The sequence below is a fragment of the Pteronotus mesoamericanus genome, unplaced genomic scaffold (genome assembly GCF_021234165.1).
Source record: "Pteronotus mesoamericanus isolate MK-2021 breed Mesoamerican mustached bat unplaced genomic scaffold, CSHL_Meso_final contig_220, whole genome shotgun sequence".
In the NCBI taxonomy this organism is placed as follows: Eukaryota; Metazoa; Chordata; class Mammalia; order Chiroptera; family Mormoopidae; genus Pteronotus; species Pteronotus mesoamericanus.
This window is the reverse complement of record NW_026555091.1, coordinates 3,353,638-3,484,296: the sequence shown is the minus strand read 5'-3', so window position 1 is coordinate 3,484,296 and position 130,659 is coordinate 3,353,638. Positions and strand designations below refer to the sequence as shown.

General features: G+C 52.6%; 1 protein-coding gene across 2 annotated transcripts; it reads right to left on the bottom strand.

Annotated features, from left to right (window-relative positions):
• Positions 1-9,024: 9,024 nt before the first annotated feature.
• EEPD1 (endonuclease/exonuclease/phosphatase family domain containing 1) lies at positions 9,025-119,396 on the bottom strand. Of its 2 annotated transcripts, none has more exons than XM_054571356.1 (8): positions 119,337-119,396; positions 89,690-90,691; positions 36,502-36,553; positions 19,215-19,325; positions 16,445-16,579; positions 14,224-14,362; positions 11,408-11,602; positions 9,025-9,641 (listed from the first exon to the last, which is right to left on the bottom strand). In XM_054571356.1, exons 2-8 carry the CDS (start codon positions 90,565-90,567, stop codon positions 9,442-9,444), a joined length of 1,710 nt encoding a protein of 569 aa, XP_054427331.1. In that variant the 5' UTR covers positions 90,568-90,691; positions 119,337-119,396; the 3' UTR covers positions 9,025-9,441. The 2 variants fall into 2 exon arrangements, with proteins under 2 accessions (XP_054427331.1, XP_054427330.1); XM_054571355.1 differs by lacking the exon at positions 119,337-119,396 and adding an exon at positions 91,032-91,436.
• Between the last annotated feature and the right edge of the window lie 11,263 nt (positions 119,397-130,659).

Here is a 130,659-nt window from a genome sequence, read left to right as displayed (position 1 = left end):
CAATAAGTTTAAAAAGTAACAATGAAATTCTTAGGAATAGCTTTAACCAAGGAGATCTGTATACTTGCAACTATTGAGACTTGCATGAAAAAAAAAATTGAAGAAACAAAGAAGTGGAAAGACTGCTTGTGATCATGGATTACAAGAATCAATATTGTTAAAATGTTCATACTATGCAAAGTCATCATAAATTCAATGCAACCTCAATCAAAATTCCAGTGACATTTTCATAGAAATAGGAAAATAATCCTAGAATTCATATAAAACCACAAAACCAAATGGCCAAAGCAATTCTGAGAGCAAAAATGCTGGAGGCATCACAGTGCCTGATTTCAAACTACATTACAAAGCTACAGCAATAAAAGCAGTATGATGCTGGCATAAAAACCAATGGAACAAACCAATGGAACAGAATGGAAAGCGCAGAATACTCCGTGGAGTATGGGTAGTCTCTTCAGTAAATGGTGGGGGTGGGGGATGGAAACTGGGTATTCACATGCAGAAGAATAAAAGTAGACACCTTACTTACACCACAAAAATTAACTCAGATTAAAAACTTAAATATAAGGCTTGAAACCATAAAACTCCTAGAAGAAAACATAGGGGGAAAGTTTCTTGGCATTGGTCTTGGAACCAATTTCTTTAATATAACACCAAAAGTACAAGCAACCAAAGCAAAAATAAGTGGGACTACATCAAACAAAAAGCTTCTGCACAGCAAAGGAAACAAAAAAGACAACCTATGGAATGGGAGAAAATATTCACAAGTCATCTCTGATAAGGAGTTAATATCCAACATATATAAGGAACTCCTAAAACTCAATAGCACAACAACAACCAAAAAAATGGGCAGAACTGAATAGACATTTTCCCCAAAGAAGACATAAAAATGGCCAACACGTACATACAATGATTCTCAACATCATTAGGTAAGTGAAAGTTAGAATCATGAATCATGAGATATTACTGCTTAGAACGGCTACCATCGAAAAGACAAGAGATGAGTGCTAGCGAGGATGTGGAGAAAAGGAAACCCTTGTACACTGCTGGTGGGAGTGTAACTAGGTATAGTAAGTAGGGAACAAACTGTGGAACTTCTCCCCAAAATTAAAAGTAGAACCACCATATGATCCAGCATTTCCACTTCTGGGTATTAAGAAATGAGAACAGGATATCAAATAGATATCTGTCCTTCCTTGTTCATTGCAGCACTATTCACAGTAGCTAAGACATGGAAACAATCTAAGTCTCCATCAACGGATGTATGGATAAGGGAGATGTGGTCTACATATCTACAATGAAATATAATTCAGCCATGAGACAGAAGGAAATCCTGCCATTTGGGACCGCACGGATGAGCCTGGAGGGCATTATGCCAAGTGAGATAATCAGAGAAAGACAAATACTGTATGACAGCACTTATATGAGGAATCTAAAAAAGTTGAACTCAGAAACAGGGCAGCAGGATGGTTGTCAGGGGCTGTGGGTGGGGGAGGCTGGGGAGAAGTTGGTCCAAAGGTACACACTTCCAGTTACTTCTTGAAGATCTAATATTCAGCATGGAGAGTATAGTTAACAATTCTGTGTTATATATTTGAAAGTTGCTAAGAGAATGGATCTTACATATTCTCAATACAATAAAGAAATAGTATTTATAGATGTGATAGAGGTATTAGCTAATAGTATGGTGGTTATTTCATACTATATAACTATCAAATCACAACACACACCTTCAGCTTAAACAATGTCATATGTGAGTTATAGTTCAATAAAGCTGGGGGAAAACAACCAACCTCACTAGTGTGTGTGTGTGTGTGTGTGTGTGTGTCCTTCCAGAGATATTTATGCATGTACAATCAAATATGTAAAAGTACTCTGCTTTATTTTTTAGCACAAATGGTAGTTTACTACACATATTCTGTATTTTGATTTCTACATTTACTACATCTTGGAGCTTATTCTAACATGAACTTTTTAAATGAAATTATGGGGATTTGTTCTTTAAAAAAAAAAAGGTGGAATTTCAGTGGGTGATAATTTCAAGAGATTGTGAAGGTCTGGAGATTTTTTCCTACCCAAATGGGGATAAGATAAACGTGAAAAACTCCTAACACCATATATATCAAAGTTTTTAAGAGCAGCAAGTATGTAATAACCTAAGTATAATATCTCAAATTTAGATAAAACAGATATTTGGTTTTCTTGCCTCTTTAAAGTTAACTTTATCATATTTATAGTACTTTCTTAGTTTATGACTGTATTATCTCCAAGAAAATTAAGTAGCTTGAACCCTGCAGGAAAAATGACCTTTCTGGGTTTAGGAAGACAGTGATTCCTTTTTGTGTTCGGAGGTCTAATTCTCTGTACCAGAGAGGTATTTGAGCACCAGCCACGCTGAGTGAATTTTTGCATGCGATTCTACTACTTTCCACAAGAGGGACCACGAGCCTTTATTTCCGCCCCCTCCCCACCCCTCTTTTCTTTTTCCTTCTGGCTCATTTGCTTCTCAGTATTTTGTTTTAAACTGGAGGCCCTCTAGACGATTAATCTTGCTGGTTGACCTCAGAGCTAAACCCGTACCTGCACTCTGATTTTTCACAAGCACAGCTCTCCAAGGATTGATTTGTACATTACCTTTAAGAGCTCAAGAGATGTTACGGAAGTCTCCTGCGTGCCTATTCCAAAATCTGCTTCCTCTTTGGTATGAATTAAACCTCTGCCTGACAAATTTGTCCCAGAATTCCTTGATATGAGTTGAGCTGTAAAGCAAGATACATCTGCTGTGTATAAAAGTACAGAGTCTATTATATGCTAACACTTATTACAAACTATTTCAATCTCGAGGGAGGTCTCCGATAACGTTTTAATGTGTGTGTTTAAAACAAGAATATGTGTGTGAGGTGTGAGCAATTTGAAATTCAGATGCTATTTTATCTCCCACAACTTCAATTACCTAAGATGCTTCTTGGTAAAACCAGTATTTTCCTTGGGGAGAAATGGATGAGACAGAAATACAGGAGAAAGACACCAGATCCTCTGGCCAAAGGACTTCTCAGTTCAGCTGCAAACACTGGCCCACAGATTGAGGTCCCATTGTGTCTGGGTCACAGGCACAACTAGGGAACTCACAATTTCTAACCTCCAGCCCCGCCTTGCTGTGCAGTACAAAGGTTCTGCTGCTGTTAGGTTTTCCGTCCCAGATCCAATGTAACAATGTGTTAACAATGCGCCTTTCAGACTCTCAGCTTCCAGGCTACCTTCAAACAAAATACTGGATGTCACATAGAGGCCTACCTCCCTCTCATCCCAGATGCCCAGGTAAACCTCTCCAGCTGGGATTCCCAAGGGCCTCTGGGCAAACACCTGAGGGGTGTAGGGGTTAGACAGTTCTAGACTTTGAGAACCGGACACGCTGTGTGTTGAGGATAAGAGTTGGGTCCTTGCCGCCAGAGTCCACCTGGAAGCTGCGTGTGAGATTCACAGCTCTACCCTCCCCCACCGTTTATGCACGGTGCCTTGTGCTTCAGCACCCAACTGCTCCGTCCCACAAGACCCCTCTGTCAGAGAACTAGGAAAAGACTAGACTTCTAAAAAAAAAAATTCTCTGGCAATTTGGACTTGGATAAGTACATAGTGAAGAATGATGTTTAGCAAAATTCAGAAGAAATGTTCAAAAACATGGCTAGGGCTCCAGTTTCTTCTCAGCCCCACAAACAGTGAGGATTCAGTCAACCCCAGTCTGAACCCTGGTCTGGGTTTGGTGACTGAAGTGGGGACAAGTTCCTCGGGCAGTCAGCTCCTTGGGGACAGCAGGCCAAGGACTCAGACTCCATGAAACACGTGTGGTATCGGTGGTTCTGCTGCTGCCTGTCAACTTGGACCCATCACGGATTCTGCTCCCTGTCGATCTTGGAGACTCGGGTTGTCATTGTCCCTGATGGAACCCCTTACCTCATCCTGGAAAGCCACACCGGAAGCCTCACAAACCAACCCGCTTCTTCCTGACGCTGTAGTCAGCCCCGGCCCATCCTTACATGCAGCAGGTGCCACCACATGTCTGGGCCCTCTGTTTAAACAGAATCCCCTCCACGTTCTCAGGACGGCCTCATCGGTCCAGAAGTGGACCTGCCGGTTCTCCTTGTCCGGCAGCTTGGTCACATACACCACTTTCGGGCAGGAAGAAAACGGGGGGACCTGGGACATGCCAGTCACAGTTTGCCCACCAGCACCCAGCACATCTGCGGTACGGCGGCCCTATCCTGCCATTTCCTGACACCGTGCCCTCAGAGCCCTGAAAATTCACAGGATCCCTGAAAACACAACCCTCGGATGGCGTCCCGTTGTCTGAGAAGTAAAGCCACATGTACAGTCTCTGTCTAAAGTGCGGCTTTGGGGCCTCTCAGAACTCACAGCAAGGGAACAATCCACAGGATACACGGGGTCTATGCCTGGTGGCTGCCAGCCTGTGCTCGTCCAAAGAGGGGGTTCTAGTGCAATCACAGGACCGTGGCCACGTGCACTCAGCTTCGGGGGAAACCCGTGACCGTGATGCTCCCCACCCCCAACAACGTCCTTTAATTAAATAATTCATCCTAGTGGACGTCCCATCTCCAACCCTCGCTGGGAGTGCGGCTTGTGGAGCAGACAGGATTAGGCTCCGGCAGACCCACAGTACCGCGGGAAGCCTGCCTGACGTGGTCTGACCCCCAAAGCCAGGAGAACGCTAGCAGCTGGGGACTCTCTCCTGGTCCTTCTCTCTTTCCCTTCTCCTTCCTGCCTGGGCCCATGAAGCCACCTTCACGAGGACAGGGCTCTTCAGGGAAAAAGCAACTCTCTTTCCTGCTGCTCTTTAGCAGCGCTTTGAACTTTACTGCACGTGGATCAGAGGAAAACTGAGCACTCTCCCCAGCTCCACCCTCACCCCCAGGGGGCAAAAGGGAGGATTCCGAGCCCCTGGGAAGCCAGAACTGGAGGCCCGGGGATATTTGCTGCTCCAGGCCAGAGGCCCTGGCCACCTGGCCCTGCCACAGGCTTCCCTCAGCCTGTGCGCTGCTGGGGCAAGACCAACGCCCAGGTCACCCTCAGCTACTCAGCCTCCCAAGCAGCTTCCAGAAAAGCCACAGCTTTTCCCTCTCTCCTCCCTCTCTTCTGAGGACACCAGTCAGATTGGACGAAGGGCCCACTCTACTCCCATGTGACCTCATCATCATAATTACATCTGCAAAGAGCCTATTTCCGAACAAGGCCACATTCTGAGGCCCTGGGGCTAGGACGGCGGCATATCGGTTTTTTTTGCGGGGGGTGGGGGGTGCTTAATTCAACCGGTAACACAAGGTATCAGGATCCCTGTCCTCAAAATATTCTTGCCACCACGATTATTATTGTCAGGAGCAGCCGGCTTCCGGCTTTTCGCAGCTTCTGTGAAGCACGTGGCCTGCCCCGCAGGCAGGTTCGAAACCAAGGGGTCCTGAAACGACACGCGTGTCCTCGTGGGGGAGTGACCCAGTCTGAATGGGCCCCAGGAGACCAGGCTCTGGAAGGGCAGTTTCTCTGCCTGATCCCAACTTCCTGACACTTGTCCTGCAGCCACCTAAGTGCAGCTTGTCCCAAACAGAGCTCAGCATTGTCTCCCAAACCTGGTCCTTTTCCGGTTTCTTTTCTTAACCTAACCAGGATGGAGTTCTCGGAAACCTCCCAGTTACCTGTGGATGTGCCTGCGGGACAGCGCTAGAAGCCCGCTGTGCCCACAGCCAGCTGGCTCTGCTGGACATGCCAGGTGCTTTGAGAGCCTGCCTTCAGCTGCATCTCGGGACATCCCCAACGTGGATAAGCTGACCCTCGTTTACAGTCAGCACCACAATAATCACCCTGGACAGATGCGGCTCCAGGTCCCATGGAGCAGTTATGGTGTGGCCACGCACCCCAGGGCGCCCCCAGCTGGAATCTACGTCCTTCTGCTACTCAACACTGCCCCCTAGAGTCCATCCCTGCACTCGCTCACCGCCTCGACCCTCCAGGTGGGACCACCCCCTGGCTCCGCCCACAGGAGCCTGCAGCAAAGAATGGCGTTACAAACCCCGTGCCCTGCATTTTCCTCACAGGGCTGCCCGGGGCACTGCCCTTGCAGCCTTTTCCTCTGCGGCCAGGGCTCCCCAGAGCAGGCTGCACAGCCTCCCTTTTTCTTAGCCTGTGGCCTTTTAAGATCTGGCCTTTGGCTCTGGTTAGCCTTTCCCCCACAACACTCTGTAAGCTGCTGCCACAGGGAACTATACTCGACACTTCCCTCCCTCCACACCCCTGCCCTCATGCCACCTGCCCCTCAGCCACTGCACCCCCTGGTCCTACCCGGTAAATCCTGGTTCAAGACTCCTCCCTCATGAAGACCCCCGGTGGCCCCCCGGTGAACTCACCCTTCCCCCTTCCTCATTCTACCCCTGCCACACAATTTGTTTCTGGGCTTACTCTTCACTGTGAGCCTGTCCCCTCAAGAACATTGAAAACAAGGCCTTTGGAGTCAGACAGAGCTGAGTAGGAACCCCGACTTGGTCACCTACCTCTTACGAAGCCCAGGTAGGTCACGTAACTGTAAAGTGGGGGCAACGGCACTGGCCTCGAATCCTCGAAGAATGTCCTGAGGTTAGCCGTGCCAGTCACCGGGCGCCGGGCACTCGCAGGCCGGCAGCGCCGCTCTTCCCAGGCCCCTGCCTCCCTGCTCCCCTCCCCGCTCCCCTCCCCCACGCCTGACGTCAGCCCTTGATGACCTCTTAGGCCAAGCATGCACACCTGGGTGGGGCGGGGCAGGGCTCCACCTGGGAGAGACAGACAACCCAGGGGCCTGGCAACTGGGAAAGGCACCAGGTGTCAGGCAGGAGGGGGAACGCAGATGATGGCATCGGCTGGGCAGTGCACGATGTCACTCGTCCTCGCTCTGGGCTTCATGCGAGTAGTCCAGACCTGTCCGAGCGTCTTCCCAAGAGGTAGGGCTGCTGGCCTCTGCCAGGTGGGGCTGGGAGGGAGACCCCCGTCAGCCCCGCAGCTGAAGAGGAGGAAGCTCCTTCTCGCAGGCCACATACATGAGCTTGTATGCGTCCCTGGGTTATTTGCCCTCCCCAAGCCTTTGGTGGAGGACCCCTTCCCTGGGACACAAGTCCCTGCTGGCCACCTGTTCAAAGGAGACCCAGCTGCCCGCTTCTTCAGCCCCACAAATGGTGAGGATTCACGCAGCCCTGGTCTGAGCCCTGATCCAGGCTGAGACCTCCAGCAGGACGGTGAACACAGGATAGCCACCGTCCGGGCCTCGCACCTGCCGGACCAGCACAACCCAGGCACTGCCCACAGCAGAGTGACCTGAGAGGCAGGGGCCCCCTGGCCCCTCTGCTCCCCCCCAGGGCCTAGCCCGGTGGGTGTCCAATGTGTGACGAATGAATAAAAACATCCCTTTCTCCTCTTCCCGCTGGTACCCTTCATTCCCCCTCCTGTATCTCAATGTCTCCCTTCTAGAATTAAACACTCATTTCCTCTCGGTGACTCCTTCCTAGCAGGGCACCACTCCAAGGAGCGGCATAAAGAGAAAGAATGACGGGTTAGGCCCTTCCACACGTAGCTCTCCCTTTTGTAAGAACTTCGGCACCCTCGGTCTACAGGGAAATGCAGTGTTCATTCTATTGAAAAATATAAATGTTCTACTGTATACTTTTGGCATGGGCCTTTCATATTTCTGCATTTATTTCACTGCGATTATGGAACATTTTAAACATACAGAAGAGAAAGAAGAGTGTCATGAACGTTCTGTTCCCACCACCAGCTTCAAGGACTCCCCCTTCTGCAAACTGAAGTATCCTTTGCCCTTTAGCTGTGCCCACCATTAGCTAAACAATGTCGCCCCTTAAGATGCTACGCCTGGGCTCTAACTCCATTCCGGGAGCCTGAAGTCATCTGTGTCTCCTCAACTCCCACAGCAGAGAGCTGTCCCCAGCAGCCCCCAGCCTGTCCCTGCCAACCGGACATGCTGCTCCTGGCCAGCCCTGCGAGCGGGTCCCTCTGATGACAGGGGCACAGTGTCCCCAGGCAGGCCCTGGCACCCCCAGGGTGCTGCACTCAGGCACAGCAGTGGCCCAACGAGCCGGCCAGTCCACACTGCAGCGACGGCGGCTTCCGGGGACCAGTCCATACCGTGCTCCGTGTGACGGGAAGAGATGCTTGGGTCCCTGGTGGACAGGAGTCACCAGGTGGCTCGGGCTCCCAACTCAGGCGCTCCGTCAGGGCAGGTGTTTTCGCAGCACGGAGGTGGCATGTTGTGGGGGCTCTGGGCTGAGTCTGAGGCCGATGTGCTTTCCGGCCGTGTGGCCTATGGGAGGGTCCACTCTCTCAGCTTGTTGCTTTGCCTGTGAGTGTGCGTTACAGTCCCGGGCTCGGGGACGCCCAAGGGACCAGCTCAGGGGAGGTGCCCGGGGCAGGTAACGTGCTTGTCCCCCGCTGCCCTGAGAAGCGTCCTCCTTTGACACTCCAGGCTCAGCGTCCTGTGGGCCCAGAATCCACGGGTATCCCTCAGCGTCGGCTGAGGAAGGCCCGAGGCTGGGAATCGGACTGAACGCTGGCGTTGGTGGAGAGGGAGGGAGGAGATACTGTCCTGATGGAATTCTTGTTCAACACAAGGGGCCCCACACCAAGTGTCCGAGGCCCGGTGGCACTCGACGGAAAGAACGGACTAACAGAGATGCCGGAAGAGGCGGGACAGGTAGGGAGGGAGGAGACGATGAAAGAGTTTACAGTCTCAGGGGTGGGTGGGGGCGGGAGAGGTGCCTCTGTAAGGCAGGAGGTGACACAAGTAGGGAGGGGCTGCTCTGTGTTTAGGACCCTCGAGCCGCCACCCCACAGGAGCATCAGAAGTGGGGACAAAACACCCCCAACTGGGGACCCAGTCCCGGGCTCTCCCGGCAGCCTGGCGGCTTAATCCCTATTTATTTTTCAAAACAAAACTAAAAATCACCACTCAAATTATTTGAAAAGAATGCTCCACCACAGTTAAAAGCTTTATGTAATTTGCAGCCAGAACAACACAGACTGGTGGTCAGAGACAGAGCCCCCAGCACTGCTCACACAGGCCTCACAGCCTAGAATATCTTGCACACTCCCTTCCAGCCTCCACGACTGTTCCCTGTGCTGCAAGCCAGGTGGTGACGCCCGGCCGTGTCTGCAGAGGCTGGAGGGCCGGGGATCAGAATACATTCCAGTTCTCTGCCAGGCTTCTGATTTGGCCACTGGCACTTCCCTCCCAGACAAGATGTCCAGAAATGTCCACAAGGAAGGTGGACAGGTCAGGGCCCAGGTGCTGATGTCCAGGTGGCGAGTAAAGGCAGTTCGGACCCTGCACCTTTGCCAGGAAGGGCTGAGTCCTGCCTGTGCCCTGCAGTTCCCGTTGGAAACACTGGTCTGGCATCATCACCGCTCGTGCTTGATGTTGGCTTCGCTTCGCTCCAAGGTGACCCCGCTGCCGTTCCGCGGGCCGTCCCTCTTGTTCCCATCCTTTTCCACGTAGAATTCTGCCAGCACAGGGCAGTGTTCGGACGCCACTCCGCCCCAGGACCAGTTATCTGGAATCCAAGGGTTTGTGAGGCCTTCTCTCACGACGGTGCAGTGACCTGACAGCAGAGGGAAGAGACCCAGGGATCAGGGAGAGGGAGGGAGGAGGCGGGAGGGGGTGGGAGTGGACTGGAGGGGCCCCCACTGGCGGGCGGAGGCTGACGCTGCACAGGACGGCCCAGGTTCCCCTCCAACACCCCTCAGCTACCTGCAGTGCCCTGCAAATGGGAGGTCTCAGTCAATTTGATCCTCTGGACCACTTAGCCCTTGAAACCCCCGAGTCCAGGCCACCTGCCCCCAACACACCGCCTCCGCACTACACACCAGCTCTAGTCTGACCGGCAAGAATAAGTATTTGACCCAGGGACAACGTCTCACAAACATGTCCAAAGTGAAGGTCCTTTTTCACAAAGCAAAGATAATACCTCTGGTGGCAGCGTTGGGTGGGGGGAGGGGAGGGAAATAAGTGCCACAAAAAGGGGAAAAAGGGCAAGTTAGAAAGGCTTATGACAAAGGAGCCCTGGCTGGTGTGGCTCAGTGAACTACTCAGTCCTGCTGGCCTGTGGGTCACTGGTTCGATTCCCAGCCAGGGCACATGCCTGCGTTGCAGGCCAGGTTCCCAGCAGGGGGCGCTCAAGAGGCAACCACACATTGATTCCCTCTCTTTCTCCCTCCATTTCCCTCTGCCTAAAAATAAATAAAATTAAAAATTAAAAAAAGGAAAGGTATTTGAAAAGTAAAGATTTAGAAACATGTGAAGCAGGAACACGAGGCGGCACGGAGGAGGGGAGCCATGTGGCAGTCGGCGTGAGGGTACCAATCCTGCCTCTGGTCCGACCTGTGGCCTTCAGCGCCGAGAGGTCCTGGGAGCTCTACAGTTGGACAGCATGGGGACAGGTGACATGATCTGTGGCCTCCTTCTGGCCCTGGGCTCTCGGGCTCTCGGGCTGCCCTGGTGAGGACGGTGCCTTCGGCCCGCCCCTCCCGGCAGCTGGTGGGCTGGCATCCGCCCATCTCACCTTATTTCCTGTCAGCCCCCCCGAGCCCCACCTTCCCCCCATCCCTTGGATCCTCCCACAACATGGCCCCACAGGAAACCAGGGATGGAACTCCTGGCCTCAGGGGCTCAGCTGGCTGCACATTGCAGAGGCTCCCGGCGGGGCCCCGGAACTGGGACCTTTTAGATTTGTCACTGTCTTGCTGAAGTATGACATGCAGCTGCTGGGGTCACTAACGCTTTCAGGCGGGACTGAGAACCACTGTTCTTGCCTCTCAGGAGGAGACAAGCAGGTTCCTGGTTTGGCGGAGGGCTGCTTTTTAGTGCTGAGATTACCCACAACACCCTGGGCCTTGGGGGGCCCCGTCTGAAGTCCTTCTCCCATCCTCTCGCAACACTACGGGACATGCCTGCTCATCCCCAACTGCTGCTCCTCCGGGCACTGCGTGTCCGTAAACCTCAGGGCACACACAGCGCCTGAAAGGGACAGGGCTCGGGGAGGGTCTGCTGAATGACCGAGCATCCTCAAAACTGGGGTAAGTTACCAGTTCATCTCTGACTAGGGTCTGGGGCACGCTCGGGACACCCTTGTTGCAGGCCCGTGGTGGCCTTTCAATTATTTTTCCCACCGGCCTTTACTCTCACCAGCGGCTCTGCAGGGACAGTAAGTATGTATCACCTAAACTACAACCCTGCAAATGCCCACAGAGGAAGGAAGGTAAGCCCCGACTTCGGCTCAACGTAAACGACCCAGACCTGCCGATTCAGACAGGTTTCTCTTCCTTTGTTTCTGAACAGGGGAAAAAAAAATAGTGACTCTGGCATTACCTGTGAAAACCTTCCTGAAGCTTTTACTGATCCAGATGTTGTCCAGAGACTTTGAGCCTTGGGGGTTCTTGGTGCTGATGTTGGTGAAGGTGTGTGCAGGGAGCAGCGGGTGGAATTTCTCTCTCCTCAGGATGTCGTGGTCACTGCTGTCCGGCCCCTGGCCGAAATCCCCTAGAACAATGACGTCTTTTTCTCCTGAAAGTGGAAGGAAGGAAGTCAGGAGTGGACCTCGGGGCGAGGGGTGTATACAGGGCTGGCCACGCCCCCTTTTGCGGCCTGCATCAGACTGGAGGGCTGCGGCGTCGGCGTCGTTCTCCACCTCCCAGCTTTTCCAAATTCCTTATGCAAAAATCCCCAACCCTTTAAGAGCAGGTTAGTAATGCACTTGGAAATGGGGGGCGGGATGGTGCACGGGTCCCCCCTCTTCCAGCTCATGTGTTTCAAATCTCACTACAGGAAAAGGCCCAGGGGCCTTGCCCAGAAATTTCGCAAAAGCTCCAAGACATTTATCGAGCCCAGAGGAAAGACACAGGGAGAAGGTGGCCACCTGAGAGCCAAGGACAGAGGCCTTGGGAGAAACCACCCGCTGACACCTTGGTCTTGAACTTCTGGCTTCAGAACCCTGAGAAAATAGCCTTCTGCTGTGCAAGCCGCCCAGCAGACTCTTGCAGAGCCCAAGTGCAAAGCTTTTCTCTCCTAAGTATTTATTTCCAGCCCCCTCCCCATGGTCTTGTTTACACTAGAGCAAGCGGGAGTTACGGAGACCTTCCCAAAGTGAGCAGACATCCTGAAAGGGCAGTGGCCCCAGCGGGGCTCGGGGTGATGCCCGTCGACAGCCTGGCCACCAGGGCGTGTCCCAAGGCCCCCTTCAGGGAGCCATGTGATCGCGGGGAGCGGTGCTTCTGTTACACCTGGCGAGGGTTCACAGACGAGAGCCAAAGGTATCAGACACTCAGCAAATCTTCCTCCTTGACACAGGAGATGCTCCAGTCACAATGGCTGGAGGAAGAAATCTAAACTGAACTGCCACAGGCCACCAGCAGAGGGCACGGGCGCACCGCAGGGGACCCTCCTGTGGTGGGCTTGAGGGATGGACAGGGGATGAAGCAGAAGCCTTTCGAGCCCATTGCGCGGCCAAGGGAGAGGTGCCGGTCATGCTGAATCAGCAGGAACAAACGGGGCACCCAAAGCAGAGTGAGCCTCAGTTGTCTTGAGAAATCTGCCAACTTCCAACGGGAAAGCTGAGCGGAGATTAATGTTAACAGCAAGTCATACCTGGCCAGCGTGCCAGGCCCTCTCTGCAGGTGAGAAGCCAGGGTCCTAGAGGCTGACCGGCTCGCCCAGAGTCACCGGCTCTTACCATAGAGCGGGCAGGAAATGGCCATGAGGACAGGGGCGGCCGTTCACTGCCCAGCCCCGAGCGGGTGAGTGAGGCGCGAGACTCCCCAGAACCAAGCTGCAGTTTACTTCTGAAAGGAGAGGAGAGGAAGGTGCTACACGCTGACTACCCAGGAAAATGGAAGGCTATGAAAGACGGAGGCAGAGGGCTCCCTAGAATGAGAGAGATTTTCACCGGGACGTAGCCAGGAGAGGCTGGGCTAACAAGGCAGTTCTGAAAGCAGGAGGGATGCGAGTGGCCCGGGGTCAATGAAGGCAGCGCTCTGTGACGTCAGGGACGGAAAATAACAGCTCTTTCATTTTTCTGTTCTTATGGAGGTCGACAGCTCTTTTCTTGAACAGGTGCAGCCAGGATTCTTATATCTCCCTTTGCTGATATTGGTGGCACTGAAGCCATCGAGACAGCTCTCGTCTCTGGGAATCGCAGCTGTGCAGAGGCCTGGATTCTCCCAGGCAGCACCCCCAGGGCTGGACCCCTGAGTTGTTCCCTTGGCTCCCAGAAGCGAAGGGAGAACGCTGGGCGCTGACCTCCTAGAGAGCTTACAGACTCATAAAATGTCAGTGACCATCGCAGGAGCCGGTCCCCACCGAGGGAGGGCCCTCCACAGGGGTCCGACATGCCTCACGCGTGCTGAGTCCGCAGAGCAAGCCCCGTGGGGTCTGAGAGAAGACGCTGCCATCAGACGACTGGCAAGTCACCCGCGGGCATTAACCTGGACGCACATTCCAAAGGGAGCAAGGCCTGGAGTTTGCTTATCAAATCGGCTCTGTTTGCTCTGCTGGAAGCCTGGGGAATGGAGGCTGTGTCTTTGTTTCAGCGGCACCGCCAGGCCGATCGATTGAGCCCGCTGCACCCTAGGCAGGTCGGGCACTTCCTGGCTCCTCAGGTCTGCTGTGTGAACAGTGAACAAGCGGGCGGGACACAGGTGGCATGAGTCGCTGCCCACACCTGGACACATCAGGGCCGAGGCCCGTAGGGGGCCCATAGCCCTTTGGTGACTTGGAACGCTAGCCTGCCCAGATTTTCTGAGGCAAACCTGCTCCCTCCCTGGGTATCAGAAAGAAGCAGTGCGTGCCTCAGGCCGTCCGAGAAGCCATGGCCTGGAGCCTCTCTGTTCTGTTTCCATGTTTCAAAAACAAGGAAAAGCTGGAGCTCAAACAATAGAAACAGCCACAGATTTTAAAAGCTATCAAGTCGTGTTCATGCTAGATGCACAGAGACAAAGACGTCGCGTGCATGGGGCGGCCGGGCTCCAGCAGACGCAGGGTCGCGGCCGTCTCCCGTGTCCTCGCTACACGCTGCTGCTGGCCCAGCGACTGGCCCACAGGATCAGGGAGACGCGTGGAAGAGGCCACCCCCTGGCTGCCCCACAGAACTGGGGGCCGTGGCCTGGCCACGGAGAAAGGCCGTTGCCCACCTTTCAGCGTTTCCTGCAGGGTCTGGGCGAAGCTGGCCACGCGGTGGCTGTCGCTGTGATTCTTGCTTGGATTCTCACCCCCAGGGAGGGGCAGGGTTGCCAGGTGAAGGTTCACAAGCGTCAAGTCATAACTTCCCACCTGGACAAGAGGAAACAAAGTCACACGGGCAGTGTTAGATACGTATGATTTCCGGCATCTGTTACGACCGACTCGCGAACAGCTTCGCGCGCAGTGTTGACAGCAGGGCCCACAAGTCTGTGGACCCAGGAGATGAGGCCTGGCGCGCGGTCCACCGTAAGGTCGGCTCAAGGCACCTACAGGACTGAGACCCAGAGCCAGTGCACCCCACTCCTCCGGGGGCGTATCTGAATGTGTCAGGGGTTTTGGTTTTCCTTCTAAGCAACTGCATGGGAAGGGGCGGGGGGGTCTAGTAGCTGCTGGTTAACAAGGGGGTGGGGCAGCCTGGACCCCCTGCCAGGACCGCTGCTGGGACCTGCCTCCTGCCCCCCACACACATCCTGCCCCCCCACGCTGCATCTTTCCCCCTGGGGACCACAGCGCCCGGATGTTCACTTTCCCCTGATATGTCAAGAATGAGAGCTGGCCCAACACTGGCAACAGAGGCTCTGCCCCAGTCCTGCATCTTGCGGGGGCCGCGGGGTGCAGGTCTCCCAAACTCTGCAGCACTGCTCAGCCAGTTGGGGGCACGCCCTGTGGACTTCTGTTTGTCATGGCAACACACACTAAACACAGCCAGGAAGGGAGGATGTGCAGGGGGATCCCAGGAAGTGGCGGCTGCCAGTTTTGTCTTACAGATGTGACCCTAGCTTGCCGCCACCGCCACCGCCACCCAGCCCTGAGAGCTCTCTGCAGCTGCGGCTCTGACCGCAAAGGGGCCGCCTCCAGGCCGCGGGCAGGGAAACCCCGCCTGGGGAGCCTGGGAAGAAGCCTCGTCTCCGTCCTGTGCCACCTGCTTGCTTAGAATGTGACAGGAAGTACAAGAAGCTGCGTGCCTGTCTCGGGGACCGCTTAATTTACAGAATTTGGGCCAGTCCCTCCCGACATGAGAGCCTACCTTCTACAGACACTGCCGGTTCTGGCTATTGCCTTGCCTGGCCAGAGCCTGCCCAGCTGCTTTACATAAAAAGGGACCCCGGATGTCGTTAGGGGGGTTTACAGAGGGTCCCTGGCTGGTGGCCACATCAGTACGCGTAAGTGCGCTTGCGGGGTTCCAGCAGCCCTGCAGCTACAGGTGTGGGGAGAGCACCAGCCCCAACCAAGGCCAACATGGCCGCCCCCAGTGCCCGGGCAGCCTGCCCCCCACCCCTGTGCCCGGCTCCTGGAGCCCGGGGCCCAAGTGTAAACGGGGCTGGGGGATGGCGCGGCCTTCAGGCTCTAGACCTCGCTGCAGCACACAGAAAGGGGACGTCCCCGACCCCCAGCAGCCAGCTTGCCGGGTCCGATGGCGAGGGACCACACTCACTGGACCCTGTGACTTCACAGTAAGTGCCCTGCGGACAAGGTCCGCTGACTGCCCGCTCGGTGCTCTGTTCTGCTGCCCAGCGTCAGACTGTGTGCCATTCGTTAACACCTTCCAGGGCACCCGGGATGGAGAGGCGGCGCCCCTCAGCTGGCCTGCTGCCCCCGACTCAGCAGACTGGCACGTGGGTGAGAGCTCACTGGGAGATGCCCTGGGCCCACAACCCAGAGGGGCCTCCCAACCCCCTCCAAATCCAAATCACCCGCGAGGGCCCCCTTCGGCCCAGTAAGGAGACGAAGGTCCTCAGCATGAGTCTGCTGCCCTTGTGCCCTGGCACCCAACTCCATTAACGGGCGCCGTTACATGGAGTGTGAGGTGCTCTTGAGGAACGGAGAGTCTGGGGCCCTGTCCCAGAAATTCTGTAGGTCTTGGGAAGGGTCCAGGGATCCCTGATTATAAGAAAACCTGCCCAGGTGACTTGGATGTGTGTCAGGTTTGGGAGCCAGCACCCGCTCTCCTTCCTGCCAGGTGGCGGCATTATCAGAGCCCGAGGCCCCCCGAGCCCCGCTCACTCCTGCGCTGGACAAGTTCACAGCCAAGGGAAACCCAGCACAGTGAGCAGCCGAGGCAAGCAGGTGGGGCTCCTCTGGCTCGCGGCTTCAAAGAGGCTTGGTTTTTTTCCTTTATAGAAGAAGGGAACCCTCACGGTGACACGGAGCAGGTACCTTGAACGTACGTACCTTGAACCGCGCGAGGTACGGCCTGGGGCCCAAGGGCTTTCCGTGCCCGTTGCCCGGCGAGCTCTCCTGCGAGGCTGCATCTCTCAGCTCCACGCCGGCCCAGGCGTCCCACAGGAACCCCAGGAAGCCGGCCCCCTGCGGGAGAAGAGCAGCGTCAGTGAGGAGAGGGGTGGGCCTCAGGGCGGGGCAGAGGCAGGGGTGGGGTCCAGCCAGAGGAGGCTGGGCCTGCCCTGGGCCCTGAGGTCACAGGCCGAGGGGCTGTTTCTGAAACAAAGGCACACCCAAAAGCCACCTCAGTTCCTCCTTGCTGCCCTCCAGTCCCCCCCCCACCGCCCTGATCTCTCACACCATCAGTTGCCTAATTTCGACAGCATTCCATACAGCTGGGGGTGCCAGGCACTTCTCTTTTTGTGGGTACGGGGTGAGGCAAAGCCCAGACTATGCACAGAGGTATCTTTTTGATCATCACATCCCAGGAGGTGGCTTCGCCCACTCCCAGGGCCAGATGACTCAGCCGTTGAGAAGGTGAGCAACTTCCCTAAAATCCCACAGCCGGTCAATGGCGATGCGGAGACTCAGCTGAGTCCCGGGTGCCTGGGAAACCCTGGAGACATGTTTGCAGGACAGAGGGATGGAGGTCCAGCTGACCGTCCCCGGGGGGAACTGGTCAAGGCCCTCTGTGGGCGGACAGGGCCCCACACGGGGGTCTAAAGCCCTGAGGCAGGGCGCTGGGAGGGCCAGGAAGTGGGTGGACAGGCAGGGCAGTGTCGGGGGCCCGGAGCTCCGTGCTGCTCTGGGCCACCCGGGGCCGGCGGGGGTGGGGCGCTCTGTCTGCCTCCTGCTGCCGTTGCCACCTTGCATCAGACCTTGAGCCAGTGGGTTCTTCCTGCTGGGCCTGCCTGCGGCCCCCGCCGCTGCGCCTGCGGCTGCAGGGGTAGGGCTGGAGGAACGGATGCCAGGCGCCCGGGGCCATTCCAGGCCCTGGCGAGGTGCGGCCCTGCGGCCACGCTCGCTCGGTGTCCCTCTGGGCTGAAGGCGAGAGTCCATGACTGGCATACATAGTCTGGTAGGCCCAGAGCGTGTTCAAAATGTTTTTTGGATCACTGCCCCTATTTAAAATTCAGGAAATTTCACACAAATATGTATATATTTGCCTCTTCTGAGAAACCAGGAGACTTGTCCTCCCGGCGCCCATAACCACTGCCTCCCCCGCCCCCTGCGCCACCCCGAGGGCGGGAGCGGGACCGAGCAGCAGCCAACGCCCGGGAGCCCCCAGCCTGTCCCACGTGGCCTGGCCAGCTGCTGCCTCTGTGCGTCCCCAGACCCCCACCCGTGCCCTGTGGATGAGGCATCGGGGCACATTGTCTTTTAAATCCTCCAGCCCCTGTGAGGTAAGGATGGGGCTCTGCCCCCATTTCACAGATGAGGGAGTTGAGGCCGTGAGGCTGAAGGGGCTTGAACTCAGGCCTCGCTGCAACCACGTGCTACTGTCCAACGGCCCCGGCACCCCAACCTGGAGGGGGGGTCCCTGTCCTGCTCCTCTGACAGGCTGTGAGCTCCTGGCGGGAGGGGCTCCCTCAGGCTCCAGCCGGGACCCCCTGGGCTGACCAAGAGTGAAGACAGGTGAGGCCAGGCTGCAGGTCTGCTTTCCTCGCCCGTGGGTGAGCGGCCGGCCAACAACAGCGCCGGCTGCGTGCTGACCTTCCTAACGATTTGCCGAGTGGACAAGGATGAGTGTTACAGGGACTGGAAGAGTCTCATGAACCTGCACACGTGTGACGTGCTATTCACAACAGCAGCAAAGCAAGGAGCTACGATTCCCACGTGGACTGAGGAGGGCCCGTGGGCTAGTGTGGTGAACACTAGATCTGTCCCCATCGGCTCTGCCCCTGCCCGCCGTGAATGTCCCCGGCCGCCACCCACGGCACCGTCTCCACTCCACAACATAAGACCCAGGGAAGTAAGCTCATAGCATGTCTTCTAAGCAGCAGCTAAAAAGAGAGCGTGTGGTCGATAAATGACTGGATGCTTTTCATCCAGCATACATTTATAATTTAAGAGGCCCAAACTTCAGTATTACTCATGTAAGTAGGATGCACATGCGTTTATAAGCATATTTGGTATATTAGGGATAAAATGATAACATCTGCATTTACAGGAAAATTATGTGAGGACACAGTTTCTAACTCATGATTCACTAATGAAAGTCTATTTTAAAATCTAAAACGTCACTGATATCGAACCTTCCCAAGGAGCAAAAACTGGTCTTGCATGTGACATGTAAGAGTGACAATGTATACAGACAGCCACATTGGGAGACACGAAGGAAAGGAAATTCAAAATTAAAATCTGCTGGAAATTGCCACCCTTTCCACGTGCACAATTTCTACCACTGAACATGTGAATTAAGTGACTACGAAGTTTTCAGTCAGCGAACAATGGGCTTCCACCAGCTTCACAGGGGCAGAGCGGTGGGCAGAGATTATGAGGACATAGGACAGAAAAACCCCATTTGCTGCCTTGGCTCCAGACAGGATTTCTCCCCACCACCCTCCGTCCAACACCCCAAACTCCCCTTTCCCCCCGGGGAGCCGTCCATTCCCGATCTCAGTGTGGACCAAAAACCGGGGCATTGTGAGATGAACAGCGAAAATGGGCAGGAAGACAAAACTACGGCAGGGATGTTGGCAAAGGAAAATGGTAAATGTCTGCGATGAGGGAAAAAGGAGGCATCACTAAAAGGATAAGCGAGTTTCGCAGACGAGGGTACCTTCTGGAGCGGAGTGGAGGGCGTGTCGGCAACGGCGGCCTTCCAGCATCCGCGGGGCCCCTTCCACTTGCGGATGTTGGGCAGGATCGGCTGGTTGAGCTCCGCACAGAACTGTGAAGACAGAGCACAAGTTGGTTGGTGTGTGTCCCCACTTGGGGCAGCCCGAGGAGCCAGGCAGTATGTGGCCCTGACTCGTCGGACCAGGTGACTGACCTCCAGACCCACAGACTGAAAAGCAAGCCGTCTCTTTATGAAACGCACAATTATTACCAGGGGACTCTCAGTTCGTAGCAATCGATTCTCTCTGTAGCTTCCAGCACAAACAGTTCAAAACAAGCTGTCAGCATCCTTTTTACCCTTGTAAACCGGTGGATTCAGGTCCCAAGAGACTGTAGCTCCGTATCAAAGGCAGAGGAAAACAGATGGCTACACGGTGATCAGTCCTCCCCGGGGCTCAGCTGAGCGGTGCAGACCCTGACCACCGCCGCCCGCCCCCCGGCCCCCGCTTCATCCAGAAGCACTGCACTGTGCGCCCTGGTTTTCGTCTGAGAAGAAGGCCCTGCCCTCATGGATGGCTTCTTAGTGCTTCTGCGTGTTCCCCGACCGCACCGTGGGAACCGCAAGGGGATTTTACCCCTGAGGCAAAAACCCTAACGCAGGCAACGTAAAATGAGGAGTCAAAAGACAAGGGACTTCAAGGCTCCTCTAACTTATGCCCCAAGTACACCGCCGCCTCTTGCGGTTGCTTTTTTTTTTTTTTTTTTAATTTTCTTTTTTAAAATTCCTCACTCAAAGATATGTTTATTGATTTTAGAGCAAGAGGAAGGGGGAGAGAGAAAGATGGATCAGTTGCCTCCCATACGACCCCGGACAGGGGATTGAACCCGCAACCTTTTAGTGTACAGATAACGCACCAAACAGCTGCGCCACCTGGCCAGGGCGTGGGGTTGGTTCTTTGGAGGGGCCCCCAGAATCTGTCAGATTTGGGCTCGGTTTTCAAGATGCTCCAACAGCTGGTACCACCCCTTCCTGGGGACCCCCACTTGTCCCTTGCTTTCAGCACCTCACACACCGCGTCACGTGCGTCTTGCTTCTGCGAGCATCACCGCTGTCTCTTCAACGAGCCGCCCTCAGCTACTCTCCCCATGGCTCCAGCTCCACCCTCCACCTGCACCCCAAAGGCCCCCGGCGGGACCTGCAGTTCAGATTTCCCTCCTACGTTCTGAGTTGCATTTCGCCCATCGGCCCTGACATTCCATTTGAAGGTCTCCACAGAACCACAAACCCAGCAGGTCCCCGAGGGACACGCCATTCCCCTCCTGATCTCGTGCCCAACTCCTGGCATTTGCATCCATCCAACTGCTCTGACGTGTCCCTCTCCCCCCACGGCCCATCTCCCCCACCCCCCACCCCATTGGTTCTACTGTCTCGTCCGTCGGGAGCTCCCTCTTGCTGTTCTCCAGCCGCACTGCCGTGGCCTGTCGCTGCCTCTCTGCTCACCGATCCACTGGCCATGCTGATGCACCACCCCCACGGTTCTCCAAGTGTGGTCCTGGGTCCAGCGGTGTTGGCACCACTTGGGGACTTGTTAGAGCGTCTCTAGCCTCTCAGACTACTGGGTCAGAGACCCTGAGTGAGGCCCAGCGAGGTGTGTGCACACGCTCTGCAGGTGCTTCTGAAGCTGCCGCCACTGCCCAGATCCCCACTAAGCGTCGGCCCCAGCGTCGGGCGGGGCTGTGGGCATGGGCATCAGCTGGCAGCCCCCGCTGGGAATCTCAGCTGCAGAGCCCAGGTTCCAGCAAGGACTCAGCCAATCACTTCTATCATGGCAGGCCCTACGGGGAAAGGAAGACCGGGCCAGACAGGGAGCGTGCTGTGCGGTCTACTTTGGATGTGTACCACACCAGGAGTTCTACTGCGTCCACAGTTAGGTGGTTCAGGCGCTGTCTTTCCCCAAAGGCAGATGCCATAAGGCAGGGACTAGACCCGAGTCACCTTCATAAAGCCCACCTGGCCCAGAGCGTGGTGTTTGGTGATGTTCTCCAACCATCTGCTGGTGAATCAGAGGGCTTTTCAAGTTCATGAGGACAAACCAAAGCAGGGAATTGCTCTTTGGAGCTAATTATTGAAATCGCTGCCTCAGTTTCCACCTGCCTTGGAGTCTGCCTGGGAAGCGTTCTCTCTGGGGCGGGGTCGCTGATGCTGCCCAGGGCCAGTGGCTGTGGACCGTGCTGGTCCCGGTGGGGGCTTCCCCCCGCTGCCTCCCCCAGGCCAGTTGGTCCTGGCCAGCAGCCATTCTCGGATGGGAAATGAAGCGCTTTGGAAAATGCAACTGGAATTTATCGACTCTCACTTTAGGGATCCAGAGAGGAAATGCACTTCACAAAGGGCCCGATTTCCCGCCAGGGAATCATTAGAGCAGAATCCAAGAATCACTATAAAGGAAAGCAGCTCCCCGCTGCCCATCTGGGCGGCACTGTTCTCCACGCAGGGGGTCCCGAACCTGGCTGCTTACCAGAATCTCCCAGCATGCACCGGGGAGGCTCTATTTTTAAAAAGCCCCCCAGGAGATCAGGCAACCAGCCAGTCAGGGAAGCCCAGCCTCTGGCGCCCAGTGCTGCACTGGGACAGCCACCTGCAGGCAACCGGAAGCCACCTCATCTCTCCTTGCTGCCCCAGGACCTTCCAACACCTGAAGGAAGACAGGTGGCTCCCCCTGCTCGTGGCCCAAGCTGCAGCCCAACTGAAGCAGTCCCATCCCGGGCAATGTCACTTTGATGGGGAGGGCCGGCAATAAGCAGCGATGACACCGGATGACAGTTTTCCATGTTCACATTCTTGAGGATGGTCTTTGGAGACTCAAGTGGTGCTCGGCGGAGTGTGATCAGAGTCACCGGGGAACTTATCAAGCCTGCAAATTCCCAGGCCCCATCTGGACCCACAGAGCCAGGATCTCTGGGGTCAGCCCAGTGACCTGCTTTCTAGCAGCCCCTCCAGCTGACTCGGACACCAATTCAAAGTCGGTGTTATAGGATGAAGGGAAGACGTTCCTGTTTTCCTGTTTCATATTTAAAAGCCTCTCCCTCGCAGGTAAACTCTAGGAGACCCAAGGCACCAGAATTCCTCAACCGGGCGCCAGTACTTGTGCACCTGCAACCTTGCTCTCTAACGCCCCCTCCGCCCCTCCCTCTCTGCCCTCTTCTTCTGCATTTCCTATGTGCTTGGGGCAATGAATAGTTTACAGGAATAGTGTACAGGAGAAAAGTGTGGATGGCTGAAAGCATTCTGTGCCCAAATCTGCATGATCAGAGTTAGGTTCCAGGTAGGTACTTCCTTCTATTTCTAGGATTGAAAAAGGAGTCGCCAATGTAGTGGACTGTCTGCACCAACAGTTGTTAGCAAGCCTAAGGTAGCGAGTGCCATTTAGACCCTTCTCCTCAGAGCGTGGTCCACGGACCAGAGGCCCAGGCGCCACCGATGCCCCTGGTCAGAATGCGCGGTCTCAGGCCCACCTCAGACCTTCCGCGCTGGGCTCTGTCGTCCCAGGGTCCGGGGCGGGGTGGGGGGGGGATGGATCAGCTGTGGGAAGCCTGCTCAGAGCCTTCTGTTCTGTAAACATCATCCCCACAGGGATGCCAACAGAGATGCCTAAGCGCCCGGGGAAGTGTGAAGCCCAAGTTCAAGTTTACATTGGAGGTTTCACAGCTGGAAGTCAGGGGGAGCGTCTGAACGGAGGTGTGCCTCCTGCCCTCTGCCTCAAAGGGGCGGGCCAGCCCACTGGAGCAAACGCTTAGATCCTTCCTCCTGAAAATTTCCAAGGAAAACAAAGGCAACCTTGGAGGGCCTCCCATCTGAGCTGTTTTATGGAGAACAGCTGGTTCTCAAATTCTCTGCTTCGCCCACAGAGCAGGAGGAAGAAATAGTACTCTCATAAGTCAAAATGGCTCACCAGGGTAGGCAAGGTGGAAATGAAAGGGGGAGGCGTGCCTCGCTGGGGACAGTCTCCCCGGTAACGGCGATCTGCTCACCTGAAAACGCCTGAGCTCCCCCTCCCCGCCGTGCCGCCTGTGCTTCTAAAATCCCAGAGGCTGACCTGCTGCCTGGCTCTGCCGGAATCGCACTGGCTCTTGTTTATAAAGCCAGAGATTTGCAAACCCCATCCTTGACCGAATCGGAACCTCTGAGGTTAGGGCCAAGGGTCTGACAAGTTCCCTGAGCAGTTCTCAACTGAAGTTAGAGAAGCTCTAGACAAGGCTAGACCTGCGCTGACTGAGAATCACCCTCCGTTCATACTGTTAGTTCTGTGGTCTGGACAGGCAGCTTTTATTATTCAACATGAACACACACCATTCCAGCCCCGCCCCGTGCCTCACCCTGACTGCATCTGATCTTGGCTCTTCACAGACAACCCTGGCGATAAGGTGTGAGGCGGTTGGCTGGCCGCGGCGTGGTCCCAGCCGGTACGCCATCAACAGGTGTGGAATGAACCGGTCAAAGGGTGTCCCCTGGAGACCCGTCCCGTGGCTTCTCGCTTCCAGGATAAGTAGTCAGAACAACCAGGGTCTACACGTGTTTCTCTAGCTTCTGACCGAAGTGGGGGACGTCATCCTTTAGCACCTGCTCCACGCCCCCCACCAGTCAGACGGCAGCACCAAACCCACCCCATCCCTTGGTGTGGCCAGAGGGGGCCTCAAAGTCAGGAGTGAGACCAGTGTAAAAACGGGAGAGGAAATACAAGATCCTCGTAACCATGCGAACTCCTTTCTCCCTGTTCCTCTGTGATCATCGCTGTGTGACCTCCATGAGGGAGCTGAGGGGAGTGACGAGACATCGGTTTAGCTTTCCCAAGGCCCCCCCCAAACACAGCGGGGTGAGCTTCACTCTCACAAAAAAGGGTATCAGCCTTCCTTAACGTCCCCTGAGCCCCACTGAAGGCCTGGAGTAAGGCCTGGAGTAAATGATTACCATTTAATAGGTAATCATTTCAATAGCTTAGGTTTGGCTAAATCCAAGAATAGTAAGAAAACACCAGTGGCCAGCAACCTACGACCAGGTTCGCTTCTGAATCCACGACAGATCCAGAGCAGGGAGACATAGGGAGGGAAGGGAGCCCACATCTATGAAGGGCCAGTGAGCTGGCGGGCTCTCCTCAAGGACTGTCACAGTTAATCCTAATGACAGCCCTGAAGGGCACCACGACCAGGTCACTCAGCGCCAGCAAGTGGTCCGGGCAGGATGAAAGCCCAGGCCAGGCCAAGTCTAACGCTCCCATGCACTCAGGAGAACAGGCTCGGAAAACACTAGGTAAGCCAGCGACCCACCCAAGCTCACGGTACCCTACGCGTTACAAACATTGGGTTCTCTGGAGCTGAAACCTCTGGAGCCACCCCAGGGCTAAAGTCGGTTTCATCGCCCACGTGTCGGCTGCACAGGCCTGGGGACACAGCTCACCCAGGGAGGCTGACACCTGGTAGGGGCCAGGCCCCCCGACAGGCAGTCAAGGGCGTGGAGACGCGTAAGGCGGATGCTGCCCACAGAGCTCAGGCCGCGGTCGTCCGCGCCCCTCGAGGAAGGCGACGTGCGTGCAGCCCACAAGCCTCTTCCAGGGCAGCTCGACGCACGCACCCCTTCCCTGAGGACCTGGAAGGAATTTCGGGTGACTGTCCGTCCTTGTTTAAACATTCTCGCCAGCCGAGGAAGATCAAAAGCCAACGGGAGACCTCTCCTCGGCCTCCACAACCAGCACACCGAGGGCAGTGACACCCACGCGCACACCTGAGTGCAGACTGCGGCCGGCGTTTCCAAAAGTGACTCATCACATGGCTCCTAAATACGGTGGTTAAAAATAAGCAAGGCGGGGGTGGGAGGGCTTTCAAGGGCAATTAAAACTTTTTTTTTTTTTTTTTTTTTTTTTTTGTCAAATAGAGAGTAAGGGGAAGCTGAAGATTTTGTGGAGATGGAAGTCAGAACAGGGACGGAGATGCACGGGCCGCAGGACCCTTGTGTGACCACCGAACCCTCCACGTGGCCACTGTCCTCGTCACTGTCCTTGTCATCCCTTCAGGGGCATTTCCAAAGGTGGTTTTCTTCTCTGTGGTTTTGGGTGCTAAGACTCTGAATCTTCAATGGGAGTGAAGACTTGATAATAATTTTGTGCCTTTTTTCCATTCTCTTTAAATAGAAGCTTGTGTCCTGATATAAGGACAGGCTCATGGCAGGATAGTTTTTCAAGCAGAGGAAAGAGGGAAATTTCAGCACAGTGCCCAGGTGAAAGACGCCCACTTCTCACCCTGCAGGTGGGCTTCCTCGTGGCCCCTTTCCTGTGCATTTTATTGATGTTGGTATATCCGTCTAGTCATATGGACACGCTCACTTCTGCGGCCTGCTTTTCCCACTTACAATTGTGCCGCATTATTACAAATTCTTCTAAACTCACTTCACGGCCATCTACCCGGCTACCCCACGGATACGGCACACCATGCCCCTGGTGGCAGATGTGCAAAGGGTCTGTGATGGGACGGAGCAGAGCGAGTTTGGGGGACAGAACGGTCAACGTGGCTGCCGCGCCGGGGGCGAGGTAAGCGTAAAGGGGTGGTGAGAGGCCTGGCCACGCAGGGCCCTTCGAGCCCTGCGAGGACTCTGTGCCCTAGGCTGTGAACAATCTGAAGTTAGTGAAGGGCGAGAACGCGCTCTGCAGTTTGAGGAGCCACAGGGCTTGTGTGCGGAGTGCAGGCTGGAGCAGGGCCACAGCGGTCACACGCATGCCAGTTAGGGAGGGCAGCGGGAGCCGCGGGTGCCGTGATCCAGGGGCAGCAGTGGCGGATCTGAGGACTAGGAAGTGAGCACACGTGGCTCAGAAGAAGTGAAAACAGGCACTTCCACCCTCATGTGTGAGAGCTCACAGCAGCGCTGTTTCACAGCCAAGAGACGGACGCAGCTGAAAGGGCCGCCGGCGGGCGCGCGGCGACACACTGTGTGGCCCCACACGCTGGGCCCGCCCTGAACCCCGAGCCTAATGCCTGCTCTGACCGGGACGAATCTTGAGACATTACACTGAGTGAACAAGCCAGACACCGAAGGCCTCATGTCACAGGGTGCCATAGATACGGAACATCCAGCCACAGAGGCAGGAAGCAGGCTGGCGGCTGCCCGGGGCTGGCGGGGAGAGGGACGAGCAGTGATGCTCGATGGGCTCCGGCTTCTCCTTGCGGGTGACGGAAACGTTCTGGGACTCGACAGAGGGGACAGCGATGCATCCCTGGGAGGCACCAATGCCACTGAACTCTTCACTTTCAAGTGGACTCTGAAATAATTAATTTCATGACATGTGAACTAAAATAATTTTATATGAATTTTCATGTCAACCATAACAAAACATGGGCCCCAGGTTCGAAGTTTAAACCGCAGCGGAGGAAGCCTGCCCTTCATGTGCAAACACCAGGCGCTGCAGCCCGAAGGCTGGCTGTCCCTCGGGAGCCCTCAACCAGGGGGACCAGGGAGTCAGCACCACCCCCCAGGGACGTGGCCACTAGACAGACTTGATTCATTCCAGCGTTTCCCCGCACGGTTATCGAGCCCTTGGGAGGGGAGTGTACGGCCCAGTATTTTTTGGAAGGTACACTTTTTAAAGCTCAAAAAAAGACAGTTTGGGACAAATAAAACAAGGACTTCTTCCCAAATGAGGCACACCACTTGTGCGTAATGATTGAGACTGATTATGTTAAGTGGAGGCAAGTCTGAAAATAGCAGTGTGTTTTGGAGGATTCTGTGGCTCTTTTCGGAGAATGTAGGAAAGGGGCGGGCACAGGGCAGCACCCCGGTCCGAGCAGAGACACCGGGGTGGCCGCGCCACAGTTGGCACCCGTGTGACATTCCGTGGACTCTAACGTTTCTGCATCACTTGGGAAATGTGCCAACACTGAAGGTCGAGGAAGCAGCTTCGTTTGGTCCTGCCGATCCACACACTCACCGGGAAGCGTCAGCCATCGACGTCACATTTCACCTGTGGCGGAAAGGCTGCCCCAAGCTTGTCAGGTGACGATAACCGAGTTCCTAAGACGAACCACGGTGACCTGGCCCACCATAACGCTTCCTTTTCTTCCCTCCTTGGTAATGTCAAGTGAACAGGCGCACAGAATAGGTAAGAGGGTCCAGACAGGGGGAAAGGCAGCCTCTAAGCCCCAGTCAAGCTCCCAAATCAGAGCATTTTTACTCATGAGGTCTCAGATATGGCAACAAAAAGGGTAATGACCGGGAGGCCCAAGACAGCCAACACAGCCAGGTAGGAAACGATGATTTCGGTCCTTAATCGCTTGCTCCTCCCCCCTGCCATTTAGGAGCAGAGCAAAGCTGGCAGCTCCATCAGCTGCCGTCCCTACCCTCCCACAGGAACACCCACATGTTTTTCCAACTCTGGGCGTAGGTTTTCTCTGCCCATAAACACTAGTTCACTCTCAGCCTCACTCTGGAATGTGAGCCTCCCTGCACGTCCCATAAGCGCCTGTGAAGGGCCCAGCGTTGCTCAGGAACCGGCACGCTCAACAGAAGTCGTGCTAGCAGACCCCGCGGGGAATTGCCCGGGCTGCCATTTTTCGTTGCCAGCCTTCAGCTATTCTAAACGGCGTTTTTACACAGCTTGCCTTCCTCAGTGGCAATAATCATAAAAATAAGGACTGCAGAGCCGTGCGTGAAAGTATTACTGATTCATGACTTTTTATTTTGATTTGCATTATGCCCAATCCTCGTCTTTACAGCCTGCCTATTTCTTACTTTATTTCAAGGCAAACCACAGAGATTCAACTGTTCTTTTCTGTGTGGTCAGCAAGGGATGGGGGGACCTATGAGCTTTCATTCCCGGATACTCGATGGGAGCGGGAACGGCAGCTCTCCGATCAGCACCCTCACTTTGGAGAATGTGCGGAGATGCGTTGGTTCTGAATTTCCCGTGCTAATGGGGGGAACGGAAAACCAGACCCCCCCCCCACAGCTGCAAACTATCTTTTCGTCATCCGCCCTGTCCCGTTACATTTTTTGTCAGAGGCATTTAAAAATAGCCCAACAGTCTGACGTTAGTTTCACAGGCTTTTTGGGCTCCCTCCAATATACTGGGAGTGGGTGGCGTGAAAGCAAACAGGACAGAGAGAGGGGACGTACTACAAGGTCAGGTGGCCCATCAGGGGCCACAGCAGTGCCCGCAGCACATGAGAGGAAACCCGTAATTACGGATCAGAACCAGAGCGGCGGACGTCTGCTGGAAGGCGCATGGCGCGCCCAGCACCCCTGCGGGCTCCTTTTGCACATCGCCTGCCGTGACTCACACCGTTGCCCTGCGACAGAGGCGTGACCCCCACTGGAGAAATGGGGAGCACAGGGCTGGAGGGATCAGCTGGGACCCAAATCCTGTCTCACTGACCCACTGAGCCAGTCGGCTCCCTGCCAGAGCAGCTACAAAGAAGCGGTAATGTGATCAAACTTGTGTTTTAGAAGGGTTACGCTGGTACCAGCAGAAATGAGGGACTAAATCACAGAGACCAAATACTAATTTTACATTTCTACTTTTCTGTTTTCAAATTTTCTAGCCATCACATAAATACTGATTAATGGCTTGAAGTTCATCCGTGTAGAAGATACACATTTTGTGCAGACACACACAGTTAATTCTTTTTCATAAATAAAAGCTGACTAAGTGCCATTAATAAATAAATGAAGAACCAAAACAATAAATGTCCTTGCCGTATCCTGGAATGATGCCTAAAATCACTGGTTTCTTCTCCCCCTCTTATCCACAAACAGAGCCACCCAAACTAAGTGCACAACAAGGATGTCTGGATAGTGAGAAACAAAGTGAACAATCACTACACAGCCACTTATTCCTCCCCTAGGGTTTTATTAGCCAGGTGGAGAGAGGGAGCAAAGACCAGGACAGAAAAGATTAGCCATAGCATAAAACTACAGTCTCACAATTTTATAATCGGGGGGAAAGCCTTTAATGAGCCCCCAGGTGCTGGTGCCAATGTTGGGATTCAGGCAAAAACCCAGAGCTTATCCCTTTCCCTTCCAGGTTCAGCCATTTGTCTTGTAAATGCTGAGGATCTTGCTTTAGTTCTGGGCACTCATCCCTGTGGATTCTGGGAGCTGAACCATCAAGAAGATGCTCTGGGACTCACAGTGATTTTACACAGCCACTTCAGTAAAAGCCACTGGCAGATAACTAGGAAGGCAGGCATTTCAGAGAGACCCATACATGGAAAACTGCTGCATTTTCTCTGGCTGTCTTTTCCCACCTAATTAATTCTGCATGTGAAAGTGAGTCTGTATTTCACAGACAAGAGTTTGGTGGGACAGGCTAGGGTTAGGGAAGGAGTGGGGAGGTGGCCCAGGTTAGAGTGTGGTAGGGAAACCAAGCCTATGCTCTAGAGAGGGCTCTTGGATTACATTCATAAGGGATGTCAGTACACTTCCCTGCATTTCTATGCAGATGGATCAAGTCTCTGAAAGCAGGTTGGATGCTTTCCCAGAAGTTTCGAATCTCATTAAGGCCCAAATTCACCATTTCAGTGCTGCCCAAACGATATTTTATCACCTGTAGGAATTACTCATTCTAAATGGGTAGTTAATGATTTAATAGATCACTCCATCGAATTAATCTTCTCAATGCAGGCCTTTATGACCAGCTCAATCAGTATCATTCCACCTGCTAAGAACATCAGCATTAACGTTTTTAGCAATGGAGCCGAACAGCTTTACCTGCCTGCCCTTCTGTTTCATTTAAAATGACAAATTAACCCAAACTTTGCTGAATACAAAGTTGTGCTCTCAAGAAATGAATGAATCATTCATGAAAAGTCTTGGAATTCTCTCAAAAAAGTGAACTGAAAGTCCTGTCATACCAACTTGTTGTTCCCATTTCCTGATAAGAGAAGCATTTGAGGGTGGACCAAACACGACAGGAAATTGCATACAATTCCTGTCACCATGGCAACGTGGGTGTTTGAATGAAATGGAGGCTACGTGCAACAACTGGGAGGGGCGTGTAACGAGTCAAGCAGATTTTCTTTCTGTTGAAAAACAGAGTCGAGAGACTAGTGAGGTAAGGGGGAAAGTGCTTAGCATACACCACAAAGGAGCACAGCCTTCCTTTACTGGAAAAGTCCCAGCGCAGGCCCTCTTTCCAGCCAAAAATAAATGGTCTAGGACAGCAGTTTTTCAAACATTTTTGACCATGATTCACAGAAATACATAATTTTTATAAGGCAATCTGCTATATTTGTCTGCCTGCCACCTACGTATGGATGCATGTATCAATCTATCCATCTATGCCTCTACTCATCCATCCATCTACTCATCCATCCATTCACATACATAAATAATAATGCAGATGCTGGTTGCAATTTACTAAAGTGATTTCATAACCTATAATTTGAGAGTCAAAATCATGTATTTCTTACCACAGAGTCCTTTGTCTTACTAGAGTATCATGAAGCCCTCCTTTTCATTCTCTCTTTGCTAGACCAGGTGAAATGTTTTGTTGGACTTTATGTAGATAAAGCCTTCGAAGTTCCCTCAGGCAAACAAAATTGTGTCACTAAAGTCAAACCAGTTCTGGGACACTGAGTGTGACTCGCTCTTGAGAAACCCAAAAAATGAAATGCCCCTTCAGTAAGCACGGTGCTGGGGAACACGGCTGGCTCTCAGAAGTCACCTGTCCCTAACAGGATGAACAGCTGCATCTTTACCCAAAGTAAAGGAGGCCAGTGGCCGTGAGCTAACATAGTCACAGGGCTGCCAAACACGAATCTTAATCCAGAAAAACTGTCTTTCAAAAACAAAGGTGCAATGCATTCCCAGGCAGACATAACTGCAAGAATTTGTTGCTGGTAGACCTTCCTCATTAGAAATATTAAAGAAAGTTTGTTTGGCTGAAAACAAGTTGACCCCAGACCAACTTGAATCCTCATGAAAAAAATAAAGACGACAGTAAAGGTAATTATCTAATTATAAAGGGCAGCATAAAAGCATCTTTTCTCCTTTATTCCTATTGTATGAACAATATGTACTGTCGTACTACTGGGCCTATAACATATAGAAATGAAATATAGTTGACAACAGCCCAACGGAACTAGGTAGGAGTAAAGATGTGCTGGAATAAGGGAACGATGCTAAATAGTACCATGAATCCACAGAGACAATGAAAGAAAACCAGAAATGGTAAATAAGAAGGTTAATGTAGATAACTCTATAAATATTCGGCTGGTCAAAAAGTCCATATGGCTTTTTCTGTAAAGTAAAATGCACGCTTTTCATGTTCACCAATAACTTTATTCATTTGGATATTTTGAAGTATGGCTGCCTCCTGCTCTTGGCTTCTAGTGGGCAGAGGCCAGGGCTGCTGCTCAACATCTGCCACTGCATAGGGCAGCCCCACAGAGGGTGCTGACGCTGGTGCCCAGGTTAAAGGAGACCGTGGAGGACAGGCAGGGGCCATGCAGAGCAAAGCCCCGGTGGGAGGCCCAGGACCCTGGAGCCGGCCCCCCGTCCGCCCCAGCCCTGGGCGGGAGAGGGGAATGCTTTGACTCCTCTGGCCTCCACGTCCTGTCCGCAAAATGGCAGGGTGGGTTTGCCGGTTTGGAAAGTCTCCCTCAGCTCTGACATGCTGGGATCCTATCTGTGCCATCGAAATGCATTCTTACCCCCTTATCCCCTCGGTGTGCAGGGCTGAGGCACCGAGTAAGCACGCTACTGTCACACAGACTCAGTTCCCCAGAAGTCCAGGTCATAGTGAACACCCCTCCCAAGGCCCGTAGTACCGGAGCTGGTGCTTCCGTTTGTGTGTGTGTGTGTGTTCAGAAACGCCACTGCCAATCGCAGGTACGAGCATCCTTGGGTTATTCACACTCATCTACACGACAACTACTTACCTCCTGTTTCCTTCTGAAGAAAGCTCCAGAGCTATGGACTCCTAGTTCTACCGCTGCCCACCACAAGGGCTCGGCTGGGAGAGTCCCTGACGAGCTACTGGGTACAAATACCAAGCTCAATTTTCCCAGTCCCGGGCTCGCTGGTGAAACGCATTTTATCTCACACACAAGCACCAAAAGACTTGGAGATCCCCTGCTCCATCTGAAGAAAAACTAGGCTAAGAATTGGACTTCAGCGCTGAAATTCGGGGAAAAACATCTGGCAACAGCTCACACGAAAGGCAGGGAGGCATTTTGCCCTAGACAATTTGGCAAAGGGAGGGGGGCTGCTGTTTGAGCACTGCTGACGGCCACAAATCAATCCCAAATGGGGCTTCTCCGGAGAGAAGGCGGAGAGAGTTACTGATGATGACGGCGCAGGATACGGAGGAGGATGGTGATGATGTACGGTACCACCGACCACGATGACGGTGACGATGACCGCGACAGCGGCTGATCAGCAGTAGCAGCGAGAGGATTAGCTACCGCTGCTCCTCTCATACATTAACTCACTTAATTCTCATTAAAAATCCCCTTGAAGTAGGTATCGTAGTGACATCGCCCCCTCCATGCTAAAAGAAACTGAGGCTTGTCAGTAACCTTCCAGGGACGCCCCACAGGTGGAAAACCGCAGGACGGACTCAGCCCCAGGTCCTAGAGGACCGGGCGTGGGTGCAGTCAGCTTCGCTCGACGGCTGGGTCGTGGCCTGCAAGGCCAGGGAGGCTGGGGAGGGAGTGGGGGTGGGGGCGGCTCAGGCAGTGGCCGTGCGTCCGGCAGGCCTAGGGCTGGGTCAGCCAGTGCTCTGCTCTCTGACCCTTCAGGAGAGGGTAGCCTCCAGCTGGAGTCCACGGCCAAACTATTGTTCGCAGCTTTGCAGGAAGCTGTTTGAAAGGGTCATTGAAAAATGATCGTGCTAAATCAAGCTGTACCAATATTTTTATTTCCTTTCGTGCAATGCCATGTTTTAAAGGCATTAGGTGGGCCTGTTCAGAAAGCCTGGGAAATTGTGCGCTTAGGTTAAAAAAAAAAAAAAACAACAACAAAAGCATCCCGCCCTTAGAGCAAAGAGAACGGAGTCGGAGGTCACGCTTCCTTCTCAGAGCACGGTCTCGCTCTCCACGTCTAGTGGATTGTTGGACAAAACTGTTCACCGGATCCAAAATGCTTTCTCAGAGGAATGTCACTTGTCCTGACATCTGCACATATTACCTCATCTTCTCGTGGTTCTAACCAATGTCTTGGACAACAGATTGGTAGAGAGACTTAAGGTTATTAGCTGTAGGGTTATTTGTTTATTTTTTAAATAAATGAGAAGTCATTGTCACTTTGTGGGAAATGGGTTTATGTAGTGTTAGTGGGGAAGAGAAACTCGGAGACCTGACCTCTCAAGTGTCCCCCACCTACTGCACCTGAATAAAGACAGAGAACATTTGAAAAGGTAAAACTTGGAACCCTAGTGACCTACGTATGCCTTGAAACTAAAGGACAAAGGTCACTACAGCCATGCCTAACGTCAGGGAGAAAACACACCAGGAGCCTGACTGTCTAGGAGACCCCCAACCACCGCTGCTTGGTTTTAGCCTCTCCTATGACACTTTCCATCCTTCAAGCACTTGACTGGTCAGACCAAACCTGCCAGCGTACCTGGGAAGGGATGAGCCCTTCGGCATAGTGCCCGCCTCCCCAGAGAAAGGCACGTGCCGGTCCCCACTGCTGGGACCGTCCCTCTGGAAGCGACCGTTTCAGCCAGGCGGGATCTCAGGGGTTCAGTAACTGCCAAACCCAAAGGCAAGCCCAGCTGCGAAGACCATCAGAGAGGTTCGAGGTTGTGCAGGGTGTGTGTCTAACGGAGGCTTTTCTTGCTGGCTCTGTCTCTTAAATTAAATAAGACGACTTTCTTAATGAAAGGAAGAAACAGGCCAGCTAAAGATATAAGCTGGGTTACTACCAAGAGAATGATGGTGTGTACTTCCCTTCCAATGCAAGTAAACAAATAAATAAACAAATAAACAAGGAGCTTAATTGGCCACAAAAGCAAAAAGCTGCCCCTCCCAGGTTCCCTTTGAGGATGGACTGATCCATGGTAGCGTTGGTGACAATCAGTGACATTCCTCAGCAGAGCTGTTTGGACTTCAGTGCCCTCAATCACTGCATCTCTTTAGGACTCCGAGTCAGGGGGGCTGGGTGGGGCCCCAGGTTCCACATTTCTAAGGCACTTCCTGTGCTGCTGTGGGCAGACCACACTCTGAGGAGCAAAGTTCTATTATTTACCAAGCACTTTTCTCAGTGGTTCTCCCACTTGTCCAGGTGGACGAGAATCTGTTAGTCATATGGCTCCTATAAACTGGTGCAAGAAACAGTCCTGTGCCAGGTAACAGACCACATTCTGGCCACCAAGCTCATGTCGACTGGCTGCTTCTGGACTTTTCTGGAAGTGTTTGCTCCTTGCCTGGCACAGAGGAAGCTCCCCAGAAGCCTGCAGTGTGAGTGACCGAATGAATGTGCAAACAAAAGGAGGAAGAGGAATCAGTGCCTTTGGCTCCCGGCTGCCCCTGTGCCTATTTAGACCATCTTGTAAAGCTGTCTACTGGTCACGTATGGAGAAAGTACAAAACCATCACCAGACTCAGGGAGGAAGAGGGAGGAAGAAGAGGAGGGAGGGGAAAGGACATGTCCGGCAGCTAGCTTTGAGGGCTCACTCAGCGCCAGACACAGCCTTAACTCCTTCTCATTGACTGTCTCCATAATCTTTCTGAAACCTCTGTGAGTGCGGGTTATGAAGATTCCCACTGCACAGTCTGGGAACCTGACGCACAAAGAGGACCAGCGACCCAAAATAACACAGCTAGGAAGGAGGAGGCCGGCGCGGGCGCCGGCGGTCTGAGCCCCGACCGCACACCCCCTTCCCGCCGCAGTCAGCATCCCCAGGCCGGCTGGACTGGCGGCCTCTCCAGTCCGATACGGACCCAGCCCTAAAGCCTCATCAATAGTTTTGGTGCCTGTGTTGTTATTGTAATGATACCCCTAGCCCACAGGCTCCCCATGTTTACCAGCTTGGTCTGATGTTGTTGTTTTTGCTTTGTTTGTTTTAAATTGAGAAGTAAAACAAAGAACAGTAGTGAACACTGAGAAGAGAATTGCTTTAAGGAGAGGTAACTTTTAAAGAGTTTCAAGACCATACAAAGAATCTTCGGGCCCTCCTGGACCTAGCACGATTTAATGGTTGGGCGCTCATGAGGAATTGATGTCCGTAATTAAGAATTAATATGATTTGAGTGCCTCAGCCTTTACGAAAGCCCTTCCACTACACCAGCTCTTCTGGGGTCACGTCGCCTCTCTGAGGTCAGGCGGGGAGCACGGTCCTCATTTCACCGGGGATGGAAGCGAGGCCGATGGGATGTCACACTCAGAGCCTGCGCCTGGGACTCCTGCTCCGCACATCGCGGATCGGTGCTTCAAAATCTAGCATGTATTAGGGCTTCAGTGACCATTAATACAAGTATTTTAAATCTACAAGTAAAATAGTATCACATCGGTGCTTCTCTCTCTAACCACTTTCTTTTATGTTAACATAGATTCTAATTCACACCCGTAGTCCTGTACTCGGGAAGAGTCCTGAGCTACCCAGGGGAGCAGCTGGGTATGAGTTGGGGGGTCTGCGGGTGGCACGTGGGAGCTTGGCTTCATTGGCACCCGCCCAGCCTGCTTTTGGGAGCCCACCGCACCTCGCACACGTAACTGGAACCCCTAACTGGCCAAACATCCCAGCTGCATCTTGACTTGAACATATAAAGCCGAGATATACCAGGCAGCTCCTTCAGGGCATAATGGAAACCTTAGTTTGAGGTCGGGGACAGGGGAGTTGCCCAACCCTCAGAAGTAGCCTAAAAAATATCTTGCACTCATGAACTTGTCTATGAATTAGAAAAAACACTAGCTTTCGAAATGGAACCACAGGGTTCAACCCCTTACTCCGCCATGTTATGTCACCTCATTGGGCCCCAAGTCTGTCATCCATCAGCCCAGGTGAACACACACACAGCAGAGATGGGCGAAGTGGCTGTCATGGGATCTGGCGTACGGGTGGCGTCCAGGGTGCAGTGTCTGCTCCAGAGCACGGGCCACAGCGGCGGGGGGCGGGGAGGGGGGCCTCTGCCGTCACACAGCCCCGAAAGGCAGCGTTTGCAAGATGAGCAACGTCGGGGGTTTTGATTAAAATTTGCACAGTGCCCTGGCTGTTAAGAACACAAAAGGAGCTGAATTTGTGTGTGTGTGTGTGCCCCTCTGCTCTGAGGCTGTGAGTGTGGGGTAGGAAGAACAAAAGATTTACCTTTTCCAAGGCCTCTCTGTCAAGGAGCTCTTGCACAGCGAGAAGCTTGATGCTGAAAGAAAAAATTAAAGCCACACTTGAAAACAAACCATCTCACGTCACCAAGCATCATGCAGGTCACCAGAACAAAAGTATGAAGTTTCAGCCTGCATTTCTGCGCCGCCTCCCATTGCAAAGTGACCTTGGGTTTGAATTGAAATGACCATTTCAGAGCTGTTAAAAACGTTTCTCAATTATGAATGTGCAAATATCCAGAGGAGTCGAAAACATGGACCCGAACAGGTATTTGCACGCCCACGTTCCTGGCAGCGCTGCCCGCAACAGACAAAGGTGGAAATGACCGAACCGTCCATCAATGGATGGGCACGTAAACAAAATTGGGTATGTACACACACTGGAATATTATTCACCCTTACAGAGCAGGAAACTGGCATGTGCTGCCGCGCGGATGCACCTTGAAGACACCTTGAAGGACAAACACTGTGTGATTCCACCCCCATGAGGTCCCCAGAGCGGTCAGATCCCTGGAGATGGAGAGCAGGATGGTGGCTCCCAGGCACTGCAGGGAGGGGATGGGAGGCAGTGTTTGGTGGGGACAGAATTCCAGTCTAGGGTGACAAAACAGTTCTGCAATGGGGGCGGGGGGGAGGATGGCTGCACAATGTGAATGTACCTCGTGGCACTGAATTGGACACTTACAAATGGTTATAGTAGATTTTATGTTATGTATATTTTGCTACAAAAAAAACACAAAAGTAATTCACAGCTGCCTCATGTAAGGAATCTGAGTGCATTCGGAGGACTATAAAGAAGGAAACAGCCGCCCATGTTCAGTATTAATCCTGCCCTGACGTTCCTTTGATGGTAACAAGCAAAGAGCTAAAACCGCGGCTTACGGAGGCCTGCTCAGCGGCTCCTTGGCTTCCTGCCCGTGGATCGAGCCCTACTGTGCGCGGGCGGCACAGGGTACGCGACGGCTCTGACGTGCTCCCCGCCCACGCGGAGCTCACGGCCCGTTGGAGGCCACAGTTAGACCAGCACAGGAGGTGCAGTGTGCCCAGCAGACGGAGCCTCAGAGAGGAGCTCAGCCCAGCCGAGGTCAGAGAAGGCTTCCTGGAGGAGGGACTGGGGACAAGGGCTCAGGCAAAGGCACCCGGGGGCAGGGGGCAGCGGGGAGGGGAGGGCATGGGGAGGACACAGCCCACCTCCAGCCCCGGGCCAGAGCCCAGACTGCAGCCAGCAGCGGAGGTGACAGCATTCGGAAGTGGATGGCGGTTTTATAGAAGAGGTATTTTCCCTTTTGTGACAAGTGGCTTCTGACGTATTCATGGTCATAAGGAGCAGGCAGCTAAGGCTGGGCTCATCAGCACACAGGAGGGAGCAGGAGAGTTCAGTGAGACTGTTTAGGGAGTGGGTCGGCTGTTGATAGTGCCAGCATGCTCCCTCTTTACACAGCTAATCTGCTTATGGCCCCGGGCACCCTGCCCTGGACCCCCGCCACCTGCGCGGGCACTCGGGGCGCAGAAAGGGGCCCCACCCGGACCCCGGGACTCCCTCACAAGGGGTTATGCCCTCGGTGAGGTTCGCCTCAGTCTACCAAATTCTTCATAATCTCTCTGTGCAACTCAGCAAGTGCTCTCTGACCCAGTGCAATGACTCACTTAAAAGCCACTCCAGGAAGTGCAATAGAAGTTTTAAAGGCTTACAAGAAACCACCACCGCCACCAATTTAGCAAACATCGGGACTGCTGGACAGGACTCGGGCATTCCCTCTGCTCCAATCACACTGACTTTCCTTGGTCCCTTGGACACGTTTGCTTTGTTGTTTCTCTAGCTTGTTGGGTCTTCCCCGAGATCTTGAACACTCACTCCAACTCATTGCATCATTCAGTCTAAATGCTAAGGTGGTCTTCTCCCAGCAGCGGCCCTGGCCGGCGAGTCTTCTTTCCTTCAGAGCACCGCCTGGGGGCAGGAAGCATTTATTTGTTGGGGTGCTTTTGTTGGTTTCCTCCCAACCAGCACGGAAGCTCCTTGAGGCTGGGCGCTCAAGGGCCTTCTCGCCACCACATCTGCGGAGTCTGTGACTGGCATCTGGGAAGCTCTCAAGAAATACCTACTGACCCACGGGCAGGGCGTTGCTGCCTACAGGCCAAGCCACTACAGTAGCTCGCCCATTCCGGCTGGGATGGGTGAGATCAATGGCCAGGCCTCAGTCTCTCCGCCTGAAAAAGTGCCTCAAAGGAGACAAGCAAGGGTGTCGTCCCTCGGCAAACGGTGCTCTGTGCCTGTGTACAGATGCCTGCCACTCAGTGTGTCTGCTGGCCGGTCGCAGCTATGGCCATGCCTCAGCTCACCCTGATTCCCAGCCCGTGAGTCTAGATTCTAGGGTACCAGCCTGGACGACAATTTCTACGCAAGGAGTTTCCAGTTGTGGCTCAAGTTTCAGTAGCTTAAATTGCTTCTGAAATGACCATGGAGAATATTTATACTGGTGCGATGTTTTAAATAGCCTGTGGTTCCTGCCCCTCTTCACGATCCTGAAGTCCAATGTGGGATCAGATATCAGATATTAATAGGCGAGAGAAAAGGTTTGAACACTGTGAAGATATTCCACTCTCTTTTTCTCCCTATTCGCAAGGACACTACATTCAAAGCGCTGTAGAACGTGAGTTCAAAACCAACAGTCTCAGGCTCTGAATGAAATGGCATTAAAACGACTTCTGTCAACGCTTATTTAGATCAAACCCTGAAGGATGCTACTCCCTGCTCTCTTCACTTCGTTTGCCTCCTGAACAAGGATGGAAGACACTCGGCACGCTTATTGCTGCTCTCCAAACATCTCCACTGCTTCGTGAGAACTTTCCCCTTTTTAACTAAGATACAGCTTCAGAATCCTTCTCAATACCCCAGGGAGTGACAATCAACCTACTGAAGTCTGTCATGTGAGATTAAACTGACTGACCGTCTGCTCTAGAAACAGTACTAAATAGTATTAATGTGGAAGAGGTACAGGAAAAAAAAAATACAGAGGCATTTTGACACTACTAAACCCAGTCACACAAGACGAGATGGTTTTCGGGACAGGGGAGAAAAGACGGAGAAGATGGAGAGAAGACGGCAGGACACTCCAATCTATATGGTTTGAGTTCCAAGACGAAACCAATGCCTGTTAATTCGAAGCTGCTGTCACTAGTTCCTGGCGCTGGATTTCTTCAGGAAGCTGTGTTTTTTAACTCCTTACAGCTGTGGTCCCAAGGCGTAGTCAAGATGTTTCCTGTTACATAACTATACTAATGTTATTTCTTTCCTTATTGGAAACTCTCCAGATTGAGAGTGTTTGTTTCCTTGTCTGCTATCAGATTCTTCTAGCACACCAGACACTCCCTGGGAGGGGATCTCACACCTGAAAGAGCAACAGACCCCTCTACCTTCTCACCTGGAAGGGAATCTCATCGCTTCCCTGAAGTCATGGTGTTTGTTCTAGTCAGGTTTTCGATGGTTTGAGTCAATTACAGAGATTTCTATTTCTTGGAAATTTCTTAGAAAATCGCCCAACCCATTCCAATTTTTCAGACTTTGAGCACAAAACTGCGCTAGGAATCACATTTAACTTAAAAACAACCTCTGCTTCTGTGGTGCTATCTCCTTCTCTATTCTTCACTGGGGGTAGATGGGTTTTTTTCTTTCTCATTTTAAAAATCAGATTTGTGAGAAATCAGTCTATTGTTGGTCTTCTGAAAAAAATCCGGACCAGGATTTTTCAAGTCTACCATTCTTTTCCTAATTAATTAAGGTCAACATTTATCTTCGTTAATTCTTTCTCCAATTTTCCATTGTTTTCTTTAGCTTCTCTGTTTGCCTTCTTGAGTTGGCTATTCATTTATTTAAATGACTTCTTATATATAAGGCCATAGACTTTTCCCTAAGTAAATACTGCCCTTGTTTCAATTTTCAGTGTGTCCTTCTCGATACTTTTGACCTTGCCTGTCGTCACCATTCTGGTCTCTTACTGGACTCCATAGCATTTGGGTTGCATTTTTCTATTTCTGAGTGTTTGGGTTTTAAATGTTATGATTTGTATTTTTTATACGTCTAGTGCACTGCCATTAAAGGAAGTTCCCTGTACATGTTCTGCTTTTAAAAATGTATTGGCACTTTTTGGGATCTACTTTATGATGCGTTTTGCTCTTCCCTTTCCCAGTGCACGGGCATGTCTAGACCTTGACTGTGAACCTCCCTGTGTTTCCCTTTAAGTCTTCGTATTGGCGCAGGGGTCGGGGGAGGGCTCTGGAGTCGGTCTGCCAGACTTTGAGCGGCACCCCCTCTGGTGCAGGGCCTTCAGGAGCTTTAACTCATCGGAAGGTGGGAAGAACCGGACCTGGCATCTACCTCTGTGGCCTTGAGCCATGACGACCAAGGTAGAGTACTTAGCATGCCTTTAGCTAGAGCAAAGTAAGCCAGAAACATCGCTGGAGACAAAAAGGAGAGCAGCGAAACTGTCCTATGTCAACGACGCATCATGAGAAGACAGAGTTCTTTGAAAAAGACAATGATGTTGGGAAAAATAGAGAGAAAAGAGAAGAGCAATTATGAGGTGGCACGAGGCTACAGGAGCTGAGCAGGACATTGTGACATCAGTCATTCATAGAGTCACCCAGAGTCAGAGCCGACTCAGTGGCATGAAGCACACACAATACTCCATCCATGGTGGATGCTGGTACCAATGCTATTCAGAGACTTTTTTTTTTTTTTTTGCAATGAACATTTCTCTAAAGATTAGAATACACCAGGCAACAATTTTTTGGTAACAACCTATTTCAGACAAGCAGCACAACAAACCTTTATCCCCTCTTCCATTTTGATCTCCATACACAACAGTCCAGGGTTTAGCTCCAGAAGACAACTATACTGTCGTCTTTCCATTCTACCTCTTGTCCTAAGAACAATCAGTGACACTTGTATCTGTTTGGTCACCAGACTTATAATAATAATTTAAATTGTGCTCTGGTATTACTGATCCCAGGGCATATGCTACCTATCCTTTAGCTCTATTTTGTTTCCCTCTTGAGCTTCTGCAGCAGAGCCATAAAGTAAATTTTAAAGAAGGGAGCATGTTCATATATTTTCCCAAGCCCTTGCGTATCTGAGAAATTTTTTTTGATTGGCTTAATATGCAAAAGATAACTTGGTTGAGTATACTGTTGGATTATAACATAACCCCCCCACACTTTGTAGACAGTTTGTAAATTTACTTGATAATCAGAACTTTCAATGTTTCAGATTCCCAGACTGCATGTCTGGTTAGGAGTGACATAGGGTCTGGGATCTGAGTCCAAAGAAAAGAAATTCCCAGGTGTTCTCATCTTCCGACGGGCTCTGTAAACACAGACACTCTGAACGGAGAACATGTCCAAAGTCAACTTGATTTTTGTTACACTTTTCTGTCTGGATGCTTGTGAAATGTTTTCCCCCTTTATCTTTGTTATTCTGTCTTCTTTTTGGGGTGGGTCTCTTTCCCCTGAGTTTGTTCAAATGCGGGGGGCGGGGGGCCCTTCGTATTCAGTCAGTCTCTCGCCAGTGCAGGGCAGTATTGTACTCAACGAGCCTGATTGCTGACCCTTTCACCACCAACCCAAGCCCTGTCTCCCAATCTACAACCCCGTCTCCTGTTTCTCTCTTTCTTCCAGAACCGCTTCCCCGAGGTTGCTTTGTTTTTCTCCCACTCACATCACTGATTGGACATTCCACAGCATTTGCATTAGGTTTCTCTTGCTGCTCTAACAAATGATCACAGACCTGGTGACTCATCACACAGAAATTCGGAGGCCAGGAGTCTGAAATCAGTATCAGGGAGCCGCCACCAAGGCGCTGAGACCGCCGGCCTCCCCCTGGAGGGTCTAGGGGAGAAGAGGGTCCCCGCCTCTTCCACCTCCTGGTGGCTGTCGTCATTCCTTGGCTGGTGGCCGCATCATTCCCACCTCTGCCTCTGTGGCCTCACTGCTCTCTCTTCTATCGTCAAATCTCCTCCTGCCCTTCTCTTACAAGGACACTTGTGTTGCATTTAGGGACTGCCCGGATGCAGGACAGCCTCTGTTTCTGAAAATCCTTAACTAACTGAATCACTCCCGCAGAGTTGGGTTGTTTGATCCACATAACGGAACATTAATAGGTTCCAGGGATTAGGGTGTAGGTGGTCTTTGGGGGCCATCATTCAGCCTACCACACATTAAATACTCTTCTATACTCTCGTGCATTTGGACTTGTTCTTCTCTTGGATTTTGTTTTCCCCAAACCTTCCCTTATTGACTCCATCTCCCTTTAAACATTTTCTTCCTGTTGCTTTTTCCTATCAACCCATTCTGTCTCCCTGAAGTTTTTCTGTTCCTGTCCCAGGCCGGCCACACCTTTTTGTAGTATGCTGAGGACTCCCACCCATTTTCCCAAAATTCTCTTCTGAATCCTGCTGTAGAGGATTTTCCAAAGGTAGGCATGGCTCCTCGGTCTTCAGGAGCTGGTACTTTTACCGTTTTCTGCAGGACTTCTCCCACAAGATTTTTAAAAAATTTTGAACAGGGAAAAGTTTGTCTAGACCAAAACTTCCAACAGACATTACAACGTACTGACAGTGGTACCATTTTCTGCCACCTGTGTAAAGAATGAAAGCATCCTATTTCCCAGCATATCCAGCAGCCAGGGCACCCTGCTTGTAGCACTTTGCTTTTGGGAAGTGGACTTACTGGAATGTACTGGAATCATGCCAGTTTACCCCATGTCCCATCTGGTCATATTCCAGTGTTTTCTTTCTCTACTTGGATATAGGAAGGAAGGATGGGAGGGAAAGAGAGCAAAGAAAAGAGACAGGTTAGAAGGACCCACATCTGAGGCAGTAGCTCAGGGTAGAAAAGGAAGGCCAATCAGGTGGAACTGGCTGCAGGTGTGTGGGTCAGGAACTAGCCATGGAGAAGGTACACCTTACTGGCTGCCTGTTTTCAGGCGGGGGCGGTTGGTGAGGGAGGGTCCTGTCCCCTTCGTGAGCCTCTGTGCCATGAGCCTGCTCCCTCAGTCCAGTTTCATTGGCCTCATCACTACCATCCACGGATGCCTCGTTTTTGCCGCTGGCAAATAATGAGTTTCCATTATTCTTCCGGGTCATGGCGGGTGTCTCAGGGACGAATTGGGAGGGGCCACAGACACAGGATGCCTGGAACTAGGGTCGAGCCTGTGACTTTCTGATGAATGAGAAGACGGTTTTGGTGGCAGTCGAATGCTTCCAGAGATGGTGTCTCTGAAGGGGAGGCGGGCATCCGGTCTCCTGTTTTTAGCCACCAGCTTGTTCAGCAAATGGAAGGGCTGGCTCCTCCTCAGACTGCTGGGCTCTTCATTCTCCATGTGGGGAAACATCCCCAAAAGAGAAGCCGTTTCCAAGGCAGGTTTGCTCCTCAGGGCCCACAGCTTCAGGCCTCCAGGCTCCTGAGTAGCTGACAGACACCCCAGATGCCAGCTCCTGGGGAGACCCCAGTGCAGAACCAGGAGAGCACCTTCTGGAAACCTCTGTAATCCACAAACCCCTGGAATGGCTGGAGGCGACGAAGCCTGACTGGAAGAGAAAACAGCTGAAGAGGATCAGACCCGAGAAACAGGCCAGGGGAAGGGAGGCCGGCTCCTGCCTGAGGCCAGGAAAACAGTCCCCTGCCCCGCCCTGCTTTCCGCAGCAGCCAAGTGCTGACCTCGTGCCACTTTAGAAAAGCTGAACCCCTGAACCTCCTCTGAGGTCTGAAGTCCCCCAGGAAAGCCCATTAGGAAGTTAACAGCACAGTTCACCTGCAGGAGCTAAGACCACAGAACCCTGGGGGATTTTCTTCCTGGGAAGCTCAGAAGGAAAGAGTCAGGAACCAAGGGAATGCAGAAGACAGAGCTGACGAAGTAGGGGAGGAGGGTGCCCTTAGCCCCCGGTTTCCAGATGTCGGGGCTCCGTTAAGCTAGGCTTATGCTGTTTCTCCTGAACCTTAGTTTCTCCTGGGGGCATACAGAGCCGTAACAAACTAGAGTCCAAGTAGATTCAGGTACATAACATGCTGGGACTGATGGTACAATCTGTGTGCTACAACATTCATTTTTCTTATTCCTGCCTTTGGGATATTTTGTCCTCAACTGAGAAAGCAGGGGTTTCAACCATTTTTTTTTAACAGCTTCAGAGAGATTTGGTAGCTTATGCAAGGTCCCACAAGGGCTAGGCATGGAGCTCAGGTCTGTGTGGTTTGAAAGCACTTGCTGCTCTTTATTCATGCAACAAATATTTACTGAGCACCTACTACCTGCCTGGTGTAGTTCTGGAACCCAAGGGAGAGCCAATGAACAAGACAAAGGCTTACACTCCAATGAGAGGTGGAGGCAGTGGTCTGCTGATGCAGGTTTATCCACTGGCCCCAGGGGAATGTGGGGGGCGGGTGCTGGAGCACTTGCCAATTCCCATGGTATCAATACTCCCACCGTGGCCCATTTCTGGCCACCAGCTTGATGTGACTGAACATACAGACAAGAAGAAATATGTACCATTGGCTCCTGTGAGCCTTTCTACACCAAATCCAGGATACTGTGGGTGAGGAGAGATTGGTACCAAATCAGTAATCATGTAATGCATGATATTTCTATTATATATCATGAGTTAAGTATATAATAAAGTTTACAGTTTTGTAATGTGCCTAGGGGTGATGAGTTTACAGAAGGTAATGTGGCCGTGAGTGACGAGGTGTGGGTGCACACAAGTGGCCCGCATGCTGTGGGGAAGTCGGCAGGGACCAAGACAACATTCAATCAGAGCTTGGGTTCCCTCATCTGTATATTCAAGACACTGATTCTAACCATTTAATAGGGTTATTGTGAGGACTCAATGAAATGGCACTTATTATAGTATATTGCCTTCAAGTACAGAGTAGATAGTCAATAAATGACAGCCATTAATATTTAATTTGAATTGATCTGGACACAATCTGGTACATAACTCTTACCTTCTTTGGAACTGATAAGAACATACCATTTTCATTCCTAAGACTCAAACTGGTATTTTAGCCACATAAATAGGTTCTAAAAGCTTGATCAGCAATCTGGAAATATTCCTGTAACGGTGAATTTTGCTCAGTCCAAATTTCACAGTGCTGAGGCTCTCAACGGTGAATTGGGATGTGCACTATCCCTGCTATTCCAGAATAACTTGATTAAATTCATCAATAGTTAGCACTCTCATTCCCGGTCAGATCAAGGCCACTGTCCCTCAGAGAAGCACACATCCCACCACTGTTAGCATTTCGCCATAGGCGCTTCACCACACGCCTGGCCATCTCCCCTCCTCCGACCCGTCCTCCCTGACGCACTGCAAAGGAGGCTGCAGCCCCTTGATTTGGTCTCCGATATTTCACACAAAGGCTGGCCTCAGAGTACCTCCTCTGACTCTCAGCTGAGCCTCTCCCTGCAGATTCCCCAAACCCACGTGAAACCACATCCTCAGCTCTACTTAAAATACCCGCCCCTCACCCAGCTGTGTATCGCAGCCGGAGGGAGCGTCACGTCAGCCAGCTGGGCTCATCCCTGTGCTTTCAACGACTCATTGCCACCATCTTAGGAACCTACTTACTTACCTGTTTTCTTTTTCTAGGAAAGAGTAAGAGTGATTGATTGAATGTGTGAGAAATTTTTTCTTCTTTCGGCATATACAGGAAATTAGAAAGTTATCTAAGACAAAACGTGGCCTGTGTTTCGCTCTCAGTGCTCCAGCCAAAATTCCTCATCTGGCTTCCCCTGCAGACCTTTCACCTCTTAGGCCAGACGGAATTCACCTCTGGGTTTTGTCAGAGGCAGTGGCCGCGTTAACCGGCAGAAAGCAAATGTTCATCTGCCGCCTTGTGATACAGACCAGCCAGTAAGATGCTGTGGGTAGGGAGTTGTTTAAAGCAGAGAGTATGAGGGCAGATTTCACAAGAATCTCTTATTTGCTTTTTTAAAAGAAGTTCTTTACAGAGCACATGTTACTGCAGAAAATTTAGAAAAGACACACACACACATATGTAAATAGAAGTAAAAGAAACATCAGCCATAATCTTGCTGCCTAGAAATATGATTAACATGCTGATGTATATCTATTTAGATGTTTAAAAAAGTAAATATATCCATTTTAAAAAACTGAAGCAATATTGTGCATGCTGTTTCTATTATCTTTAAATTGCCATTACATTATAAATTATGGTCATTATTGATGCAATTCTATGTCATTAAGTATTATTTGATATCATTTTAATGGAGGTATATAGATATAAATATAGCTGTACACTAAAATAATCTTTGTTGGACATCAAGGCTATCTGAAATTTTTCACTGTTCTAATTACCAGTTTGGTGAAAAACTTTGCATATACTACTTTCTGAATACCTTTAATTGTTTCAAATAATAAGTTTCCAGGAGGTCAAGGGCTATTTTGTTTTGCGTTTTGAAGATTCTTTTTTAAGGTTTTATTTATGTACTTTTAGAGAAAGGGAAAGGGAGGGAGAAAGAGAAGGAGAGAAACATGCATGTGTGGTTGCCTCTCACATGCCCCCAACTGGGGCTGTGGCCAGCAACCCAGGCACGTGCCCTGACAGGGAATCAAACCAGCGACCTTTTGGTTGGCAAGCAGGTGCTCAATCCACTGAGCCACACCAGCTAGGGCTTGAAGATTTTAAAGAACTTTTGCAAAATGCTTTGCAGAAGGAGATGTCCACCAGCCGTTGCACTACCTGCTCGTTCCGCTGCCCTGCATAATGTTTGTAAATCCTCCCTAACCCAAAGGGTGGAAAAGGTGTTATTGTGCTGTTTAAATTCGCATTGCCTTGACCACTAGAGAAACTGAACGCTTACTGGCCAACTTCAATTCTTCTTTCATCAGAGCGGGTGAGAGATGGGCGGGAGGCAGGGCTCCAAGGAAGTGGCTGCCAGCACCCAAGTGACGAGTGACGCTGGCAGGCCGAGGGGACCCCACAGCCCGGTGCAGGGCACAGTGAACAGTCGGACCTCGAGAGTTTAGCTGAAATTCCTCTACTTTGTTCATTGGGTATAGTTTTCTGGAGACACTAAAACAGTATGTATGGCAATTTTAGATTACCGAATATCCTTGATAAATAACAACTATCAATATTTTGCCCAAAATGATTGGCGTGGGGGCCCACCAGCCGGAAGCAGTATGATTAAAGCCCACTCACTGGAGAGAAAAAGTGTTTTAAAGAAGAGAGTGTCTGGAAAGTGTTCCTCACTGACAACATAGTGGGGGTCAACCAGGACTGGAACCGAGGGTTTCGCTCTTCCCTGAGGTCTGGGGGAGGTTCGCCTCGCCAAGCGTGCAGGATGCAAAGGAACTTAGATTGGACGCCCGTCTGTGGTCTTCAGGGAACCTCAGGGGTTTTCCAGAGGGGACCAGTGACGCTGCAGGTAGGTACCTGCTGTTCCCTCCCACCAGGTACGGCCCCAGCATCAGGGGACAGTGCCGACCCCGGGTCCCCAGAACTTCCCGATCCTCACCGAGACCTTTCCTGTGACCATAGCCACCCCAAGTCCCACGATCTATTGTGTTCAACAGCACAGAACAGACTGGAACACACACCCTGAACAGCGGGGCCCCCAAGCACGGTGCTTACAGGCTTTCGGAAGGTGCGAGAGGACCCATGGCAGGGACACAGGGACACTTCCTCTGTGCCAGAAGCCTCGGTCCTCTGTGACATTTCACCCCTGGCTTTTGGGGTCAGCTTCCAATGTGTGGGGATCTGGCTGGTCCTGGGTGTCTGTCCCTGCGAGTTACCAGGAGGAGAAAACCCACTCTCCCCGTCCAGCAATGACTGCGGGCCGCAGCCGAGGTCGGGCCCCTTGCAAGCAACAGCAGCAGCTGCCGCTGCCGAGCTTTGGTCTCCAGGGCACCCCAAGGGGCGCCAGGGCTCGATGACCCAGCCACTGGGAGGACAGTGGCCGGTGTGGCTGCGGCAGTGTTTTCTGTTGAGCAGCAGCATCTCACCCAGTCTTCAAAGCCAGAGGCCCCCTGACACCACTGCCATGAGTTCCAGCTGCTGTGTGTGAAAACTTAGCCCTCAGTCCCTCAAAGGTCTTCAATTTCAAACACGGAATTCAGGGAGGTCCGGGAGGCCCCCTCACTTTCCCTCTCCACCCCCTACCCTACCGCCTCCACACACACACCCCTAATACCACCCGCTGGCGCCGACCTCGTGCAGGGAGTCGGGCCAGGAAGGCTGCCTGGGATCCCGGCAGGAACTGCGGGCCCTCCAACACCGAAGACGCCTCTGCAGGACGGGGCCCTCTCAGGCTCTCAGCCCAGCTCTCCAAGCTCAGGGGTCCAGCAGACAGAGTCGAAGCTCTTCCCGGAAGCAGGGGGCAGGGGGAAAGACCCGGCTGCGTGGAGCCTCTGGTGTTCATTCACAAAAACCGACTGCCGGTGTTTCTGGATTGAGGCCAGTGGCTCTGGGGCCTCGGGGAGCATCCCCTGGAGCGTGGTTAAAATGGACTGCTGGGCCGCGCCCCAGAGCATTCCCCCGCAGCACGTCTGCCAGGGGCCTGAGAGCGGCATTGCGCCTGGACAGGCGGATGTGGCAGCCCAGGAACCATCGCTGGAGACCGCAGAGCCAGGGCACGCTGGCTAACTACGGATGCCACTTCCATGAGGACTGCGACATAGCCACCTTGACGTGTGACACGCCTACGCATGCCCTGAGCAGCCTGGTGAGGGCGTTCCGTGGGGAGACGCCCAGGGGCCCAGGGAGGGTCCTGGGTGGACCAGTACCACTGTCCTGCCTCAAACAGAACATCTATTTCCGGTGGAAACTGTTTAAAAAATCAGATGTCATGAACATACAGAGCTCAGCCCCGCTGACCTTGAGCCCTGACGTCCAGTTTGCAAGATGGCCCCCTTCTCCTTCTGGTGCGCTGTCCCACGCTCTTTGCAGTCCCTCCCACTTAGCAGGCTTCTCCCCCTTGGCGGGCCCGCAGGCCCAGCTCTGCCCTCGGGGGGCTGACCCACTGCCCCTGCGCCGCCCCGCTCTGGCACCGCTCCCCGCGGGGGCCTGGCCCGGGTTGGCGCCTCGGCCTCAAGCCGCGCCCGCTGGGGCTGGCCCCGCTGCCCGCTAGCAGCTCAGCTCCTGAAACGCGGTGCACTGCCTCCCCCTCGACTCCGCGCGAGGAAGTCCTAACCCCTGGTCCTACCTCGGAATGTGAGTAGAATCAAGATGGGGTCTTTAAAAAGGTAATTAAATTAAAATAGGGTCAGTAGAGTGGCCATAACAGGGGCGGGCGTCCTTATGAAAAGAAGCAGAGAGGACAGACGTACAGAGACAGAAGACCACGTCTATAAGCCACTGAGGAGCCAAGGAGAGACGCCCCAGAAGCCACCAGCCCTGCGGACACCTTGATCTCAGGCTTGGAGTCCCCAGACAGTAAGTCTCTGCTGTTTAAGCCCCAAGCCTGCGCTGCTTTGTTACAGCCACTTTTTAGCTGTAACGTGTAGCATAACTGCTAAAAAAAAATGGGGCTAAAAGCTCCTGTTCGTCCTGACGATGGGAAGCTGCGTGGCCAGGATTCAGAACTGCCCGTTCCTGTGGCCGCAGCCACCCCCGAGTCCCGGGAGAGGCGGCTGCAGGCCGTGGGGCCCTGTGCTTCCTGGGCCACAGACCACACGCAGCCTCCTGCTAACCCGCCCTGAACACGTGCGGCCCACACAGCCCCTCTGGCCTGTGGCTTTCTTAGCCTCCCCTTAAACCAGCAACAGGAAAGAATCTGAAAGTCACACTAAGTTGTTGACAACTACCCCCAACAGGAGGAAAGAACCCCTCCCCCCAAACCAGAGAAACATCACTAATCAATAATGGCACCCAGAGGCCAGGCTCAGTGTTGGCCTCAAATCCCTCTCGGGGTCCGAGCAGCTCAGCTCCTGCAAAGGAACTGGGGCTGGTGATGAGGAAGGGACCCTCTTGCTAGCCTGGACCTAGGGGTCCGCCACCATTTTTTTGCAGAATGAGATGGTAGAACAACTCAATGGATTAGATTTCCAAGGGGCAGCGGTACAATAAAATGAGGAAGTGGCCTTGAGGTCAGACAGACCCAAGCTCAAAGCCGAGGGAGCAAGAGCAAACACTTAGGACACGCTTCCCGGTTCCAGCATGTGTTACTGAATGTAATCCCCACAGCCCCGCGGCCCCGTGTTAGCACCCCCAATCCACAGGAGGGGATACTGAGGCGCAGAGTGGTCGCCCAGTTGCCCAAAGCCCCACGCGTGAGACTGGGTGCAGAGGAGCCGCAGGCCTGTGCTCTTTGGCTCTTGGGGAGGGGCCCCGAAGATTTGGGTGAGTCGGCAGTGCCTGGAGAGGCCAGGAAAACGCGCACTGGGCCCCTCCCCAGAGTCCTCACTCTGGAGATTGGGGGCGGGGCCTGAGAATACGCATTTCTGCAAGTTCCCCAGCAACGCTGCTGGTCCTGCTGGTCCGAGGACCACAGCTGCAGAACCCGTTCCCTAAGGGAGGAAGAGTGCTTCTAACAAAGATAAGCTCACACCCCTGCCCCGTCGTGAGACTCATGGGCCTGTGCAGGAAACGTACTTAGCCCTGACCCTCACACAGCGTAAGGGGCCTGCAAATCCTATCCTTTCTTCCCGGGGACTCACATGAGTTTCAGGGGTCAGCCAGCAGAAAGGTCAGGTGGATAGTCTGCCTTCCTGTTTCTAAAACTCCACGGATCCCCCCAGAGCCTGGGGCAGCCACCGCTGACCCTCCCAGGCAGAGGGCACTGGCCAGTCAGCGCCCAGCCCGGGTGTGGAGCCCCGTGGCTCTGGCTCCGTGCACAGGCAAAGTGTTGGCTGGGCCTCAGGTGCGTGAACACTAAAGCCAGCAGGCCTGAAAGGCGTCAACAGCCAAACTCCAGGAGCTACACACACTGGATTTTGTGTTTCTAACACTTAGCATCCAAATTTTGCAAACTTTGCTGCTGCTTTTAAAAGGGCTGCAAGGAAGGGATGAGGGAGGGGGACACGGGCCCCAGTCTCCTTTGGGCACAAGTTTTCCCCATCTGAGGGTCCGTGAGACAGGCAGGCCGCTGTTGCCCCCCGCAAGGGCAGGCATGCCCCACCTGCTCCATCCAGCCACACGGGGAACCCCCGCCGCTGCCACCGGGGCCCAGGGCGCCTGTGGACGGCAGTAACCTGGTCCCGTTGGCCCAGGCCCAGGCCCACAGCTCCTTCGGGTCACTGGGATTCACACTTTAAAAAGAGGAACACGCCGAGGAGATAAAAATAAAAACTGCTGACTGCAGAGGAGGCCTGCCGTTCCTGGAGGGCCTGTGGTGTGGTCTCCGTCCTGCCGCCATGGTGGCCAAGGGCCTCGTGTGGACGAAAGGGTAGCAGCACCCTACCCGGGCGAACACCCTGCACTGAGGTTCCGCACGGGCCCTCAGCACACCTGCAGCTGGAAGCAACACGAATGGCATTTCCTCCCCCGCCCCGCTCTGGTGACGACGCCAGCAGCGGCCCACGGCACTCACAGCACACGTCCTTACAGAACCTCCGTGGGAGCGCGGCTCAGAGCTGAGTGAAAATATTCTCACTCCAGATCTCAAAAAGAAAACGAGCAGTTGCAGGCAAGGACCTGGATTGGAGGTCACCAGGTCATCAGGTTTCGGGCTAGGGCCCCTCCCACCTCCTTCTCCCTGTCAAAGATCTTGCCCAGAAACCTCTCCCCTCACCCAACCCATGACGAGCTGCCCTCGGCGTGGCTAACGCCAACTCCTGTCGCGCGAACGCACGGTGCCTGGGCCGTGGAAGGGGCACGCCAGAGTCAGAGCCCTCGCCCAAAGGGCGGTGTTCGCGATGCGTCTCCCCTCCGCCCCTATTTACCTGCCTAGCAAAGGTCCTCTCATTCTGCATCTTTCCACTCAAATACGCCTCCTCTGAAGAGCTTCCCCTGATGTCCTGGGCAGAAGCGAGGCAGTGCCCCTGCTCACGTCCCCACTGCGGTTCTGACCACATTCACGCGGGGACCTGTTTTTCTCCTGTGCTGGAATCTGAGCTCCAGGAGTTGCAGGTGCATCAGGGGCCGGTGCCCAGCAGACCTTCCACAAACGTCTCCCGAAGGCCTTGGTACCCGCCCTCCTCCTTCCCAGAGTCCTAGGTGTAAAGGAGAACGTGCTAAAAATATCCCGTAATGGAAAAGGCCTGAGAGAATGTAAAGAATTACTGTCTGTAACTTATTAAGGTTTAAAGCTTTTTTTTTAATAGCAGGAGAGTGTTACAAGGACCCCGCCTGGAGTGCTGCAGGGAGATCCCACGGGTCCTAACAGCATCCTGGCCGCGGGCCCCGCGGACCCTACAAGGCGCGGAGGGATTCGGCTTCTCGGCCTGCCCTCGCCTCCACGGCAGCCGTGGGCACGCACAGCCACGGGCACGCGCCACGTGACGGGTTCAAACTGAGACGTGCCGTGAGGGGGAACACGCCCGCTGGCGTTCCAAAGCCACACAAAAAGGGCGTAAAACACTGTATGGAGGATGTGCATAAATGGTGGATCTTAACAGTTTGGATATATTGGGTTATGTAAAAAATATTCAAAGGAATGCCACTGGTTTTGTCTTACCTTTTTTAAGTGTTCTGGCTGAAGATGTAAAATGGCGCGTTGTACTTCAATTAGACAGCGAGGTTCTAGACTGTTCGCTCTGACCCAGCCTTACAGCCCAAGGTCTAGATGCTCATTTCTTGGGATTCTTTTTCTTCCTTTTTTAAATTGACTTTATTGGGGTGACACTGGTTAAGAAGATTATATAGGTTTCAAGTGTACCCTCCATAACACATCGTCTGTGTGTTGCACTGGGTGCCCCCACCCGAAGTCTAGTCTCCTTCCGTCACCATTTATTTGACCCCCTTTTCCTGCTTCCTCCTCTCCCCACTTCCCTTCCCTCCGGGGACCACTGTACTGTTGCCTGTGCCATGAGTTTAATTTGTTTGCATATTTGCTGCTTTCTGCTCCACACCCCACATATAAGTGAAATCATCTGGTTCTTGACTTTTTCCATCTGACTTATTTCGCTTAGCATGATGCTCTCAAGATCCATCTGTGTGGTCGCAAACGGCAGTATTTCATCTTTTCGTATGGCTGCGTATCTTCCGCAGTATATGTGTACCACATCTTCCTTATCCAACTGCCCGCTGAAGGACACTTGGGTTATTTCCACGTCTTGGGATTCTTAGGATGAAACCCTATTCCTTTGTCAGTGTCTCTGTCCAGGGAATTAGCCCTGTTACCACCCAGCCTTCGAGCAGGCTCCTGGTGCCAGGAAATGCTCTGGGGGCGGGTTGGGACGGGCTGGCAGTCTTGGGACAGCGGCCTGCCTGTCGTCTGGGGCCAGCGTGTGAATGCTGGGCGCCGTGGCCTCGATTCAGCCCATCCTGGCAACACGAGCTCATTGTACGGGCAGATTCCTGCCGGTATGTAGGTCAGTAGCCCTATCACACCAGTGTGCGCGAGAGGGTTTCTATGGGGTTTTGTCTTTGCCGCTCTTTGCTACCCTGTCTGCTCTTTGCAGAAAATACCACTTCGTGGAGGCACCAAAACTTTATAAAACACCCAGAGATCTGGCGTCACATGCAACTCAGTCCCCCATCCCGACAAAATGGCCCACTCACGCTGGGAATTTGTTCCCATTTCCAGAAGTTAAATACGTAATTCAAACTCTAACGCCACCTCCTTTGGGAGGAAAAAATCTCATTCCATGCCTTCCACCTGCAGCCTTGTTTTCCAAATCACCCTGAGACCAGCCCCTTCCCCTTCCCCTTCCCCGCACAGGGCTGAGAGGGCCACTTGGCACTGAAACGTGAGACCGTGTGCAAGGCTCAGGGGCGGCCAGAAAGCCTGTGTGGCCTCCCTTCCGCTCCCACGTGAAATACAGAGCATATCTTCCTATCGCACATCAATCAGTGACAGCAACTCAGACATGAGACAGTGTTCAAAGGAGGGGTGTCTTGGGAGAGTCTAAAGTCAAAGCCTATTTCTATCTATAGCTTATCTTCTAAATGGCTTTATTTGTATAAATAATCCAGGCTCCACTCTTATTGTAAAAAGAACAGTCCCAACAGTACTGCAGGGAGTGAGTGACAGAAGCCTCACACACCTCCAGGACCCTGTTCCTGATGAAACGCGATGTCTGCCTGTCCTGCTCGGCTGCCAGCCCCCTCCTCCTGCCCACCTTGCACTGTCTGACCCCTTCCCTGCTGGGAATGAGCGGGGTCAAGGGTCCAGGGTGACCGTGTAGACAGGCCACAGGCGGGAACAGGGACGAACGAGGACCATGACTCTCTAACCCCTGACCCTGCCTCAGAACCAGCACAGGGGGGGCTCCCACCGGTTCCCAGGAGGCATGACCCACGATTTATCCGTCCTTAGGCCCACAGGGGCCCGCGCGAGGTCTGGTCCCCAGGATGCAATCAGCAGACATTTGCTACACTTAGGACTCCGTGGAGGCGCTCCGGAATACGGGGCGCGGGGGGCGCACACAGCCCTCTGCAGCCCAGGTGGCCCCATCTGTTGGCCAGGCTCGGGACGCGCAGACTTCATCCCCAGCGTGCTCTGGGGCAGCTGCAGACACCAGATGGCCAGACGGCCTGAGCCGCACGGGGGCTCCGTGTGTCCAGGTCAGCACCTCAGCCCTCAGCCACGCAGCCCAGTGGGCTTTCCCGGGAGGCCTGCTCCCCGGGGCATCGCTCTGGGGGAGTGTCAGATTCTACCCCCTCCGCCATCTGTTTCAGCTACAAGTAAAACCCACCCACATGTACTAACACTGTTTCCTCCTCTCTGCTCAGTGGACACACGTTTACAGACTGAGTGCCCCGTGTGGGACACCGAGCTATGTGGAGACACGTGAGACATGGCTCCGCCCACAAGGAATGTTCAGTCTCGCTGGGAGACGCCGAATCAGGAGACTGGAGTTAACCTACCATACAAAGCAATAAAAGGCCAAGCACGTGACCTGGGAGATGGGGACTGAACACTTGCTCCCTCTCCAGATCCCCCAAGCTGCGACACTCAGCAGACACCCAAGAGTCCCCCTCCCTCACCTCGCAGGCCACCCCCAGACCAAACAAAAGGGAAGAGAAAAAGGGACAGAGCAGGGAGACTCATTCACTAGGACCACAAGTAGGATGCATCCCAGCTTTGAAATACGCAGGCCCTGTGACCCAGCAGCAACCTATGCAAAACACAGGTGCGCTCAGAGATGGGCACCTGCTACAGGCTGCATGAAATACATATGTTTGAAAGGACAAGCTTAACATCAAACAACAAAGATCACCTGGAACAGCCACAGGACCGATCTCACAGGCGGTGTGATGATAAAATGGGTTTATATGTAAAGCTTAGAACATCACCTTGTCTGTGGGGCATTTGTTCCAAGACCCCAGGGGACGCCTGCAACCGTGGATAGCACCGAACCCTGCATATACCATGCGTTTTCCTATACATATGCACCTATGATAAAGTTTAATGTATAAATCAGGCACAGTAAGAGATTAACAACAATAATAATAAACTAGAACAATTATAACAATATACTGTAATGAAAGTTACGTGAACAGCTTTGGGGTCTTTATTAAGCACAAGCACTGTGATACCACCATCATCCACCTGGTCACCGAGACAGCTATTGAGTGACCGATGGACGGAGATCATGACAGCATGGGAGACACTGGGCAAAGGGAAGGGGACGTGTCCCCAGGAAGACAAAGCATGATGTCGCAAGACTTCACCACTCTGCTCAGACCGGCACACAACTTAAAACTTATGAACTGTTTATGTCTAGAATTTTCCAGTTAATATTTTCAGATCAAGGTTGCTTGTGACCAAGGGGAACTACGGTACAAAACTTCATCATCATCACCATCATCACTGTGGTATTGCTGCTGTCCTTAGTAGAATTGCGATGCCTCTATCTAACGCAGCCATTGTGCTACTCAAAAGGACATTTGATGGCAAGAGGGAAAGACTGGAATATTTTCAACTGGAACAAAAAGTGGTTTATAAAACTGTACATCAGCGTGATCCCAATTTTGTACAAATAAGCATTTATCCATGAGCATGGGAAATAGAGATGGGAAGCATGTCTGCTGAGGTTCTAAGAGCAGTTATTCCAAGTGGTAGTATTGAGCATGATTTTTCTTTATTACTTGTGCTTTTCTTACTCATCTAAATTTTCATAGTTAAACGTATTTTTTAAATGACACTTCTTTCAAATCAGAAAGGGAGGGAGTGGCAGTTTTTAGCCCATGGCCTACTTTGCATTAAACCAACTGGCTGGTTTCTTTTTGCTCCTGCAAGCGAGAGTCTGAGTCCATTTTCACTGCCACGTGCCCATCCCACCACGGGTGACGGCTGCTCCCACGCAGCAGCCTTTACAACGACAACACAGTCTTTCTGAAATGGCTAATGACCTCGGAGCCGTTCGGCTGTATCTACAGAAGAAGCAGAGCTTCAAAAACGGCAGCCTGTCCTGCACCGGGGCCCGGGGGGAGGCATCACCCAGACTGGCTGGCTACGACTTTAGTGGCTGGTGGTTTTCTGCTGTGCTCACCTGGTGGAAAGGGAGAGGGAAAGGCAAGCGAACGGCAGCAGAATGCCCGCCTGAGTGCTCTTCTGAGCTTCCTCCTGTCCGGGTGCAGCCCACCCTGCGACCACCCAGGCCCGGCCAAAACGGCCACGCTTCAGAGCCACTGGATGGGGCCTGGATGCTGCCCTGGGCCCTGCCACCAGGAGCTGCGCCGTGTCGAGCAACGCGCACCACGTATTCTGCCTGGCCTCCCTGTCCACAGCTCCTCCTGTCTGGGGAACTGGCAACCCAATCCAGAACCCCAGTCCTCGGTGTGTCAGGAGCGGCCGCCAGCACGTCTGGCCTCACCAGGGAGCTGCAGGGAGGCTGGCAGGCGCTCAACCCAGGGCAGGCACAGGAACGCAGGGAGGAGCCCGCAGGGAGGGGGCACTGGAGTGGCCGTCCTGCTTCGGACGCCGGAAGGGGACCGGGGTCGTTACAGCATAGGGTTCAAGAGCTGGGCTCTGGGGCTCAGGGGGTTCTGGGTTCAAACCCCAGCTTCATGACCTTGGGTCCCTGTTAGCCCTTCTGAGTCCCGATGTCCAGGGCTATAAAATGGGGCCAGTGGTGGTCCCGCCTCTCAGGGCCATGGTGACGATTAAACACAAGGCACACCGAGTACGTGGCTCCATTCTCAGGCCCCCTGGGTCCTCCCAGAAATGTGAGATTCCTTTAAATGGCAATCGATGCCGCACCTGAGTCAAGCTCACAGGTAGTAGGTCTTGTCCCAGCACTCCTATTATTTTAACACAACTGTGCTTGTCCGGTGCCTGTGGTCATCCTCCTGGCAGCTGGGTGCCACCTGCGTGGTGGCCCCAGGCGTGCTTGGCACAGGATGGCACACCGGACGAGAAGCCCAAGTCTCCATGGAAAATCGACAGCCCCTCCCCAGCAAGACCCTGGCCAGACGGCCCCACGCAGAGAAGTTCCAGCCCGACGGTGGGGTCTCAGGCCCCCAAAGTCTCTGGGGGGCAAGTTCCCCACGAAGGCCTGGCCCGCAATGTGCCCTGAAGTCTTTTCTAACCCAGGTTCACAATTCTTCGCTCTCCTGCCCACCCCCGCCCGCCCACGAGGACGGACGACGGCTCGCAGTCACCTGCTCTGTCAAGTCCCTGAGTCGAATCTCCTCAAACCTGAATCCCAAGTCACAGGTAAAATGCTGACTCTGAGTCCGGGGGGCGGGGGCGGGGCCTGAGCCTCCGCGTGGGCGACGCGCTCTCAGGGGCGACGCTGCTGGTTCCGGAGGAGCAGGGGCCGGGGCCTCTGAACAGGAACCTGAGGGGAGGCCGCGCCGGCCCGAAGGCGGCCGAGGCAGGGCGGCAGGGCGGCAGGGCGGCAGGGCGCGAGCCCACCTCAGGCTTCCTCCGGCGAGCCCCGGAGTTTCTCATCCGCAGAACCAGCTTGCTAGACCCTCGGCGTCAAAGCACATGCAGGTTTCTGGAAATATCAACCAAGAAGGTGCGTGGTGCAGGCCGGCGGAGGAAGGGTCAGGTCAGGGGAAGGCGGGGAACAGGAACTGCCCCGGTTCCTGCTGGGGAAGGGAAGGCAGACGGTGGGCTACCCACAGCGCCTCAGGTGAGAAAGTGGAGGCCCGGACAGGTGCTGCGACCTGACCTGTGCCAGGCCTTTGTTCCCAGAGGCAAGATTTGAACCCCGAGCTGGCCTTTCCTGCTCTAAACCCTGAGAGCTTTTCTTTACACCCTGGAGTGGAAAAGATGCCGGGATCCTTCCCCCAGCTTCCCCCAAAGTTAACATCTTACAAAACACAGTGCCACGATCCAAATCAGGGAACCAGCTGTGACACGATACTACCTGCTCCGCAGAGGATACTCCGTTTCACCGGCTGCCGGCTGAGGGCCCTGCCCTGCCCGGCCCAGGGTCCCGTCCGGGCCCCGCGCTGCATTCGGTCATGTCTCCTCGGGGTCTTCCAGCCTGCGACAGCTCTCCGACCTGCCTTTGTCATTCGTGATCCTGACACATTTTAAGAGCCCCGGCCGGTTATTTGCAGAACCTCCCTCAATGTGGGTTTGTTTGCTGCCTCCTCGTGATTAACTTCAGATGACGTGTTTTTGGCAAAACTACCACGGGAGCGAGGTTGTCCTCTCCCCAGGACGTTGAATCAAGAGAGATTGGAAGCTGCCGTGTCCCATTACAGCAGCGTCTGCGGCAGGCGTCTCCCCTGTTCCCCTTGTCAGTAATGACTGTTCCGCGGGCAGTGACCCGGAGACTCCCCAAATGCCTGAGCGGGTGATTCTGGGACACACTCATGTCCGAGCGCCCCGGGGCCACAGGGGCAGGGACAGGACTCCCGAAATCCGGTTACACAGCTAACAGCCAGGTTAACACCCACGTGATGCAACAGAAAACCCGCAGGAAACTCCAGCAAATCTGCCGCAACATCCTCAGGCGTGACAGCGTGACACCAGCCTGGGCGATGAGGTCATCTCAGTGACCAAAAAACCAAAGGCACAAACCAAAGACCCTGCAGTGTCAACCTCCCGGCATGTGCCGAAGGGCAAATCCAGTACCCGGCAGCGTCCGCGCCAGAAGGCGGGAACGCGCAGGCAGCGGTTCCCCGCGGCAGGCTCTTCTCTCCAGAGCTGGGCTCTGACCCCGGAGCAGCGCTGGGCAGGCGGAGAGACGCGGGTTGTCGGGGGAAATACCCACCCATCTTACAGAAGGGAAGGCAGAATTCAAGCTTCCCCAGGTAGTAAGTAACCACTGTCCCTGACAGGTGCCTGTGACAGGCCCGGGGTGTGGCGTGCCTCAGGGCCAGGTCTTGTGACACCTGCCTGGCGGCACAGGTGAGGGAGGCAGCTGGCAGCTGGTCGCTGTCACCCACAGCCTCTGGGGTCTGAGGCCCTGCGGCCCCGCCCCAAGGGGAAGGGCTCTTCCCCTCCCTAGTGGCTGGGGCACCAGGCTCCTGCAGGAGCCTGCCGTTCCCAGTTTAGCACAGAAGCAGCTGAAACTAAGATGCCATGGCCCAGACAGGAAGGGGAAAATAGGGTGTGAGCCAGACCTTTCCGACAACGGGCTGTGCTTCTCACTTCTCTCTTTGCCCCCAACGCTGTAAATCTGGCCCTGGAAGGTCCAGAAAGCCATGGACTTTAAATCCCGGCCATTACTGTTATTAATCATCCTCAACCCCAGACCCTAGACAAGAGGCCTCATTTCCTACAAACACCATGTCCTGCCGTCTCTCAGCAAGTCCCTCTCCTCACCCTTTCTGAGGGCCATGCCACTAATTAGAAGACTTAAAATCCTACAGGGAGAAATAATGAGTTTTTAATAATGATAATAATGTTATCTGCGCCTTCTAGAAAATTCTTACCTAGACAGTCCCCACATCAGAAAACTGAGGCGACGCAGTTTCCTGAAACTCAAAGAAGTAAGTGCCATGAGGGTGGTACCCTGGCCCCTGGCTCTGAGGCAGGGCGTGCTGAGCGCTGGGAAGACCTACAGCTTTGGGAGAACTCTCTTCAGATTCCTCAGGGACAAAACGAGCTCCCAGCTCCCACAAGCAAACCTGCCTTTCTGGGTCGGGATTCCAGTCAAAGGCTTGACATATGTCCACGTTGTTCCCAAGGAGGCCCCCGGGGACTGCACGGCATGCCAGATGAGGTGACATCATTCCAAGTGTAGGCCGACTGCATTCGGGACTCCGACAGCAACATCTGTACGGGGGGGGGGGGGGCGGGGGGGGCGGGACTAGGAATCTGAAAGTCCCTCACAGAGGAACGCGGATCCTTTCTGCCCCTCCCAGCAGAAGTAGCCATGGTTCTTCTAGCACGAAGAGGACTCAACACATGGAGTGCAGAGCCACAGAGAAGAAACCAGGACTGGCGGGGCGAGGAGAAGCGAGGTGGGGGCTTCCGGCCCTGAGGACTCGGGCAGGGACTCCAGGCTCCCGGCAGAGCTCTTCCGGCCCCTCCCGCTATATCCAAGGCCACTGCACAATGACAAGGCCCCAAAGGCCACCCGAGAGGAAGGTGGCAATTATTCTGGGAAAAGCCATAGAAGAGTGTACTATAACGGGTGCGGCCGGTCCGCGGCAGGTCGCCCGCTCACGGCCGCCACTGATGGCCTGGAGTCCTGAATTCCTCCTAGAAAACACCGCTGTGGGTGCATGTTAAAAACACTGCGCCTCACAGGGTGTGAAACGACACCCCACAGAGCTCAACGGCGGGGCCTTCTGCAGGCTGTGCCCCTGGGGCTTTTCCAGCCACGCATCTCCACCAGGAGAGGGAGTCTGGCCACTTCTGGGCGCCCCTCCATCGACATGTCGCAATGAACAATCTACAGCCTCACTGGTCTTCCTACCCGCTCTCTGCTCTTTCCAGGACTTCCCCCACCCTCGGGGAACCCCACGCCTCCGAGTGGTCTGCAAAGGCCTGCAGGAAGAGGTCCGTCCCTTCCTGTCCAGCCTGGTCTCTCCCTCATTGTGCCTTCTCCCTATACTCCAGCCACACTTGGCCTTGGCCTTGGCCCTCAGGCCCTCTGCCTCTCTCCCTCTCTGGAACTCTGTTCCCTGGGCCTCTTCTTCATGTAACTTCTCTTGGTTGTCTCTTCAGATCTTGGCATTCACCATCAGTTCTTCCGGGACCCTTCCCCGACACCTCCCCCCACCCATCCACCCAAGAGGAGTGAGCAATTGTGCAGCAAACGTCCCACTCTGTGCCCTGCTTGCTTCCCGCACTGGACCAGGAGTTTCTTTGGTGTAGACACAGGTCAGAGCCCAGCAGGGTCAGACTTTGACTGCTTAGGTGGGTGCAGTGAGCCGCGGGGCCAGGCTCCCCCTCCCCCAACACCCCCATGACCGAGGCCCACACAGGGGACTGAGCAGCAGTCCCAAGTCACAGCCTTCCATTCCAGCCCAGGCGCATCTGGGCACACTCATCCTCGGGGACAGCATGCAGGCAGCCAGCCCTCTGAAGTAGAGTCAGGGAAGAGGGAATCCTTCCCACTCCGATGCTTGTGTTTCTTGACCTGGGACAGTCTCTGACTTCATTCACCGAAACACGATTTAGTTCCAATGGTGGCCCAAGGAGTCTCATTTCTACTCCTAGACTTTAATACCTTTTTTTTTTTTCTTAATATAAGAGGAGCCGGGTTATATGAAGGTCCAGGACTTCAGTAAACCAGGTCTGCCCAGTATTTCCTAGCGCTGAGGTGCAGGCCTTTGATGGGTAAAGTTCTACAGCCCAAGGCCCAGGTTTGTTCACTTTGTGATCATATGAAAGCTGTGTAAGTCAGCTTTCTGTGCTTTTCAGTGTGGACACAAAAATTATCCAGATTCATTTAAAGAAAAGAGAAAGAAGGATTCCATGCACCTACGGAGCCACATCATCAGTGCCCTGGAAGCTAGAGACAAAGGAAGGTGTCGGCCACCCCAGAGAAGATGAGCCGACAGAAGTTCTGCCGTTCACTCTGGTCATGCTGGCCTTCCCTCTGCGGCTCAGAAATGCCTCTTGCAGAGTCTTTCCCTCAATTCACGTGACCCTACGAGCTGGCTGCATCTGTTTTTGTGCTTTCTTCCTCTTTAAAAATAATTTGTGGTTTGTGTGTTTTTACACAATACAGATTAGCTGGCTGTTGACGAGTCATTGCTTACACACCGTCACTCCCGGCGTTTAAAAATAAAAATTGCGTCTGCAATGCAAAGCCCCCATGCTCCGCTTTTAGAAGCGGGCGAAGGCCAGGGGCGGGCGCCTGTGCCGCCCGGCCGGCGCAGGGCCGGCGCGGGTAAGGCCCTCGCCTGCAGGACTGCAACAACCTGGAAGACACTCAGGGCCCCTGACCTGGGCCTCCCACGGCTGCCTGTGCATTATGCTCAAGGGCACATGTCAGAGGTCACTGACAACCTCAGGACCCCAGACTCCCAGGCCAGAAAAGGCTGTGCTCTCTGGCCACACGCCATCCACCAGGATAAGCTCCCTCAGACTAACAAAAAAGAGCAACCTTGAGTCACACAGTGGAGACACAGGATGAAGGGTATGTGGTCAGAGACCCAGAGTGGCCATTGGGGATGGACAGGGCATAAGGCCTGGTTTAAGCAGGGCCCAGAATCACAGCTCCTGGATGGCTCACAGGGACCAGGCAACTGGACGCGTCGCTCACCACCCCGCAGCTGACTGCTCTTTGCCAGCGGGAGCTGAAAGTCTCGCTGTGGACCCCGTGCCAGTCAGCCCCTCCAACGCCATCTTTGGTCTCGGCCATAACAGAGAGGACTCCGCGGGCTGGGTGGCAGCTGCCCCTGGGCTACTCCGGTGTCCCGGCCCTTCTCTCTGAGGGGCCCCACGCACCCTCTCCCATGCTTACCTGTGCAGCCCTGCCCACCACAAGGGGCCCAGGCTGAAACCTCGACTTCAGGGTCTAAATTAAAGCCACCACGGTGGCGACCCTGGGCCCTGGCTCCGTGCTGTGTTAACTCACTCTTGTCAGTCCCAGCACAGGCTTAATTTGGGGACCAGCCGCCAAGCTGTGCCAGGTAACCACGGTCACTTCATTAACTTCACACCAATACGCCCCTTCCAGGTGTCGTCCGATGTGACACCACCGGGTCCAACTGAGGGAACTCCCAAGTTCCTCAGTAAAAGCGAAGGAGCAAAGGGAGAAACCATTTCAAGTTCAAACATGTCTTAGCATTTTTCTGGGGAAGAGGTCAATGACCGGTAATGACTTGAGGGAGGACAGCTGGCAAGACACCAGAATGAGGAAGCTGGGCAGGGCCCTCTGGGCGGGGCGGGTGGAAGTCACGCTCCCGGCCAGCAACCCCGGAGAGCAGAGGCCAGGAAGGATACGTGATGACTTGGGGGTGGGCTTCTCTTCCCTAAAAATAACTCAGAGGGCCGAGCCGCAGGCTTCAATTCCCCCACTCTCAAAGGGCGGGCTGTTTTACAACTGTGCTTGGATTAGAGTTATTTTTGTGTGCCAGGCTCCCATCAGGTAGCAGGCTCGGAGAACCAAAATAAACCCGAAGGGACGAAGGCAGCGTGGGGAAGCTGCTGTGTGCTGGGCTCTGCAAGTGCCCCAGGCCGCCCTGCGTCCTGGTCACTGCCCTCACTTCCCCTGCAAGAGGTGCTGGGGCTGAAGGAGGGAACGCACAGCCTTTGAAAACTCGAGCATCGTTTCTCGGTCAGGACTATGCTGACTTCTGTCTGGCGCTGTCCCTGGAATGGAGGGTGGGAGACGGAGGAGCCACTCCCGGAGTCGCCCACACTAACAGTCACGGTCAGTGCTGACTGTGCCGCACGTTTCTACACGCCAAGGACCCTCACAGTCCTTCACACTCACACGTCACTAAAGCCAAGGAGGCTCACTTGCTATTTTTAGTTCCTAGATGGGAAAACTGAGGCACAGAAAGCTTACGCGAGGCACAGAATCCTGACAGTGAGCGTCCGCCTGGGGGGCCTCTGCCCTGTAACCTCAGTGAAAGAGCTTCAGGAAGGAACTATGAGGAACTGATTTCCAGGGAGCAGGCACTGCCTTCTATCCCGAAGCGCTGAGCCTCCCGGAGCCCCGCCCGCGGCAGGTGCTCAGCACACACGGACTGGATATCAGGATTCCAAAAAGATAACACGGCCGAAGAACCTCAAAATCATTTAGCAAAATTCATGTCCACTGACAGCCCCAAGAAGTTCGATGTTATGCCATAATAGTTACTGAACATTTAATAATAACATCAGTGTTAGGACTTCAAGACTAAATAAAACCATCCACTGATTTCTTTTTCTGGGCCTTGGCACTTTTTAAAAATTCCTATTTTTCAGCCAGACAAATGTTTCAGCCTCCAGATTTTAGATCAGCTCTGACCTTGAAATTCCATGAATCGGGTTAGCCAATCAGTACCTATATTTTTGAGGACTACACTGTGCCAGGCGCTGGGCTAGGTCCCTCGGCCTCAGCCCCGGCTGTCTCCACCGGCTCTCACGTCCTGTGGGGACTGATAAGATGAAAAGGGTCTGTCACCTACTAACCCCAGCCCAGGGGCCGGGGTGAAGGGCAGGCACCTCTCCATAGCACCGCTTACCGTACCAGACTCTGCGAGACCGCCCCAGCGCCTGTCAAATTGAAACCACTGAACGACACTCGACGTGTCACGTAGTAAAGTTTTTTAAACACGGAAATTAGTATTTGCTAATAAATTGCTAAAATGCATTTCCCAATATGAAATTATATAAACCTTGAAAACATTTAACATTCATCATAAAATATCAGAAGCAACCAATGGGCCTCATAAGCATTCACCTACTCATTTTCCAAACATGTTGAAAAATAAATATGTGTCATTAGCCATTTACATATTTCAGAGCTCTGTTTTTTTTTTCCTTTTAAGTGCAAACTATTCATTTCGGCAAAGAAGAAACATGTGGAAATAACTCTCACCATCATCTTACCGGTGCTCTCACCTGAGTAAAGGAAAGGATCTGATTGAAATTTGCTTTTTACGGATGCTGATTGCCGGTCCAGAGCCTCTGGCATCCCGAGGCCGCCCTCCCCACAGACCCGGCGCAGCCGCCACCACGCCTGCCCGTCTGGGCTGCAGCCACGGGCCGGCGGCTGCAGTGTCCCGCGCCTCGACAGTGGTAGGGGAATCGAGGGCCATTACCGCACCGCCCAGACCGACCCCGGCACCGTGCGGCCGGTGCCAGGCATGCGGGTGGCCGATAAAATCACCCCCTTGTCACTGACTCATGTCGAGAGAACAGAAAGTGCCTCTTCCTACCCACTTCTGGCCTCATCGTTAAATAAAATCATTAGTGCTATACTGACTATCAAGAAAAGTACGTGTTCTAAAAAATCTTGTAGGAAAGATAACAGGGCTTATTTAGGAAAAAAGAGAGAGACACAGGCCACACGAGACTGATGCAAATTTGTACCCAGAGGATTAACAAAGAAAGTAACAATTACAATTTTAAAAATTGCCAGCAGTTAAAAATGTGTTAAATTATTAATAAGTAGAGAAATAGGGCTTGCAGATGGATATTAATACACCCATTTCCATAGCAGCCTTATTCACAATAGCCAAACGGGGGAAGAAACCCCAGTGCCTGCGGATGAACGGATAAACGAAAGCGGCGCATTACCCAGCCTGAAGAAGGAAGGAAATGTGGGCATGTGCTACAGCACAGATGAACCCTGAGGAGACTATATAAAGGGAAACAAGCCAGTCACAAAAGGCCAAAGGCGGTGTAATTCCGCTTATATGAGGTTCTTAAGTGTAGTCCAATTCATACAGAAAGGAGAATGGTGGTTGCTAGGAGCCGGGCGGGGGCAACTGGGAGTTTGTTTAATGGGTACTGAGTTTCAATTTGGGAAGCGGAAAGAACTTCTAGGTGTGTCTGGTGGCAACAGTTGCACAAAAACGTAACTGTCCTTAACGCCAACAGACAATATAGGCAAAAATGGTTAAAGTGGCAAGTTTTATGTTACATATGTTATACTACAATTTAAAATCTTTTTGTAAAAAGAAAGACGACTTCACTTAACATCCTAAAAGCTAACGGTGACCTGACGGAAGAGGCAATACGGGAGCTGAGGCTGTGACTTGTCGCGACAACGCTCAGAGAGGACCATGCAACATCGCTCCCGCGACCGCACACACGGCCACACGCACCAAGATCAAGGTGCGTGGGCTCTGTGTTCTCCCTTGAGTGCTGCTGATTTGTGCGCCATTGCAAAAGATGAACCAGCTGGGGACAGCTGATACATTATACAAACATTATACAAACATCATACAAACATCATTCCCATATTTGCATGAGTCACAACAGCCCCGGACCTGGCCTATGTTACAGACGCACGTCGTAGCAAAACAGTTTGGTGTTTAACATTTCCAGTGAGAGTTTCTAAGATGACCGAAAGAATGGCGACCTTGCTGAATGTTAATCAATCCAAATTTTGCATGTAACTCAGCGACAGCAGCGACCCTGCCTGCCCCTCCACCCGCACAAGTGTGCCCCAGTGCATCCTTAATGGCACACTTACCGTGAGGGACTTTAACTGTTTGCCTTGACTTATTCTATTTCCCTTAGATCAATGCAGAAATTTCGACTGAGTCATTAAGGGACAACAGACAACTATTCGGTCCCTCCAGTAGGCTGCTGCTGTATTTTCACAATTCAGTAGAGGGACACAGGGTGCATTTTTTCATCCTTAAGTGAGGCCAGCAGAACCCTCTAAGACTGCCCCTGAGGATCTGGGGTTGGGGCCTGAGAAACGAGGGACCCTGCTTGTCCCTCTGGAATCGCACTCAGAGCTTCATTCAGGCTGATCTCCCTTGGGATAAGCTTTCAGGGGTCAGGGGAGCTGGCCTGCCCCGAAGCCATGGTCACCCATCCCTGTGAAGCCTGAGGAAGTAAAAGTCTAGATCTAGAAGACTAAAGCCATGGCTTTCTACAAACGCCCGGAAGAAGCCAACCCACACGCACAACGTTATCTCCAGGAAGGAAAGAGCGGCGAAGGCGAGAGCGCTTCGGTATCTATCCTTAAAACATCCAGTTCTCCCCATTCCAATGTTAAATGGCCCCTTTCGCCAGCTGGTAAAGGGACAATCCAGTTTAGGCTGGACGCTTCCTGCCAAGGTAAAGGCTTTCTACAGAGCTTAACAGAAACCTGATATAGGACACAGGATCCCAGCAAAGCCTAACAACATGCTAAACAAACACATTGCCACCGACACAGAGGGCACAGATGAGACACTGGGGCTGCTTAGGAGCCCGGAGCAGCGGCACGGGTCCCCTTCCCCTGCCCTTCCGGAGGCTGTCTCCAACGCAGCACGCTCGTGTCTTCCCCGTGACCTCCGTGAGCTGTTGAGGGCCACAGCCCATGGGTGTGAGGGCCAGGGGTCCGGGAGATCACAGGCTCACCGATCCCTGCTGAATCGTGCCTGGCACAGGGATGCTGGGTGCTGGTGTGACCGATAACATCCAGTAATCAGACACCCAGCAGGCCTCTCTACTTCTAACCCATTCCCGAAAGAAATTCTTGCCCCTGTGCACCAAGAGACACATACTGGAATGTCTGCCGCAGCACTATCTGTGGAACAAGAAACTGGAAGCGCTCTAAATGTCTCTCAGCAGAACGGGTCAGTGGTGGTGGCAAGGCCCGCACACTGGGACGGGGCAGCGCTGAACCCGAGCACGTTCGGGCTACACGCAGCAACGTGGATGAACCTCCGGGTCCAATGGAAGAAAATGTGAGCGCATTGCTCCATTTACGTGAAGGTCAACGACACATCCGTTTAGGGATGCACACAGATGTGGTCAAAACCTCCAGGAAAGCAAGGAAACAAAAGCGCCAATTCCTGGCAAGGAGTCGTCTCTGTGCGGGAAGGGCACAAAGGGGACTTCAAAAGGGCACGTCTCTTCCTTACGTTGGTGGAAGGCCCACTAAAGAATTAGTGTTCACTGTTTCACTAATTCTTTATATCTAACACATATTTTGTGACAGTTTTGTAGTAATTCATTTTAGAAAAAGAGAGAACTGGGGAGTCACCCATGTCTCAAACTGAAGGGATTACAAATCTTCAGGGGAAGGCAGGAACACAGCCTTGTTGTTCCAGCGCTTTCTCCTGCCCTCACAGAGTCCCAGGTGTGCGATCCCCTGGGTGCACTTGAATCATGACGCTGTGACTGCCACCCAGATAAGGTGGACTCTGGGTTAGGCGTGGTCTGTGAGCCGCTGAGTGCGTACGTCTTTATCAGAAAGGATCAGAGCACATCGGGGGTCTGGCCCGGACATCGGTGCCCTGCAAACGCACGGGCCACGCCCAGCCCGCCACCCGTCTGTGTTTTGAGCAGCCAACGTGAAAGGTGTACACATTGTGGAACAATCCATACAGTCCGAGGCACACAAACAGAAACGTGGGCATTATCCGAAGCAAAGTTTCTGTCCAATCAGGTGTGAAGCGGCTGCCCTGATTGGCAATATCCTACCCCCTCCCAGGTGACGGCTTCCTGAGACACAAGCCGTGTACAGTGCTAAATAAAGTACTACAACAGCAAGTCTGCGGAAGCCTCTGTCAGTTGGGTCTGCTCTGCAGATGTGACCAAGTTTTATCAAGAAGAGACCCTGCTCGGTCTTCCCGGGTCTTCCTTGTCTTCTCCTGGGAGCTCAGCTAGGTGGTGTGAGAGCCAGGAACTAAGCCAGGCCAGGCAAGCCAGGGCTCTGTCCCTGTGGAGAATGTGACGACACGTATATGCCGCCTGCACATTCTGAGATGCTTCGAACAGCCTCCAGTCGGCTGCTCAAGTTCGGGGAGCAGTTGTAACAGATTGGCCTGTGAGCTGGCTCCGGGGGCGGGGGGCTAGGGACAGGGACCGGCACCACCTGGACCCTCCTCTCTGAGGCCCGCCTGACCCATCCACCCGAGAGGCCCTGCCTCCCAGACACCAGAGCGTTAGGGCTGCCGTGGCCACCGCTGTCCACAGAGGAAGGGGCACGAGGTCATCATGACAGGACCAGGAGAGTGTCACTGGATGTGGACAAACAAAAGAGCATCTACAGACGTGAAACGAACAGACACAAGATGCAGGGTTCAACGTCCCGGGCGCCACTCGAGAGCCTGCATCTGCGTGCCGCTCCTGTGTGCACCTGCGAAGGGGAGGGAGCTCTTCGCTCGACGGAGAAGGCGGAGCCCTGCACCGAGGGCTGGCGTTCTGAACAGCCCTGCCCTCTGCGGCCACGTGTCCCCGGGCAAGACTGGATCTCCCTGCAAAGGCGGAATGGAAGAAGGGGTGGGGATCCTCGGTGGGAACTTAGGGCAAGAGCTGCTGGGACCAGTTTGGTGTTAATGACAAAAGAATAATCAGGTCATTTACATAACATTACACTTAAAACCAGACGACAGCTATTTTATTTGCATGTAATTTTTCTTAAAGGTAATGCATTCACATAGTTCAAAAAATCAAGATGCTGTGGACAGACACACTGAGAAACCTGGCCCCTGCCCCTTGTCCCTGTCCCCCTGGGTCCCCCCCACCATGGGTTACCATCATATTGGACCTTTGGTATCTGCCCAATGCCTCTTAATGCATTTACAAGTAAGTACAGATATATAACCTTATATATCTCTTTTATACATAAAAATGTAATATGGCTCTCGACCTTACTTTTTCCCCTAACAAAGCCTGTCATAGATTGCAATGCCTCAATGCTACTCTTTTATAAGCATCTTTATTTTTATCAATGGCCAGAAACACGAGAGAGAGAGAGAGGGGGGCTGGGGCAGGGAAAGTCTTCGTGACCCCTGCGGTGGCTGGCAGTGTTAGAGGAGTGACATTCCCTGGCAAGGCTGTCCTGTCTCCTCCTCTCCCTTGGCCTCCCCCCCAACCCCTCCCACTCCCCCCCACCCCCCGCCCCTGCCGCAACCTCCTCCTCGTCTCCCTCCTTCTCTTCCTCCTCATTAGCACTGACAAATAAGGAGCTGGAGAAAGAAAAATTGAGCGTATGGAGGGGCGTAGAAGCAAATGCACCCAGCCCATCTGTAACGAGGGAAGCCCCGAGCTCCATTTCACCTGCTGGTGTGCGGTGCTGAGGTCACGGGGAGTTTCCTCCCTCTCCGGCCGTATTTATCATGTGTGTTTACTTCTCTCTTACACTAACGTATTTCCACCCAGCACGTTGCCCTCGAACATGAGAGGCGCGGTTGGGCCTAAGAGCACGAAGCATCCACAAGACACAAGCCAAACTCAAGACACTTCTTACCCTGCAGATTCCCCTCAAAACTTCTCTGTATGCCTCCCGTGTCGGGCTGCGTGGGATGTGAGGAGTGCACGGCCGGGACCGCTCCTCCTGACACACTTACGAAGGAGTCAACCGGGGATGGGCAGTTCGAGTCAGTAGTTGCCAAAACGTGATGAACACGGGACGCGTGGATGCGCCTGTGCCGAGAGCACGGCCGCCGCGGGAGACGGCGCAGGAGGCGGCAGCAGGGTGCGGGGCAAGGGGTCGGGTCGCAGGATTAAGAGGGCAGGTGGACAGGTGAGCGCTGACCGCCCGGTGAACCCTGCGCAGTGGTCGTCCAACTCCTGCTGCCCCAGCATCACCGGGGGCTTGTCAAATGCACATTTCCCAGACCCCACCCTCCGAGGTCAGAGCTAGTAGGTCTTGGGTGGGCTCAGGAATTTACACCAAACAATCACTCCAGGGAATGCAACAGATTATCCAACTGGATGTCAGGAAAGGCTGCTGAAGGCAACGGAAGTGCGGGGTAACAGGCGCCGGGCGGGCCTCTACTCTCCAAGTCACGCTGGAGCCAGTAAGAAAAGGCAGGACCTGAGAAGACGCCGGGGAGGACATGGCTGCCTGAGGCCAGGTGCATGCTGGTGGGGCTGGGGGCGGGGGACAAGGGCGTGCAGAACAGGCAACAGATTCGGGGTAGGAGTGACCAGACCTCAGACCGATGCCCAGGGTGCCGGCAGGCACAGAGCAGGGAAGGGGCCCAATCTGCCCAGCATCAGGGCCGGCTTACCAGATGAAGGGATTTCAAATCGGGATCTGAGGATGAGCTGGCGTCAGTGAGAAACCAGGCACCCAAATGCAGGCTCCTGGAATCCGTGGCCACCGGGGCTGCCAGGAGAGCCCCCATGCGTGTGGGCCGCCTGTGTCTAGTAGTTCCTCCTGCCTGCCAGACCCTGGTCTACAAGCTACGGATCTGGGTGCAGTCACAGGGCCCCCAGCAATTCCGACGGCAGCACCAGGGAGGGGCGCCCTGGCCCTGGTTCCTGGGAGGGATCTGGGGGGAAGACCCTGCCACCTCTCTGGACACTCTCCCTCCACTGTCCCCAGGAAGGGGAATCAGAGAACGGGCAGGGCAGTCAGGGAGGAAAAAGCTGTTGCTCCGGCCCCTTCGCCCTCTCCTGTCAACCCCAACTGGGGCCAAGTGGAAAGGACACAATAGAAGGTGACATCTGCTAGTGACAAGCAACACCAACCGCACAGGTGGAGATTACCCACATCGCTGCTTCCTCCAGGTGTTGCGCAATGGTTCTATACACCCTCTGCCCTGCCGGTTACCTAATTCCTTCATTTAGGGGCCTAACTTCAGTGGGAGCCGGGCTTCCTCAGTCTTTCCTGGGGCTCCACAGCTCCTGCACCCGGGGCCTGAGGTCAGACTCCTGGGCTGTCCCGGTGCTGGGAGGAGCAGGTCTCAGAGCCAGCTGGGGCGCTCTGGGGAGAACACGCCTCCCTCCGCCCGGCCCCACCCCAGGCCATCGGAGGGGCATCTCAGGGAAGAAGCGGGCGTGGAAAGAAGCGTGAGAACGTCCTTAAAGCTCCGCAGGCGACGGCTGAGCACGGGCGAGACAACAGCCCCAACTCTCCCTCCTGCCTCCACACAGTGTGTACTGTGCACACGCTGGGGTGTCCCTGCAACTTCCTTCAAGGAAGAGATTCTACTGATGTTTAGTCTGCAATATAGATAAGTTGCTAATTTTGTTCTTAATGTTCCTAATTTTTAAAAAGGGCATCACTACCTCAACCGGAAGGCTCGATTAGTGTTTTTGAGCATGTAGTCCACACGTACCTACGTACGCATAAAACTTATTAATGCATTCCATAGATGTACTAATGTAATATTATGCACATGATAAAATACAGCTAAGATAAAAATGTTAAAGGGATGAGATAATATTCACAGAATAGACGTTCGGGGACTCACCAGCACCCCCCGCCCAGCAGGGGCGGGGCAGGGAAAGCTGATCACCAGGGTGCGTGGTAAACCGCTGAACCCCTCAGATTAAAACTGGAACATTGTTTTATTTAGATAGGTTTTTAAAATCCATGTGTGAAAAAAGTAAAGAGGATCTAACAGGAAAACAAGCTGGCTGGCAGATTAACAGATGGTGAAAGGGTAAGCTCTTCTATTCCATGCAAAGAAAGCATTTCCAACTCTAGGGCTGTGAGATCCCCGGGGACCGGATGGAGACGGCCCTCCCTGGATAAGGACCACCCTGCAGAGTGCCAAGGCCCTAGCCTGCGTCTAGTGAAAGTCAGACCTCTGAAGACAAAGTGGAGTTTTCTCATGAATAAAAGCCCTGAGAGAGGACGGCCTGTAGACCTAAGGCTTTCACAGATTAACAGCACACGCTCTTGGATCAAGTTATTTCCCTGGGGTGATTAAAACAGAAGGCACATCAACACTCCGTGGATCTGCAAGGCTCACTGTCCCGACCGAGAGCCAGGCGCTGTGCGGGAAGCTGTGAGGGTCTACCTCAAGGGCTCCCGGTGGGGACGTGAGGCATTATGGTCATTACCGTCCAGAAGGACTTGTGAGGGGCCCCAAACTGAGACGGCATCAGGCAGGCTCCAGGCTGGTTTCCCAAGGAGCCCGCGGACACTGGCCCCTATGGCAGGGGAAAGGGTAGGAGGGCCATCAGCAGAGCCCGGATGGGGAGCTGGGAGAATCCCCGGCTGGAAGGAGCCTTGAGCGCCGACGGCTGACAGGTGGGTGGAGAGCTCAAGATGTGGAAGCGGACAAAGAAGAGGCCATAGTGTGTGCGAGTGACTGTGTGTGTGTCGGAGGGTGGGGGGAAGTCCGTTAGCACAGGGAGTCTGGACTCCACCTAAAGTGCTACAGGAACCATAGCAGCATTTTCAGAAGGATTAGGTTTTGGTTTTGGTTTTTTTTAAAGACTTTATTTATTTTTAGAAAGAGGGGCAGGGAGGGAGGAAGAGAGGGAGAGAAACATCGATGCGAGAGAAACATTGATTGGTTGTCTTTTGCACAGGCCCAACTGGGCACCCGGCCCACAGCCCAGGCCTGCGCCCTGACTGGGAATCGAACCGGCGGCCTCTCAGGCTGCAGAATGACACTGAGCCACACCAGCCAGGGCGGGGTTTTCCTTTTCGACGTCACAGTCTAACGGCAGCGCAGAGAGGAGGGGGCCTGGGCCAGAGCAAGCCCTAGGTCAGGACAGAGAAGAAAATGACGATAACCAAGACAACAACGACGACGGTGGTGGTGGGGACCATGATACCAGGAATCGGGGCAGTTCCCTGTCCCCACAGCCTCTGTGTAGCTGCACCATCACCCCAATTTCCACGAGAAGAAGATGAGGCATGGAGAGTTTCAATGACTTACCGGAAGTCAGACCTTGCTGAAAGAACTAATGAAACAACAAGACGCAAAGGGTGCTGGGAAGTCGGACAAGGCATCAGCTAAAGCGCAGAGCAGGGCACTCCAATGGCGTCAGTGAGGTAAGGTTTACACACATCAACACCACCCCTTGCAAGTGTGCACTTCCATCTTTTTCTGGGTAAATTTACAGCGACGCCGTCGTCACCACCATCTGGTTCTTGAGCACGCGATCCTCCCCGACATGGTCCCTGTGCCTATTTGTAGTCGATCCCTGTTCCCAACCCCGGCCCCAACCACTGACCCACTTTCTGTCTCTAAAAATTTAGGCACTAGCATTTTAAGTCAAAATATATTTAATTATTTCTGGATGTATTATTTTTATTTCCCCTGAAGACATTCCAAGTACCGAAGAGCAACTTGAGGAGAACCAAGCGCCTTTATTTTTAGGTAACACCTATATACAGAATTTACACCATATGCTCTTTCCCTCCCACCTCTTTTCCTCACTGAAAATGACTTATTCTGCTATTTGGCATTAGCAGTTTATTTAGGATTTTATTTATAATAGAGTCACGCACATATACAAGTAAGCACTGTCTAAAGTCAAATACAGGTGTTTTTCTAATTTGAGATGTTTCTCTATACAAAAACATTTTATTTTTGACTAAGCTTTCATTTTTATTTTCACGGCGCTGTTCCCGAGAAAATGTTACCATCTCCTCTATAGAAGTATGAAACTAATACCTGAGTGTCCTGAACGCTGATAATATTGTACCTCCACGTTCACAACTGTAACAGCGGCACCTCCTAGCAGGTGAACGGAAATAATTTTATTCAAATAGCCGTTGCGTAAGAGAACTTGTAGGACTCACTGGGCTCCCATGAGACCCAGTTTTTCTACCCTAAAACAAGGCCCAGAAATAAGTAACCCTACATCCTCTCTCCTTCTTCCAAATTTCTGCTCTGTCCCAGGCTGCATGAGGAAGGGGAATCTTCCCGGGCTGCTCCCAAAGTGACCGGCCGTCCAGGAAGTGCATGGACACCTCCTGTCCCCCAGGGTTTTGATTTGCCCTCTGCAGGAAACTTCCTCCCGTGGAACCTTCCCCTAGCTTGGCATCCCTGCCCTTCCCGTGTCCCGAAACCTGCGGCATCCCAAGCCGCCCCTCCTCATCGTGTGGTGGATCACTTCCGGCTTCCCAAGTTCCTCCTTGACGTGGGAGTCCCACTGGGCGGGGGGTGCAGGGGGTCCCTGGGCCTCACCTCCTCAGCCTTGCCTTCTGCTCCACCAGCTCCCTCCGCACCGCGCTCTCCACGGCTAAAACAGTGCTCGCTCGCCCAGCCTCTGTCCCTCCGCCCCCTGCCCCGCTCTCCAGATGCAAGATGTCACCCACACCTCTTCTTCAACCTCACCAGACCTAGGGTCTCCCTCTCAGCCCCTCTGGCTTCCCTCCTTTCTCTCTGCCTGGGCCTCAGGGTCCGGCACTTCCACTGACGCCATAGAAACGCAGCCAGCCTGAGCTGCTGTCCCCACGGTGGTCGCGCCACCCTCGTGCCTTGCTGATGAGTGGCTCTAGGGCAGTGACTCTCACCAAGGGACAGTCCTGCCTCCCAGAGTGCATTCACTTGGTGTCTGGTGACAGTTCTGCCTGGCACACCTGGGAAAGGGGGTGCTCCTGGCATCTCAGAGGTAGAGGCCAGAGATGTCACTAAACATCCTACAATGCATAGGACAGCCCCCCATTACCCAGCCCCAAATGTCAACAGAATGTGAATCTTTAAATAACCTCAAAATGAAAATTCTTTTAAAAGTGAAAATCGCCTCGGTTGAGATACCCTGCTCTACAGGGAGTCCTCCTCCCATGGGAGGGTGAATTTCAGCCTTCTGTTTAGCGGGCAGTCAAGTTTTTCATCTTCAAAATGGACTGTGCTTTGAAGAAGACTCTAAGACAGGCATGTAACCAGTGTCCTTTGACTCAGGTGTCCACGCTTGGGCTGGGTCCGGGCATGGGCCAGGGATGTAGCCACTCGCCTGGTCAAAGTGCTCAGGCGGCAGGAAGGCCAGGCTCCTGGAGGGAATGGCCACCAGCCTCCCTGTCTCTGCCGTCCCAGGGACCTGATCCTCTGCAAACTGTCCTGTCCCCACGGCTGACGCGAGCTCTCCACAGCCCCTGCGCTGTCGGCTCTACTGGCTCCCGACTCAGAGGTGAGAGCGCACCCACCACGCAGCCGGGCCCAGGCCCTGGCTGCAAAGGGTGCGTGCGCTGCTCTCCCGTGGGCCTCTGCTGCCCACTGAGTCTTTCAGGGAAGAAATCTTCTCAAGCACAGCAGGGGTGGGGAGGGACAAAAAAGAATGAGAGTAGGACATAAGGGCTCTGGGTCCTCCAGAAAGTAAGATCCACTAACCAGAGGGGAGAAAGGGCCCACGTATGATTTGTACTTTTTGTGTGTTTTAAATGTTCCACATCAAAACTAAAGGCCTGGACTTGGACACCAAAAACAAACTTCACAGTCTAGCCTTGAACTACGCAGAAGACTGAGGTCATAGCATCTGGCTCTGACCGCTGCCAGATCATTTGGAAACCGGTTACAGAAAAAGAAATTTCTAACATTCACCTGGTACCATTGGGTGTGGCTGAGCCTAATTACAGAGCAGAGCTTACAAGTGTTGGGTTGGCCAAAAAGTCCGTATGGTTCTTTCTGTAAAATGAAAGGCGCATTTTTCATTTTCACCAATAACTTTATTAATTTGGATACCCTGAGTGTATTGGTTCTCTCCCATGTGATATACGGTTGATTGTTCTCAATTAATGTCTCGATTTAATCACTATCAACTTCAACTGGTCTACCCAACTGTAGAGCATTGTTCAGCAAGAAATCTCCAGCACAAGACTTCTTAAACCACTTTTGACATGTTCAATCAGTCACAGCACCTTCTCCATACACTGCACAAATCCTTTTTTGCGTTTCAGTTGCATTTTTATCTTCCTTGAAATAATAAAGCATAACATGCTGAAAATGTTGCATATTTTCTTCCATCTTCAATATTAAAATGGCTACACAAAATTTCACCAATTTTGAAAAGTTTTGTTTTTTTTTTAATACACGCTTATAAGACAGCTGTCACAATACAATCTAACGAAGCTGTTTCAAGTGAAGTTAATGACAACTAAGCGCTACTAGAGCCATCTTATGGAAAACAATACATGTACTTTTGGGCCAGCCCCATACTCAGAGGGCAGCAGCCAGCCAGCTGCACCCAGGTCCTCCCGGCTCGGCTTAGTCACTTAGAAAGTGGAAGAAGCAAAGAGGCAATTAACACTAAAGATAAAGGCCTATTTAAAATACGGTATATTTATAACTCAAGCCCAGCCAGACACTCTGTGGGTGGAAGCACATACAGACAGATGTCTGTGGCCACACACACAGGACTCCACAGACACGTGAGAAGCGAAAAGCCTTCACAAAAACGAGACTCACAGAGTGACATGGCTCAGTTGGTTGGAGCATTGTCCTATAGACAACCCAAGGGTCACAGGTTCCATTCCATGTCAGGGCACGGCTAGGTTGCGGGTTCAATCCCTGGTTGGAATGCATATGATAAGCCAACCAGTGATGTTTCTCTCTCTCTCTCCCTCCCCGCCCCAACCCCACCCTTTCCTCTCTTTCTGAATACAATGAGAAAATATCCTCGGGTAAGGATTAAAAAATGTTTTTAAAAATGATGTTTAAACTACAAAAGATAATCCCAAGGTCTTTGACCTCAAATTTGACCTCCCATAAAGTCTGACTCACTGCTAGAGTTGTTCTGTGCAAATGAAATAACTTTAAATTTAAACATTTATCATTTGGGGCTGCTACATTTTTTTTGTTGGTTTGTTTGAAGCCAGCAGCATGCGTTTGGGCTTTTCCACTGGGGCCACGCATCTCTGTCCACCTCCTCACACAAGAAGAACGACCTGTAGTTTAGAGTCAAGTCAGAGAAATGATTCAGGCTTGAAAACTATGAATCACGGAGAGAGGCAGAATGAACTGAAATTAGATAGAGTGAGACTATAAAGTGGAAGGAGCTGAAATGTGAGGTCCCCAAATATATAGAGAGAGCCTCGAAGGGGTTCTGAAAGGCTGGTTTTTATTTCTACTAGAAAAAAATTAGAAAAATGGGCCCAAATGACAAATGAGGGACCTCCAGGGGGTGGAGGAAGAGCATCGTGGTAACAGGACAGTCAAGCATCGGAAGCAGTAACTGAGCAACACTGTGGAACGTCACTCTCTGGGGACTTCTAAAAAAAGGGACTTAGCGTATCTAAGATTTATCCTAAGGAAGAACGTACAGGGCTTTCATGTGGAAACATGTTAAGCTCTATTAAAAGTTCCAAAAGAAGGTCCTGGCCAAGATGGTGGAGTAGGCAAACACCATGATCACCTCCTGCCGAGGCCACATCAGAATCACAACTGCGTTACAGAGCAGTCGGCCTGGAGAGCCAACCGCGGGAGACCAGCTGAGCAGGAGTCCTAGGACTGAGGATGTGAAGAAGTAGCCAAGTCAGGACTGAGTATAGAAATGCGAAAATAAATAAATAAATTTTAAAAAGGGCCCCCAAAAGACTTAAATAAACAAAGAACTATAGATGTTCAAGGAAAGGATGATTTAGCATTGCAGTGACTTCAAATTTTCTCCAACTCCATCTGTAAAGTCAATGCATTTCCACTCACAATTCCAGCAGGATATTGGAGAAACCCAGCTTGACCCTAAAATATACATGGTTCGGAAAGCATTTAAGAAGAAGAACAGAAAGAAGACTCACTGGACCAGATGTCGTGGTATTAGACACAGTATGAAGAAGGCAGAGGAGAATGAGCATTAAATGTGATGGACACATGTGATAAAGGAGGTGTCCCCAATAGGTGGGGGGAGGCCACGCTGTTCACAGATGGCACGGGGAAAGTTAAAAAAATAAAGTGAAATCAGACCCTATCTCATTCCTACACAAAGATAGACTCCAGAGTGGTTAAAAACTTACATAGCTAAGAGAAAAATATAAAAGCAACCTTGGAGTGAGATGAATTTTGCTAAACAGCATCCAAAGGGAAAGCCATTGATTTGATTGCATCGAAATTAAGAATTTCTGTTGTATAAAGGGTATCACAGACAACAGGCAAGAATCTACCCGCCCATCAGTCATTTAGTAGCTGTCCTGGTTATCAGATCAACCCGCCCCAAGGAGCACCCCCAATTAATCTGATCTCTTCACACTTTCTAGATATAAAAAGCCTAGCAAACAGCTATCTTTCCTTTTCTCAACTTCCTGGTCCGGCCTCCAGGTCTGTGGACTCACTGCCTCTGAGTAACTCTGCCTGGCGCTGACTCTGCTCCCTACTCACCAGCCATGTGACTTCTGGCAAGTTTACTTGAAATTCTTTAAGATAAGTTTTCTTCTGCGTAACGTGGGGATACTTTACCTACCTCACTAAAATGGCGTAAAGATTAAGTTAGTTAATGAATATAAAAATCCATGCAACAGCACTCGGGGCAAAGCAAATAGTTAATAAATGTGGGACAGAGCCCGTCACACAGGCAGCCGCCGCGATGGGAGCAGGAAGACATGCTAAGAGGGAAGTGCACCGCGGGGCTGGCTGACAGAGAAGCCAGGCCAACCTGGCGTCGGCTTCAGCGGTGCCTCTGCATCTCCCCTTCGCACAGCCTTTCTAAAGGGCACTGGACTCTAAAGGACAGACAAACATCCTGGGTCCCCATCACTTGTAGCCAAGGGCAAGCAAGGAACTTGGCGAGGTGGAGGTTGGGGTGGGTAGAAGGTGTCGGGAGAAAACCAAGGACCGGCACGCTGGACAGAGAGAAGTTCAAGAGAAACAAAACGCAGCCCCTAAGAGCTGACCCATCCTCCATGTGGCCCAGCAGCAAAGCCATTCCTCTTGCCGAGCAGACCGGCCCTCCATCGCAGGTTCCTCTAGGGTTTAAACTGTCAAACAAGGACCTTGACGTTATCACGTCTCCAGGAAAAACCCAAAGGAACAGGTTCCTCACAATCGGCCGAGAAGGCAGCGCAGGTGCAATTCTTCTTACACCACCTTGTTGGGGGGTGAACTGTACTCCTCCACCAAACTCACGTGCTGAAGCCTTGACCCCCAGGACCTCCGAATGGAACTGGATTTGGAGCAGCACCTTTAAAGAGGTAACTAAGGTAAATGGCTGGTGTCCTGATAAGAAGGGGAAATTTGGACACAGACACACACAGAGGGACGGCCACAGGAAAACACGAGAGAAGACGACCGCCTGCGAGCCAAGGAGGGAGGCCTCCAAGGGAACCACACTTGGATCTCAGGCTCCTGGCCTCCAGAGTCGCGAGAAACAAATGCCTGTTGTTCAAGCCCCCCGGCCTGGGGTGCTGTGTTACGGCCACGCTGGGAAACGAATGCACCTCTTGCTTGTGGGAACAACCACTTTCCTTCTCGGAACAAAGCCTTTCTCATAAATATAATGATCATGTCCTCTCTCTGCGGAAAAAAGCTTCAGGGTTGGAACGCACTTCGGTGATTTAGAAGAAATGTATACGGTTAAATATAGAACCTTTACTAATACACCAATCAATAAAAATACCATAGCTCTTTTGATCAACACAAACGCTGTATTTGAAATCGGGGCGGGGTGGGGCTTGCAATCTTCTCTCTCACTCACCATCCACATTATTTCTATATTTTATTTTGGCTCATCAATGACAAGACATTCCATAACCACAAAGATGACATAAATGGTGGCAAATGGTAACATTTTGAACAACCCTCTTATAATCTCTGGTACCCTCCAATTAAATTTACCCAAAAGTTTACAAAAACAGAAGCACCTTTGAGTTTTAAGTCGAACCTCTAACAATATCGAACAACGTGTATTTTTATTATAAATGTTGAAAGCATCCAAACTGTCATAACCCAAGATTACCAATCAACTCCCACCAGTCTTGCCTGGCATTTAATTGAGCCCAGTTCATGTGTTCGGCCCCACAGCAAGCAGTCTCGCGTGCAGTTTCACGTGTGTGGGCGTGTATTCAACAGGAACAAAAACCAAACCTGACAATCAAATGCAGAGCAGGGCGAAAAGACAGTTGCAGAGTCACAAGCTCGGAAAGGCAGTTAATAAACCACCCGGTCCAGCCCACCTGCTTCAAGGCCTCCCAGCTCAGTTACTCACGCGTTTTGTGAGCAGGCCGCCTCTGCCACCAAAGGAAAAGCTGATGAGTGCAGGTCCTAAGACAAGGCAACCACGCCAAACCAAACGCGTTCCTTCACCTCTATTATTCCTAAAATTTGCAAGAAATTTTGGGTGGGGACTTGGGATCACGAACTCTTAACCTTATAACGGCATGGTTACATTTCTGAGTAAATCTCCTAGAGAAAATAATAGCGGGTCAGGAACCACGCCCAGTCCCTGCCAGGGTCTGCAACATCCATACACGGCAATACTGTCTCTGTGATAAATGAGATCACTTGGGCCAGGTACCCGTGTATTTAAAAACACGATCGATGTTGCCCCCACCAACCTCTCTGCTCAAGGGCCCCAGCAGACTGTCCCCACCCCCTTCATAAAACACACTGAGTGGTGGACTCCGGTGGCCCACGCACCCCCCCGGCCAGGTCAGCGGGGCACCCCACTCCCAAGGGGCGCCCACCATGTGCTTCTCTGTTCCCACCCTTTATGCCAGGTGTACATGTGACTCTGGTCTCCTGAAATACAGCATGAGCTGATGAAACAGAAGTGAGCAGGAGAAGCTGCTTCTAAGAAAACTAACATGACTGTCTGGGAAGCTCCATAAGAAAGCAAGTTGTTTAAAGAAACTACTGTCAAAATAGGTGTGACAAGGCAACTGTAAAAGACTGAAAAGTCATAAACATATAGGATCCTGCACTCAGGCTGCTTTGCAAATATCTGGCTTGGCTTTGAAGAAATAAATGTGAGACACACACACACGGACATCATTATATATCGGCATACCTATGAGAGATCATGACTTAGGAATGCGAAACACGTTGGTTAAGAGAAATCTACTCTAGCATGCAGGCTGCGGTGATGAATAAAATACAAACACGTGGGGCAGCTTTAGTGAATCCAAGGTAGCTTCTTATCAAACTTTGGAGTCTCATGCTTGGGTTATCATTCAAGCTCCGCTACCTAAAAGCTGTGTGACCTGGAAGTTACTCCGCTCCCCTGAGCCATCTCTCCTATATTTGTAAAAGGGGACAAACAATGCTACCCACATGTAAAGCTGCTTAGCTCTGGGCCTCAGCCAAAGAAATTATCGGTGCTAATTATCATTGTTTTTGCTCTGGGTACAACTACAACTACTATTCGGGGGTCGGGGGGATGGAGTATTTTATTGCTTAAAATGAGTCCTCCAATTAAAAATGACTGGGGACCACTTTGTAAAGAACTGACCAGCAAAGCGACACAGTGACCTGAAGCTATGGGCAGAGGCCGCCCTGCAAGCAAGGAAGGACGAAGCCCTGAGTCTACTGGCAGACAGGTTCAAGGCCCAATGCCAATCACGGGAACTTTGAGGCCACCAAACCCTTTACTCTTTCCCCATCTTAGAAAAGGAAGACTGCAAAAACAGTTAACTCAGACTGAATTGGCTTATTGGAAGTACATTCTTCACCCGGTTGGGTTCACCCAATAAACGGTGATAAGAAAGGAAAAAGAAAAAAAGGGAAGAAAATACATCCTGGAGAAGTTTTTTTGTTTTAGTAAAATACTGGATAAGTATTTTAAAAAGCACCAAGCCATCTGAGACCTCCCACTTTAAAAGGCACCATGCTCCTAGCCCAGGGCGAGAAAGACGAGGTACCAATTTTACCCTGCAGCTTTTGGATGAGCAAGCAGGATTCGGACCCGCAGAACATGACGAAACCACATCCCGAACACACGCGATCTTAAATGTGGCCGCGGGAGCACATCACAGCGGCTGCTAGATCAAGGCAATGGAAGGCCCTGCCTAACAGCTTAATCAGGTAATGGCTGAACTGAAATAGAATTTGCAGGAAACAGGGCTCGTTGGAAACAAACAACAAAGCAATACGGTGAGGGAGCTGTACCCAGCAAAGGAAACCCAGGGTTTCTTCAGCTAAGAGTTTGGCAGAAGGATTCAAGGCTATTCTCAATAACAAAGAGTCAGCTCAGAGCCTGGCTTCCCAGCCTTCCTCTCCCCTGGACTCCAGCTGTTTGGCAGCTGTCAATCAAACTGTTACACTAAAACCTGCTGTCAGACCAGGCCCTTCTACAAGGCTCAGGGTCAGGAAGACTCTGAGGTCCCTAAACGTGGGTTGAGGGTTCCCAGGCTGCGGGTAGAGCCGGCCACGTCTGTGGTATCTCCTGGACACCTGATGCCAGAAGTCACTGGTGTGGAATTCCCATTCAGCTGCCCACGAGCACACGCAGACCACGTGTCTAGGATGAGCGCACAAAATTTTAGCAAACTGCGTCATTTTATTCATTATTGGCAGAGTTTGTCATTAAGGAATTCTATCTAGGATAAAATCTTTGGGAAGGCAGGGTAATTTTGAAATAAAAATAGCACACACCTCACTGCTATTCTCTCCTGGGAGGCACTGCGCATGGAGGCCTCACGTGTCCCAGTCTGAACATTCCAGATTATAAGGCTGGGCGGTGGGCCACCCTGGCCCCTAAGTGTCAGGAACTGACTTCCCACTGCTCATCCGTCAGCTGCGTGGGGCTGCCGACTTTCACCTCGATGGCCACTTCAGACCCCAACCTCCCCTCCAGACTGGCTCCCTCCCAACCACCTGACCTGGTCCTGTCCCCTCTGCCTTCTCCTAGCTGAGGTCACACACTTCCAGAACCAGGCAGGCAAGGAGCAGGTAGACCTTTGCGCTTAAGTTGCACCTCCTCCCTCAGCACACATACAGCCGCCTGGGCGCTCCCTGTGCCCCTAACCTCACCAGGTAGTGATGCACGAAGTAGGTGCTCAATCAACGCTGAATTAAACATGCATAGATGTCTCCTGATAGAAATAGTCCCCTAGAACTCCCCAAATATGCCCTAGTTCTACAGAGAACAGATATTAAAGAGAAAGTAGCCTTGTCAGACACCAGTCTGCACAGATTTCAGGCCACCAGGCCTCTTCGTCTGTCCATGAGGGACCAAGACCCCGCGCCTGTCCTGAGCAAGGCAGCGGCAGAGGGACCGGGTGGGGCCGGCAAGCTGCACCCTGTCCGCACAGCACTGAGGCACGCGAGTCAGCCCCAGGATTTCTTAAGCCTCTGAGCCTGTCTTCTAGAAATCCACCCGGTTAATCCCCACAATATCCAAAACATAGGCAAGTCTTTCCAGTTTTTCCCTCTAAAAGATCCTCTCATCTCCACCCACTTTCCCATCTCCCAGCCACTGTCTTCTTTAGCCTCTTTTCTGACACGGCCCCTCTACTCAACTCCCAGAACCCACTCCCAGGGGACCCCCAGCAGGAGCCAGAACAACCTGGCGAAAGGTAATTCATCAACCTCTGTTTCTAATCCTCTGTGGCTGCCCTGTGCTGTGCCTACCTGCTCGGAGGCCCCGCCCACGTGGCCCCACCTCTCCTGGCAACCCCGGGCCACCTGCCGCTCCCAGAAGGCTGGCTGTCAGTCTGGAACATCTGGAACAAGCAGTCTCAGGGCCTTTGCACTTGCTGGTTCCTCCAGTGGAGCCCTCTTTTCCCCAACTTCTTCTAGGCCTGGCTCCTGCCCACCCATCACCTTCCAGCGGAGACCTTCCTTGACCTTTATCCTCCTCAGCATTAGCCACTACCTGTAATTATTTATCTACGTCTGACATGTTCATCTCCCCGCCTAGCACGGAGGCTCCGAGGGAGCAGGGGCAGTGACCTGTTCTCTGCTTTATTACCAGAGCTGGACACAGAACCTGGCACCTAATGAGAGCCCAAAACCTACCTGTTGAAGGAATGAGTAAATAATAAAGGAACGACTATCCCCTGAGACAATCAGTACCATCAAACCTCCAAAACCAGATCCCAAGTGGGCCCAGCTTTCTTGAAAGACACAAGTACCCTCCTTCCCTTGGGAGAACTAACCCGCCCCCCCGCCCCCACACCCACGTCAAGCCCGTGCTGCGCTTACTCTGCCCCATTAATCTGGTAGTCTCAGTCTGGCCCCTTGCTCTCTGGAAGCCACCCAGAGCTCCTCAGCTCAGAAAAGCAGAACTCCACCCTGGAGCTGAGCCAAGGTCACGGACTCGCATGTCAGGGGCTGGGTGGAGGGGCCCCGAGGCCTCTGCATTGCTCTCCCTCTGGCCGTCAGCCTGGTCCTTCAGAAGAACAAAGACAGGAAGAGCGCAGGGGCCTCCGGGGCCTTGCCGCAGCCCCAGCCGTGTGGGTGAAGCCCGGCCGGTGTAAGATCCACGGCAAGGAGAGGGCAGTGTGTGGGCCCGAGGGGAGGGTGGCCCGAGGACAAGGCGTTTGAGAACAGACACCGCCGCTCCTGGCTCTGAAATTAGACAGACGCCCAGTTTCAAATCCTGACTACAACATCTCTACTTCTTAAGGCCGCGAAGATGCTGTTTAGTCTGAGCCTCAGTTTCCACGGCTGTCAAAACAAATTTCACAATTTCTACTTAAAGGGGATTGCAGGGCACTATGCCCCCAGATGCTATGTCTGGCTGCATCTATCCACCCTCCCGTCTCCCAGAATGAGCCCCTTATTCATGTGGGAAAAATACAACCAGATATCAATTATACTCGGTGACTTTTAAAAAAAAACCAAGAAAGATCTGGGTTTCCCAGACTGTTCTGAGGCTGAGCCATGCAAGCTGATTCACAATTACTTAACTCTGTTAAATAACAGGGCCAAGCTGGCTTCTGCATTTAGCATCTGCATGTCCACAGCAGCCATTCGATATGTAATTATCAATGAATGAATCAAACGACAAGATGGGTTGTGTCTACATTGATCCTAGCAATCAAGTCTGATAAGCTAAAATCTTTTTTCACAATCTGTATGACAGGCACTAATTCACCTTGTCCTTAGATACTACAGACAGACAGGTGGCAAAAAAAAAAACATATTTAGACCATTATAAACCTCCAGACTTTGACATGCTTCCTTCTGATGGAGCCCATGGGGAAACTGGGTAAGTGGAATATTAAACCTCCTTATTTCTTTTAGGGATTATGTGTCTGTTTCCCTAGGCTTATTCTTTCAGAAACCAAAGGGGCTTTTCAAAGTAGAACAATTCCTCAGGGGGAAAAAAAAAATGAAAATTGGATAATCACCATTCCATAAACTGGCTGTCACCAATTTTTTGCAAGGATATTTAGCGGAAGCACTCCTCTTTTAGTCTTGCTCCATACATACGGAACAAGGAAAAAACATTGCCTAAGACTGAGACTTGGCAAAGGAATCTCAAAAAACCTGTCAGTTCCTTCTCACACATCCCTGAAGGCTCGTGGTGACTATGTGATTATCTAGCTTTCTGCTGTCCTGCCTCAGCGTTTGCAGGCGAAACACGGCTCCTTGGAGCTCCCACAAGCCAGTCCACAAATGCCGCAGCACCTCGGGGTAAGGCAGGACTGACGCTTTTGAGTCCCAGACAGGTGCCTTTGGTCTAAGGACACGCCTGCCAAAGCAAACCCACAGAAAGGACCAACAGTGAGCTATTCCCTTGGCAAAAGAAAGGTCTTTTTTTTTTCCCTTGAACTACATTTAAAAGATAGAAAAACTGAGATTGGGAGAGGTTAAGGCATTGCACCAATTTAACACAGAAGAGATGGAGCCAAGGGTCTGTTTTGGTTTTTGGTTTTTTGTTTTTTTAAGTGTTTACAATGGATTTAACGTAAGGAAATGGGACTAGCACATGCAATTTGGCAGGTATCCTGCAACAGGCAGAGTGCAGGGTGCCCGAACAAGAGGCGGGTAAAGGCGACTTGCTTACCAGGCACAGCATGCCGCATGCCAAGAACACGGCTGTCTAGTCAGAAGGTCTGGGTCCGAGTCCCAGTTGAGTCACTGATATAAGCCGTGGGATGGAGGCAAGTCATGGAACTTCTTTGCTTTTTGTTTCTCCTCCCCCAGAGATGGAGGTCATTAATCAGAGCAAGCCTTGCCTTCTTCCCAAAATTACTGGGGACGTTGAATGAATGGGAAAGTTGTTGGAGGCTATGAGGGCCAGAAGCCAGGTGACTCTTGTTTGTACACACGTCTGAAAAAAAGAGCCACCCGGAAACTCACCTGCAGCCATCCCTGCTCAACCGAAATCTATTTCCTCCTACTAAGAAGGGGATCGATTGCAATGCAAAAGATTCTGTGACTCAGGGTGAACACACAGCTCTTGCAGAATGTGCACTGCTGTTCTGAAGACCTGTGATCTACTCTGTCACAGGCAGCTGTCTCTTGGTACCCTAGGGCAGTCACAAAGGCCCTAAGCCTATCACTTCGTGTTCACCAGATCCCAGTGAGGTGTTTGGACTACCCAGAACACTGAACACATTGTGAGCAGGCAAAAGGAGCCACCACTGCACAGGACAGCAGTTGCGGCCCTGTGCGAGGAATGAGAGATGTGACCACACTGGACAAGAGTTGCTAAGGCTCCTCCCCATGTGCCCCTGGCTCCCCCAGGTCTGCGTTGCAGGGTGGAGCCCGCTCTGAGGCCTCCTGTCCCCTGCTCTCTCTCCCGTTTTCTATCCTTGACATTCTATGCTAGAAGCCGAATAAGCTCTTCATTCTGACCAGAAAGACCATCACATGATTGGACAAATACAGAGATGATCAGAACAATCAAACACTCCCCCCACCCCCACGCGCACCTAGAAAGCTCTGGATGGGTCACCGGGCCTGTCAGAAAAGCCAGCACTGGGGAGGGACGGGTGCGCGCCGGACACACAGCGCAATGGGGCCCCACCTTGGCCCTGCGCCAGGACCAGCTGGAGTGCGTGAGAAAACACCGAATCCCAGAGTTCCCAAGCCGGTCGTGATGCCGGTGCTGGTCCAGAGACAGGACTCAAAAAATCGCTGTCATCGGAAACGAGCCAGAGCTGCCCAGACCCTCGCTCTCACTGGGACGACTTCAGCTCCTGATTCGTCCCCCTCCACCCCCCAAAGTGAGCCCTAGGGAAACCCCTGATGGGACTTTAACAACCATCCTAGCCCCCTGCCCGCCCCTGTCCCTTCCACACACCCATGCTGCTCTGGACGAGCACAATTACCGAGCATTTCCAGAGAACTACCTCGCAGGGCTGCGTCCAGTTCTCACCTGTGTACAGGATGGTTTTGCAAAAGGAGCGAGTTATGCTGCAAAACAGAGGACAGGGCAGCGCAGGGAGAGCGCGCAGGGACTCCCGGGCCCAGGTCTCTCAGCTGGTGCACGGTCCCTCCATCCTCAGTGACGAGAACGTGCCACTGGGACAGTGTCAGCGAAGCGTGGTGACCTGGTTTTCTCCTCACCCATTTATCTCGATGCTCTGCCACTGTGATTCCCATCCCCCACCCCACGCTCACTCCCAGTCACCAAACGGCTGCCAGGCCAGCAACTCCGCGCAAAGGAAAGTGGCCAGTCACCGCAAGCGCATGCCACCTCTGTGGGGGTTCAGGCTCAGGATCTCTGACCTGGAAGGGACCATGAAAATACCTCTTTCCTTCCCAAAGCTGATTACATTATAGGTTACTATTTTACTAACAGCAGGAGTTACTGCTACAATAATGTTGTTTCGGTTTTTTGTTGGGGGGGGGTGGTTAGCAGAAGTTCCTGCAGAGAGCATTGTCATGAATAATGTAAACAGTGTGATAAGAGCCCATCCCACAGTCTCCTCTGTGGTTCAAATGGGAAAATGCGGCCAATATTCACCACGTATCAGTGTGACCTTTTCTGGCTACGGGACAGAAGAGGTTACATTTATTTAGCGCTCCAATTTGTGGGCCTGAAAACCAACTTCAGGCTAAATAAGGAAAAAAGAATGAAGACTGATTCATTCATGGCCTTTAGGCAAATATATACCATGTTTGCAAAAACCTGGTGTTTAAGCTGATTTTGTGCACACAAAGAAGCATATTTGGTGAAACAAATGTGACTTTCCCGCTCATTAAGAAAAAAAAAAATCCAAATAGCTCTTTTTCACATGCAAAACTGAGCTTATAGTTCCCAGGCTCTGCGGGGCCGGTGTGGTGTAAACTCATGAAGTCTTGAGCCAAACACATTCTCCAGAGCAGTAACACCCATACAGTCTCCACTTACCCACAGATTTTAGACTGAACTCAGCTACACCACATTCCTGATACGGGCCCCAAACCCAGGCAGCTGCATTCTGAAAATTCTGGAGCAGAAGGAGCGCTCAGCTGCAGGTGGCAATGCTGGCTGGGGCCTCAAGGACACTGACTAGGTGCTCTTGCCCTCTTCCAACCCCTAAAAAGTCCACTCATTTGCATGCACACCCAACACCCTCGGTCGCTGGCGTCCTCACCTGTTTTCCAGGAGCGTCATGCATACCACCTCTCGCACCCCGGGGTTGTTGGCCTTCTCCACAGAACAGCCCTGCAAGTTCCAGGTGGCCAGCCTCAGCACAGGCCGCCCATCCCTTGTGCCTCCAAAAGCCTCCACCGAGGGCCGAGTGGAGATAATCTGAGTGGGCCCGCCTGGTGGCAGGTCCAGGTCCTCACTCTGCAGGCTCAGCGAGGTGGGGCTGGGGTGAGGCTTGGCGGTGAAGGTCAGGCCCCCGTTGGTGTGCGTGGACGGGGGCCTGGACCTCTCGGCGAACACCTGGTGCCGTATCCTCTCCAGGAAGGCGGCATTGATACCGCCCATCCTCACCAGGTCCTCGACGCTGCGGAAGGGCCCGTGTTCCCGGCGGTAGTCCACGATGCTGACAGCCATCTTCTCCGTGAGTCCTCGGATGCTCATGAGCTGAGCGGGGGTGGCCGTGTTGATGTTGACGCGCGGGGTGAGAGGCACGGTGGTGGCCAGGTGGTGAGGCTGCTGCTCGGCCAGGAGGTCCCTCCGCAAGGAGCTGGGAGAGTGCTGCGCGGAGCTGCCCTTGCTGCTCACGCAGATCTCGAACTTGACCTGCTCTAGCTTGGTGGCGCCCACGCCGCTGACCAGTGCCAGGTCCTCCACCTTCTTGAAGCCCCCAATGTACTCGCGGTACTCCACGATGCTGCGAGCCACAGCACGCGTCACCCCCGGCAGGGTCATCAGCTCTTCCTCCGTGGCCGTGTTGATGTTCAGCCGCTCCTGATTCACCAGGATGTTGCTGAAGTTGCAGGCCGCACTGAACTTGCGGCTATGGGACAGGTCCGAGGGGTCCCGGGGAATGGAGCGGTGGCAGCCCAGGGTGCTCCCCATGACCGGCCAAAATCAGGGGCCCAGGAAGGCCTGGCCACCACAGCAGAACTCTCTGGCTAGGAAGGAAGCCCAGTGGACCTCAAAGTCACAGCAAAGCGTCCAAAAGTAGCTTTCACTTGGCCACCTGGAAAACAAATTAATAAACACACAAATCAATGGAATCAGTTAATCAATTTGCATTAGCACTCCCTACCTAGAGCTGAAGATCTTAACCAGGAGTCCAGGGCTGGTGGCTGTCCTTAAAGCCTGAACACACTGTGAGGCTGGCCCCTGTGTATTTTCCTCTGCAAAGGTCCGGTTTGATCCCACTGGGGTCCAAAAAGGCTTCAAGTCGCTTCCCTTGGAAAGAGACCTATTCCCATCAGCCCACACCTCTGTTCCTGCCGGAATTCCGTCCTCACTAGTGCGGGCACGGAGGTGTTCATCGACTCCCACCAGACCCGCCGCTGTTCCCCGCGCCGCACCTCTCGGCCGCTTCCCCGGGGCGTCCTTCTTCCACCTGCGGCACCGAAGCCGGAGCCCAGCCCCGCACAGTGCTGGGGCCCTGCCTCCAGCCCTGGCGCCCGCGCGGTTGCGGGTCAGGGGTCGGGCCACGGGATCCCTCCCACGTCGCTTCGGGCCGCGCGTCCCGGCTCTTTCTGCGGGAGAAACTCTCAGAGTCGCTCTCCCGGAGCCGACAGCGCTGCAGGGCTGCGGGGCGGCGACACCCGCGGAGAAACCCGACCGCCGCGGCAGCACCAGGACTTGCGGCGTCGCCGCAGTTGCGTTAATCCAGGCAAAAAGTCCTGCGCTCCACTCCGACGCGGGATCCGCCAGAGCCGCATCCAGTGCCCAGCACCAGCGCTCGGGTCCCGTTCGCCGTCCGTGTCAAAGCCAAAGTCCGGGCCCCGCCGCCCGCGCCTCCGCCGGCACCACGGCCACGCCTCCTCCCTCGCGCTGCAACTCCTCCCCGGGACTCCGGAGGGCATGTGGGGGCGGGGCCAGAGCGCGGGCGGGGTCGTGGGGGAGCGGAACCCCAGAGCGCGGGGGCGGGCCCTGGAGTGCGAGAGGCGGGGCTCTGAGTGCGGGGGCGGGGCCACAAAGCGCGGGGACGGGCCCGAGCGCGTGGGGGTGGAGACAGAACCCGGGAGCTCGGAGGCGGGGCTACGGCGGGAGCGGGGGCGGGCCTCGGAAGCGCGGAGGCGGGATTTCGGGGTAAGGGGGCGGGGCCGACGCCCTGGCAGCGGCCGCGAGTCGCAGGGGGGCTCTGGGGTCGTTCGCGGGTCCTGATTTTGGATTGCTACCTTGGACCAGGGCTGATTGTGCGGGTTGGAGGCTGTTCGGTCTCGCCCAAGGCGAGATCTGCGTGGCTGCCTTTCGAAGGGCGGAGCCCCACGGAGGAGAACGGTGCCCAGGGATTGTCACTACCCGGCCTCCAGCGGAGTTTAGTTCGTCTTTGGGACTTGGGGCAGGGGCCAGGTACTCCTGAGGGTCAGGGACCTCGCTTGGTTCAGTCAAATCTGAGAACGTTCGAGAGGGGACTGGATGGGGGGATTATTTTTACATCTGCCCCCACCTTCCGCTTGCGGCCTCTTTTTTTGCCTCTAAGGTATTACCTTTGCACCGCTCACACAGAAATGTCCTCAACACTAGTGAATCACTGTAGGGATGTGTTCACATAGGACACTTATTGGGTTGCTCATTTGCACATTTAGCGCTGAGTAAATATGCATATGTGCCTTTAGGCATTCAATCTAGTCATTTAGAAGGAAGGGAATGCTAGTTGGAAATGACAATTTAAAGATTAAAGATTCTGTTGCATTACAGTGGATACACGAAGCTGAGAGTATTCGATTAAACAAACCATGTGGTGGTACCGTTAAATACTTTGACCCTGGTCATTCAGTGTTCTCTGCAGTTTCATCCCCAACCAAAGTGACCAACACTTCTGATTTCAGGTCCCAGGGCTAGGTCAGCAAAAACAGTAACTCTCAGGAAAGACAAATGGGAAATGAGAGGCTGCCAAGGCTTGGTAAAATGCTATTGCCTTGAGTCACAGTCCCCTACTGTGCTTACTAGTCAGGACTCCTAATTGCGAGTGATAGAAATCCAAGTCAAACTAGCTTAGACAAAGAAAGGGGGAAAGTTAAGGAGTGGACTTCTGTGCCTCAAGCACGGAGGCATCCAGCTCAAATGATGTCATCAGGACCTGGTCTGACCCCTCCATCTATCAACTTCCACTTGCCCTCCTCCCCAATACCACACTACATTATACCTCTCCCTTCCTCCTGTAATCCTGTTGGAGTAAGAAAAAAAAAAATGTTTAAGGAAAGCAGGAAAATCCCTTTTAGAGGAGGGAAAAGTCTTTGTGGAGCAGAATGTCTGGCTGGGCCTTTGTGGCTGTGGATGGACGACCCGGGGTCATGGCTAGTTGGAATAGAGATGAAGAAACCACATGTGTTATATCCAAACCAGGACACTTTAGGGGGTTCACTTTGTTCACTTTGCTGGCACAGCAGGTGTAATCTGGTCTTATTCCCAGTAAACCTAAGCACATGGTCCCCTTGGTAGAAATGGAGCCAAGAGGTAGCTAACCTGTTGTGCATTAAAATAAGCAAAACCCAATGAGATGGCTAAGTTTGAAATGACCGGCCATAGCAAGTGCTGGTGTGAGGACACGGAGCAATTGAAATGCTCATCCATTGCTGGTGGGCATGTAAGATGGTACAACCACTTTGGAAATCAGTTTGGCAGTGTCTTAAAAAGTTAAACATATAGTCACCATATGACCCAACTATTGCATTCCTAGATATTTATCAGAGAAATCAAAGTATGAAATCCTAGGAGCTTTACTTGTAATAGCTGAAATCCAGAAACAACCCAAATCTACCAGCAGAGAATGGACAAACTGTGGCGTACCCATGCAATGGAATACAACTGAGCAACAAAGACAAGCTATTAATACACACAATTCTGAAGAATCTCAAAATAATACTGAATGAAAGAAGCCAGGCCAAAAAAAGAAAGAAAGGACATATTGTATGATTCCATTTATACAAAACTCTAGAAAATACAAGTCAATCTACAAAGAGAGGAAGATCAGCAGATGCTTGGGGACGGGATGGCGGGAGGAAGGCGTGAAAAAACCCAAGAAGCTTTGGGTGGCGGCAATGGAAATGTTGGCAAAGGCATCGTTTCATGGGCATATGTATGTCAGAACTGATAGAATTGCACACTTTACATATGCCCAGTTTAGTATACTTCAATTCACCTCAAAAAAGTTGGGGAAAAACCTTCAAAAATAAAAAGGAATGCTCTTGGAACTTAAAAAAATAAAAATAAAAAAGACAGGCTTACTTTGGGAAGGAATAGGTGACCCAGGGCGGAGAGGCAGGATCGACAGGGAGCGAAGGGTGCCGCCCACGAAGCCAAGTGTGGCGCTTGCAGCAGAGAAGCCCCGGGGACATCCCCCCGTTAGGCGTGGACCCGGGCAGGTGGGGTACCAGGAGCAAGAACACACTGCCATTGTTTTAGGATTACAAACACCGAAGCCGTCACCTATGTCAATATTTAGCATATAGATGTGATCCTCTAGCATTGCACTCCCAGCAAGATAAGCCAGTGCTACAGCTCCGACTGTGATCCCTGTTATAACTCATCGACCTTTGGCCCATTCTTAGGAGGAGCTCACCAGGCTTCACGGAAAGTGATTTTGGTTATTTGTTTGTTTGTTTGTTTTTCCAGTTGGGTCATGAGAATTTTGAAGTACTCAGGGTCCTTCTCTTGTAAAGTGGTAGATGAGTATCTTGTGACAGCTACAGCAATAAAGCAGGTTTTCCATGGACATGTAGAAGGCGACACTGAATATTGTAGATTCTGCTCCTGCAATTTAAAAAAGTGAGAAAAAGAATAAAAAATAAAAGTGAGAAAACTGAAAAGAATAAAGAGTAAGAAAAAGAAAAATGAAGAAAAGGCAGAAATAAAGTAAAATGAGAAAAATAAAAATAAAAGAAGAAAAAATAGGGGGAAATGAGAAAGAAAATTCTTTAATTAGAAAAATTAAAATAAAGGAATAAAGGAAAAATGAGTAAAAGAAAAAAAAGAATAGAGGGGAAAATGAAAAATAATAAGCAAAATTGACAAAAACAAAAAGAAAAAAATTGTTTACTGCTCCAGGTAATTAAAAGCCAGTTTCCTGACCTAGGAGAAACGCAAACCTAGGCCCAGCCAGGGACTTACATAGGTGCTTAGAATTCCAGAACAATAGCTCCTTATGAGATCAGAGCAAAAAATGCACCTATCCCAGCCAGGGATAATTCACAGTGATTTTCTCACCTTTTTGCCGCAAGAATCCTTTACTGTTCCCAAACCAATAACAACAAATCAAAAAACAAGAGCTTTTTGTTTATGTGGATGAAAAGAGTTCCTGGACCCAATTCCAATGTGGGGGAGGGAGCCCCCCCCCCACTCCAAACAAACAATTCTCAGACACCCTCAGGTCTGAGTCTAAGAACTCAATTCTCACACCATTTACCTGGAGATAGCATCAGATTCCACAGGGTGAGTTTCAGTCCTATAAGAGTGTACCCCCTACACACACACACACACACTCTCTCTCTCTCTCTCTCTCTCTCTCTCTCTCTTCCGGTGCCAGTCCCAAGGCCAGGCTGTTACCTACAAATTGGAGGTTCCACCAACCCCCTCCCTGGGTGTGAATAATTTGCTAGAACAACTGCAGAACTCAGAAATACCCATTTCCTCACGAGATCATTGATTTATTACAAAGGATATTAAAGGATATAATCGATGCCAGGTGAAGAGACTCACAGGGTAAGGTGTGAAACAAAGGGGCTTCTGTCCCCATGGACCTTGGGGCCTACACAGTGGAAGCCTCCTGGTTTCCCAGGGTGGGGACTTTTTGGAAAAAACAGACCAATGGGCTGTCCCCCAGGTTTTTATGGAGGTTTCATTACATAGTCATGATGGACAAAGTCATTGGCTCTGGAATTGAATTCAACCTCCAGCCCCTCTCCCCTCCCTGGAGATCGGGGCATGGGACTGAAGTTCCCAACTTCTAATCACAAGGTCGGTTCTCCTGGCAACCAGCCTGGACCCTTGGGTGGTGTCCAAAAGCCACCTCATTAACATAAAAGACACCTTTATCACTCTCAACATTTATAAATTCCAAGCGTTTCGGGGTGCTGTGAGCCAAGAACCGTGGAGGGAGACCAAATATCTTACAGAGCACAATATTGCAGTAGGGGAGAGCAGTCAAAAGTGAAGGGTGCTTCAGCACCCTTGCAGTCCTAGTCTGAAAAGTAATAATACTTTTTGACTTTGAAAAAGCTTGTAATGTCTACACTTAAAATAGTCAATTCTTCCCTTTTAAACTCTGAGTGATTGGTCTCAGGATGATGCCATGACTTAACTGACACCATGATAATATATGGAAAGCTTCCTTCGCATAAAGTGATGTAATGTTTTGGCCTGATTTTGGTAGCAAGGTAATGCTGGTCTCATAGACTACATTCAGGAGGTATTCCTTCCACTTCTCTCTCCTGGAAGAAATTGTAGAGAACTGGTATTATTTTCTTCCTTAAATGTTTGGTAGAATCCACCAGTGAACCCATCTGGGCCCAGTGCTTTCTTCTTTGGAAGGTTATTCATATTTATTCAATTCCTGTAAGAGATATAGGCCTATTCAACTTCTCTCTTGTGTAAACTTTTTTTTTCAAAATGACATTTTTAAAGCAAATGAATCAACACATTTCCATGACAATAAACTAAATGCAAAAGATTGTGAAAAAATTTTTCACATTTAGGTTCGATGTGTCTTTTTGAAGATCTGTTAGCCAATCTGCCAAGGAGTGGCTGTTGGGGCAAACGGAAGAGCCTGCTTCTTCTGATTAGATACATGGAGACTGAGGAAGAACAGCTCCCAAGCATGTTTACATGCACACCTGCATCTGCTTTGGTTTTACAAAGTGACCCAGCATTAGCCCTCCCCCCACCTCCGTAGAGCTCAACACCACTTAAAAACAAGAGGCCCTTCCACTTACAAATTCCAAGGAGCCCTGGCTGCTATTTCTCCTTCCTCCAGTGAACTTGGCCTTGTCCCAGGGAAGGGGAATGAAACTTGGGCAGCACCAGTTGGGTTTCCTTGCATCAAATCCCTCCTCTAAAGTTCATAGTCTACTGACTGATACTTTGTTTCATTATGTGGCTGACAACTGAAGGCCCGGGCCATTTCCCGGACATGCTAAATGCCTTTTCAATTGGCATCTTATTTTTTAAAATTTATTTTTATTGTATTTTTTCCATTACCATTGATTCCCCCTTACACCCTCTTTCACCTCCGTCCACCCCGCCTCCCCTGCAATCACCGCACTGTTCTGATGGAGCGTTTGGCTGGAGATCATTGGAGCAAAGTCCCAAAAGAACGAGGTGGCTTCATTTACAGCATCAAATGGAGAGCACTTACCGTCAGAGGCCCTGCGTGAGCCCTCACGTCCCAATTATCATCATTACAGAAACTAATGTTCATTAATCTTTAAAAGCAACGTGATTCTCACCGTCACACTTAGCAACCCTAGGCTCCTGTTTGCTTTATTCATTTCCTCTTAAAAGCAACGTTTCCAGTTAGTTTCAGACTTCCTCTTTTTCGCAGAAGAGCTTATTCTTTCTTGTTTATCAAACCTGGGGTTTATGAAACATTCTTCCTGGAAAAACCCTATTACTTTGATTTCTGGGTGTCTAATCAGGAGACCTTTCTTAGTGCAGAGCAATCCAGAGTCAGAAGAGGAAGTGAGGCTATTCTTCTTGCTTCAGGGTAAATCAAAGCAATGGCCTTGAACCCTGCTCTTCTAGGGGTGGGTGAGGAGGCTCGAGCACTTTTATGGGATTGTCACAAACACCCTGCTTTTCAGTGGGTAGAACCTCCACTGACGGGGCTGACTTGGTGTCAGGGCACCGTGCGAGCCTCATTCCCAAAGCTTGTGGTCAACCCCCAAGGCGGGGCAGCGTTCTCATACTTCGCACTATGGGCGTTTAGGGCCAGATCATTCTGGTGATGTGCGACTGTCCTGTGAATTCAAGGATGTTTAGCCGCATCTCTGGCCTCCACACTACAGGCCAGTAGCACCCCTTCAGCTGTGAAAACCAAAAATAGCTGCTGAAATTGCCACATATCTCCCGAGGAGGGGCAAAGGCTCCCCCAGGGTGAACCCCTGGGATGGGGTTGGTGTCATTTCCATCTGCCTGCGATGAAGCAGGACTCAGAGTGATCAAGGGCTGTGCCCAGGGTCACACAGCTACCCAGGGGTGGAGGTAGGGTTCCAAAGAGTCCACCTCGCTTCCCAGCCCCACGTTATGCTGACCTGAGCACGTGCCCTCCTCTGCAAATAGAGCCTCAAAAACCTCTGACATCCCTGGCCTTAAACTCTGCCTTTGGTGCTGAAGGTGCCTGGACTCTGGACTCTTCTCTCTGAAAACCCAGACTGGGCCTTGGAAGGAGAGAGTGAGGAGTCACTGCTCACAGACAGGGCTTAGAGGGCCAAGTGTAAGGCACAGCATGCAGCTAGCACCCAGACAGGCTTTTTCTCGACATGAGGGGTGTTACGATTTAGATCCTGTCTTCCAAAAGATATGTTGCAGTCCTAGCTCCCGATGCCTGTGAATAAGATCTTATTTGGAAAGAGGGTCATTGCCTATGTAATCGAGTTAAGATGAGATCATTAAAATGGATCCCTGCCCTGGCTCAATTGGTCGGGTGTCATCCCACGAACTGAAAGGTTGTGGGTTCGATTCTCAGTCAGGGCACAGGCCTGGGTTGCGGGTTTGGTCCCTGGGTCAGGGCGTGTGCGGGAGGCAACTGATCGCTATTTCTCTCTCACAATGACATTTCTCTCCCTCTCTTTCTCCCTCCCTTCCCCTCTCCCTAGAAATAAATAAAAGAAAAAAAATTTGTAAAAGACGGGCCCCCTAATCCAACAGGACTGCAGTCCTTATAAAAACAGGAAAGCTTGGACGCAGACACTGAGGGAAAATGGCCACGTGGAGATGGAGGCAGAGACCGGAGGGATGCAGCCACAAGCCAAGGAACGCCGGGAGCTTCCGGGAGCCAGACCAGCCAAGGGAGGGCTCCGTAGGAGCACGGCACTGTTCGCACCTTGATTTCAGATGTCCAGCCCCCAGGATGGGAGGGGACACGGTTCTGTTGTTTAATCCAGGAAAACACGACAGGGAAGTCCTCCCCATGTCTGCGGCAGCCCCGTGCACCCCCAAATTTTGATTTAACAGTGCTCCTTGCTGCCCAGTTGTAATACCTGGTCCTTAATGAAAGTCATGAGCGATATTTAACTTTCCTGCAATAAGCTCACAAGGAAGAGGGTGCCTCCCACTAATCACCTGGCTGAGCTAATGATCTGGCAGCGAAATGACAACTCAGGGCCTTTTTGGACAGCAGCTGCCCACGTGGGAGCCTTGACATGGTTTGTCAGGGGCAGTGGCAGGCGGTGACAGTGCCTTATCTTTCTTGGTAGCAGGAGGTACCATCTCGTCCCGAGATAAGGAGGCGCAGCTTCATAGAATCTGACTCAGTGGCCTGGGCGACCTGCAGGTCACAGATAAACAGAGGTAAATGAGCCTCAGATAACCACAAGGAAATGAACAACAGGCAGGAAATGAAAAATGCCATTTACAATAATTGAAACCTAAAATCCAAAGCAACTTGTTCCAGGTGAGAAGGCCAGTAGCAGCAGACAGACTCTTATGTAAGCTGAGGTTCTTTGAGGCTAAATTCGCCCTGAGAAGCCGTATGCCTCCCGAACAGGTCTTTCACCTCGCCCATCCCATGCCCCATGGTAGGGTCCAAGTTTAAAGGGCTGTGTGACCTGGCGACTTTGGAAAGTGTTCTGTCCTTTAATCTCCCTCTGGGAAGTTCACGAGGCCCTTTGGCATAGTCAAGACTTTGAGAAATTCTGCTGGAAATATACCCGTTCAGCTCCTTTTGGAGGGTGCAGTAGAACACGCTTTGGGATACTGATGCATTCTTGGCCATTTATTTTGAAGAATTTGAGGCTGAGGCCCAGGGAAATTAGATACTTTTTCAAAGGTCACATAGACAGAAAGTGACCTGGTGTGACTCAACGGGGGTCTTCAGACTCCAAATCCAGTATTTTTTCTGTGTTTTCACTTTCCCATTAATTAGTTTATTAATAAACATTTGAGTGTTACCAGGTGGTGATGTGGGAATATAAAAATGAATAAGGCAGGCCTTGCCGCGCATGTGATTTTCTATTTCTGGAATAAATGAGGAACAGAATAAGACGGAAAGGTTGTGGGCATGCGGAGGGAGGGAGCAGCTGACTTTTGGATGAATATAGAACCAGTCAGTCTTGACATTTCAGATTAGGTTACAGGTGTCCCAACAAGTCCCATCATTGGGAACTGCAGCCTCTGCCACTCACAGCCTCTACTGAGGCGGGGGTAGCCAGGGCCCTGCAGCCCTGCTGCCCGGCTGCTAACCTGGCAGAGCCGGCTGGGTCCCAGGTACCAGCCAGCAAGCTGCCAGCTGCGTACAGCCCACCCATTGCCCCCCAGAGGGGTGGGCGATCTGATTCCTTCAAACAGGAACTGGGGGCCACAGAACAGGCATGGGGCAGGGAAGTGGATGAGGGTAGAAAGTCTGAGGAGAGAGCGTCAGGGAGGGGGTGTCCTGAGGGTCGTGGGCCAGGCAGGGAGGCCAGGAAGCCAGCCACACGCAGTGCACGCAGCACGGACGCTGCGAGGCCCCGGACAGGGTGCGGCCCGGAGATGCCAGGACAGCGGGCAGCGCCCTGATCAGCAGCCCTGTCCCGTTTCTGGGAGGCCGGGCTCCCTCAGAGCCCCCACCTGCCCCACCTGATCTTGGTTAGTAAAAGCACCTAACTGCCTTTTTAAAATTGTGGTACAATACACAACATAAAATTTACCATTTTACCGGTTCACGTGGGCAGGTCAGTGACATCGAGCACACTCACCTGTTGTGCAACCATCACCAACATGCACCTCCAGGCCTCTTTTTTATCTTCCAAAACTGAAACTCTGTCCCCATCAAACATTAACTGCCGGTTTCCTCCCCCCTCCCCCCAGCCCCCGGCAGCCACTATTCCACTTTCTGTCTCTCTGACTTTGACTACTCCAAGTGCCTCACACAAGAGGAAGCAAACAGTACTTGTCCTTTTTATTACCGGCTCGTTTCATTTAGCATAATGTCCCCGAGGTCCATCCACGCCGCACCACATGTCAGAAGGTCCTTTTTGCCGCTGAGCAACATTCCACTGCACGCACCAAGCGTGTGTCGCTTATCTGTTCCGCCGCAGATGGACGCTTAGATCGCTTTCACTTTCAGGCTATTTGAATGATGCTGCTGTGAACGTAGCTGCCCTGTGACCTCTTTCAGACCTTTTTTCAGTTCTTTAGGGGGTCAAGACATCTGCCAGGGGTGCAGGGAGAAACAGGGGGCTGCCTGGGATTGAGATGTACACTCAACTGAGGTCCAAGAAGGAGGACGGAGCTCTGCCTCTAGCTTCGGGGGCGCTGCCCTCCCAGCCCCAGCACGGGGACCCTGTCTCGAGGCAGAGACAGATGGGCCTGAGGCGGAATTTCCAGGTGGGCGCTCTGGCTTTCTCCTCCCTTCTCCATGCGTTTCAAGCAGGCTTTCTTAGAACGCACGCTCCGTGAGGGCAGCGGTTGCCCATTCTGGTCACTCCCCCATTTCCTAGCCAAAAGGTGCACTTTAATCAAATGACATTTGATAAGTCACTAACACTTGACAGTGAGTTAAACCTCTCTGTTCTATTTTTCTGTCTTCCCCCTCAAACGTCCACCCTCCCTTAGTTTCATTTTCTTTTTCATCACCCAAAGCCCATAGCTTACATTAGGGTTCCCTTTTGGGGTTGTGCCTTCCATGGGTTGTTGACAAATTGTGTGATGTCATGTGTCCATGCTTCCAGTGGCATAAGAGAATAGTTTCACTGCCCTGAACATCTTCTGCGCTCCGCCTACTCATCCTTCCCTTCCCCCACCCCCGACCGCTGCCAACCCCCGGGCTCTTCTCTGTCTCCGTAGCTTTGCCTTTTCCAATATGTCATAGAGTTGGAATCGTGCAGCCTTCTCAGGTTGGCTTCTTCCACCTGGTAACATGCACTCAAGTTTCCTGCATGTCTTTTCATGCCTTGAAAGCTCATTTCTTTTTAACATTGTATAAGTATTCCATTGTCTGGGTGGAACACAATTTGTTTATCTATTCACCTACTGAAGGGCATCTTGCTTGCTTCCAAGTTTGGGCGATTATGAATAAAGCTGCTGTACACATCTGTGTGCAGGTGTTTGTGTGGACCCAAGTTTTCAGCACCTTTGAGTAAATACCAAGGAATGGGGCTGCCGGACTGTGCGGTAAGAGTGTGTTTACTTCTCTAAGGAACCGCCAAACTGCCTGCCAAAGCACGTGTTCCATTTAGCCTTCGCACCAGCAACAAACCAGAGGTCCCGTCGCTCCACGTCCTCGCTGGCACCGGGCGCTGCTCTGGATTTCGGCCATTCTAATAGGTGTGTAGCGGTATCTTATTGTTGTTTTAATTTTCAATTTCCTAAGGACCTGTGATATTGAGCATCTTTTCATATGTTTACTTGCCATCTGCATAATATTCTTTGATGAGGTACCTGTTCAGATCTTTGCTCATTTTTTAGGTTGAGAGTTTCTTTCCTTATTGTTGAGTTTGAAGAGTTCTATGCATATTTTGCATAACAGTCCCTTATCAGCTCTGTGTTTTGCAAATAGTTACTCCCAAGCTGTGGCTTGTCTTTTTATTCTCTTGACCCCCTTAGTTTTAAAACAGAAATAAAACCAAGGGAAAGCCCCTTGTACATGGAGAATCTGATCGAATGGTGCCCATTACAACCACTTTCTGGGTTTGGGTCCCACCTCAAGTTTCCTGTTCCATGGGTTTGAAGTGAGGTCCAGGAATTTACACTTTTAAAAAGCCTCCCTAGTGGTTATGATCAACAGCTCCATTAAGAATCAGAGCATTAAAGACAGAACTTCAGGCTCCCTGAGAGATGGGGGGCTGGCCCCACCTGGACACCTGAGGGACTGCCGGTTTGGGCTCCCTCCCTGCCGGGTCCACAGCTCCATCTGAAGGTCAGCTGGGGCCCAGGCCTCTGTGACTCACTCGTCATCGGACATCTCTGTCTGGCATCTCAAACTTGGCCTCTCCCAAGCTAACCCCACAATTATCCCCATCCCCACCCAGAACACAGCTCTACCTCTGATCCTTGGCCCTTGGAAGGTGTCAATGCCAACGCCCCAGCCGCTCAGGCCACAGCTCTTGAAGTCAACCTCAACTTTCCCTTGCAGATGCATGGAATCCTCGGCAATGCCTGAGGGCTTGACCTTGAAAATCAGTCCAGGACCTGACCGCCTCCACCTCCTCTACTGCCTTCACCAGGACAGGCCTCCCTGCTTCTGCCCTTGCCTCTTCCAGCCTGTCCCGGCCCTACGCCAGAGTCAGCGTCCAAACACTGAAGTCGGACCTGTCCTTTTCTACTCACGGCTCTCCACGGACTCCCATCTCACTCAGAGGACAAGCCCATGTCCTTGCAAGGGCCCACAAGGTCCCTTACAATCCTTGTTGCCCCTACTTCACCCCACAGTTCCCATCTCGACTGCTTGCTTCCCTGGTCCTTTCAGGCACACGGGCCTTTTGAAGTTGCTGGAACACACTGGCCCAGGGCCTTTGCATTGTGGTTCAGTCCTTCCGGAGTGCTCTCCTCCCCAGAGAGAGCTACTGGACCGGCTTCCCCACACCCTGCAGGTCTCCCAGGGCCGCCCTGCCTACAGCTGCAAGCCCTCTACCCCTTCTGCCAACACTGCCATCTTTCTTTACCTACTGCTGCCTTAACCCTGGTTTACTACCTGCTGACTTGCTTACTCCTTTCTGTCTGGCTCCTCCCACCAGACGCCACAGCCAGGAGGCAGGGCTGGCAGGCTGTGGCGTGTGCTGCGCAGCCGGAGCCAGAACAGAGCCTGTGCCCAGCGGTCCCCACCGTCCGCACTCCCTGTCCTCTCGGCCTCTTTGTCACAAGCTACCAGTGTCCCCCATCCTGAGGCATCTTCCGTTTTACCCTCTTTCATTTCCATCTGCCCCACTCGGCCTCCACTCCCAGGAACTGAAAGCCGGGGCCTCCTCCCCTCTGTGCATCTTCCCAGCGGCCTAAGGCTCCTTTCCCACGGGCAGGTCTGCGGCAATCCCTGAGCAACGCCCTACATGCTCAGGACACTGTTCAAACTCCCTGGCCTTGGACGCAAGGCCCCCGCGGCCCCTGCCTGCCTCCACGCATTTTCAACGCTGCAGGCTGCTTTTTGCTCCGGTCACGGCACACGCTCTCTCTTCTGCCTGGCGTGCCGTCCTCACCCCTGACCGCCGGCCCCTGCTCTTGCCCAGAAAGCCCTGTTCGGGCCCCCTAAGGACCCCAGTCTATCCAAGCCCCTCCCGCGGCTGCCCTGACCCCTCTGCAGCTGGTTATCTGTCCGTCTGCCTCTATCATGAGCCCGGCTTCTCCGCGTCCCTGGTTCCTCCCACTGGGCCTGGCACTGACCAGGGGCTCTGCGTGTGTCCTGGATACATAAGCCTCCAGAAATGTGGCGACGTGGGCCAGACCTGCAGCGATGCTTCCCATGCCCGGGCACTTCGCCAGCCAACTCACTCGCTCTTCAGTAGTGCCAAGAATGTTCTAGAATGCATCACTGCCGGTGAGCCTAAAAGCTGGGACCGAGGAGATAGCTGGCCTGTCAGGGAGACCTGTGTCGCTCAGAACTGGTCTGGCTACACAGCGTCCCATAGTTTTACCATTCCTGTGTGCGTATGTGTGTCAAGAAATAAAAATACGCATGTGCGCATATAGACATTTCCATACAAAGACGTGGAGTGTGCGGGCCTCTCGCAGTGACCGGGCGCTGTGGACATTCTTTGGGGCGTGGTGGCCGGCTGTCCTTCACGGCCTCCCACCTCTGGTTGACCTCCTGCATTCAGGCAGGTGAGGGGATAAACCATCAAAATGAACAGCCGCTTTTCCCCAAAGCCTCTGGAACTAACGTCTGTGCTCCGATGTCTGTGTCTCATTCACGGGCCTCGTTACAACATTTCCCCCGTGTTGACGGTAGCCTGCTTTCTCCTGCAGTCGGAGAAGCCCCCGCGCAGCACTCCCATCGCAAGGTTCTCGGGTGGAAGGCAGTCGTCACGGGGACCCCGTCAGCTCTTTCCCCCGCAGTCCCCGTGGGGGTTACATCGGCGTCTATGAGCGCGCCGTCCATTCGCTCGTGTCCCTGCAGAGGCTCTCGGTCACTTGGCAGGTGCTCAGGGGGTGTCTCAAGGGTGTCCCCTCAGGCAGAACACAGGCCCGTCCGAGTGAACAAATACATGAAATGTTTAAATAAAGGTAAATGCTGGCAGGAAAACGAGCCAACGCGGCAGAGCGGGGGGCGGAGGGGGCTGCTGCCAAGGAGTGGACAGGAGCGCCCCTGCGAGAGGTGACAGTCAGAGGAAAGCATGATGACGGAGGAGCCAGCCACGCAGGGACCGGAGGCAGGAGGACAGAGCCGTGGGCGCGCACTGCAGGCCGAGGTCCCGGCACCCGAAGGGGGCAGGGCGGATCCTGCTCCCCCTGCTCCTCCTGCTCCTCCTCCTCCTCCTTGGGAAGCCCCACGGGTGCCCCAGCCGGGCCCCTCCAGCTCCCGGCGTGTGTTTGTGCAGCTGTCTCCGCGTCACCCACAGGCCCGACCCTGGGGCCAGGCCCAGAGGTGACCCACCCTCTCACCCTTGTTCTAGTGACAGTGTTTGGCAAACAGGTGGAGGTCAATACATGCTTGTGGCACTCCTGAGTAACAATGACGCAGCCACCAAGCCAACGGTGGTGCACGGTGCTGGGATGGAAGCAGACGAAAGTGTTTCACTGTTTAGATTATGTGCAGATGACTCTCGGGGAAACGAAACACCAAAGCTCTCAGGAAGGGTTGCGATCGTAAAACCACGGGAGGAAAAGGTGGGAGTCAGTCGGCGCCTTGCTGGAATGGGGTTTTATGTCTTTGCTGTGAATTTCATCAGTCTCAGTTCCAAAGCTGTTCTGACTCAGCTAGAAACGCTCCGTGGGCCGAGCATGGTGAGGCTCCTGGGCCTTCTACACCTTTAAGGACTATGGCCAGAGCCCATTACGACCCTCCTGCCGGCGGAGGAGACAGAACGGCCGGGCCGGGCGTGTGACTCACCCATGAGGAAACGGGCGCGGCCGCGTCCGGGGAGCAGGCACACACCCAGAGGGGCCTGTGAGCGCTGGCCAGTTACGCACTTTGTTTTGGATGGCCCAGGCATCAGAAAGATACTGGAAATATAATTCGGAAAATACTAGGAATATAATTCAAGGACTTCTGATCTGAAGTCCCCCCAACTGGCTCATCTACAGAGTTGTTTTGTGTCAACAGCAGATACCCTTGTGGTTTTTATAGGAAGCTGAGCTCCAAGGATGTGACTCAGACCTGCTGTAGAAAACCTTTGGTTAGAAGTAGCAGAAGGTAGCGTGTACTGAGTGCTGGCTACGGGCCAGGTGCTGGGCCGAAAACCTTGTCTTTGTTAACTCTCACAGCAAGCTTAGGAGGGGGTATCATTACGAACCTCATGTTACAGAAGGGTCGGATGGAACCCAGAGGGGTTAAAAAACACTGGCCAAAGTGTCCCAGTGAGCAGGGGCATTTGTCCTATGGCCAGGAAGTCATTATCTCTACAGCAAGGGCCCATTTCTCCACATCCTGCCAATACCTGGTAACACTGCACCAGGCACTTGGATATGTCATTTTGAGCCAGTTGGAGTGAAGGTTGAGAGTGTGGATTCTGAGGCTCTGGCCAGGTAGCTCAGTCGGTTAGAGCGTCGTCCCGATACGCCAAGGCTGTGGGTTGATCCCTGGTCCGGGCACGTACAAGAACCAACCAATGATGCATCCGTAAGTGGAACCGCAAATCGATGTTCCTCTCTCTCTCTCATCAATAAAATTTTTAAAATTTTCAGAGGAGTGTGGCCTCTGGGTTTTGCCCTGGCTCTGCCCGTTTACCAGCTGCGTGACTTCAGCTGACTTCCCTCACGGCTCTGTGCCGCGGCTTTCTCACCTGTTACACAGAATAACAGTGATAGTCCCATCCTCTTAGCGTTACTGTGCATTTTCACAGTTCCTGACGCACGTTACCTCCGCAAAGGTTGGTCCTCACAGTTACTCCAGGTGGACAGCAGGAGGCCTCCCCAGGGACCCTTAGGGGGTCACGGGAAAGCCCCGACGCATCGGCCTCTTTTGTCTCCCATAACCAGGGTCCCCATGGACAGGGTGCCAGGTGGTGCTCGATGCCCAGGGCGTGACTCAGGCGTGACCCCACTGAATGTGAGAAAAACAGGGATGTCCGGGAGGGCGGGTGGGGTGTAGGAAGGTGGCAGGTCTCTCATCTCCCAAAGAAGAAAAGGCCCAAAGAAATTCCGTGGCTCATACTGACAGCTGCCCGAGGCTTCTCTTCTCACTTTTCTAGCTCCTTCCACACGCACACAGCTCCCCGATTGCTTTGGAAGCACTAGTCATTGTTCAACGGCACGAGTAGAGAGAAACGTCTAAAATGTTCGGAACAATGTAAAGATATTAAATTGCAATGACAACTGGCTCTTAAGTAAATGAAAGTCGAATCAATATTTCTTTTTATTTCTTTGTTAGAAATGATTGTTTCCTACCCCCTTTTCATTGTGTCTTATGACTTGGGCCGGGAAAGGAGTCTTCCCATTTTTAAATCAAGCATCGCTGTGAATCATGCCACATTAAAAATGACAGTTTGTACCTATGGCAACTAACGGTGCTGGGAAATAGAAACAGGAGCCGCTATTAAAAGTGCATTAGACCAAGAGCACCCCCGCAGGCAGCTCTTTAAAGAAAACCAGTCCTGCCATTTTTAGGGCCAAACGTCAGCGATGTTTCCCTTCTGGGAGCCATGGCCAACCGAAATACAAGTGGCTTTGTGATTCAGCATGACCGGAATCACAAAGCTCAGGTGGGGAGACCTGGGCGCATCCTTAGGGCCCTGCGCCGCCATTTTCTCATCTGTGATGGGCGGGCCTCAGGCGCCTGCTCCCGGCTCCACCTTTTGGGGATTCTGAAAGTAACTAGTCCCTGGAGAATACCTGCCTCCTTTTCCCTCTAATGTCCTTTCAACACTCTCCTCCTTGGCCCATCTCCCCAACGCTTCACCAGCCTCCGCTCTTTGCTGTTCCACCGACGAGGGGTCCTGAGCTGAGTGACCCTCAGGCAGGTCCCTGCAGGATGAGGATGGTGACTCAGCGGCAGCCTCAGCCCCAAACCCACTCCTGAAAAGCTGACCCCATCTCCGGAGACCCTTTCTCTTCAACCCTGAAACTGAAATGCCCGGGCAGGTAAGCATGCTTTTCAAAATCATAATCATAAAATAAAATCTCGTCCAGAGACCAGTCGGTCTGCGTCTCTCATCGGCAGGAGAGAAACCTGACACGCAGGCAGGTAAAGCCCTTCCCTGGGGGTCACACAACTATTAGTGACAATGCCAGGTGACAACCCCAAGACTAGCCCTCAAGCTTTCCCGTCAACACAGTGGCGTTTGTGTTAACCAGGGAAGGGAAAGGAGCCAGCCTATGCAAGGAACCAGGAATCCCCAGTGACGACTGGAGAAGGCGGACCGCCCCCCACGCCCAACCCCCCTTTACCTGCGAGGAAACTGAGGCTCAGAATAATTCCCCGGGCTATTCTCGCAGGCAGGACAAAGCAAGCCTTCCCTCCTTCCAGAGCCTGGCCCTGCCTCCTCCACCAGCTGTCACTTAATTCAAAGGGAGAATTTTGCCCCTGGAACTTTGCTTTGCTGGAAAAATTGAGCATTTTTTTTTCTTCACAGATCTTGGGCTAAAAGGTTAGATCTCAAGGGGCCCCGAATGTGAAATGAATCATAGAGTGTCAGACAGGACAAACCATTTGTTGTTTGGGGGACAGGAGGAGGGTGGAGCCAGAGAGCTGACGCCTCCTGGGACCCCAGAAACTTCAACACATGAAATGCTTCTCTTGGGGGCGTTTTCTTTGTGGAAAATGGTGAAGGATGGAAGGAACGGAGGCAGGTCATATGGAAAGAGAAACCCTGGGGAAATCACTGGGAGGGTTGAGCTCACAACAGCCAGGGCATTAACTTGCTTTCAGGCCAAACTTTCCAAGGGGCCCTGGCCAGGTAGCTCAGTGGGCTAAGGCATCATCCTGATACACCAAGGTTGTGGGTTCAATCCCTGATCAGGGCACAAACAAGAATCAACCAGTGAATGCATGAAAAAGTGGAACAACCTATCAATGTTCCTCTGTTTCTTCTTCTCTCTCTAAAAATCAATCAATAAGTTTTTTTTTTTATTTTCCAAAGAGTAGAGGAGTGGGCACTGCCTGGCATCTGATTCACCGGCTCTGAGGCCGGTGACCCCAGTGAAACCTGTCACCTGGGCCAACTGTCACCTCGACCCTTGGCTCTTGGCCAGACTTGGGCTGGGGGGACCTTGTCTGTCCGTTAGTGAGTCACAGCCTCATTGTAGGGGTGTCGTGTGAACACGTACATACACACCCCCATCAAGCACACCAGAGGGGCAGGTCCGCTGAACTGCTTTGCTGGCAGTGGGGTTTCTGTGGGATGGCACAAGAGCATGAACCTTAGAATTTGTCTAAAACACCAGCTCACAATGGACTCATGAACAGTTACTGGGTGATCTGCAGGGATGAAAGTTTGGTGGCTACTGAGGCGGGGCTGGCTCTCTAGCAGGACAGGAGACCCAGGGAAGGCCCGGCAGGGAGAAGGCACCAGGGTGTGGGGGACTAACTGTGCATGGTGGTCAGTGGGAGTCCCTCAGACGTCCTGGGGGCAGCCAAGAACGGGAGTCACTCACCAGGAGAAGCCACGTAAGGGCAGGATTTACCCAAGTGGGAAAATGGAGACTTGGGTTTAAATATAGATGTAATTTCGAGGCCAGAATCAACCAGAAAAACAGAAAGGCAATCAACCAGGGCCAGAGAAAGACAGAACCGGTTCTCAAGATGATTAGCGAAGGCGGCTGCTTCCCACATCAACCTCATTTGCATTGCTGTTGTTGGGACCTATCCCTACCGTTAATGGCCTGCAGCCACCCACTGCCCGGGCAGCTTCCTGGCAGCCCCAGATCCCTGATCTGATTTCATCCCCGAGAAATTTGGCCTCAGAGAAAACTGGGCCGGAGCCTTGCTTGCAAGGAGGAGGCTGGAAGAAACCAGGCGAGAGAACGCACGGTGAAAGGAAATATGGTGGGGAGGGGCTCGCGAGGGCAAAGCCCACGGAAGGCCGCCCCGTGTCCCAGTGACAGGACTGGGTGCCACCTCCCCTGCCACTGTGTTTACCCAGTTCTGGGGAGAGTGACACAGGTCTCTGGAATGTGTCTTATTTTCGTCCCGCCTGGGTTTACAATCCATCATAAAATGAGATCTCTCTGCCTTGCAGAGCAGAAGGACAAACTACTCTTGTCGGTCTGGGGGGTGCGTGCGTGCGCGCCCGCGTGCGCGCGCGCGGCCAGGGAGCTGTGCTCCCAGGGAAAGGCTTGGCCGCCGCACTGTGACGCAGGCCTGAGGGTGGTGCCAGAGGAGGCGCGCACATTCACAAACCTACTGTGCCAGCGGCGCGTCGTCCAATGCCGGGCTGTCCGTCTGTGTCCCCCACACTGTCTGCAGGCTTCTCCTCGGAGACCTGTTGTCCACACCCATGGACCTCCAGGTTCAATGCCATCCCCGTCAAAACCCCCACAGAGCGAACCCTTCTGCTCAGCCGGAGACTCCGGCCACGTGAAGACGAGCGGCGGACGGTGGGGAACTATTTGCAAGAGACACCTCTGGCCAAAGACTGTGACCCGAGATATACAAAGAATTCTTAAAACCTGGCAAAACCCAAGCAAACAATCCAATTTAAAAATGGACAAGAGACCAAAACAGACAGCTCACTAAAGAAGATATATATATATGGCAAATAAACATACAGAAGGATGCTAAGCATAAAATGCAAATTAAAATGGCTGTGAGACGGCACTACCAACCTAGTAAAACAGCCAAAATCCCAAACTCCAAATGCTGGCAAGGACGTGAAGCCACACCGAACACTGCGGGGCATGCAAAACGGCACAGCCACTTTGGAAGACGGTTTGGCAGTTGGTTACAAAACTAAATACACTCTCACCATGTGATCGAATCGTCACATTCCTTGGTATTTACCCAAAGGAGCTGAACACTTGGGTCCACACAAAACCTGCACACAGATGTGTACAGCAGCTTTATTCAGAATCGCCCAAACTCGGAAGCAAGCACGAGGCCCTTCGGTAGGTGAACAGACAGACAAACTGTGGTCCCTCCGGAGTGTGGACTATTATTCAGCACCAAAAAGAAATGAGCTGTCAAATCATGAAAAGACAGGGAGGGATCTTAAATGCGTGTTACTAAGCAAGAGAAGCCAATCTGAAAGGCTGCCTCCTGCATGATTCCAACTGTAGGACCTTCTGGAAAAGGCAAAACTGTGGCGACGGTGAGAAGACCGGTGCCAGCCGGGGACGTGGGGAAGAGGGGTGAGTAGGCGGAGCAGAGGACGGTTAGGGCAGTGGAACTATTTTGTGTGATGCAACAGTGGCAGGTACATGTCATCACACATTTGTCAAAACCCACGGAATGTACACGCGGGAGCCCTATTTTAAATGATGGACTCGGGCGATTGTGATGTGTCAGTGTAAGTTCACTATGGGAGCGGATGCATCGCTCTGCGGCTGGATGATGGCGGGTGTGCGTGGGGCGAGGGTTGGGGGATACGGGAAATCCCTGCACTTCCATCAAGCGATGCTGTGGACCTAAAACTGCTCTTTAAAATGTCTACCAAGTACTCAGAGAAAGAAAGAATTCTTCCTGCTTGGCCCACAGATGCAACCACTACAGAGATGCCCTGATGGAGGAGTCTGCTCCAAAGAAACAGGGCAACACGGTAGATAAATGAAATGCGATGAAGCTGTCTCCCCCTGAGCTTGGTGGGTGTTAATCAAGCGCCTTACAGTGCAGTACGGGATGGAACGCTTGCCTAGTATCCTGACGCCCGTTAACTTGTGGCACCATTTTGAGACCCGTCATCGAGAGTTTAAAGGGAATTAAATAGTTTAGGTGGAAACCTTGCGAGCTCTTTTCTTAAAGAGCCAAAAATAATTACAGCTTTTTAAACTAGAAATGAAAAGTCACTTAAGCGTCCTGTAATAAGGTCAATATTGATCGCTACAATCCAGATGGGCAGAAAGCTCTTGAGTCCCCCCACTTGGTTTGAAAAGGGGAGGATCAAGTCCAAAAAGTGAGCAAATCACTGGGCAGTCCCTGCTGCGAGAGGTCCATTGGGTGCTCTGGGCTCATGAGGAGCCCTGGTTCTGGAATCCCGGCACCAAAGAAGTCCCTGGCTGGGCCGAGGTTTGTGGGCCTTTTGTGGCAGCGAGCCGGCTTTGGGCCACCTGGACAACTTTCACCAAAGGTAGTTTTTTATCCTCGAATTTTTGTCCATAAAAGAAAACTGTTTCTCTACTCACAGCACTTCTGACACCCAAGGTGTGGGTTTTCCGCACCAAGCAGTTCTCCGCTCTCTGTGGACGCAGCCAGGATGTCCTACAATTCCGTTCAGTTCTGACACGATCCCCGGAATTAGCGCGGACCCCACAGGTGAGGGGCTGAGTCCCCCAGGGTTTCCCACTTCGGCCGCCCACTGCAAGCAGTGAGTCTCTAGGTTCCCCCCGTTTCTGACTCAGCCACAAATTGGAGTTCTCAGGACCCCTTCCCCGGGGCCAACAAATTTCTGCAATTTCTCCCAGGGCCCAGGGGAGCACTTGGCTTAGTGTGTATTAGTGGTTTACAGAGGATGTTATAAAGGGTACAGACGGGCAGCCAGATGATGAATTACAACCTGGAAGATGATGAAATGGCAACCTGGAAGGACCCCAAGCTCAGGTGCTTCTGTCCCCTGGAGTTTTGGGGTGTGTCACCCCCTTGGGATCTGGATGCGTTCACCAACCCACAAGCTCTCACCTCTCCATTGAGGGCTTTTTTGGAGGTCCCGTTGTATAGGCACGACTGAATGAATAATTGGCCATTGGCACTTAATTTAATATCGGCCCCTTTGCTGTCCCTGGAAGTTGGGAGGTGGGATTTGGCTGAAAGTTCCAACCTTCCAATCACTTGGTTGGTTTCTATGGCAACCAGCCCCCATTCTGAAGCTGTGGGAAGACTCTTAGCCACCAGCCATCTAATTAACATAAACTCTCCTTCTGCTGAAAGGGGCTTATTACGAATAACAAAAGATGCTCCTTTTACTTCTACTACTCTGGAAATTAGTAGGATTTCAGAAACTGCAGGGAACAGGGGAGGAAGACCAAATATATATATTTCTTCTTGTATCACAATATCACAGTCTATTTTGCTGCTTATTTTTTCTTCTTCCTCTGCTCTTTTTTCCCCCTTTTGTCATTTTTCTTCTTTCGTTTTTCTCATTTTTTAATTTTTTCGTTTTATTTCACCTCTTAACATTTTTCTTTATGTATTCTTGTAGTCTTTCCCCAGTTTTTCTTTCTACTTGTTCTTTTTTTTATTTTTTACCACCTTTGGATTTTTCTTTTTCCCTATTGTCTTTCTCACTTTTCCCATTTTTTTCTTCTCATTCCTCAGTAAATTGGTAAGGTTAGCGGGGAGACTCTCCACCACCCCTGCTGTGGAGGAGGCCCGGGCCGGGACACACCGGCCCCTCAGGGCCCTCGGCAAGGATCAGGGCCCTCAGCAACCCCAGGGCAGCACCGGGGACTTGGCCCCGCCTCTCCCACCGACCGAGGGTGGCTTCTGCAGTTAGAGAAGCTTCAGACTCCTTCCAAGATGCCCCGTGGCATTACCTGGGGGCCCGGGAGGGAGGGTGGAAAAACCACCCAGGCCCTTCCGCACGTTCCCTGACCCTCAGGAGTCTCTTTGCAGACCGGAAAGCAAGGGTTCCTCCGCAGCCCTTTGTGTGTGTGTCTGCTGTCCCACCCAGCTTCTGGACTGCCAGGGAGTGGAGGCCACAGGACCTGAGACAAGATGCCTCGGGTGGAAGGCCCCTCAGGTTCCAACCGCCTTCCCCAGCCCACCGGCTCGTTTCCAGGCCTCCGTCCTTGGACACAGCTGCTCCGCACACTGGGTCTGAGAGCCTCTGTCAACGGGAGAGGCGTATCAGCGGGTGCCTGCCCTGCCCAGAGTGACCGCCCCGATGTATACTCAGGGGCGGGCAAAGTAGGTTTCAGCTGTCATACAAATGAACAGTGCAATAATTAATAAATAATACAAAAATAAACTCTTTTTCTCGTACTCACGACTGTAAACCTACTTTTGCCCACTGCTGTATTTTTAACCCAGTGCTATAGATATCAGTAAAGAAGCCTTGCCTTCCTTCCACGACAGGCATAACACCCAATTCGAATCGACCGGGTGGCCTGCACGTGGCCTCCACCTTGCATCCATCCCGCTGGAACGGGCCTGCCCGCCCCCTCAGGGGCAGGCTGAGGCAGACGGACGCCAGCCACCGATGTTGTGCCCTGAGGCTGGGTCTCCCAGGGGCCTGGCTCCTGTCTCCAAGCTCCTCACCGCCCCCCAGTGGCCCAGGGGCCAAGAAAGGTGGCCTGCCTTCAGAGCTCCCTGAGCCATGTGACCTCTGAGCACCTGGCCCAGACGTGAGCCATGGCTCAGTGGCCGTGACAGGAAGCTGTGGATGTTTCTGGAGAAGCCACATTATGTAACCATCACCCGGAAGATAATCACAGCTAACATTTATGAAGCGCTTAGTATATGCCATATAGGAGGGGGGAACCAAAAAACCCCGAATTGTCTTCTGGAGGGCAGACCCCTTGTCATATAGGCTTCCCCCACTAGGTGAGGGTCCTAGGAACCTATCAGTGTCAGAGCACCAGCGGGCGTTGTTGTGAGAGGCTGCGTTTGGCTTCAGTGAATGTTTTTGAAGATTCAATGCGCTTGCCCATTTCACGATGGGTGACTTACAAGTGAGCGCACCTGCCCGCACCGCGCTGCGTGTTCAGCAGTTTTTGACCAAAAATGGCATCACCCCCATGCCCCGCCCTCCCTAGTCACTCACTCTCACCCCTAGCAATTTTTTTTTTGTATCCCCAGGTGACAAAAGCCGTCAAAGGGAACCGTTTGGCTGATGTGGAAGAGGGGAAACAAAAAAATGGCAGGCGCACGGAAAGACATCAGAATCGACAAGATCAAAAACTGTTTTGAGCAGTGGGAAAAACATCTCGATAGGTGCATTGCATCAAATGGAGAGGGCTTGGGAGGTGACTGGAGTTTAGACATGCAAGAATAAATACACAATTTTTTACAAACAAATTCCAGGGTTTGGGGTCCTCTCTCACACTATGCTAGATCGTCTTCCATTCATGGTCACGCGTGCATTGCCAGGGCGCACCGACCGGCAATCCTCCCAGTCGGTTAGGGGACAGGTACCGCTCTCCGTATTTCCAAATGACAAACCACTCGCACCTGGAAGGGACATGCGGTACCAACATCAAGGGCAGAGAGGAGCAACCCTGCCCTCTTTGGGGAAGAAGAACTGGTTTGGGATCGTTTGGGCACAGCCCTAAAGATGACCCCAGACCCCGGTAAGTGCTGCCTGGGATGTCAGTTCCGGCTTCTGTGTGATGGGGTCGCACTGGTGGCCACTTTGTTGTGCAGTCAGGACAAGATTCTGGACGCAAGATTCTGCCCCGCCTAGTGGCTGGTACAGAGGAGGCCCCCCGTGAACAACCGTTTTTGTTTGTTTCCCCTGGGTGCGCGGGCCGGCCGTGGCGGCACGGAGGGCTCTCCTTGAATCTCCGGAGACTGGCAGGCCTCTGGGATCAGACTCCATTCTTTAGTGATAATTGGATGCTTGTTATCACCCAAGATCAAACTTGACAGCATTTAACACTTCACCAAGGAGAACCAAGCAGCCATGTCTGGGTGATAGTTAGCTGGCTGACACATTGAAATTAGTTGGCATGGCTCAGCACTGTGTCTACCGTCAAGTTTTTAAAGACTTCATTGATTAAAACAATCACCTTAAATGTTCTGCTCTTGATTTCTGAGAAGAGGCAAAAAAAAAAAAAAAAAAAAAGGTAGCATATCTCTGCCTCTAGCTTTTCACCTAACGTGTAAGGTCGCACTTAAAAGCAGCATCCACACATTTGGTAACAGCTCAGGGACAATCTGGGCAGCAGGGGGGAGTAATGTCCTCCTTTGGTGGTGGGAGCCAGGGACCTGGTCAATCCTACCCACCGGCTTCCGTGAGAAGCCTGCAGGGAAAGGTCAGCAGGGAACAGAGCCCACGACTGCCCTGCAGGGATCCCAGGCCTGTCAGGCGATTGCCTGGGCCTCGCGCGGGTCCGGTGTCCTGTTGGTCCTCACGATGAAGCCCGGAAATGAGTAGGCCTGGAAATGGGCCGAAGTGGGAGGAATACCAGCCAGGCTGCAGGAGCCAGGGGACCTGCAAGGCCTGTGACATCAGACGAACCTGTCCTGCACAGCTCTTGCTCATGGCAAGTTGCTGAAACTGTGTGAGCGCGGGGCTCTTTATTCCCCAAGTGGGGGCCGGAGTACCCACCTCTTACGATTAGGGGGAAGATGAGAGGAGGTACTGGGTCCGGCAGAAGTCAGGCCTGCTGGCGTGGGGGGGGCTGGGCGATCATACGGTCGGGTAATAGTAATAGTTTCATTGGAACAGTGCACCGAAAATGTCGTAGGGTGCAGTTGAGTGTGATATTGTTATGTTACAGGATCACATGCTTATGATTTTGTAATAAAAGATTGTGTAATTAAAAAGGGGCGTGATTTGTGTTGAACCCAGTACTGTATGTGGCACGGCTGTGGGGACGTGGCACACAGCGGGCGTCAATGGAGCTACTTTCCTTTCACAACACAGATGTCAGGTGGGACCCACCCGGCCGCTACGCCCTAGAGATGATCTCAAAGCCCAGCTGCCCAGTGCCAAGGCAGGGTTATTGAAGCCCCAGACTGCCAATGCCCTGCTACCACTCCGTTATTCTTCCTCCTTTAGGTTGTTTTTTTTTAAATCTACTGATAATGTGGAACTCAGCTCCACACACACACACACACACACACACCGCCCGTCCTCGCACACGCTCACTCACACTCAAGCGTCCACTCCAGGCCACGCGTGCTGTGCTGTCTGGCTTACTGAAACCTTGTGGAAATGGCGGAGATTTACAGAAACACAATAGGACAAAACCGAACGCAGACAAACGCCAGGCCTCGCAGGCGCCTCTGCGTGTCCAGCCCTCCCTCCTGCCCCATTTGCCTGGCCTCCTCCTCGCTCTCCTCGCTCCCTCTTCCCTTCCTCCCCCTTCTTCCTGACCCCCCCAGGTGTGCTCGTTCCCAGGGTGCTCCGGCCACCTCTCTGTAGTCTTCCTCCAATCACACCATTTCCAGAGACTTATCGAGTCATTTTCCTAAACACACACGGTTCCTTCCCTGAGACCTCTGGGGCCAGCCAGTAAAAGACACTCTCCCTCCTTTACTAACCGTCCTCTTTCCTGCCGGATGGCCAGAGGGGTGGGCTGGCGGTGGGATCAGTTCTCTTTGGCCTCGTGGAGCAGGGCCCATGCGGTCTCCATTGCTGCCATCTTCCCCGGGGCACTGCCCCGGCACAAAATGCGCCCTGGGCAAACAAGGCCTGATTGGCTCGTGGTGTAAATCATTTTATCGTGCAAATTAGGTAACCTGTCTTTCTGGAGCCGTGGTACCACCATCGCCACCACCATCCGAGGTCATTCGAGGACCCCGACCAGTCGGGATCCCCACGAAGCTGATCTGGGTGATCACCCTCGTCGACACATTGCCCGCTGCTTGACCCTGGGCAGGGCGTTCAACAATCCGACCCTCAGTTTCATGACCTTTCATATGGGTGTGACAAGACCTCTCCCCAGAGCCACGCTTACTGTGAAACTGATGAAGCTAAGTAGCTGGGTGGCCCTCACTTCTAAATAAACATCTGCTTTTGTACCTCATTTGCATGTTGGTAAATTCGTGATGAGTTTTCTAAAAAGGTTCCCCACCCATAGCTTCACAAAGTATTTCCCCAGTGAAACAATTTTTTTTAATATAAAGAAATTAAACATTAAAAGGCCCCCCACAACTGTATTCAGTTTAGGCCCCACAAAGCCCAGTTCCCGGCTGTGCTGCGAGGAGAAACTGAGATGTCTGCCAAGGCCAGGCGTCGGGCCTGACAGAAGTGCCTGAAGCTTGAACGCGTCTTGCCGGTACCTCCTCCCCGAGTGGCTGTCCCTGCAAAATTGGGCCAGCTCCCCAAGGCCCGGTCACTCAGGCCTCCAGGCCCATGTCCAGACGGAGACTGGCCCACCCTCCTCTCCCGTGTCACTAGACGCAGCCAGCTCTGCTTTCCTCAAACCCCCCACCGGGTCCCCTCGGGATGCCAGGAAGTGGCACTGCCCCTGACCTCCCCGAACAGAGGCCCTGCGGCAGCCTTGGGGAGACACCGGCCTCCTGCGGTCTGTTCCTGCACTCCTTGTCCCAGGCCTCAGGTACACAGAATTGGATTATGGATTAATCACCATCCTTCATTCATGACAGGTTGCTGTCGTTGGTCCTTGGCTGGCCTCCTCTAACTTCCTTGGGCTTTCTACATTATTATTCTTGAACGGAAGAAGGATGGGAAAACTGTCACTTAAAAGCTAGGATGGTGACGGAAACCTGCAGCTGACGCCAGGGTCCCTCTCGCGCCTGTATTTTCAGTCTGTTGGCTTTGGATCCAGAAAGAGTCCCCCCACCCCCCCCGCCACCTGCCCCCAGACCAAGGGGTGTTCGGGGACCATGGAGGCGACCAGCCTGGGGCCAGCTCAGGATACGCAACGGCCGCTCCCTTGAGTCCCCGTTCCTCCTGGGCTGGGGCGCCCTGGTGACCAGGAGTCCGTGCCGTCCCCAGGCTGCCCGCCTCTGTGCTCAGGGGATGGTGGCAGGGGGTTTCCTGGGGGCCTTTCCGCTCCCAGGACTTTGGTTTCCGGGGGTAGGTTTTGGGAGACGGTCAAACCAAAGTCTGCAGAGAGGGTGGCCCGTCTGGCTAGAGGGTGCTCAGCCTCTGGTTGGAGCACGTGGCTCGGGGCCACCCTCACGGCCACGGGCTGCGAGCTCTCTGGCAGCAAGCCCATGGGGGGGCAGCTCCTGTCCTGAAATGGGAGGCTGTCCAGGGCACACGGAGGGCCTGGGCGTTGCTGCTTCCAGCGAGGGCCCACGGGGTGTCAGACGCAGCCCACAGCCCTGGGTTCATCAAACTCCAGGGAGCACTGGGCACCGCCAGCAGCTCCAGCTGCTCAGCCGGCTGGCCACCCCCATACTCCTCCAAGGGAAAGGGGCTGTGCTTGACCTGGCTGGGGGGCCCAGGCCGGCCCTGCACTGCACCCCCTCCTCCAGCCTCCGGGCAGCTCCCAGGTAGTGAGCAGAGATGGCAGAGACCTTGCCCCAGGCGTGGTGGTATGGGTTAGACTTCAGGGGTGAATTTCCATAATCCTGCCCCATTCCCTCTCCGTTCCAAGAAGTACTTTTAGAATACATTGAAATGGAAAGAAAGTCTTCCCCAAATAGATCTTACCTGCTGCTGGAAAACCCCTCAGATCTCTCCTGTTTGGGAACCAGTTTTCTCTTCCTGCAGCGTGGCCTGTATTGAAAGGCTTCCCTTGATAACAAAGGGCTTGCAGGTGAATGGGCTCCTAAGGCTGGCTCCCTACACAAGGGTCAGGAGAAGCAGAGCAGCACGTTCTTTTCACTGCAACCTTTATAAAGTCTCTCTGTGTGGTCCACTCAGGTGCAGGCGTGGAACAGGTAAACAGGGACCGCGCTCAGGGCAGGTCTAATGTCAACATACAGGAAGCAGCACAAAATCGATTCTTTCTCTTCCAAGGAGCGCTTTTCAGGTTGTTCTCAGCCTGGACGTTTTTAGCAACCCAGACGTTAAAACAAGAAAATTCCTCCCAAGGGACACCACAACTCGGACAGGTGGGGAGGTGAGGGTTGACAGGCACCGCAGAGTGGGGGCCGCCTCAGGGTTCGGGGCGCCTGGCCTTCCAGAGCATGCAGCTCAGCACCCACATCTGCTTGGACCTGTGCAGTCGCAGGTGGCAACCAGGCGAGCTGGGGCTCCTGAGCACGGGGTTGGGGAAGCAAGCCCTTGGGGCCACCGCAGCCAGAGAAAAAGAGCCCTTCCTCTTATTAGATTTGAAGCCTCGCGGAAGCGTGGCGCCGCGCAGGGCAGACGGCAAGGGGCGGGGAAGTGTGGGCGCGCAGATGATCAATAGAGAATGAAAGGAGACACTCTCAGCAGGAAGGGACTGACATTTCCCCCAGTCCCTTCTGGCTGAGGTTTCAGCAGCCATTCACATAATGGGCTTGGAAGGAAGGAGGGAGACGCTCCGCGTCCGTCCTTGGCGCGTTCACGCTGAAGGGGATGGTGCGACAGCGTGTCTTGCAGCGTGAGATTAGCCACAAGCGTGTAATTTAATCAGGGTGCCCTGCCTATGGGTTTGCCTGGTTTAAAAGTCCATTCCTGCCCTCCTACCCCAAGCCCTCCCAGTGTTATGTAAGACGTGACCCATGCATTAGAATTCTTTTCTGAAATCTGAAAATTTCCGAATTTTAATGACCGATTTTAACATACATGTGGTCTAAGAATTTCGGGGTAGAAGGTGGGGTCCTCTTCTAGCTCCAGGCCTGGCATCTATCTGGGAAGAATGAGACGTCGGGGTGACAGATGGCAACCCGGTCCCCCACTTCCTAGGGCAGAAGGTGTGTGTGAAGATGCTTAATTCTTTTTTTTTTTTTTTTTTTTTTTTAATCCTCACCAGAAGACACTTCTGCATTGCTTTTTAGAGAGAGAGGAAGGGGGAGAGAAAGAGGGAGGGAAACATCGGCTGGCTGTCTTCTCGTAGGCGCCCGGACCGAGAATCAGACCGTGAACTTCCGTCCCACGGGAAGGTGCTCCGACCAACCAAGCCCCACTGGCCAGGGCTGAAGATGTTTGATGCTTGAAAAGGGGTTCAATTTGAATCTAAGAGGACACTGAGGTAGGAAAAAGAATTTTGCAAGTCAGAGAGCGCAGGGTGCAAATCCAGGTTGAAAAGCTCCATGCTTCCGATGCACCTGAGCACTAGCGTCTGCAGAACACCTGTCCCATGGCGCGATCCCACCCCCTGCGCAGGACCGCGACGGGAGTCTCACATGGGCGTGGCCCCCGAGAAGCCCAGTAACTCCACCCACGGAGCTGCACACGCTCCTGAATGAGGTCCCTTCCCCCAGGCCAGCCAAACTGCCGATTCTCAGAAAGAAGATACAATCCTTTTCAATTCCCAGCAACAGATATTGGGTACCTGGAACCAAGAGGTTAATCTGACAGTGTCACAATCGCGCTCTGCGTTTGCCAAGCGCCGCCCAGTGAATCAGGCCAGGGTTTCTCAGGGCCCTGCCAGCCGGGGCTGGCGGCGCCCGCAGCGAGTGCTCACCCCCCACGTACTTGGACAGAGACCAAGGGCAGCAAAGGCCGCCCCAGTGCGCCCACCCGACTGCTCTCCTTAGCCCTTCCAGGACTTGTGCGTTTTTTAAGCGTCCTATCACCACATATATTTTCCCGGGGGGACTCTGGAGGAAGCCATTTCTGTAGGACGTTGGGCAGGGAGTGTGAAATTAAAAGGGCCGGGGGATTCGCGGGCGCGGTAGCACAGGGGCCACGCTCTGACCTGGAGAGGGGCCTTGGAAGGTGCCGGAGGAAGCAGAAGCGATCCAGATGGCTCGTTGTCTCTTATTCGGTCTGTTTCTCTCTTTTATTTGAAAATAAATAAACTTCCTTAATTCCTATTATTGTCGTTAAACCAATGGTCTTACCTAGCTTGTCAATAAAAAGCATTTGGGGTCTTTAATTGTGCGAGGGCTGGCAGGGGGACTAGAGATCCCCACACCCCAGGCCCCTGCTGCCTCCTGACCCACTGGCCTTCATACTCCCTGTTGGGCCTGTGCATCTGACCTTCTGAGAGGGGGGAGGTTCTATTTCACCCCAAAGGTATCTGCTGCCTGCAAGCCTCGCAGTAATTCTGTCTCTTCACCAACTGCATTTGAGCAGAAGTGATGCGTGCAGCTTGCAGGTAGGGCCCCTTAAAGATAAGGGTGTGCCCTGCTCCCATTGCCCGAAATGTAGCTGTGATGCAGGAAATGGTGCAACCGCTCTCAACAACGAGGTAAAAGCTGTACTTTGAGCAAAGGGACCTGGGGCTTGGACACCACTGGACCATCCTAGCAGCCTGAGGCCGCCTACCCAGATGGTTACCTAGGAGAGAAACCTCTGACTTATTTAAGACAATGCATCGAGTTGGAGAACCTCTTTACAATAGCAGCCAATCCTGGATCTTAACTCCTCAGTCCCCAAGGGGCATGAACCCCTGAGGAGAGAACTCAGAACCCTCTCCTACAACAGCCAGCTCCCACACTAACAGGGAGAAAATGCTGCACGTGGGATTAAAAATAGGAAAGGCGGATTACAGGAGAGAACACGAAGAAGGAACAGCTCTAAAGGTGACTTGAAGTTTTCACTTGGTGGAAATCAGCTTGGAGTGGGCAGGGGTGAGCGGCCCAGATCAGAACTGTTCGCAAGCCTTCACGGGAGGCTGCGTCTCTGCAGCCCACTGGCTCACTGCTGCCGCCGGGGCACAGAATCGGAATGAATCCGTCCCTCCCTCAGGGCCTGTCTCTGAAGCAACGGCCGGCCGTTGGAGACAGTGATCATGCGGCTGCAACATTTTGTCATTTTGCACAAAAGTCAGGCAGTGATTACTGCAATTTTTCCGAAGCTGGAAATAGAGAGGTTAGTTTACTTAAGCAATGAGTTGACAACTACTTGAGCCTCCTTTATGGGGTTTACTGGGTCACTGCTACTGCCCAGGGGCAAGTTACTGTCCTTGGAGTGAGGCATAGAATAGGGACACTTCTTATTTATAAGGGCCTGAGGCAAAAGCAAGAAAGAGGGAAAGGTGGCTTTCTGGCCTAGCGCCATCCTCCCGGCAGTGTTTCTCACCCTCAGCCCTGCTGCCGTTTCCATCCGCATAATTCTTTGTTGGGGAGGGGAGAGCGGGGGGGGGGGGGGGGAGAGCTGTCGGGGTCCCTGAGGGATGTTTCACAGCATCCCCAGGCGTCAGTAGCACGAGGTATTGTAACACTACCATCCGTCTACCCAGCTGTGACAACTAAAAATGTCTCCAGACATTTCCAAATGCCCACTGGGGTGTGTACGCAAAATCGTCCCTGGGTAAGAGCATTGCCCTGGGGTCTGGCTCTGGGCAGAGAGGCCGTGGGAGCTCAGCACCTGAAGATGTTTTTTCGGTTTTGCCTTCTGTAAAAAGATCAGCAAAGAGTAGCTTTGGGGAACCCACAATCTGTTTTTGGTTCAACCGGTAGAGTGACGTACCAAGTCTTGAAAACATTCTCTGCTTTTTAACAAAAAACCCCAAAGAATACAGTATCACCAAGATAGTACTTTGAGCTTTGAGGGCTGCACGCAAGGGCAGTGGATCTTCTGAGGAAGGAGAAGAGCAGAGAAAGAAGCAGACGGCAGAAGCCCAACAGCTCCTGATTTAGGTCAAAAATGGCCATCACCCCTTTTTGCCAGTGATTAGTCTGTGGATGGCACGTGATCCTGGGAAAGATGTTCTTCCCTGAAAAGAGGAAGGTAGCTAGGGAAAAGGATCCTTGTCTGCTCCCCTCTTCCCTTCCCATCCTATGCCAGCATACATTGCTTGGAGCTTCAGCAGCCATTTTGCAACTAGGAGGCAACAACTAGAGGTCAAGTGCATGGAAACCAATGGAAAGAGTCTGGATTCTTGATGGTGTGGTTGAGCCAGTGAACCAACTTCTGGACCATCTATCTACCTTCAGACTTCCTGTTAAGTAAACAGTACATTTTCCTATGACTTAAGCTGGGATTAGCTGGGTTTTCTGTCATTTACAACCAAAGACATTACTAATCAATGGAAATGTTTTCTGCTGAAACTAATAGAATACCCAACTAACAAAAACATATAAAGGGAGAGGGTATTTTCTCATCTAATAGGAAGTCATGGAGCAGGTGGTTCCAAGGTTGGTTTGGAGGCTGTACAGTGTCAGAGCTCTGGGTTGACTTACATGTAATTCTCCTGGCCTTTGCCTCATAGTCACAAAATTGCTGCCAGAGCTCCAAGTTTTGTATCCACGCTTAAATTGTGTTTAAGGCATGAAAGAGGCAAGTTTTCCTTGCCTAGCCCTTTCTTTATCAGGAGCAAAACAGTTTCCCCTCTCGGTACACTATCCATGGTCTCATTTGACAAAACTGGACCACAGACCAAGACAATCGGGGGGACCGGGGACTTGGCATTTTAAGGCTGTCATGGAGGTTGGTTCTTCCAGAGCAGGATGGGTGGGCCAGCAGACAACCATTTCTGCCATGAAACAATCATTCATACCATACACCCTATTATCCAAAACAGCGTGTCCCCCGGAGGCCTGCCACCCCGCTCTATCCCTAGTGGTCCTGTCCCACGCAGGGTGGGCTGGCCGGTTTCCACGCGCCAGTGGGAGTGTGACCTGGAGCCCATCGGCTCAGGTCTGCTGCCGTCCTCCCTGACATACGGTGTGGGCAGGAGAGTTGTGCCCAGATGACAGGGCTGTCTGTCCCCTGCTGAGAAGCCCTTTGCCGGCAGGAAGCCTGTCGAGGGTGAAGGTTCTCAGAGGGAAGACACAGGCGCTGAGCACTGAGCCAACCGCGGGCGCTCCAGTCTCTACTCGGCAGGCTGTCCCAAGCGGTGGGGACCCGGAGCCACCGGTCCCCTGTCAGGGAGCTCTCCTTTCTCCCCGGAGTCTGACTGCCATGGGAGGCCACGCAGGTGGCTTCCAGAGCCTCCCCAGCACCCTTGCCAGAGGCCAGGCGTGTATTGCTATCCCAAAGACCACCCACAGCAGTCGCTACCTTGCGACATGACCCATCCCCTGTTTTGCTGAGGGAAAAAATAAAATAAATAAAAAAAGTTTAATCTCGAGCAGGCCCCCCCCCCCCAACACAATCGCCTGACATGTGAACACACAGGGTGCCAGGCTGTAATCCTGGGGAGAGGATGCCAAGGCCCCCGCTCCGTCGGATCACGGCCCTGGGAGATTTCCCGGAACCCACGCCCCATCTCTCTGCGGGGCCCTCTTTTCTGCCCTGCCCTGGGGGCCAGCGCGGCCTTCCGGGCCATTCAAGTTCGGCCCCTCAGAAAAATGAGCCCGGACTCCGCTGCGGGGACATTTGGAAGCCTACGTTGGTTTTCCGAAACTGCCATCTGACAGTTTTTTCATTAACAATAGGGAGCAACTTGGCGTCATACATAATCCTGGATCACCAGCTCGGTTAATATTTCATGATGTCGATTCGTTGCTTGCATTTATAGAAACGTGGGTCATGAAAAATTAAAGCTTTAATTGCTTGGGGGTCCATCCTTTTTTAATTTTCATTTTTCTGTGGTGAGGAGCTTTTCTCGTAGCTGAGCTGCCTTCCAAGCCTTGGCACCAGGGTTCCTCAGAAGAATTGGGGGTCCTGGGAGATGGGTCTGAGGACAGGCTGGCAGGCGGCGAGACCAGGAGACGAGGCTCCGGGAAAAAGGAATGGTCCACGTATGGCTTTTCTCTCAGCGAGAACAACCCTTCTCCAGGAAACAAAGGCCGGATCTATAACTGCAGAATTTCAGGCACGAGGACAGCCCACACCAGAGATCATGGGAAATGACACTTGTACAGCCAGGCCCGCTGTGCACTGGTTGCTGTGGCATTGGCACTTTGGGCGCTTTTGCATTAATTAGTCCAGATGCGGTGAGGCCGCACGCATCAAACGTGCAAGATGAGGAGCGGCCGGACAGCAGCTGGACGGGGTCCTGGCCCTGCGCGGCGCCTGGGGCTCCCTGGGCCCACAGGTGCAGGGCGCGCTCAGTGTGGCTGCTGCCCTGAGCAATGGCGTTGGGCTTCGACGTTCTGTCCCTCCGCTATGTAACTGCTTCTCTTTATTTCAGGGCATTTTGTGGCTAGAAGATTTCAAAATGTGTGGCTTCAGTCTCCTGGCTCAGTCTCCGTGGGCGGGGGGGCGGGGTGTGAACTGCCATGTGACACTGGAGGTTGTGAAGGATTGCAAAACGGGGCCTTCTCTTTCATTTTCTGAAGACGTGGGCTTGGGGGCAGGGATGGCGGCTCGGCACCGGCACCTGCGTTCAAGGAACAGGAAGTCCATTCTGCCCCCGGCGCAAGGCCTGGAAATTGGCCTCAAAGGGTCAGCGACGTAAGAGAAGGAGGTGTGTGAGGTGGAAGCCATGTGTTTGTGTACACGGCAGACAGACACGTGAAAAGTGACCATCCAACCCGGATGTTAGAACGACTGTCCCAGGGAAACCACTAAATCTCCCAACTAATTGCTAATTAGACAAAGGTACGGCATTTTCTAAAGCCCACTTGAATTACAGCTGTAATGTAACACATTCTGAGATGAAAATAATCGTTTTATGCTGCTTCAATTTAAACCGTTTCACCTTGGAAATGGCTTAATGGAAAACTGAGCGTTTCTTTTTAATGTCGAAATTAAGCAGAGCTTTATCAAACTCAATTGACAGCAATATAATAATACTGTTCACTGTGTAATATAGAAGACTAGTCATGGGTTGTCACAGATTTATGACACCAGCCACCCAGTGTCACAAAGTTTCTGCGAGGACAGGCCAATGTATGCAGAGGAAGGGAAATAATCAGTTTGTCTCAAGGATTAGTTTTTTTGCCCCATCAAATTAACATGCCTGAATTGGTTTTCTGTGATACTGCTTTTCTGTGTTCCACAATACTCCAAACCAGAGGCACACCGGTTACAGATATCTTATTTTGGCCTGTGACGATAAGAGCTACTATTGTTCACTTGAATGACTGCTTGAACATATTTTCATAACACAGCACAGTGTCTAACCAAGAGGTGAAAGCACACCTTTAGAACGTTCGCGTTTTTAGGCCCTGGCCGGGCAGCTCAGCTGGTTCGAGCATCATCCCGATACACCAAGGTTGCAGGTTTGATCTCCGGTCAGGGCACATACAAGAATCAACCAGTGAAGACATAAATAAGTGGAACAACAAATCAATGTTTCTTTCTCTCTCTCTCTCTCTCTCTCTCTCTCTCTCTCTCTCTCAAATCAATAAAAATAAAAATAAGCTTGAAAAAGTAGCATTTTATTTCTTGGCTAGTTCAGCAGCCCCATTCATTCCCTGAGCTTTTGAGGCACGTTGATCCTCTAGAGGGGCTGAGGCAGAAACTTGCCAGGGCTGTGGGGAAGGGACAGGCAGGAGTAACTTCATTGTGTAAACGAAGGAGACAGGGTATGGAAAACACATTTAAATTTCTAAAGGACTGAATTTTGTTACCATTATGCAGATGAGAGGAGGCGTCAAAACATTTTTTTTAATGGAACATTGCCAGAGATGGTCTCTTTGCCTCACAAAGGTGAGTGAGGGCGGCCAACCACTCTGTCCCCCGGGAGACCCCGTGTGTGTGACTGACGCACTCTGGTCGGTCACTGCAAATCTGCATCCTGCAAATAAAGGCAAAGGGCCGCCTTGCCCAGCTGCCGGGTCCCGGCGATGACGATGACGGTGGCCCCAGACAGTTGCCGGGATAAGTGAAGAAACACAGAGACAGCACTTGCCAAAGAGTCCAGGCAGCGGCCCCCGACCTGCCCTGGTGCCGTGGTGGGTGCCGCCCCGGGAGAGGCGGGCACCGCCGCACCTCAGGCCATCGACGTGCACCCGAGGGCACATAGCTCTGTCACAAAATGCAAAGCTCTCAAATCCTGGATAATACAGTAAAAAACAGCAACAGCAATGACCAAAAACCGGCATGGCAGCAAGTTTCAACAGATCTGCGGAAACAAAGGACCTTGAGACGTCCAGGTTGCCACCTCTGTCTCCTCTTCTCTAAAAGCTCACGCATGTGCGCTGGGACTGGCAAGTGGGCAGACGGACCCTGCTCCACCTCTTCTAGCGAGTTTTCAGCCCTTACAGGATGCCCAGGACGCCTCCAGCACCTGTGACCACGGCAACCAGTTTGAAAGAGTAGCTCTGTCTCCACTATTTGGAATCATGATCATGAGGATAAAGGTTAAAAACACACAAATCCCCCTCCAAATCCACACGGAGAAGACAGAATTTAACTAAACAACTAGTCTATAAGTGCTGGTTAGGGGTTGCCCAAAAAATTACAAAGAAGCAAAATGATTTAACTGCTCGAGAAGTCTCCTTATTGCTTTCATTTCCAATGCAGGAAGCCCTGCGAGTGGTCCTATTTCCAGAGTCTTCCTGAACCTGCAGGAGGCTTCTCGGGAGTCCTTTCCGGCAGTGTGGGTGTCGGGACTGTTGGGTTGTTCCCCTGGAAGATCACGACATTTCCCAGGAACCTGCAGAGGTTCGCTCGGAAGAGTACTTATAGCTTGTCTGTAGTACAAACAGCAAGGTAACTTAGCATCTGCCCAAAACAAAAACAAAAACAAAAACAAAACAGGCAGCTTGTTTTCCACGAATTCTTCAGACACCATATCTCTGGGGCTTCCAAAGAGTAAAGCCTGAAGGGACGAAGCCGTTTCTGCCAAGGGGCTGGAGCGTGGTTTGTTGATCTGAGTGAAGACTGGGAAGCACCACGGAGCCCACCACCACGCCAAGTGGGAACAACACTCCAAGCATCTGCGCCGAGTGGAAACGTCACCCTTTGGAGCCATGCGCAGCTGACCCAAGGCCACAGCAAGATAAAGAACCCCTGGAACGCGCTGACCACGGTGTGGCAGAGGAAGCAGGGCTCAGCTCAGCGGCCGCACCCAAGGTCATGACCGTACACACCTGCGCCCCAGGCCATGCACACCAGGACCACCCACACCCACCTCCCACTCCTGACCACGCCCACATCTTGAAAAGCAATGAAGAGGAGGTTCCAGTCAGGACGGCAGCATAGGCAAAAGCTATGCTCATCTCTTCCCATGACCACATCAAAATTACTACTAGATTGTAGAAAAATCAGCCTGGAGAGCCACCTGAAGACTAGATGAACGGAAGTCCCAGCACTAAGGATGTGAAGAAAAAGCCACATGAGACTGGTAGGAGGGGCAGAGAGGCAGAATGGGCAGGTTTCAGACCCACACGTAGCGACTGAGAATCGGCAGGGATATCTGAGCTGCAGAGGTGCCCCCTGGGGGGGAAGGGCCCCCCCCACTGGCTCCCCAGCCCAGGGCTCCAGTGCCAGAAAGAGGAGTCCCTAAAACACTTGGCAGTGAAAACCGGGGGGAATCCGTCCAGGTGAGAGGGAGGCGGCTGGAGACCCAGGTGCCCTCCTAAAGGGCTTGCGTACAGACTCACTCACAAACCCTCACCCTGAGCTCCAGTGAAGAGACGGCAGCTTGAAAGGCACCAGAGATGTACATGGAGAAGCTGAATTGTGTGGCTTCAGGGCAAGGGAAGGGGGGACAGCCGCCATTGTCCCTGTGTTGAGCCCTCCTCCCACACAGCTGGCAGACAGGCACCAAATCTGAGTCTGCATTAATCTGGTGAACACGGTCACCCCATCCTGGTGACTCCCTGAGACCCTGCCCCACCCAACTCTTGCACCACCAGTGGCTCTTTCCAGGGCTCTGCCTCAAGGGCAGCAGCCTCTGCCCGGGCCGCAGACTTTTGTTAAAACTCTCCAAGGCCTGCAGGCCCCAGGCAGGCGGTGGCTGGCCTCAGAGTGTCCTGTGGCTCTTGCTGAGCGGCCCCAGGCCTGGCACTGGGGAGAGCCAGCTTCAGGTCACAGTGTGACCTCTCCCATGCACCTTCAGGCCCAGTACAGGCAGCAACCAACCTTGGATTGCTTTGTAGCTCCCAGGTGGCCTCAGGCTGGAACAGCAGCTGACTTGGCCTGCACCAGAGCCCCTCCTAAAGGATCCCAGAATTAACACACCTAGTGGCCAGCTTCAGAACCCAACAGAGCATTACCCAATGAGCTCCACAAATGGCACGACCAAAGGGCGGTGTGGGGAGAATCCAGCTTTGGGAGTCAGCTCCCTCATAGCGGCTCGTCCACTGTGGCCGTGGCCAGGCCTCTCAGCCAGTCAGCCTGAGGGTTGGCACCATCCATGACATGCCAACAGCCATCAAGGCTCAACTGCAACAGGAAGGCTGTGCAGCCTACCCCAGGGGCATTCCTAGAGCTTCTGGCTCAGGTGACCAAGAAAACTACGCCACTGGGGCCGACAAAACACCTGCTACCTAAGGCATCCCTGCCAAGCCTGGGAGACATAGCAGGTCTACTTAATGCATGGAAACCAAACAGAGAGGCAGCAAAAATAAGGAGACAAAGAAACATGTCCCATATGAAAAACAGGAGAAAACTCCAGAAAGAAAGGAAAAAAAACTCACTGAAATGGAGGCAAGCAATCTACCAGATGCAGAGTTCAAAATAATGCTTATACGGATGCTCAAGGAAGTTAGGAGAAGAATAAATGAACTCAGTAAGAACCTCAACAAAGAGATAGTTAAAAGAACAAAGGACATAGGAATCATAAAAAAGAACTAGTCAGGAAGGAAGAATACAGTACCTGAAATGAAGAATCCACTTGCAGGAGTTGGCAGCAGATTTGGTGAGCAGAGGGCTGGATCAGCAATCTGAAAGAAAAGGTAGCAGAAAACATCCACTCAGAACAATGAAAAAAAGGACCAGCCCTGGCTCAGTGGATTGAGCGCCAGCCTCCAAAGCAAAGTGTCACTGTCTCGATTCCCAGTCAGGGCACAGGCCTGGGCTGCAGACCTTGCCTCCAATAGTGGGTGCAGGAGAGGCAACCACACATTGATGTTTCTCTCCCTCTCTTTCTCCCTCCCTT

What these genes read in the sequence shown, in the direction of transcription:
- EEPD1 (XM_054571356.1), bottom strand. Translation starts at nt 90,567, where the DNA reads ATGGGGAGCACCCTGGGCTGCCACCGCTCCATTCCCCGGGACCCCTCG. An exon ending in CCTCCACTCCGCTCCAGAAG is followed by an intron (nt 16,580 to 19,214) that starts GTACCCTCGTCT and finishes CTTCTCCCGCAG; the next exon opens with GGGGCCGGCTTCCTGGGGTT. An exon ending in CTTCAGGAAGGTTTTCACAG is followed by an intron (nt 9,642 to 11,407) that starts GTAATGCCAGAG and finishes CTCTGCTGTCAG; the next exon opens with GTCACTGCACCGTCGTGAGA.